This window comes from Lagenorhynchus albirostris, chromosome 1 (assembly GCF_949774975.1).
Source record: "Lagenorhynchus albirostris chromosome 1, mLagAlb1.1, whole genome shotgun sequence".
Taxonomy (NCBI): domain Eukaryota; kingdom Metazoa; phylum Chordata; class Mammalia; order Artiodactyla; family Delphinidae; genus Lagenorhynchus; species Lagenorhynchus albirostris.
In genome coordinates, this window is record NC_083095.1 from 25,069,112 (window position 1) to 25,212,460 (window position 143,349).

Here is a 143,349-nt window from a genome sequence, read left to right on the forward strand (position 1 = left end):
CGGGCTTCCTAACCACTCCAACCAAGGTCTCAGTCTTAGAAAGTGACAGAAACATACAAGAATCAGAAAGCTGCCGCACCATGGAAGGGTGGAAGGATTTCAGGGCCAGGAAGCCGAGCAGATCACAATGTCGCACGGCATCCAGACCCACTCCTACCTGGTGGCCAAAGTGGATTCACTCCCAACCTGGAATAAAAATCCCACCGACCAAGCTCTGCTCTGCAACCCTGAAGGGGTTTTTATTGAATCACAGTACATAAAACACCAAAGGGGTCATCACGACAGCAGTGAACTCACAGCTGCTACAGAGGCTGGCTCGGGTGCCAAGCCCTCGCTAAGGCCGGCACCCCTGCGGAGCGACAGCGCAAGGAGAGGAAACTGTTCTCCAGTTCAGAGACCACGCTCCCTTCCAGCAAAATCAAACTTCCTGCAAGTTAAATGTGCCCTCAGTGGGATTCATGGTCCATCCTGATAACAGGAAGGGTTAACGGAAGAGGGGGGGCATCCAACCCAATGGCCCACATGGGGAGCGGGAAAGCAGACTGCCATGCCTTCTCCCTGGATACAGAGAGAAAGGAACCTATCACACGGCACAGCTTGGGGGTCCCAAGACAAGGGCTCCAAAGGAGAGGAATTTCAGAGGTGGAGCACAACGGTGCCATGGACAGAGACCGTGGGGCTCCAGGCCACCAGCTGGCAGAAACGGGGCAAGTACGTAGAGACATGATGGAAGAGTGAGGAGTGAAAAGACCCCTTGGCCACCACAAGGTCACACCAGGAAGGGAACAGTAAGTCCACTCAGTGTGGAGCAGGCAACAGCCAGCAGAGCAGGGCCAACACCCAGCTGGCCAGCCTCAGCCCTTTCACACGCAGAACGAGTTCATGAAGGTTGATCTGCCATAAGTTGAAGGCCTCACTGAAAGAGATCTGGGTCCTTCTGAAGAATGAACGGGTATTCTTCTTCTTGTGCCTGCAGGAGGGGCAGGAAGGAAGGAGAGAACAGGAGATAAAGAGGTAAGAAGTACTCAGTATCATTAGAACAATGGAAGATGGTGGCTTTGCCAACTCACCAGCCCCCTGCCCCAGTGGACAACTCCTGGTTACGGATCAGACCACGGCCCAGTCAGGGACCTGAGGAACTCAGCTATTCCAAAGGCATCTTCCAGGTAAGTGGGGTCAGCAAAAGCAGTTGTTTCACAGCGTATCAAAGGTTTAGTGAACCCAGTGGGTAGCACGTTCCAATGTTTCCCTTTTTCCAAAAGTATAGTTAATATTTATCAAATCAGAATCCCCCAAACCCAAAGGTAAAAGCTTTCCCAAACTTTCTGAGGGTGAGAATCACTTGGAAACCTAATCAAGGTAGTCCTGGGAGGCTGGGGCCACTGTGGATTCAGCCCAGCTCAATCTCTTCTGCACCAACGAAAGGACATGATGAAAATTGGTGTTTATGATGACCACCTATTCCAGACTTGTTTCCTGTTGTTTTTGGCTGTGCCGTGTGGCTTGCGGGATCTTAGTTCCCCAACAATGGATTGCACTTGGGCCCTGGCAGTGAAAGCACCCAGTCCTAACCACTGGACTGCTCCTGGAACTCCCGAGACTTTGTTTCCTGAACCTCAGAGGAAGAATAAATCATGTTCGGCCCTTTCTGTATACAGTCTATTTTCCTGTAATCTAACTCAGTATTTGATAGCAGGTACATGATGTATGTGGTCAACACTCCCTTCACCCATTTACCAGAATGACCCATTCACTGCCTAGAATGGATGGGCTCGGAGCTGACCACAGTCCAGGCCTGCCCTCTCAGGTGAGAACATTCAGCCAGAGCATAGGCCTTCCTGTGTATTTGCTACTGTCAGCTAGGAGAGCCTAGAACCCTCTTTCCTCCGTCACTACCCCCTGAGGAAGCGCCCTTCCCTTCCTCATCAACACCTCAAGGGTGCTGAGACACCTAAAAAGACCTGAGATTCGAGATGGCCTGCTGGTGACACTCTCTTGAGTCACAGCCACAACTGCAGGGAGAAGAACACTGGCCTCACTGCCTGGCCAATGCTGGGGACACAGTCCCGGGACCAGCTGGAGATGGGATGCGAACCCGGGCATCCTGATCCCAAGTCCGGGGGACGCTTGAATGGGACTGAGATTTTCCGAAGACACTGTAAACTTTACTAAGGGTAAGAATCACCTGCAAAGCTTGCCCGGGAGGGTGAGGTCCTAGAATCCACAATTTTAACAAGTAGAGGTGGCTCTCTGGACCACCTCAAAACACAGCCCCAAGGCATCAGCCAGGTCACTGGAGCTGTGTTCTGCCCCTAACTTCCTGCAGGGAGAGCTGGAGACTGGGGAGCTCAGGCACGGCCCTGGGGACTGGTGGGAAAACTGGAGGTGTGCAGACCCCTGGGGCTGGCGGGGAGCTAGAGGGGAGGAGCGGCCGGAGCCCACACTCACGCGGCCAGCGCCTTGACGCAGCAACGTGACATGTTGAGGAAGGACGTGGCGCTGGCGCGGGTGCCCAGGGCGGCCTCGATGCCTCGCAGCAGGTCGTTGGTCTTGAAGATGAGCAGCATCTGACGCGGCACGAGGTTGAGAAGGTGGCTGATCTGGGGGAGGTAGTTGGCCGCATTGTTGCGGATCTCTGAGTCCTGAAGCAGAGACAGGAGGACAAACAGACGGCTGGCATGGGAAGTGGGGCCCCGGGTGGCGGGCTGTCCGGGCAGCCTGTGACCTGAGGGACTGCAAGGAAGCTCCGGGAGGGAGCGTCTAGCACAGCTGCCTCAGCAGCACTGGGAATCCTCCCCAGAGGGAAGTCTAGCCCAAGGGGCTTTGTAGCCGGGCAAACCTGGATGGGACATCTCACCCAACTTCTAGCCAAGCACCGAACGCGGTACAGGAGCAGAAGCACATCAGCAGGAACCAGGCCACGTTTCTGCTGCCTCTGCCATCCTAGCTCCCGGCAGCCAAGGTCACCCATACCCAGCCCTCAAGCCCCCAAGCCCATACTGACCGGGGCAGGAAGTCTACCTCCCCACCAACCATTTGATGAGTCCAGCCTCTCAGCCCGGGGTCCACCCTTGTGTTCTTTTCTAAGGCTTCTTCGCCGGCCACCAATTTCAGGCCAGGCCTGGAAGGAGCCTTGGAAGCTGGTGCTTCTGAGTCACATCCCCCATCTCTCCAGCCAAGCCCAGGCTGGTGCAGTTGAGAGGTCTGAGCTGCTGACCCCAAACCCAAACCCAAAGTCCTGCCCCATACCCTGCCTGGCCCCGCACCCCACCAGACCTGCCCACCTGGCCACCGCTTATCACTGTCCTCCACGCTGGAGCCAGCGTCAGCCCGCCCACTGCCCGAGGTCCTCCTGTCCCCAGAGCAGGATTCAGGGCTGCCCTTGCCCCATCCTGGTGGGTAAGTTTGGGGTCTGGCTTCCCAGCCTTCCCCGTCCCTGAGCTCTGCATGGTTCTGGGCAGATAACTGCCTCTAGCCAGAGTCCTGAGTATAGAGTGAGGCTCTGATCCCTTCTCAGTCTCCAGAGAAACAGTGATGGTGACAACGATGCCAATAGTCCACTCGTACGGCGCATCACTAAGTAAGCCGGGTGCTCTGACAACGCTTGCATGTGTTAACTCACCTAATCGCACGGCAACCCGAGTAGGCAAGCGTATACTCCCATGTGAGAGGAGGAAACTGAGGCACTGAGAAGTTAAGTAACCTCCCCAAGGTCCGCAGCTAGTAAGAGGTGACTCAGAAGTCAGACCCAGGCCGTGCAGCTCCCAAGCCCACACCCTCACCACTACACTGCCTGTCATCTCACAGAGGACTGTGTGACCCAACGTCCTCCCCAAAAAACTGGGCATGTTAACACCGTCTGTGCCCACCTCCCAGCAGAACCCAGAGGGTCATCAGGAATAAGGTACGGGGAGGCGCGTGGGGCCCGTCAAAGTCACCCCAAGGGGCCCAGCAATGCTGCCAAGCGCTTCACCCTGCCCAGCCGCTTTCTGCAGAAGGAGCAGAGCTCTCCGCTCTTTCAGCAGCACGCGTGCGCCGCTGACGACTGAGCCGCTGTGAAACCTGCAATGTCCCCCAGGCAGGAGCTATCAGACTGGAACATCTCAACACGAGCCAGACACCAAGAGGCTGTCTGCCTCCCCGCCACCTCCCCGCACAGCTGCAGGTCACCCTGCTTGCGGGGGCTAAGGGCAGATCAAGGCCCTGCTCACCAGACCCCCTCTCAGCCCAAACGGAAGCCCCTGTGTCCACCCGGGCTACCCCGAGGGGCTCTTTCTCAGAGCAGCACAGCCGTCAAGCTTGGAACCTGCTGGATGTCTACCCACTTGCAAAAACAAAACTCTAACTTAGTTAATAAAACCAGATATCATTCACTGAGAACCTACTGTGTGCCACGCAATCTTGTCCGTCCCTGTGGTTTTAACACCATCTATATGCTGAAGACTCCCAAACTTATATGTCTCGAGGCTGGATCTCTGAGCACCAGGCTTAACTGCCCACGACACCGCTATCTGGACGCTCAGGAGAACTACTGACCCTCCCACCCCAAACATGTCCTTCCCCAAGTCTTCCTAGGTCAGGAAGTGGTGCCCCTCCACCCCACAACTCACCTCAAAAAGCTACGATGCAACTCTGACTCTCCCCTTTTCCTCCCCTCACATCCAAGCCGACAGAAAGGCCTCTCACTCTTATGTCCAGAATACACCTTGGCCCCACCTGCTTCTCTCCACCTCCATTAGCGTAGTCTGAGCCCCGTCATCTTTCCACCTGTTCATCTTGCCCCGCTCCAGAGAAATACTTAACATAGCGAGTCTGAGCACATGCTTCTCCTGCTCAAAACCTGTCAAAGCCTCTTCTTTGTCCTGAGAATGAATCTGAAATTCTCCCTGTGTGATGCTCTCCCAGCTCAGGCCTCCAAACGCTTCTCAGTCCACCATCCTCCTCACACACTCCAGACCACCCAACCCTGCCCCCTTAATGCATCGCGTGCCCTCTGCCTGGAGCGCTTTCTCCAAGCTCTTCCCGTGGCTGGTGCCTTTCTTGTCCTTCGGGCCTCAGCTTACATGTCAACTCCCCAGCGAGATCTCCTCTACAGCATCCCCCCATCACCCATCATCACGGTACCCTGCTTATTGCCCGCCCGCCCCTCCCCCCAGCACCTCTAACCTGCACTTATTCCATTTACCTGTTTATTCACTTGTTTACTGTCTGTCTTCCTCTACAAGTGCAAATTACATGGAAGTCCTGTATGTCTGTTCGTCACTGGATCCACAGGCACCCAGTCCAGGGTCCAGCAAAAACCAATGTTTATTCAGTGAACAAATTTCAGAAACTATGAGGAGGCATTTTACATGCATTATCAATAAAGCAGAAACTATCATCCCTATCCAACAAACGAAGGAGATTGTTTTTCTTCTTCTGAGATGATGAGCTGAAAGCTGTGTAAGCCTGGGGTGACTGGTGGTCATTTCTGCCACCAAGTTTGCTGGGGAACGACGTCAACTTGGAGGAAAGCAGAGCCAAGAGATGGCAAGAGGCGGTTGGTGGTTTGCTGACATCGCTGCAGACTCTGGACCAGCCATTCCTAAAGCCCCCACCACAAGGCAGCTCGCAAGGGAGGACTCTGAGGCTCAGAGAGGTGACCAGAACCATCCAGGGTCATGCCACCAGAAGCAGGCGCTGGAACCAGAGCCCAGGTCTTTCTACTGCACAAGCAGGACCCTGTCCCTTGTGGTGAGCGTAAGCCCCTCCCCACATGGACACGGGCAAGTCTGCAAAGGTCTGCAAACTGACAGACCGGGAAGACAGAAGGCAATTCCTTGAGGGATTAAGGAGCCCGGGAGGGAGCTCACCCTGAGCCAGGAAGAATGAGCCACCCGCTAAGCCCCTACTGGAGGGGCAGAGGTGAGTACAAGTACAGGGAGAAGGTGTTCCTAGGATCGGTCTCAGCCCAGACTCCTGATCCAATGGAGGAATGAGCTACAAACAAAAAGACCAAAAGAGCTGTTTCACTAAAAACTCCACAGAAATGAAGGGACAAGCAGCCCTTGAGTACGGCATGAGGAGTGAAGCCCCCTGCCCAGGAGGGTGCCCTAGAGCAACCCCACGATGGGAGATGGTGCCCAGCAGGAGACAGCGGGTGGCACCAGACGTATTCACCAGACAGTCCCTGGGGATTCCCAGAAGTCCTGGGGGAGAACTTGGTGGAAGCCTGAAATCTTATGACAGCAGGTTGTAGTGAAAGTCACAGAGCCTGGATTATACGGTTAACGTGACCTACTTATATTCCAGGTTGATAAGGCCAGGAGGGACACAGTGGGACAGCGTCCCCTTTCCCTCCGTCCATCCAGGCACACTCTTTCTCCCTCCCTCCCTCCTCCTCAACCAGTACCTCTCTAATTCTGCCCCTACTCCATCCCCACAGCACCACCAGTATAGAACCCCAGACCCTGGGTTGGCAGGGCTCCAAATGCCACGCCTGGCCCTGCCCCTTGCATCCGGGACAGGGCAGGACCGGGGCGGGGGGGGGGGCACCCACCTCAGTGGCAGTGACTGGAGTTTGGCCAATGCCCCTGTTGACTGAGTCCCACGACCGGGCTGTCAGCATGCAGGTGAACAAGGGGTAGAGGTCCCCGGCTCCCAGGCGCTGGCTGTACTTCTTCACACTCTTCATGTCGGTCCAGATCAGCGACTGCCAGAGGTGGCAGTAATCCAGGCGGAACTCTTCCGTGAGCACCTACAGCGGGGGCAGCATGGCAGGACCTGGGCCCCCTCTCCCCATGAAAGACCTAGTCCCTGGCTGGTGTGACCACTGCAAAGGGGAGTGGAGGGAAACCATGGTTCCTGCACAACGTCTGCTCCTCTCCCACAGTCAGCCATCCTTGAAGGTCCAGGTACAAAGCCACTATTTGGCCAGCCTTGGTCCTGAGTGGCAGAGGCTACCAACAGCCCACCAAAATCTATATTCCCCTCTTCTTCCCAAGTCTAAGATCCTCGCCTTCCTCCTAGTTAGTTGTAGCCCTCTGCCTGAGCTCTGACCAATGGAATGTGGCAGAAGCTCCACTTGCAGGCCTGGTCCATGAAAACTTCCCCATGCATGCTCCTCTGAGCCCTTACCCCTGCTGCTGGTGGGCGGCGAGACCCCCAAGGAGACCTGGGAGCAACAGCCTCGGTCAGCCCCTGCTTGCAGGCTCCTCCACGCACCCCAGACTGGTGTGTGAGCAGGCAATTAGTCATCTGTTGTGTCTGGGCCATCATTCACTTGGGGGCTGTGTCTAACTTAAACTAACATGCCCAACACCCCTGAGTCTTTCAAAGGAAGCCCAGATTTGGGGATGTGGGATCAGGGCTCTGAGGCGAGAAGCAGGAGACCACCAGGGAAACCTCCTCAGGACCACCTGCCTCATGGAATCAAGCCAGGACCTGGGTCCTGGGATTGACACTGAACTTGTCAGCTTCTAGGCAGGAACACGTGGCTCACTGGAACCAGCTCTGTGTCCCAAGTTCCAGAGGACAGTCAGGACCATCCAACCCCTATCAGCTCCCTGCGCCCTTTCCCATGACATATGACCTCCTCACTGGGGCTGAGTTACCCTTCCCCCTGAAGTCTAGCTCTTGTAAGGGCAGCTCACCTCCCAGGGCCTGGCTGGCCTGGGCTTCCCTGGGAAAAAGGGTTTTTTTGCAGCTGAGAAAGCCCATTCACACATCCAGGCACAATCTCATCTACCCCTCACAGCTGCCTCTAAAGGGGGTGTTATCACTCTCACTCTATTAGGAGGAAGCTGAGGCTCGGAGAGCTTGGAGAGCTCCTATGACCTTGACTTCCACAAGATAACAGCTCTAGGGGTAGGGCTGGGCCCTCTTCAGCTACCTTGCTATCTGCTTCCCATTTCTGTGGCCAGTAGGGGAGTTCAGCGGGCTCTGAGCCCAAGCAGGACCAGACCCTGGGGGGAAAGGGCGCTCCTACCTGGTAAAGCCCATGGTCCAACAGGACGATCTCCACCTTTCCTGTGCCCGGGCACTTCCGCACCAGCACATTGCCTGGGTGAGGGTCACAGTGCACGAAGCCGTTGACAAAGATCATCTCACTGTACATCTTGCCCAGGTGGCGCGAGATCTGAAAGAGAAGGGAGGTGGGTGGGAGTTGCACCTCATTATCACGTGCCTCAGAGATTTCTCCTCTGGCCCCTCAATCTGGCCACTCTCAAGAGGAAGGCCTGAGCAGTCACGGTGGAAGGGATGGCTTGAGATTGCACCGTTCTTGATAGAAGCTCAACGCTCATCCAGCTTTTCCTAACTTCAGCTGCACGTGAGATTCAGCTGGAACTCAGAAATGTTAGGGGTGGTACCCAAGCACCAGTATTATCTTTAAGTGCCCAAGGTGATTTTAATGGATGGCAAGGTAGGAGAACCACTGCTTCTAGGTTTTCTGAAGACTGTAACACCCACCTCCCACACCTGCCCCTCCAATCTTCCCTGGTTTTTCTCTTCTCTCAGTCCCTCTTCCTTGTTTCCCCCAAAGCTGAATATGGGTTGGAAAGCTGGGTGGGGCTAGGGATCACTCTACCTGCCCCTTCTCCAAAGAACAAGGTCAGGGGGCTGAGGACCAGGGATAGATGACCCCCATCACCCTCTGGGGCTGCCTCAGCAGCTCCAGGCCAGTCCCAGGAGTACCCAGAATCACAAGCCCTTCTCTCCTCTCCCTTCAGCCCCCTTTCCCTACTCCCCTCCCTGCCACAGCCCAATGCTAATCTGATTTATGATGTCTGCACAGAAGAAATGACACTGGAGAGGCCATTTAAATCATCCTGTCACTGCTGCTCTCCCTGCCGAGGCAGCCTCCTTATCTCTACTCCCTTTTCATTAAAGCTAAAAGCCTCTTCCCAGCTAGGGAACAGCTGCTGAACAGAGCCAGACCCGGACCCACAGATGGTCTGCTGATGGGTTTCCACAGGACAAAGAGATGCTTAACCCAGGAAGCTGGCGCCCTAGGACACACACTGCCCTTGGCATCCCTCAGCCTCGGCTGGACCCCATGGTCACTAACAAACATATCCCAGCTAGAGGAGAGGAGCTGGGGCCCGTGGGATGGGGAACATAGGATTAGGGTCTTAAGATAAAGACTCCTTTCCTTGGTTTACAAAGTCCTGTACAACCAGGCCCAGCCTCCCTCCCTGGTCTCATCTTGTACCACACTGACATTCCAGCCATATTTGCTCTCTTCCTCTTCTCTAATAATCTCTGTGCCTTCCTACCTCAGGGCCTTTGCACATGATATTCCAGGAACATTGCTTCATCTCCCCTTCAGCTGTTTCACTCCTCTCTTCCTTCCCACCCCACTGAGCATCACCTCCCTGGGGAAGCCTTCCCTGACCTCCTAGACTAAATGATGTTCTCCTGCCATACACCCTCACACTCTTCTACCGCTAGCACACTCTTTGTATTATTATTTGATTAACAACCATCTAGCCCGCTATCATAAGCTCCTGTATGATGGCAGGAACTGGCTCTATTTTGTTAAACAGCTTCATCGAGGTCTAAGTTACATATCATAGACTGGTTCTATTATTCATCCCCTTGCCTGTAACAGGCCAAACATGCGAGTATAGGACTCTGCCTTCAACATGAATGAGACCCTTGTCTCTCCACGTTTTTCTGGGATGCTGAGGTTCCGGCCTCTGATGCTTATCCGAACCCCATTAGTCTCCTCTGAATCCCAATCAATGATAATTGGCCTCCAATTAAATCATTAAGAATACGTCTACTTTAGTAACAGTAGTTGTCATCCTTATTAAAAGCCCTAAAAGTAAGTACAATCATGATCCCCATTTTGCAGATTAGGAACTGAGACTCGTCGAGGTTTAATGTACCCAGAGCTACCTGGCTGGAAAGAGGCGGAGACAGAATTCAAACCAGGTGTGACCCACAGCCTTCCAGTAACCACTATTCCATACTGGCTCCCGCCGACTTCTGCACTTCTCAGTTGAACTTTGTGACCTTAAAGAAGTTAGTCATACTCTCAACTTCAGCAAAATGGAAATAATAATAGTGCCACTCTCACGGGCTACTGTCAGGTAAGTGAGAGTTTCATAGTGCTCGGGACCTAGGAACCTCTCCTAGGTGCCCCTGATTCCTCAGAACACTCCTGGGAGGGCGGCAGACTAGGTTTCATTGTACCTTTCTAAGAAATGATGAAATCAGGGTTAAAGAGGCCATCTAAAGTCTTGACACTTAGACTGCCGCCCTGTGCCCTGCTACCACACGCTCCTGACATTTTTCTTGGAGGAAAGCAATGCCCAGTACTCAGTGTCTGTGGGCATCAGGAACAGAACTTTACCCTGTGTCAAGTTCCCAGACTCGGGCTGAGATGTTGGGTTCCCCAGGGCCGCCATTTTCTGTTTCCTGGGAGAGGGGGTCCTGGATGAGCCAGCAGGTCCCCACCTCGGGACCACTGAGAACCCCTTCTGTTAGGCTCTTTGGAGCTCTCCGGAGACGAGCTCTAAAAGGCCCTATTTGCCAAACCAATTGCATTTATTAAGTAATAATTCATTTTTATTTGTCAAGGATGCCTGTAAGGTCCGATCAGGGCTCCTGATCAGCCCAAGATAAGCAGGGCAGCCAGACAGAGCTGACAGAATTCCAGCCAAAAGCAGAGACATGACATTTCATTTAGTCTGGGCAGACCTGTCATGGGGAGATGTATGACCTCCCTTAAGCTTCCTGAAATATTGCTAGTCGCTGCGGGCCCCCTGCTACTACACTGAAAGGTGGCCCCTAGGGCTCTGGGGACTCAGGCTGGGGGAGCCTTGGCCCATGAGGAGCGAGCGGCTGCTATAGGAGGAGGAGAAGAGGCTGCCAAGTGCGGCCCATATACACGCAGGCAAAGCCACCAGAGCAGTCCTCCCCTTCCAGCGGCCCCTACCTGGGTGTCTTTCCTTTTACGGGCTGTTCCTGATGTTCATTTTAACCAGATCTCACCGGGATAGGCAGGTGTGGAAGGCAGAAACAGGAGGGAGGACCAGCCTGTGTCACTGGCTTCACTCTGGGGCCCTGTTGGCACTGCCGCTGTGGGCATGGGTTACCTGGGGGACAAATCACCTCCCTTCTCAATCTGAGTCTAAGTTCCCTGAGCTGTTCGGTGAGCCTAGCCCCATCTGCTCTATTTCCTCACAGAGCTACCTCGAGATTCAAGGTCAAAATGTGCTTGCTTGTGGGAAGGCACTTTATCCGCTACACTCTACGACACAAACGTGCTTGTTTGTTTTCTGTCATGTGGTAGCTTACTTTAAACCTGGCAAAAAAATATACCCACTGTCACCATCAAAGTGTAATTTTCGAAAAGTTAAAAACTTGACTTTCACACAAATATAGAATGAACACATGTCAAACATTGTGTAACTCATCAGTAAAGGAGCAAGTAAGAAAGCAGGTCTGGTTCAAAGAGAATTTTGAGGGACTGGGTATTTATGGGTATTTAAACAGGAATAAGAGACTAAGATTCCGGGAGTAGATACAAAACTGGTTATTGGCCTACTGGGCAATAAGGAAATCATAACCTTCCGGGTTATCTTTTCTAGTAGGGAGAAATTATTTGCATCTCTGCTGGATAAGATCCACAGGTTGACATACGACTTCAGTCTGAGCCCTTAATTAATTGTCAATAGCAAAGTCAAACAAAAGTACATTCCCTTAGATATGAAAAAATCCTCAGGTAGGCTGCTTGAACAATGCCCAAGAGTGACTTTGAAAGGACAAACCGCACACTCCTTTTTCTGAATGTTAGGTAATTTTTCTTAACATCTATCAGAGTTGCAGTAAATAGTCTCTGAGAACCAATATGCCCAGAGAAAGGCAGCCAGCCCCCTCCTACTCACAGAGGCCCTGAGAGTCCCAGGAGAAACCTAAGGCCATCACTGGGCACAAAGCCCTCTCTCCACCCCTTCCATATACTTAGCTATGGCTCCTCCTCAAGAGCAGACAATTGTAAATAAGGCTGCAATGAATATGGGAGTTCAGGTATCCTTTTTTTTTTTTTTTTTCAGGTATCCTTTTAATATTGATTTCGTTTCCTTCAGACATATACCCAGAAGTGGAAATGCTGGATCATATGGTAGGTCTATTTTCAGTGGGTTTTTTTGTCTTTCTTTTTTTGGCGGTATGCGGGCCTCTCACTGTTGTGGCCTCTCCTGTTGTGGAGCACAGGCTCCGGACGCGCAGGCTCAGCGGCCATGGCTCACGGGCCCAGCCGCTCCGCGGCATGTGGGATCCTCCCGGACCGGGGCACGAACCCGTGTCCCCTGCATCGGCAGGCGGACTCTCAACCACCGCGCCACCAGGGAAGCCCTATTTTCAGTGTTTTAAGGAACCTCCACACTGTTCTCCATGGTCGCTGTATCAATTTACATTCCCACCAACAGTGCACGGGGGCTTCCTTTTCTCCACACCCTCACCAACACTGTTATCTCTTGTCCTCTTGATGACAGCCATTCTAACAGGTGTGAGGTGATCTCTCATTGTGGTTTTTATTTGTATTTCCCTGACAATTAGTGAAGTTGAGCACCTTTTCATGTGCCCCTTGGACATCTGTATACCTTCTTTGGAGAAATGTCGGTTCAGTTCCTCTAAGGCTGCCCCTTGCCCTGTTAACGGCAGCATCTGCATAAAGAAAGGAATCCCACCTTTTCAGAATGGTAACAGCTAACGCTCTGTGCCATGCACCATTCTAGGTACGTTACATGGACTCACAGCCACCTCTGCAGTAGATAGGTGAGGGAAGCGAGATACAAAAAGAGGAGGAAGCTTGGTCACCTGGCCAGCAGTTAGTGAAACCGGGATCCAAACCCAAACCCTGGCTCCAGGGAACAAGCTCTCAATCACCAGCCCCTCCTGCCTCTCCACTCACTGGGAAGCTCCTTCCTGGCGGCAGGAGCTGCACCAAAAACCTCTGCAGGTCCCCACGGCAACCAAAAAAGCATTCCGTGTGGAGAAAAGAGTCGCAGTGGGAAATCCAGAGCTGTTTGTCTAACCAAAAATACACTGTTAACTAAAGCCATACTACAGCTCTTTTCAGGAAAAAAAAAAAAAAATCAGTGACAAGTCTTTAATTGTTCCATGTAAAAAGAATGTGCTACTCACGTAAGTGATTTCCGTAATCACGCAATGGCAGGGGAAAACCCAGGAATCTATCAAAAGTCTGAGTAATGAATTAATTTAGTAAATAATGTTTAAACCAAAGAGTTATTTTTGGATTCTTCTCAAAACTTGAATTGGCTGAAAGTACTTTAATTATTCTATAATTGCATGGATGGATTTATTCCCACCCCCAAGGGAAACTCTATTTATGTTCTTGGGGGGTGTCAAGGAAGCAAGGTCAAGATCTCTGAAAGAAACAGGAGGATGGTGTTGCAGGATATTAATAATCACACAAGTAGCCTGATATTAAGGATAAGCAGGTTAATAATTCAAGCTCTCTTTGCCCCTCCCCTGGTGTCCGCCCAGGCTTCTAGAGGCAGAACCACAGCCCCAAGGACCAGACCAGACCACTGCCTAGAGCGTTTTACTCTCCAGCCCACCCCACCCCCAGGAACCACCCCTGGGATGTACAGCCTCAGGTCCCTCGCGCTGCCCATTCACGGAGCGGGTCAATCTTGGACCAGCGAACACTGAGATGAAGTCCCTGAGTGTGAAGGCAGTGGGAACGTCTTCAGCCACATGTGGTGTTGGGAGCAGTAATGAGGACGAAAGAAGAGGAGCCGGGTTAATTACAGGAACCTGGGGGAGTTTCTCTAATCTTGGGGCCTCTAGGAGCTTGGTGAAAGCTTCTCTAGACTCAGCTTGAAGCGGGACAGCACCTGAGAGCCAGGGCCTGGGGTATCCACAGGCCAATGAGGGCTCCTCAGGTGTCCTGGCCAGTGAGGCTCAAAGGGTCACGGCTACCAGAGTGGCAGGGAGTGGATCCCAGGGGCCACGACTACTGGGAGACACACATGATGACCTCTGACATCCCTGCCTCGGGCAGCAACTCGCTCCAAAGAAATACGTCCACATCCGCCCACCTTACCTGGGTCAGGATAAAGGAAATGAGCAAAGGGTTTCTTCCCTACATTTCCCCCTTCTTCTGGCCAATATTTTACTGACAGCACCACGGAGGGAGTTGGGGGTTAGTATTGCAGCAAAACAGCCTGTGTTGAGAGCATGGCCTGTGGGCACTGCACCAGCTGCTTCATGTTTCAATCATCAAACAATCCAATACTTTTTTTTTTTTTTTTTGGCCACACCACACAGCATGCGGGATCTTAGTTTCCCAACCAGGGATCCAACCTGTGCCCCCTGCAGTGGAAGCGTGGAATCTTAACCACTGGACCGCCAGGGAAGTCCCTGATTCTCTCTTGTATCCACTTTACAGCAGGAACCTGGGCCTTCCCAAGGGTGATGAGCTCCACCAAGGCGGCCCAGCTCGCAAGCAGCAGAGCAGCAGCAGAAGCCAGGAAGGCCAACTCCAAAGTGACGCTGTTCCCCACTCCTGACACACCTGCTGTTGGGGACATAAGTCTCCAGGAACCCATCTGTGCACCTGGACCCCTCCAGCATCCCCAAGCTTCTCAAGATCTGGTGTGAGAAGTTACGGAGGGTGGATGATGGGAGGAGGTGTTTTCATTCTAGTGATTTCAGTAACCGGGGGTCTCTGTGCCTCTCTGACTTCTCTTCCCTAGTCTTCTGAGCACCTCCCACCACCGAACCAGAGTGACCCACCAAGTGGGGGATGATCTGAGCACAAAGCAAATCTCCTGCACAATCCAGGCTGGTGTTGGGAGACAAGAGGAAACACGTGGGCAGCACGGCTTTAGAGACAGGAAAGGGGTCCCCATCTGCTCAGTCAATGACCACTGATCACCCCTGAGTCTACATACTCGTGGACAACAGAGGGAGGTGGACAGGAGAGGAGCAAGAAGATTCTTGGAGACTCCGTGGAGCAAGACATGCCTCTGTGACTAATAACCTCATGAATTATAAATGACTTTCTTTGTTTTTAACAGAACTTCACAGCCTGCAAAGCCACACAACGACCCTGTGAAGGAAGTATTGTTATCACTCCAACTGTACAGATGAGGAAACTCAGACTCGGAGTTTAAGTAACTTACCCAAGGGTACCTGGCCAATAAATGGCAGAGCGACACACAACCCCAGGTGGCCCGACTTTGAACCCTCTGCCCCTCCCGTCATACACGCAGCCTCGGTGACGCCTGACCAGCCCACTTGTCCCACGCTCTGTCCACACCTCTCCTATGGCACTGACATGAGGGGCCTGCACCTAGTAGGTGCTCAAGAAACGTCTGCTGAAAGACACGTTTGAGATGCTTTCGCTGCTTCTCCAGTGACACAGAATAGAAAAACGACTGGAAAGAAGAAACATGGCAAGGGCGGCTGGCTACACATAGCAGATGGAACCCAGGCACTGACTGCATTCCCTCACCAGCCCCGCTAAAATGACTCTAAAAGCAACAGATAAGGCCGAGACCCCACTGCAACAGAGAGTAGAATGGCCAAAAACAGCACACAAAGAGATTAGCCAGGCTGTGTTTGCCAGAGGGGAGCAGACAGCTACTGACAAATGGCTCAGCAGGCTAGACGACAGGGCACCCTAAGCTGACAGTGGGGGAACTTGAAGTCTGCTGTCTCGGAGCCTAGAGAGGCCAGCAACTCGGGCCCTGGCACCTCTGATACATGGGATGGGAGTCCAAAGGAAGAACTAAACCTCCAGATCCCCTTCAGATCCTGATGGAAGACAAGATTTACTCTCTGGAGTGGTAAGAAGACAGGCTCTACAAGCCACACCACAGGCCAGAGGGCCATCATGGGGACAGAGGACCCGGTCAAAGTCCACATAATGACCACTGCGGAGCACCCGGCCTTCTTCCCCCAGCAGACTCCCGGGCCCCCAGGATAGACAGGCTGGCGTCTCTCGCGAGCCCGCCATCCCTGCACCCAACCCGTCCTTCACAGACTGCGGACGTTGCCCACCAGGCCTCCAGTCCCTGTCTCACCCAGCCCCAGCTCCTGACTTTGTCACCTTTCTCCCAGCTAATTTCACACAAATTCAATTGGGCCTCAGCCCATGTGGGGTCTTAAACACACACTCACTGAAATCCAATTAACCTTCGATAAAGGTCCTGCAATCAATAGTCGTCCTGTGGCTTAAGGAGCCTCCGTTCAGCCCAGGAAAGCGCGCTCCTGCATGACCTTTATTCTTAATGAAATCAATGACAGTCACTGTCACCAGCTCTTAAAGTGACTGGCAAATATGATCACCGGGTCAGGCCCTCAATAATATGCTGCTTCTGGGCTCAGAGCACAGACAAACGCGGGCCCCTGCAGGCTGCTGGCTCCCCAGGCTCCACGCTCCCTGGCCAGACAACACACCTAGGCAGGGCCTGGACGTGCAAAACAGTGGAGGTGAGGCTTGCGGGCTCACCTGGGGCAGCCAGGGACCCCCTGGTCTTGTGGCACGTGGTTCCTGAACTCCAGTGAGTGCCTGAACCACCTGGAGAGTTTGTTAAAATGCAGATTCTTGCAACCCTTCCCACCCCAGATTCTGATAAGTAAGTTTGGGGTGGGGCCCAGGAATCTGCATTCAAGTCTTATCTCCAAGCAGGCCAAGAGTCGCTGTTCTGTAAAGTATCCAAGCAGGACAGACCCTTAGAGTCCTGCTAACCCAACGCCTTCAGTAAGAAAACTGAGGCCCAGAGGAGGGGAATGATGTGTCCAAGGTCACACAGCAGGCCACTGGCAGAGATGGAGCTCGAACCCAGGTCTCTTGTCTCCTAAACTGGTGTTTCCCTACCTGAGTCTCTGGGGAACTGGCCACTTGGACTGGTCTTCAGGTCCTCACATACTAGCCCAACTGGGCTGGGACACTGCAGGGTGAGGAGGCCTCTTCAGAGTGGAGTGGGGATGACTAACAAGTGTTTGGAGGGGTCCAGAGCCCTCCCCACCCTTGAGAACAATTCATTCTAGAGCCACTTCCTGCTGAGCCCCATCTTCCAGCTGAGTCAACAACTTGTAGCAGCCAAGATGCCACTAACTATCCTTTCCCCCAGGATTTGGGGTGAGATCTTTGCCCCTTGTCACTCCTATCTGTCCCCTGTATTTCCCTCTCCAAGCAACACTCACAGCCAGGCTGTCCTCAGGAGGGAGAATCACTCCAGGGACAGGCCCACTCAGTCCCACAGTCCTAGACAGGTTTTAGAATCTCAGAATTTTTTTAGAAACTTTCGGTCACATGGAGTCTTTCATGCTACACACACACACACACACACACACACACACACACACACACACCCCACTACTCTTCCCTGAGGCCTGTGGCTTTGAGGTTGGTTGGTAAGAGCCATAATAGGTTAATTTCTGCACAGTAGGGCCTGTCCCTAGTCTCCCAACATCACCAATGTTCAGCAACGGCACAGTAGAGCACGTGTCCCAGCGCCCACTGCCCAGCCTGAGGTTCCTGTGGAAGTATTTAATGACATCATCTCAGAACACTACCAAGGAGGCTCCCAGGTCATGCAAACCCTAGAAGCCAGGGGCAGGGGATTAAGGAAATAAGGAATTAAGACAGTATGGTTATTATTGCAAGGACAGACCAACAGACCAATGGAAGAGAACAGAGCTTCCAGAAAAGACCCACAGCCAATTGAGGACAAAGATGCCAGGCCTAAATTACTATATGGTATGATGCCATTGACATGAAATTCAGTAAGGGAGAAGGTGATCTATGGCGACAGAAGTCAGAATAGTGGGAGCTCTGGTGGGGGTGAGGGTATCAACCGGGAGGGGGCAGGAGGGGGCCTGCCAGGGGGCTAGATGGCTTGTCCCTTTATCTGGCTGGTGAGTACACGGTATAGCCATATGAAAACTCACTGAGGTGTACCATGAAGATCTGGGACCTGAAGTAAGCTACCTTCCCTCTCTGAGTCTCTGATTTTTCATCTGCAAAATGGAGACAAGACCTCCCTCCTAAGTTTGTAATGCAGATCGGGCCTGGCACCCAGAGTCCGGTAGTCAGTAAACGTTAATGGTCAAAGGAGGTAACGGAGGAAAGGGCAGGGCCCAGTGATGATAATAATAATGAAAACAGCAACAACCATCAACTAGCTACCAGTTCAGAGTTCTAGCCACACGCCAGGAGCTGTGCTAGGAGGACACATCTAGCCCTCACAGCATCTCTAGAAAATGGAACGTCTGTAACATGAACTTGATGTAAGCTAGAGAGTGAAGGGCTGCATTTAGATGGTGCCCTGGGAGCTGGGCAAAACTTCTGTCAGTATTCCAACTCCTTCTTCGAGGAGTTACTGGCGTGGCTGTCAACCAGGTGGCCCCAGGATCCACTGCAGCCCCAGGCATATTCCTGGGAGGGAGACAGAGAAGGTGGAGGTGCGAGGACTTTGAAGTCGTGCAGACCTGGGTTTGACTCCTGACTCTGCCCCTGCTAGCGGTGTGATGTTGGGCAAACTGTTTAACCTCTCTGAGCTTCACCTTTCTCATCTATAATTGGGGTTAACAATATATCCTTGGAGGACATCTGTAAGGAGTAGAGATTATATTTGTCACATGCTTGGTACATATAAGTTGCTTATAATAATTTTTGCTATTGTTTTTCCCAAACTACTCTGATATCAGCCTGCCTGACTCTGTATGTCCACAGAAACAAAAACCAACACTCTACCCCAGCCCTGCCTCATAGAGGCCAATCCAGGGCATGAGACTGGCTTGGTTTGTTCGCTAATTCATAGGATGTCCACCAAGGGTCTGCTCTGCACAGAACACTGGCCTTATCTGCAAAGCTGATTCAAGAGGGTTGGAAGCAGAAGCAGATGAGCCCAGGCCCTCAGAGGGCATCACCTAGCCCCAGCTCCCACCAGCCACCTCCAACCTCCTCCCAGGTCCTCACTCAGCCAAGAGCAAGCAACTACACCAGAGCACATCTTTGTCTGCATTTGTCTTTGAAAATCAAAGCTGCCCGATTAAACGCCATTACAGCCCTGGGTTCACTGGATCAGAAGAGATTAATGAATTTAGGGGTGCTGCTGGCATGAAAAGCCCACCGCAGCTGGCAGTAACTAAACGCCAGTAACCTGAGGCCCCTGGAGTCTTTCCTGATCAGCAGGCAGAGAGACCCTGCTCCCCTTTAAGACTGCTCAGGATAAACAAGAAGTGACCTCCCCTCCCTTCCCTTCCCCTCCTCACTGGCACCAAAGACTCTGTACTCAAGAGTCCCGGTGGACAAAGGACAAAGGATCCCTGGTTAGATGCGGGGACATACCCCCACCCCAACCAACAGAGGAAGAGATGGGCAAGCAGGTCTTACCACTCCCTCCTCTGCAGGAAGCTCTGCCCAGACACCCTCTAGCCAACAGTGAGGGAAGCAGAGTCAGAAGCCCCAAGTTGTGCTACTGCCAGGCGACCTCGGGAAAGACATTTGCTATCTCTCTGAGCTTCCCCTGAATTGGAACAGTAGTTTTCTCATCCTCCCCCGGCCCCCAGCCCCCAAGCAGCAGATCTCTTCCAAAAAAGCCCAATAGGCAACTCAGGTGATGGCAGAGCTGCCCTGGGTGAAGCAGGGTAGGGAGTAGAGAGGCCCATCCAGCCTCCCCACCCATCCAGAGGCCCCTGAAGGTTCTGGGAGCACTGTTCCCTAAGTCAGGGGACAACAGCTGTCCCCAGGACCCAAGGCCAGCTGTGGCTAAACAGGCTCCTGGCAGCAGCTCCATACCCTCTGGTGCAGGCCCTCCTTTTATGAACTAAGAGGAGTACTGGAGTCAGAGAGACTTGGCTTTCAATCCTAGCTCTACTAGCTGTGTGACCTTGGGAAAGTTACCTTCCTTCTCTGAATCTCTGATTCCTCATCTGCAAAATGGAGACAATAAGACCTCCCTCCTGAGTTTACCATGGAGAAAACGGCCTGGCACAGGGAGTCAGGCATTCAGCAAACATTCACCGTAAAAGGAGATAAAGGAGGAGGAAGGAAGGGCCAGAGCCCAAAGAAAAGAGTGGAAACAACAGTCCTGCTGCCATTTTGGAGTGCTCAGCATACACCAGGCACTGTTCTAAGCACTGTTGTGCACTAACTCTTGAGGTCCTCCCAACGTTTTTAGAGGTAAGGCTATCATCGTCCACATTGCAGAGGCCACACAGGCACCCAAGGCCTGGGCTCACAATCTGCACACTCCTGCAGCTCCCACTGGCTCGTCTGCTGAGCCAAAGTATGGCTTTTTCCTCTGGGCCACCACTGGGACCACAGGCTCATCGTCGTGTGCTGCCTGAGGGGGAGTAGCCAAGAGCATTCGCTTCTACTGGGTCTGGTCCCTTTCCTTCCTTCCTCCCACCAGCCAGAGGGGTCATGTCACTGCACTACTCACCCTTCAGTGACTCCCCAGTACCTCGGGGTCACGCCCAAGGCCTTCACCATCTGCCTGCAGCCCTGCAAAACCTCACCACTCCTTAACACTTCCTTGCAGTACCACCTCTGCGCCCCCAACTCCTCCACCCCGACACACACACACACACACACACACACACACACACACACACACACACACACACACCTGGCAAATTCCCGCTCATCCTGCTGGGGAAGCCGGCCTGGGGCAGAGGTGAGCACTTCTTCTTTGTGGCTCCCTGGGGACTGGCTCACCCCTCGCTGCGTTGCCTGAGAGATGGCTACAAGGATAGAGTTGTGTGCCTGACTCCAGTGCTAGGCTGGGAACTCCCTGACAAAGGGAATTGTGTCTAGTTCCTCTCTGAACCCTCACACCTAGCACACAGTAGGGACTAAAAAATGATGAATGCTGGTGGAAAAAAGACAACCTCATCCCTACCTGTGGGACCCCATGGTGACCAAGAAGAAGAAAATGGGGTACAGGCCCCAGCCCACCGGTCAGCTTTCCCTGAGGCCAATCAGGTGGCAGGCAGGAGACAGAAGCCCCTCTTTTTTTTGCTCCAAGCCAAGCTGGCTGCTGCCGCGCCCTTTTGGCCTGATACCTGGAGATCTGGGGAGGGCAGGAAGAGGGAGGAGGTGCGTCCAGGGCCCAAAGGGCAGAGGATTAAGTCCCATGGATTTGCACCATTGTTCTTCAGTTTCTCTGCACTGTGGGGCTCAGATGGCACAAGAAGACAGATGGTAATCCCCTGTCCAGGCAGGAGCTGCTATGGGGGGGGGCAGGTGGGGCTCAGCACGTGCCCCACGCCACTGCCTGCTGCCAACCCCAGTTCTAGGAGATGGGCAGAGAGCTGCCACAGAGGACCTGTAAGGCTGCTTTGTGCTCAGAGATGTTATAATTCTTCAGACAACAGGCCCCACTTCAAGACTGTGAGACCTCACCCATACACACCTGCCCTTGCTAGGCAGCCCCGCCCCGTCCCGCGCCAGCAGCCAAGCGCCCTTGACCTTACCTCATTGACGTCAATCTTGTTCCTCTCCATGTAGTCTCTGTCGTTGACCTGCCCGCCGTCCACAAACTCCATCAGAAGGACCCGCTTGGTGGACAGCTCCCAGTAGATCTGGGGGACCTGGAATAGGAAAGGGCAGGTCAGAAGGAGGCAGGAGGCTGGAAGCTGCGGGCAAGGGGGCTGCAGACAGGCACGTGAGCCAGACATCAACACACGCTCCTCCCAGGAACAGAAGGGAAGGCCCCCCAGCAGGGATTGGTGGGGAAAGCGGGAGGCAGGCCAAGAGAGAAGGGTAGGCTGTTCCGCCTCCACCAGCGAGGCGCAAGGCCTCCTTTAGTGATCCCTCCTGCTTGGGGACCAGAGAAGGGCTTCCCACCCTCCTCAGTGCCTTCCAGACACAATGAAGAGCCCACACTAAAACTGGGACTTAGGGGAAAATGCATGGAACCTCTCATATCTGAGCCAGAGTTCGTGTTAGAAGCAATTTCTCTCTCACACCAGGCTTATTTCAGGCTCCTCATGTGAATATAAACCCTCTGCCTCAGTTTCTTCACCTGTGCAATGGGTGTTATATGTATGGATGATTGAATGAATGAATTTTTGCTAAGTGATAAATTTTTCAGTCACGAAGTCATGAGTTTTCTCATGCCCGTTTCCTAAAGCCTCCTGTGGCAGGCAGTGCTGAAGCCTAACCCAACACCTATTCCCAATCCTCCTCTTTCCCCGAGACAGGGGAAACTAAATACTTTCCCTGCCTGCCCTGCAATAATTATGGCCATGTGACACAGTTCTGGCTTACGAGACATAAGTGGAGGTCTGTTAGGGGGTGTAGGAAGGTTTTTATTTTCTTAATAAAAAGGGATGTTTGTAAATATTGCAACTCTTCTTACCCTTCTCTTCTTACCTTGAGAGTGCATGTGATACCTGGAGCTGCAGCAGCTACCTTATAACCATGAGGAAAAGTCTAAGAAAATCACAGAGATGCCAGCTCTGATACTGTCAAACCACTGAGACAATATCAACAGGCAACTGCTACAAGCCTTCTTGCTATGTGAGGAAAATACATCCTTTTTGTTTAAGACACTCTGAATGGGGCTGTCAGTTACCTACAGACAAATGCATTCCTGACTGATATGCTCTCCGACCCACTCTGACTCCAAGGACACCCAAGAGCCAAAAAGAGAAGATTTCCCCAGGAGTAGCCAAGAGATTGGGCTGCACCAAGGACTGCTGGGCTGCCATGTGAGTGAGCGACACCTGTGAGTCCCACCATGGCCAGGAGGGAGGAATGACCAGGATTTCAGCATGCCGTGATTCCCCAACAACTTAACGGGTTTATTCCACTTACAAATGACGAAGCAAGGGCACCTGATTCAAGTGTTTTGGGGAATAAGGACTTCCCTCATCCCAACCCTCAAAGCTCACCTAGCAGTAAGATAGCAGCCCTCAAGCCAAGAAACCTTTCTTGTTCCTGGTTCTGCTAACAACTGTTGTGTCTGAGACCAGACACTTAACTCCTCCATGCCTCAGTTTCCCTCATTAGAAAGGAGATTGTTCCTTCTCCATCTCAATAAGGAGCTCTGGGGACAAAAAGTGCTGTACGTACAAGTGAACACCCTGGGCTCCCTGGAACAAAAGTTCCTACTGAAATCAGATGTCATTTTGGTTTGCTCCTTTCCTGTAATTCTTGCCATCTAGGCCATTAGAGAAATCTGTGACCCTACGTTACTTTGAACTTAAAATTCAGTCTCGCTTGGCATTCTTCAAGAATATGAGTGGCAAGTTTGCTGCGGTGGGTGGTGGCTTCCAAAGGAAAGGGACATATTTGGGGTTAAGTTCTTCCCCTGCATTGTATGGGACCCAAGCTTGGCCGTGGGTGCCTGGGGCTCTGGAAACTGGAGGCCAGGCCCCTCCCCTCCGTGCCCGCCTGGGGCAACAGGCAAAACAGCCAAGAAAGAGCCACAGACCAGACAGAAAACCCAAAAGCTGGGGACTCCCTGGGCTCGTCAGTCAGGGTCACCGGTGTACTGGGTTCCCTCGCTTCCACCTTTCCCCCCAGTCTCCCTCCAAATGCAACCAACCCAGCCTCCCAGTGGAACGTGCGCCTGCCTCAGCGGCTTAGCTCTGAAACAGCAGAGACAGCAAAAAAATGGGAGGCAGAAGGGTTTGTCCTGGAAGCTCAGGGAGCGCGGCAGTTGCCCCTCGATGGATGTAACATGGAAATGCCTGCAAGATGCAAACGTGCCTCCTGCTCAATTAGGAGAAACTTGGCTTGACAGGGGACACAAGGTCAAGTGACTCGTCCCTAAACCATCACGTGAGCAGGAGGCTCCGGGGCTATAAGGTGAAATTTACTTCACCCCAACAGCAATGTTTCACCACCATTCCTTCCTCAGCTTCTTCCATCAAGGAATGGAAAATGAAAGAGAAGATTTTTTTTTTTTTTTTTTGCGGTACGGGGGCCTCTCACTGTTGTGGCCTCTCCCGTTGCGGAGCACAGGCTCCGGACGCACAGGCTCAGCGGCCATGGCTCATGGGCCCAGCCGCTCTGCAGCATGTGGGATCTTCCCGGACCGGGGCACGAACCCGTGTCCCCTGCATCGGCAGGCGGACTCTCAACCACTGCGCCACCAGGGAAGCCCAAAACAGAAAATTTTTAAAGAGGCAATAAGAACCACCCTGTCCCCTGCCCAAACAAAAATAAACCCCAAGAGGCTCCTGGCCAGGGTGCCTGCTCACCCCTCTTAGGCCATCAGGACCTCTGGGTCTGGCATCTAAACTTCTCACCACAGAGCAGAGGCCCCACTCCTGTAGGCTCTGCCTGCCCCCATACCAGAGCCAATCCTGACCCCCGGAAGGAGGGCACAGATTATGGAAAGTTCCAGCCCCAAACCCTGGCCTCAGCCTCATTAACTGGCCTTGACCCTGTGCCTCCTCTTTGTTCCTGTGCTTGGTCAGCACACCTGGCTTGTCCGGGCCAGCACCCCGTCATCCAGGGCCACAGTCGTCCCATTAGCCGAGCCCAGTGGAGCAGAGCATAGACCTGAAGTCAGACTGTCAGGCTGGAGCCCCTGCGCTGCCACCTCTGAGCTGTGTGACTTGGGTAAGTTTTATAACCTCTCTGAGTGCCAGTTCCCTCACTGTAAAAGGGTGACAACAGTTACAAGGAAAGCGACGCTCCTTACTTCCTACTAGCATGTGTGAGGTCCTGGTGCTCAACACGGCAGCTGCTATATGACAGCCACGTAGAATTTCACTGGTTCTGAAACACAACCAGGGCTGAGAGCTAATGCAACAGACAGTTCAGCATAACTCAGATCTGCCCATAAGTTATTACAGAGGGAGAAGAGCTCAAGGTTTAACAGGAAGGCTTGGGGCCAGGCTGCCTCTGTCCCTTACCAGGAAACTGTATAAACCTGGGCAAGTGGCTTCATCTCTCTGGGCCTCAGCTTCCCTGCTGCTGACATGGAGCTAATAATGGCATTTCCCTTGTGGGGTTGTATAATGATTAAAGAGTAAATATACATAAAGCACTTTAAAAGTGTCTAACACAGCACAGGCATGTAAAAAATATTAACTAATTATTACACATCAGTGCTTCCTGATCTTTGAGAGTCTTAGGAAGTTATGATGTTTCACCAAAAGCATGCTCATCTCCTCAGGGTTTGCCCACAGTTTCTGGAGAGTCCCAGGCCCCTTACCTAGCACTAAAAAACCCTGGAGTGGGCCCTGCTCAAGAGACAACCCCCCACCAAGCCCCACCTCCACATATAGAGACACACTCTCATCCCTTCCAGTCCCAAACCCTGTGGTTATAAGGCTTCTCCCTCTATCTTGTCCCAGTTGTCCCCAAGGTCAGTCACAGACCTCACTGCGTGTCCCGTCCCCTCCCCACAGCATACACACGCTCTGATGCCAGATCTACAAATGCCCTGGTCTGACCGTTCGGCCTGGCTGCCCCATCACCTTCTCCCCGTCTCCCCGACACCACATTTGCATTCAGTGCTTGTCTGAGGCTCGGAGATTTATAGCATAGGGCTGAGGTTATTAAACCCCACTGGAAGAGGCCGCACACACTGAGAGGTAAACTCTTTGCTGAGGCTTAATTACGCACAGATGTTGTGACGGGGCGCCAGTGTGCAAAAGCAATCTATCTCCTGTTTTAAGAGCTGAACGGGGTTCGCAACGCAAAATTTGCTTCCCACTTGTTATGTGTTTAGAGAAAATTAATTACTCAGGAGCCTTAATTCTACCATTGTCTTAGGAATGGTGTGCGGGTTTTAGAAGCAGCAGGTCAAATCATTACACTAATTATTTACCCATTTGGCATCCTCGTTTCAAAAATTTGTGTTATTATTATTATTATTACATGTCTTGGTCTGACAGATGCTAGCTGGCCCCAGCCAGGGGACGATTTTGCTGTTTCCATGGGAACAGTGGAGGAGACGGTTCTGTTTGGCACGGAGGACCACCCCTGCCGGCTAAGAGGCAACAGAATGTCCTTAGACGAGCCTCAGAGTTGAAGTCAGAAAATCCCGTTTGTACCCTAACTCCCCTCCTCTAAGACTACCATCTGTAAAATGGGATGACGGTTGTTGGAAGGATTCAGTGTCCTAGTATCGTCATAGTGTTCAGTGCCGCAGAAGAAACATTCAGTAAACATTGCCTATCCCTTTGTATAATCAACACGCCTTGGAAGCCCCCTCTGAGCTCCTTACCTAGGTGGAATTAAGTACTTCCTCTTGGGCATCCACAGAAACATAGAAGAGTCTCTGGCATAGTGCTAACCAACCTGTACTATAACAACATGCTGTGTGTTTGTCCCCCACTAGATGGGACGTCTTCCCAGGCAGGAGCCAACCATCTCTTACTCATCTAGGTACCTCCAGATCCTAGCACAGCAAGAGGCTCAGGAAATGCTCCATAAATGTGGAACAATGGACTGAAAGAAAAGGAATACGTAAGTGGAAGCATAATTCAGACCCCACAGCATTATTCTAATTAGTTAATATTATTACTTGCATTAGAAAGCCAAGTTTTCATTGAATTGCTGGTTTGAAGCTCAAGGCTGGGGCAATGTCACCAGATCATCTGGATTTGCCCAAGCAAGAGGGTCTGTACGAATAATGGCATTTGCCTCGTAGGGCTGTTTAAGGCAAAGCCAGTCAAGCACACTGGGGGCATCTGGACAGACCTGACCCCCGACTCACTCAAAAAGCTGAACTTTGCCAGTGGCTACACCTTCCGCCAAACCAGCGTATCAAGACGCCACACTGCTCATCATAGCTGGAGGTCTTCCTCCCGTGAACCAAGCTCTAGGACTCTCAGGCAGCTAGGGGAGATGCACCCTCAGTCTCCCCATCTCTATTAATCAACCCGGATAGCAGAAGTACAGTATAAACACGGTCTCCGTTTCTCAGGATGTCTTCAGAAGCCACGTGGATACTTTAGTCCAGAGCAAGAGACCTTCCAGTCCACATGCTGAGACACCCTCCCCAGGAAGAGCCCCACTTGACTGTCTGCTCCAGAACTAGTACCTGGAGCCCTGTGCCTCCCCCTCCCACATTCTCCAGGCCTCCCCAGTTAAGAGCAAAGGGTTGATCTCTTCCAAGAGTTGAAAGTCAATCTCTCCATGTAGACTGCCAGAGAGACCCAACCCCTGCACTGCTGTGATGAAGTGGTACCCCCGGAAAATGAATCCAAGCCCCACCATGGACAAAATGTGTTGGAAGAGCAGTGGTGTGGGCATGTGGGCATGCATCTCTCTCACTCTGACCTCCACGGGCCCTGTGGGGAACCTCAGGACAGTCCTCAAAGACCAGCTCCAAGGCCAACTCTTCATTGGAGCCTTCCCTGCCCAGCTCCCCACAGGAGTCCCTTCTGAATCCTTAGAGCAGGACCTCTCACTGAGCTGGGACTCTGTGTCATTTGATGTTGTTTCCCACAGTAAGCGTCTCCTATCACACCAGCAGTTCTAGTCAATACTTGAAAACACAAATCTGTTCCAATGTGACTGATAAATTAGGGGACAATTTGATCATAACACAAATTTTACATTCACTTATGTGCAGTATCATCTGTGAGAAATACTCGGAAACGCAGAAAACTGTATGCAGCTGATCCACACAGGAATACACGAAGCAGACACACCTCAAACATCACCACGTGTGTTATGGGTTACACTCACCCGTAACTGGCGTCACAACAGCTGTCCAGTTTCAGAGGACCCTCCCTCCACCTCTTCACGGTAACTCCTAAGCAGCCACTCTTCTGATGCCCACTTCCGCAAGCCCGTGTCAAGTAAAGTGGCGTGGGTACTGTGGTCTTAATGTATTTCTTAGCCACTTACCATGTGTAAAACGATGCTACCATTTCATTAGGTTCCTATCCGCTTTTATCTTCTGGGTCACTGGTGACATTTTTGAACGTGGTAAGCCTAACCCTATTTTGCCCATAAACCTTGTGGTTTCTGTTGTGCGATTTTGCATACTGTGGAGATTTCTAGGACACGTGTGTTGTATGATACAGACCTGCGTACTCAATGAGCTGATGTAGTATAGGTAAAGCTTTAGGAACAGTACCAGAGTATACTAGCGTTAGCTATCACCATCACCATCATCAATGTCATCATCCCATGGTTCATGGAGGTGGAAACCATGGCTTACAGGCCCTCAGGAGTGCTCAAGGTCTTGCAACTGCAGGTCATTCAATAAAAAAATATTTGTTCAAAAAGTCAGCAATCCCCTTTGATAATTTGTGTCGATAACTTTGCCTTCAAGGGCTTTAATGTGCATCACCAGGGACAAATCAGTCACCCTCAGAAGGAAGACTCAGGAAGGAGATGTCCCCGCTCATGTCTTGCAAGGGGGGGATGCTCAGAGCTGGGACCAGTTTTCCCCTGCCCTCTTCCGCCCGACCAGCAGGGCCCCGTGGCCCTGACCTCCTACCTTTAGGAAGTCAAAGTGCTTGAGCATTTGGGCCACTTTCTCGGCGTTCCTCCCCTCGTTGAGGAAATCCAGCTCCAAAGGCAGGTTCTTCTTGGCTTCATCCACCAACCACATGAACTCAAACTCCGGAAATAGGTGCTTCACGGCCAGGACGAGCACCTAAAACCCATCAAGCACCCCATCAGTCTGTCCACAGCCCCCACAGAGGGAGGTACATTCTCTGTCCTCCTGCCTGGGTCTGGGCGTTGACAAGTCCCCAGGCCGCCCCTGGAGTAAGGGTGGGTGGGCAAACGGCTCCCCTGGGGCCCATCTCTGTAGTCCAAATCCAAGATTATGAAAGCCCAACAGCCGCGAGCAGAAACTGCCACCACCATTTACTGAGCGCGCCCCACTCGCCCAGCACTGGGTAAGCACTATTACCTGCCTTATTCCTCCATTTCTTCTTCACAGTGTCTCTGGGAGGTACACACCCTTATCATCTGCATTTTACAGATTAAGAAAGTTGAGGCTCTGAGAGGTTATGTGATTTTCCTGAATTTACCCAGCAAGGAAGCAGAGCCAGAATTCCCCTTGGGTTTACCCGGCCCCAAAACCCTTGTTTTTAAGCACATTGCTGAATTGCTGCCTTTGCTTCTCCCAGATTTGTGCTTCGTGGTCCTGTTTATAAAGGGCTGGGAGGGGGCAGCAGCTACATTTTGTTTATTTCTTAGGCTGAGCGGTTGGTACCTGAGCATTTATATTATTTTCTATGCTTTTTGTATTGAATACATCTAAAATATTTCATGATAAAAAATCAAATTGGAATAAGAAACCAAGGTTGGCTAAGACAAGAGGAGTAAGAGATAAGGGATTTGACCACTTGGGTAAAAAGCTTGGATTTTTGGAGATCTGGGCCCACGGCAGACTCTTGAGTCAGGACATGATGAAAGAGTGAGTTTCAGAAGACTTATCTGGCATTTCAGTTATCAGTTTAATGATGTGAAACAAACATCACTGGCAGAGAACAAGAGCCCAGGGACATCTGCAGAGCACACCACGGCCCCTCCGTGGGCAGGGACTCAGTTCTGAGGCTACCCCACCACTGGAGCTCTGGATTTGAGATGGTCTCACAATTTCACAGACTATAGCACTGTAGTGGGTAAGCAAGGGTGATGCCAGGGACATGGGGGATGTTCCAGCATTGGGGGGGTGGGGGTGGGGAGTGGAGAGAGGGAGGGACACAGAAGGCACCTCTCCTGTTCTTCTATAAGCCCTCCTGTTGGTGTTCAAAGTCGGGCCTGGGGAGAACCACTGATAGATCCTCCCAGTAATTCTTGGTATAGTCCTCTGAGAATCCCCATCTCTAGCCCTGGCTAGAGCAGAAGGACAAGGAACGAGAACTAAAGAACCATGGGCCTATTGGTACCAAGAGACCTTCCCCATCTGTTATGGACTTAATGCTTATGTAGCCGCCAAATTCATATGTTAAGCCCTAACCTCAGGGTGATGGTGTTTGGAGGTGGGGCCTTTGGGAAGTAATTGGGTCTAGATGAGCTCATGAAAGTAGGGCCCCTGTGACAAGATTAGTGTCCTTATAAGAAGAGAAAGAGAGACCAGGGCTCTCCGCTTCTTCGCCAGGTGAGGACACAGGGAGAAGGCAGCCATCTGTCTACAAGCCAGGAAGAGGCTCCTACCAGCAACCGAATCAGTTGGCACCTTGATCTTAGACTTCCCAGCCTCTAGAACGGTGAGAGATAAGTGTCTGTCATTTAAGCCTCCCAGTCTATGGTATTTTGTTATGGCAGCCTGAGCTGACCAAGACACCACCCAGTCTATCCAGAAGGCCTTACTGAGCCCCAGCTATGAGCCTTGTCTCATGCTTCTGTTTGCCCTGGTCTATGATATGATGTCCAACACTGTATTAGGCACATGCAGCACAAAGAAATAAATCTAAAGTAGGGCCATTAACTACAAGGCATTCTACAGCTTTGTTTTTAAATCCTGTGTCCGAGGCAATGTACCAGACGCCATTCTAAAAGAATCATCACACAGGGTTATTATACCCAATTTCTCTCAAACCCTTTTTAATTACATTCGGCTGCAGTCTAATTTCCTTAAGTCTTGTCTAGTCTTTCAGGGGCTAGACCTGTGACCTTATGATAATCGATTTAGTTTATGTTTTGTTTCTGTTTCCCTCACACGCAACAAGAAGGAAGAGGTGGCAACAGTGAGGCCCAGGCCGCATGTGTCAGAGCCGGACATCCTGTCTCATCATCGTGCCCTCAGATGGCCCTCAGCTGTCACCAAAGGGGAGGCAGAGCTGGTGCACAGGAAACAGAAGCACCTGCCCAGCCCAGGCTAAGGGCACATCTGTCATCCGAGGCACCTGAATTCCAATCTCTGGGCTCTGAGTTCAAGCAAGAACCCTCTTGGGTGTTTTGCTCCAGCCTAGATTCCAGAGCTTCTCACCCAGGAGGGACAAGGAAGGAGCCACAATGAGTCTCACTCATTTGTTCAATCAAAATGTACTGATTACCTTCTTGGTAATGACTTTGGCCCAAGGTATACACAGAGACCCACATGTAGCCCAGCGGAGTCTATACCAGGAGATGAGGCTTCTGGCCACACAATAACTCCTCATCATTTGTATGGTCACTGCTATTTGTGAAATTTTTAATTATCATTAATTATCATTAATATCCAAACAGCACTGAAAGGCACTTTAAAGACTCTTCTGTTACTAATCAATTATGTGACTAGTCATTACTAGTACTATTGATTATTATTAATACTTAATGTCATGAATCATAAAAGCAGCCAAAGATTTTATTGATTGATATTAACTGCTAATAACTAATTAGTAAACTAATTCATAACCCAAAAAACTTTGCACTACTCATAAAACTGGTCTCAAAAGCATTCTGTGGTGGTTGGCATGCCACTTCCTTGGTTCCTTTAAAATGAGAGGGTCTGTTTGAATGGAAGTCAGGGGTTCTTAGCTTTATAGGACACCATCCCCTCTATAGGAAGTCACCGATTTGAAATTTTGATGCCAGCTATGAAGCCCAGAAAATGTAAATACTCCCATAATTTTGTACATAATTCAGGGGGGTTATCAACCCCTTGAACTTCACAGTGGGTGGGGAGAGGGGTCAGGTTAAAACTTGTCTGGTCCAAGTCTAAAATGGTTTGGGCTGCTCTCACTTTAGACTGTTCTTGGCTTGGGAAAATAAAATAAAACTCCTCAGTCTCACCTTCTGTTTTTATTCAATTCCGTTCTTAACAGCCTGCCCTAAGTAGATTCAAGTTTTTCTTTTTTGACAACAGATGCAGTCAACGAAAATAAAACAGGTGTTGTTATCAATTTGACTTTTTGATTTTTCTCCCAAATTTATCTTCTCCATAAAATTCTTCCAGCAGCCAATTTTCCACCAGTGCCTAGCACGTACTCAATAACCAGCAGATGTTTACTGAATATTCACATGAATGAATGAGTGAATGAATAAATGAACATTCCAAAAGGTTTGCCCTCTCCCCAGAAATAATTATATGTTCACGTGTGCATTACCCAAATGCATTAAGTTTTTACGCCTCTAAGATTTTGGTGGAGAAAGGACTACCTCTGAACTTTGGGGAACCACAGTTTTAAGATGCCTGAGAATATTCTACTTGATTTGGAGTCTTGTTAATCAATCAAGGTATATTCAACAATTAATACTTCCTTCAAGGTAGAATAATGAAATCATTCTCCTATAGGGCTATTGGCTCACAGTAGGAAAAATAAATTATGAGCCACACAGAAATGTAATAGAAAAATTGAGAGTCACGTAAAAGTTTGAAAACTAGTGACTGCTATTTATAATAGCAAAAAAAAAAAAAGGGGGAATTATCATTATCCAGGCATAGGCACTGCGCTATGAGGCACTTTATACACATGCTCTCATTTCTTCCTCTTCTTGTCCATTTCACAGAGAAGGGAATCAGATCCAAGAGGTTAAAGCATTTCTCAAGGTCACATAGCTTTTAATTTCAAATGCGGGACTTGGACCCACGTGTTGGTTTTTTTTTTTTTTTTTTTCACTTCTTTCTTTATGCAGCCCTGTCTCAGGCAATACAGTACAGGACAATACAATAGGAAGCTTGAGATAAGGCATAAAAAGAGCTTTGTAAACTGTAAAATGCAACTGAAATTCGAGTTACTGCTATCAAGTTATTATATATTATAAAAGAAATAATGTTCTATGGAAAAACAGGACACTAAATAGAACGCCTACACGGATGTGAACTGGTAAAAATGGATGTTCGACAAGGATCGAAAATCAGTTCAGAGTGCTGCAAATAGCTTACCATTCATGGGGTTTATCTTTGTTCTGATAAGTTATTAAAGTGCATACTTTTTAGAAAGTAGAATTACAGGGTGAAGAGAAGTTTCCATGGGACGGTCTACATCTCTGGGGCTTTTAAAAATGTATTTAAAAAAAATAAAATCAGCTGTTGGATTCTGTGCCAACACAAACATTACCTAGCCACCCACTGTTCAATCAACACATTCAGAAAAGAAACAAGATGACAGACAGCATGCACTGAAAATGTTGTTCAAAAAAAATCAAAAACATAACTGTCCCAGGTCTTTACTTTTAGAGTCCCTTGGTATGGGCTGGATGACATCAAATGGTGGGTGGATGGGATTCTGGTGCTCAGATCAGAGAGTTCTAGCCTAATGCTGCAGAGCACCTTGGGGACAGGTGGTACATGAAGGGCAGGGAGCCTGGCCATGAATTAGATTCTTTAGGGAGTGATAGAGCACGGGGGTGTTCATCATCAATTTCAGAAGCTTAAGGGATAACAGGGAGTGATACAGGATACTGCTATTGGGACCTGGGAATGATGGTCTTACTACTGCCTCATGGGTCAACTGAGTCCTACCCTGTTCTCAAATGGTGAGCATGGCAGTGAGACCCGGCCTGCTAAGCTTCCTGCTATCGTGGGCAGGCAAGAACTGCTGCAAAGCCAGCCCGCCAGCAGACAGACTCTGCCTCGTCAGTTCTCCCCTTGCTGCTGAATCACTGTTCCAATCTCTGGACCCAATTAGTCTGGCTCTGGACAGCCACTCAAATCAATAAGAGTCACTGGCCGTGCATCTAGAAGTAGAGTTGCCCCAACTATTAAAGGGACAATATCAGGTGATAATGACAAAGCTGAAAACACCCTTGGCTGTGCCTTTCTCTTTTGTGCAAAGTCACCGACACCATCAAGTTCATCACCATTTACTGAGAGTCAGTCTCTGTTTCTCTAGCACTGGTCAACAGCAATCGCCGAGACCATCCCCGTCCCCAAGAGGAGGAGACACAAAACACCAGGGTGCCACAGGCTATTATTGGGTGCCAACTTCCTGGCCAACAGAACCTCAATTTTCTGCATCTTTCTTGTCCTTCAAGGAAGGCAGGCCTTAGCCTGGAAGGCAAACCATGATTGGTCTTAGCCAATCAAAGTGGTCCCAATCCTCCTGCCAAGACTGATTCAGTCTTGGGGATGTGGGCCTGCTTCTGGCCAATGAAAACTGAAATGAATTCTATTAAGGGGCTACTTTTTAATACGAGGGAAGAAACAGGCCCTCTCTGGCATCTGGTTGTCATCTACTTGTAATAGCAGGAACCCCGCAGCTGTTTTGCAGCTATGAGGGGCACTACCTTAGAAGGACAAGCCAGGAAGCTGAGCTGGCAGAGTGGAAGACATAAAGAACCTGGGTCCTTAAAAACCACAAAGAAGTGATGGATTAGTCAACCTTGAAACAGCTGACCCTACTTCCAGATGTCTTGTAATGTAAGATAATATAGGTTACTATTGGGGCTTCCCTGGTGGCGCAGTGGTTGAGGGTCCGCCTGCCGATGCGGGGGACGCGGGTTTGTGCCCCGGTCCGGGAGGATCCCGTGTGCCGCGGAGCGGCTGGGCCCGTGGGCCGTGGCCGCTGGGCCTGTGCGTCCGGGGCCCATGCTCTGCGGTGGGAGAGGCCACAGCGGTGAGAGGCCCGCGTACCGCAGGGAAAAAAAAAAAAAAAAAAAATATATATATATATATATATATATGTTACTATTATTTATACCACTTTTAGTTGGATGTCCTGATACATGCAGTTAAAACCATACTAACTGATATGGCTAGTAGCCCCCACCTCCTTATTCTCAAAAGTCTCATTTCTGCAAACCTCTATCCTTACAGCAGATATGTGTTTGGATTTACAAGTCCACTTCTTAAACTGCAAATATCCAGAGGTTAAGCCTATTAGCCACTCTCTCCTTAGTATGAACTACTTTAATCAGGTTTTCTTCCTCTCAAGACTAGGCTGTGGTCAATCACAGGGTTGGAGATGAGAGAGAGACAATAGCGGGCAGTGGGAGAGAAGCATGAGGACACACAATACCTGGAATTGGCATGAAAAGAAACACCAGAAGGCTCTTCACGGGCTCTGCCTCCCCTCTGTCTCTAAGTTTCTGGTGGATACGACAGCCCTAATGCCTCCTAGAAATCATTTTTTTCCTACCAAGCACGCTGGAGTATGTGTCATTCCTAAAATCAAGGCACCATTTAGGTCTGGACTTAGAAGAAAATAGTAATACTCATTCCAAATATAAAACCAAATGAGCTTTCCAGTTGGCGCCTCTTAGTTGTGAAGCAGAAAGGGTGACCAGATAGGCCTTTTTTCCACCAGAGGCCAAGCCCAGCGACAAGGCAGTATCACTCTGTGCTGCTGCTAATGCTGACGGTCCATGGAGGCAGTGACCTCAGGCCTCTTTTCCAGCTTCTCTCCTGAAGGCTGTGAGTGCGGGTCTCCGATCTGCCTCGCGATCCCAGCCCCAGCCACTGCGAAGGAGCCACTCTGTGCTCTGCACATAGTCACAGGGCTGGTAATTTCCAAGAAAAGCATCTGATGCTTATCTCAGGCCGGAAGATGCCAAATTTTTATTACTCCTATTATTGATATCGACCTTACGGCCACCATTACTTAGGGAGCAGTGAGGCTCTGAGCAAAGAAAAGGTGTCAGCTGTCCTCCCAGCCCCAGTGGGTCTGCTGGCACAGCCGGGCAGAGACAGGTGCCCAGCCAATGCGGGCATGGCTGCTGGGATCCTCCGAGACTCACAGTGCGCTTGCATCTATGGCTGTTCCATAGCTACCGACTGATGCTTCAGGAAACTAAGGTTTCCAGGTGGCTGCCCAATGCCACTCGGCAACCCCGCTCCCGAGTCCCGGTCAGCTCCCTTTTCCACTGCACCCAGCAATATTCCAAACCTTCATTTCCCCGCTCGAGCCTCCATGCCACCTCCTACCCCCTCTTTCTCAGCAGATGGTCTTACCTCCTACTTCAGAGAAAAAATAGAGGCTATCAGGCTGGTACGACTCAGCTGTCCACTTTCCCCACCTTCCCCCTCTGCCCCACTCTCTCATCTGTACCCAGCCTTACTACCTTCCTCTAGCCTCAAGCAAAGGCTGCCAAAGCCTAACGTTTCCACCTGTGTCCTTGGAGCCCAATCCCTCCAGGCCCCTCCTAAACCAGATCTATCAGTTACTTCTCTCTCCTCAATCTCCAAGACTCCGGCTCCGCTGCCCCTTCCCCAGCAGCTACAGCCTGCCCCAGGTCCCCGCCGCTAATCCTGTGCTCTGCTCTAACCACTATGTCACCCTCCCCCACCATCCATGGCTAAACATGAAGAAGAGTAGTCTACATAAACTGTCTCTGCTCCCTGAGGCCTCAATTCTCTTCCACCCCACTCACCCCACTCTCCCTGCTCTTCCCAAGAACTCTTAAGTCGCCAAATCCAAAATACTCTTTCCAGAGCTTCACAAATTTATATTGCATTTGACAACATGCTGTAATTCTGACAGATTATATTTTCCAAAATGGCTGCAACGATACCTCCCCCTCTAATGCTCTTCTGGAACCGTGCCACTCCCCCATCAGGAGGTAGAGTCTATTTCCCTGCCTCTTAAACCAAGGGGGACTTTGTGACTCTTGCTCTTACCAATAAAGTAAGGAGGAAGTAACCTGCGTGACTGTCACGGCTAGGTCATAAAACTATGATGTGCTTTCAGCCTTATTCTCTTGGGACACTCCCTCTTAGAACCCAGCCACCATGCTGTGAGGAAGCCCAACCAGCCTTGGAGAGGCCTTGGTGAGGGTCTAAGGCCCTGACCCACAGCCCCGGCTGAGCTCCCAGCCAACAGCCAGAACCAACTTGCCAGCCGCGTGAGTGGGTCCTCCTGTTACACTTAAGCCACCCCAGCTGGCGCCAAATAAAACAGAGATGAGTCTCCCTGCCACACCCTGCCCAGGTTGCAGAGTCATGAGCAAAATACACGACTGGTGTTTTAAGCCACTGCGTTTTCAGGTGGTTCATCATGCAGACTAGTGGTTGTATCAGTTGGGATGCTAGATAACTGACAGTGCTCTCTTCTCTACATTGTTCTCATTGGACGTAGCTGCTCAGTCCTGGCTCTCCTCTAATCCCTCTGACCATGCCTTCTTAGTTCCCTCCGGATCTCATCCTCCTGGGCATGATGCTCCTCACAGCTCTTTCTTTGCCCCCTCCTTTTATTTTTACTCTATATAGCTTTTCTAAGTCATCTCAGCTACTGCCCCAGATTCAGCTCCCATGAGTCTCCTTGCTGATAAATCCAGAATCTGTATTTCCAGCCTGAAGTGAAGACCGACAGAGATCCTGATCTAAAACTGCTGACGGCAATGTCTTACAGAACATAGTTGCTCCGTCACCCACTCCACTTGCTCTGACATCCATCCCACCCCCTTAATCTCATAAGAAACTACATTCCCCAGGCTCCCTTGCCAACCGGCTTCCAGCTAGGTTTGGTGGAATACAGGGGAGTGGGCGGGGGGAACAGGAGGAGGTGAAACACCCACTGCCTCAAACAGCATCTGTGGCTCCAACCCCAGGTGACAGGCCTGAGGTCTGTGATCCACTCCCCTCAGGTGACCCCAGCACCTGGGCTCCAGGGAACCACCTCTTCTCCTTGTCCCTCCACCTGGAGGGTGGCAGTGGCTTCCTGCTATTGGTGACTATCTCACCATTCCACTTGGCTTCTCAGCAATTCCATCCCCTGTGAACCCCATGTTCTGTTTTAAATTCCCTCTGAAATACCTAGAGCAAGTTCTTTTTTCCCCCAACTGAATCCCGACTGATACACATCGTTAAAGGCACCTAAATTTAATCATTTAAGCCAGAAACTTACAATTTGTTTTCATTTTCATTCATACCAGTATTTCCCCCCATCCCATGTAAAGCTGGTCACAAAGTCCTGATGATTCCACCCTGTGAATCCATGCCTCTCCTCCACCCCCATTACACTGCCTGGGTTCGCATCATCTTTTCTCTCTCAGACCAAGGCTGCAGCCCCTCAATTAGTCTCCCTGGCTACAGTCTTTCTGCCTTCCAATACATCCTCCAGACTGTCAACAGACTTTTATTTCTAAGGCACATCTGATCACGACATTCCCCTGATTAAAATTCTTAAATGGTTCCCCACTGACTACAGAAGAAAATCAGATCTGCTCGGTTCCACAGTAAATACGTACTTACTATGTATACCATTCTGCGCCTGAGCCTGGAATATGAGGCCCTTCATGTTCTGTCCTGCCTACCTTCCCAGCCTCATCTGCACCCACGCCCAGCTCGTTCCATCTGAACCAGCTGAAGCTCTCCAAGCACACCCTGCTCCCCTAAGGCTCAGGGCCTTCGCACAGGCTGGGTCATCCTTCCCCTGCCCGGCTGTCTCGTGGGTGCCTTGGTGAAGCCCCCCTGATGCCCCCAACATTCCAGGCACAGGGTTCCACGGCACTCTGCAAACACCCCTTTGACAGAGCTCATAGTCAAGGGCTGTTTTGTGTACAAGCCTGTCTGCTCCACTAAATGGGGAGCTCTCCTGAAGATGAAGATGCAGGTCACTCACTCTTGTGTCCTATGTACGTGTTAAGTTTAGTCAAAGTGAGCTGGAAGAATAAACTGAGTGTCCAAAGTGAGGAAAGGGAACCAAGAAAAGGGAAAGAGAAAAGGAAGGAGAGGGACAAGCTGGCAGGGTAGGCAGACTGCTGACCTCCACTGGGGGTGCTGGCTACCGCCCCAACCCTGGTCGCTCACCCTTTTTCCTTGCTCCAGGCATGGAGCTAGAAAAGTCCAGAGGCACAGTCCCCACTACAGCTGTCCCAGGGCCATTTTAGGGCAGACACGTTTTGTTCATTCAAAGCAAAGTATCAGGGAAGCAAATGTGCAATCTGCATAAATATTTCTATGTGATCTGCCTGTCATTTCCACATCCCTTGACTGACCACATGCTCCCTTTTGTTATAATTTAACAAATTAGGAAGTAACTTTTTCTACCCCTAAGGAAGTCACCTGTGGGTCGTCTCATTTCTACAAAAACCCCCTGAGGTCTCCTTGGCCCCAGCAGCTGCCCACCGTGTTCTGAGACCACCCACAGACAGTTCCCAGGAATGAATCAAAAATCAAGCAACCCTGCCATGGGTCCCCTGGTCACAGCGCTGTCATGACACCTCCTTTGTGGTCTCAAGCTTTCCTCTTTCACTCTGCTGCTCAAAGGGCCACACTCCAAACTATAGGCCTTGAACCAGTTTCACTGGGACTGCCTGGATCCCAGGGAAATGTAGAACGAGTATGAAGGAAGGGGAAGGTGGAAGGCTCTCACCTCCATCAGAAGAATGTCCTTTGAGCTCTGAGCCTGCACCTTTGGGTGCTGGACCTTCACGGCCACCGTCCGCCCATCATGCAGCACCGCCTTGTGGACCTGGGCCAGGGAGGCAGCTCCCAGAGGGGTGTCATCAAAGCTCATGAACAAATCATGAATCTGTCAAGAGTGGAGAGAGGACAGAGCAATTAAGATGACGCAATTCAGTGAGAGGGGCCAGGAGGATGAGCCAGGGCCAGCACTGCCCAGTGCCCCCAAGACAGATTTTCTCCTCTGTCAATTGCTTTGCCTGGGCCCTTTAGTGCCATGTAAATTCACACCAGCCACCAGTGCAGGGAGTGAGACAGAAAACACACGTGGAGGGTGGGTCTCATACCTGTGCAGGGGTACCCTGAGCACCTCCATTTAAAGCCAAAAGAGTGCCATCTCGAGTGTTCAGAACCGTCCACCTATTTAATTACTCACCATTGTGTCTCCGAGGCTCTCACATATGGATATGATCAAAAAGTTAACAGAACCTGGGCCCAGGGCAGCCCAAGCCTGGGGATCAGATGGAAGATGTTCCAACCCCGCCAATCCGGAAAGCTCAAGGAAGCCCAGGCTAGAGGCTCCAAACCCAACAGCTACCACTTGTTGCTGCCTGAGCCTCAACATGGGTCCCCAAGTCCACTCCTGACCCAGCCACCTGGCAGAGATCCCTGCACACCAGAGCCCTGCTTTTGGTCTTCAGGTGTGATGCCACCCCAAGTACCTTGGGCAGATCCCTGCCCCTTCTGCCTCACTTTCTCTATGAAATGGAACATATACCCCTTACTCTTCCATCTTCTCTTCCCTTCTTCCTCCCCTCCTTCCCTCTTAGAAATGCCATTTCTCCTAAAGGAAAGGTCTGTCTGACTTGAGTGGTCAGATAGATGGTCCAGATATGAATATTCTACCAGATGGGAAGAAGGGCCCCAAAAGCCTTTTGCAAAATTGTCCAGGTCTGAAATTCTCATCCCCTCCATTTCTTGAATTCCCTGTATAGCCTCACAATTCTGGAAAGGCCAGACATTCACTCACACACACACACACACACACACACACACACACACACGCACACACGCACACACGCACGCAAATGTGCATATGTATGCCACATGCCTCTGCTCCTTCTCACACCACCCAGGCTCTCATGCTGAGGTCCACTCAGTCCGTGCCCCTGCTGCCTCTCTTCGTCCCCCTTCGGCAGCAGCCACTCCATCCTACCCCTCAGCCCCTCTCCTCTCCTTGGACTTCAGAGGTCACACGACCCACGGCCACCACCCCATCCCTTTGTTTGCTAGGCTGCACCATCACTTTGCTAATCTCATCTCATAAATCACTCCCTCCAGTCCTGTCATCATTTTGGTAGCTTTCACTAACTCCATGCCATTTATCAACATCCTGCGGGGGCCAAAGGTCCAGGCAACACGGGAGGGGCCTACCCTTTTCTGTCATGGGAGATGGGTACAAATTGGCCTCCCGTCCCCCTTCTTCCTTATTGGGTATTTATTTGTACCCCTCCTATTGCCCCCTTCCCCAACTTGCCTTTTTCCCTCCCTCGTGAGTTCTGGGCTCCCTAAGGGCCAGATTCTTCCCACATCATCCGCCTGAATCACCCTGGGTCTCTCCACACAAGAACGCTTTATCCTGGACCTGGGCTTAGACTAAGAACGAAAGGGCCGTCAGCCCTATAGCGCGTTAGAACATCAGCTCCAAATAGGCAGCAATTTTTTTGTTTTGTTTGCTGCTGACTTCCCTACAGTTAGAATAGGACTGGAACTAGTCAGTGCTAAACAAATATTGTTGAAGGACTGAATCCACTATTCTTTCTATCGGAGAGGGATTGTATCAACTCTTTCCTCCTTTTGAAATGGCTGGACCATCCTACTCCCACACTGCTACTATTCCAAAGGCCTCACACATGAAAGCACATGTCACGAGTGGGATTTACCTAGGTGGACTCCACCTGTTACTCCAGAGTGGGGTGAGACCCTGGCCTGATCATTCAGAACCCCAGGTACCTCAAGCCACACTGATTACATCAGAGATTGACCCAAGTGGTCCAATCAGACTCAATTGTTTTGCTTTTGCTTAAACTGTAGAAGTGATTCTCCTTCTTTCTGCTCAACTTGAAGCTGAAAATTGAACTTGAAGCCTGGAGCTACCAGGGGTCACACAGTAGCAACAAAGAGGAAAGCAGAGTCAAGACAGAGAGTGAATCCTGGTCACAATGGCTGAGCCCCTGGGTCTAGCCATGCCTGGATGCCCACCCTAGAATATCTTTCTTTTGCTGAAGGTAGTTTGAGTTGTTTTCTATCACACACAACTGAAGGGGCTCTGACTGACACAGTGTGTTCTCAGGCCCCAGCAGGGATAGATGAAAGAAACCTGGGCATGGTGCCCGGTACCCCCAAGAGGCCAGTACATGAGAGTTCCATTTCCTCCCCACCCTCTTGCTGGGACTGGGATCCAGGAACTGAAGGGAGATGGAACTTCAGCAACATTCCTGTCCGTAACATAATGAGATCAACACCACTTCCTTGGAAAGCCTCTGGTAATTCCTGAAGGAGCACCAAGGAGAATGTTTTCTAGAGAAAAGCTGTGAACTCAGACCCTCACCTCCGGCAGCTAGGATGGGCAAGGGGACCTGGGGGTCATCTGACCCCACTCCCACCCCAAGCCTCCGCCTGGCTCCCTGGGAACACTTGCTCATTCTCTGAGAAGGACAACCAGTCTTCAAATCAGAGTCATTGCAGGGACGCTGCAGAGTCACTGCAACTGAAGAGTGACGTGGCATCACTGGGGCTGTGTGGCAGGAACAGCTGCCAGGAGCGCTGCAGGGGGCGGGGAGGCGGGGGGAGGAACGCGTCAAGGCAAGCACGTCCCAATCTTCAGGGTAAGAGGAAGACTGGTCCCCCATATCCCCAGGGAATGGGGAGGGGGCCTCCCACAGTTCCCTGCTCGCACCAGGGGTCGGGGGGGTCCCAAGATACCACCAAAGCCCAGGTGCCCATTCAGCACCCTGAACGAGGCCCAGCTGTGAGGACTTGCCCAAATCCTCAATTTGACCAGTGGAAGCAGAGGCATGGCAAGTGAGGATGCACTACCCGCTCGGCGCAGGGAACCTGCTGGGCAGATACCCCGCCCACCCCACCCCACCATGCACTCCCACCACCTCCGGGGGGCCCCTGCAGCCATCCTCTTCCCCTTTATCAGTAAGCACGTCAGACACCCATACCCTCCTGTGCTCACACACACTCACACACAACACACACACACAATTATTGATTGCTAGTGACTGTTCCTAGCCGGCTTATAAAAAACCGTAATTAAAGATTGGGGCTACAGGCTGTAATTAAATATGAATAAAGTATCTCTAAATGGAACCTTGATTCAAAGTGTTCGCTGGAAGTACTTTATGCTGATAGAGAGTAAGGAAAAATAGACCCTGTCCCGAAAGCAGAATTTTACCCCTCGTGCAGCTGAAACAAACGTCACCCCCCTCCAATCAGGCCTCATCCCCCAGACCTTTAGCAGAAAACCATTAGCAGAAGCAACCTGCAGCATTTGCAGCAATTAGATTCAAGCAGGGCCCTCAGCTGCCTCCAGTCACTCGCAGAAACCTCTCTCCCCTTCTAAGGCTTTCTTTCCCCTGTTCTTTTTTTTCTCCCTCTGGGTCTGGCGGCAATATCAATTAACTAAAACAACTACATTTTAAAATGACGGTATGTGCTTTTTAATTACTGTCAGCCCATGATTCAAATATATCAATGTCCCTGTCTGGAAAAGGAAAAATAATCAGGGAAAAAGTTTCTCTAGCTTTGTATGGTCTGGGGTGTGTGTGTGTGTGTGCGCACGCGCGTGTGTGTGTGTGTGTGTGGTGTGTGTGTGTGCGTGTGCGTGCGTGCGTGTGCGTGTGTGTGTAAGGGGTGGGGAGAAGGGCAAGAAGAAATTTGTCACCTCCTAGGGGCTTAGCTCACCAGGGGCTCAGGTTAAGACTTCAGCACGTCTATATGACATGATGGATGTTAACTAAATTTATTGCAGTAATCATTTCACAGTATATGTAAGTCAAACCATCACGCTGTACACCTTAAACTAATACAGTGATGGATGTCAATTATATCTCAATAAAACAGGAAGAAAAAAAATGTCAGCAGACTGCCTTCAGCTGGGGTCCAAGAATCAAGAGACCACGTGACGTGATGCCCTGGTACTGGGCAAAGTGAGAGACCCTCCAGAAGATCAACCAGGAGGATTCCCATAAAGCCAGGTTACCGGGCAATGTTTCCAAAACGCCACGTTAAGCAGCCAAGCACTGGCCAGGTCCTCATTCAGCCCAAAACAAGGAGGCCGGAAGTCAGGACCTTCTAGAGAAGCCTCAACATGACCCCTGGGGGGAGTTTCACTTGGGTCTCTTAGCCAGCCCCACCAGAGCCTGCAGCCCAGGCAGCCCCAGCCTCATGGGGACTGGCCCATCAGTCACAAGATGGGGGATGTCCCAGATTTTCCAAGATGGTCCAATTTCAAATACTCTATCCTGTTGTCCCCATACTCATTCACATCAGACATATTCTGGATTCAGAAACGACATCACCAAAAGATAATGCTAAGAAATCCAGCACACCCTGAACTGGCCAGCTCCGGATGTAGACAGAAGCAAATCCAGGCCTTGATGCCAAGGCCAGGCAGTTCCCACTTAGGAGCCAGGACGACTGCCCAGGGCACCTAAGCAGGTTACCATGGCATCAGCAGCAAACAACATCTGGCTCTCAAGGTCTTGAGATGGCCCAGCCCACACCTGGCTGGGTGCCAGCAGCCATCCACTGCTGCCTGATGGGGGGAAGGACAAGTCCCCGTGCTAATGAAGTGGCTGGAGTGAACCATACCCACCCCAGCCTGAGGCAGACAATAGAGCTCTAGCTTGCTAGGACTCTGCCAAAACACTGATGTCTGATGTCTGCCTTGGGCAGAAAATCCATCCCTCCTCTCAGCACCAGGAACCCCAACATCTCACAGTCACCCTATCAGCTGATACCCCATTTTGCTGCAATTCCTGCCCCTCAAGTAGGGGCTGGACTTAATGACCCACTCCTAGCAAACAGCACATGGAGGAAGTGACGGTGTCCAATTCCCAAGACTGTCACCAAGATGTCCTCCTTGCTTTCTCTCTTGGAATGCTTGCTCAGGAGGAAGCAAGCTGCCATGTCACGAGGACACTCAAGCAACCTGTGGAGAGGTCCACGTGGTAAGGAACCCAGGCCTCCTGCCGACAGTGGGCCATCTTGGAAGCAGCTCCTCCCTCCCCACTCAGGCCTTCAGATGACTCTACCCCAGCTACCATCTTGACTGGAACCTCACGAAGAGACTGAGCCAAAGCTATCCAGTAAAGCCACTCCCAAATTCCTGACCCGCAGAAACTGTAAGATATCAAATGTCTGTTGTTTTAAGGCACTAAATTTTGGGGTAATTTGTTATGCAGCAATAGCTGATTAATGTACCCCAAGCACACCCTGCCAGACATCACTAATCAATCACAGCCTTCGTTCCTGCTGGGCCCAGATGATGCCTCAAAATCTCTCTCAACCCAGGGTTCCATGCAGCCACTACCAACCGACAAAAGTTAACATATGAAATGAAACCAACCTGCCATTTCTTAGCCTAAGCCAATGAATACTTACTGCAGGCCCATCAAATGACAAACACCATGCTAGGAACATGGGCCAACAAAACAGGCAGTCCCTAGCCATGAGGAGACCTTGGTGCAGCCGAATGTCCTACTAGAAAAAGGCAACAGCCTCTGAAAAACACACCTGCATTTTAGCAGTAGCTGCTGGAGAGAGTGCCCCCTGCCCAGTACTGCTTAACCCAACCCTGAAAGGACCTTCAGGCAAGGTAAGAAGAGGAGACCCCCAATATCGCCATGTAGACCCTGGGGGGTCAGGGGAGGGGACAAGGCATCCAGGTGTCTCTCCGTCTCCCCACTCAATAGCTGCCCTGCCTCAAGGTGGGTGCAGCCCCATCTCCAGCTTCCCACTCAGAACAATTTATTATAATAAAAATCGTAATGACAATAATAGCTCAAGGACACCTAGAACCTGTTTTCCATGGAATCTGTGTTATTTCTGGGGTTCTAAAAGATCGAAGTGTTGGTTCTGCAGAGCCATTAGCTATTGCTACTGCCAAGCTAGGCCAACAGCAGAACCTGAGGCCCTTCTCAACAAGGGTCCTCCCCAGAAATTACAAAACAGCATTCCTGTCTAAGTTCTTGCAAGGAGGCTGGCACGATGCTAAACTCTTACCAATTTGCCGAAGAGCCTCCAGGTACAGGATAATCATCTACCTGGCTCTGCCGAGGGCGTCACAGGTCAGACCAAGCTTCTTTCCTCCTGCGGGATGGTAACAAGTAGCTGACAGAAGGAGAAGCAAGAAGCCAGGAGCAGCCCACCCTAGGATGGCCATGGGCGTGCTCCCTGGGAATGCCCACCTGCTGGTCAGGACAGTCGGATCTGAGAGGCAGCAAGGCATAGCGATTCCAATGCAAGCTCTGGGTCAAACTGCCCCTACTCAAGTTCTGGCTCCAAGGTGCATCAGCTTTGGCAGTGACATAATCCCTCTGTACCTCAGCTTCCTCATCTGTAAAATGGGAATTTGGGTACCTACCTCATAGAGTTGTATGAAACAACATACATAAAGGGTCTAGAATAGAGCCTACAGAAGACCCCCAATAATTGTAGCAGGAGTAGTGGGTGCCCCATCTGATGCCTCCATGAAGAGGACACAGTGGTCTAATGAAAAGAGCACTGGACAAGGAGGCTCTCAGGTCTGTTCTGTCAGTGAGTAAAAGCCAGCACCCTCTTTCACCCAAAGACTCCTAACTGGTCTGCCCACTCACTTTCTGTGCCAAGCCCTCTTCCCCATACAGCTAAGGTGAGTTTTCCAAACATAAACTGATCACGTCACTTCTTGCTTCAACTACTTCACCAACTTCCCAGGGCCAAAATCTTTAGCACGACCCACAGGGTCTGACCCTGCCTACATGTCCTGCCCCTTCTCCTCCCTCTGCCCTCCCCAAGATCCATCTGCCCTGAAGAGATGGCCTCTTTTGACCACCAGCATACTCCCTCACTGCCCAGGGCCTTTGCACGTGCCATCCCCTCTGCCTAGAAGGAATGAATAGAAATTCTTCATCGAGGGAATTCCTACCCATGCTTCAAATCACAGCTCAACTGTCACCTCCTCAGGGAAGCCTCCCTGTGTACATTCTCAGAGTTCATTGCCTTCCTCAAGAGCAATTACACAACTGCACTTTTGCCTCAATTTATATTTGCTTCATCTCCCTCTTTCCTTCTAGATGATAGACTTCTGTTTTCCTCAGCATTGCATCCAAGGCACCTGGCACACAACTGGTGCCCAGTATGTATTTCCTAGTGAATGAATGGACGTGAGGTTTGATTTCCCATCCTCTTTCCGGTGAGGGGACTCCAGGCCTTCCAGCTTATCCAGGATAGCTAAAACACCTCCCGGAAGTGGCTACAGTTCCCTCAAGGTGGCTGGGCGCTTCGAGAGCTGTGGGTAGAGGGACTCTATGGAAATGTTGTGATAATAATGATTAATAAAAAGCAGATAAACACCCAGTGTGGCCGGCCAGCCCGGAAAGCCATCCATTAGATCTGTCATTCATTAGAGGTGGGGGAGGGCACAGTCCAATCAGATCTTCTCAGTTTAAGCAAACCTTCTGTAAATTGTAGGCTGCAGGCACTGACATTTGATAAATTATTGTTCATAACCCACCATTGGCTGTCATAAATCTAATCTTTCAACATTTCCCATCTTAATAACTTGTCCAGCTGCACAGGGTGACAGGTCTATGTCTCTGCCTGTGACAGAGATCTCTGGGGTAAAGATACCAGAGATCCTAGGCAGTGCTGTATGAAGTTGAGGACTCCCACAGCCAGGGCCCCACCAGGGCAGGCATCCCCTGGGTGATCAGAGTACAGAGGTGATGAGCTGTCCGTGGAGCTGCAGAGCGCCCGTGAGTCAAGTGCTCACACCCCATCCCAGGGTCCAGAGACGGGTGGTGCCAGGAGCTCAGACCCAAGAATCGGGCAGGTTGAGCTCTACACCCTCCACCGCATGCCTGCCCATGTGAGGACTCTTCCTTGAACTTGAGCTTGGTTGGAATAAGGGATGTCAGGATATCTTTGCTCTGCAGGCACTGAATGCTCAACCATGGGTAATTCCTTGTATTTGCATAATATCTTGCTCTTATGTAATTCTCAACCCTCTCTTAAGGTTAAGGTAGAGGAGATACAATCACCCCCATTGTACAGAGTAGAATATATTCCCTAAAGGTCATTCGTTTATTCATCCAACAAATGCTTATTGAGTGACTACTATGTGCAGGGCCCTGTGCTGGTCAGTGGGGACTCAATGGGGAGTGAGTCCAAATTGGGTACGGCCACCAGCCTCCAGAGTTACTACAGGAACGTGAAGTCCAATAGGGAGACAGGAATTAATCACGAGATCACAAAGAAAGATAAACGGCCAGCTCTGATACGTGCATGAAGAGAGAGGTAGCTGGTACCATAAGAGCCTGTGTCCAGAGGATTAAACCCAGGCTGGGAGAACTTCTTGGAGGAGGAGACAAAGAACTGAGCTCCGAAGGATGAGGAGCCAGTTCACTAGTTAACTAGCTGAAGAAAGGAAAGAGGAGCCTTCCAGGCAGAGGGGACAGCCTGTGTGAACCATGAATAAGGGGAATAAGTTACGGAGACAGCAGAGAGCCAGAGAGAAGATGACCACCAACTCCCAACCTGGAATCCAGGCCCACTTGGGCTCCCCGGGTCTCCCCCTGGTTGAGGAGGGTCCTCATCCACAGCTCATGCCCACGGCGGAGAAAGCCTGGCCATAGTGACTCGCACTCATACTTCTAAAACCAGATGGGCTCACCCTCACGAAACCCCAAAGGCCTTCTCCCAATAACCTTCAGCTGTTCCTACACCCAAAAATATAGGAAGGGAAAAACTAAAGGGTGGCGCAGTGGTTGAGAGTCCACCTGCCGATGCGGGGGACGTGGGTTCGTGCCCCGGTCCGGGAGGATCCCGCATGCCGCGGAGCAGCTGGGCCCGTGAGCCATGGACGCTGGGCCTGTGCGTCCGGAGCCTGTGCTCCGCAACGGGAGTGGCCACAACAGTGAGAGGCCCGCGTAGCGCAAAAAAAAAAACAAAACAACTAAAGCCTAAGCATTCTTTGCTTATAGCGGCACCATTTGCTGTCAGGACAGACTTCCTTAGCCTTTGGGAGGTGGCGAAATAACACACAGCAAATGAGCCCAAGCTGTGTTCCTATGCCTCGGAGCCCCAAACAAGAGGGTTCACGTACCAAAGCCCTTGTGGTCTTTCTATAACACCTGAGCGTGTTCCATCCAATAAGAAGTTTCCCAGATTTACTTTGCATGTGACAGAAGCAGTGCCCAGGAATTTTAGAGGGAGGTAAACCCAGACTTGCTGGATCTACGGGGAAGATAAAGCTCACATTTGGGGGAAACCACGCACATGCCTGGCTAACCCTATCTGCCAACATATATCCAAGTGGCCTTGGGCAAACTGCTTAGCTGCACTAACGTTCTGCAAATGGGAGTGATAATAACGCCCATTGGTAGGGGAGTTCTAAAGGTTAAAGGATATTATGCATCTAGAGCAGGGGGCCAGGAAACTATAGCCCATGGGCCAATCCAGGCCACCGCCTGCTTTTCTGTAGCCCACAAGCAAAGAATACTTTTTTACATTTTTAAGAGAGAAAAATCAAAATAATAATATTTTGTGACATGTGAAAATTACGTGCAATTCAATTTCCATGACCATGAATAAAGTTTTATTGGGACACAGCATGCCCATTCCTTACTTATTGTCTATGGCCACTCTCATCCTGCAACGGCAGAATTAAGTAGTTGCAACAGAGAGTGTGTGGCCTGCAAAACCTAAGATATTTACCATCTGGCCCTGTGGTAGGCAGAAAAATGGCCCCCTAAAGATGTCCATATCCCAATCCCCAAAGGTGTGATGAAGGTAAGACTCTTGAGATGTGGAGAGTATCCTGAATTCCCATGTAGGCCCAATGGAACCACAAGGGTCCTTATAAAAGGGACGCAGGAGGGTCAGCGTCAGAGCAGAGATATGACAACAGAAACAGAGGTGAAAGGACAAGAGAGAGAGAAAAATTTTAAGAAGCTATGCTGATGGCTTTGAAGATGGAGGAAGGGGCCACAAGCAAAGGAATGCCGGCAGCCTCTAGAAGCTGGCAAAGGCAAAGAGATTCTTCCACAGAGCCTCCAGAAGGAACGCAGCAGCCAGCACCTGAATTTCAGGGCTTCTGACCCACAGGACAACAAGATAATGAACGTGTATTGTTTTAAGCCACTAAATTGGTGGTAATTCGTTACAGGAGCAATAGGAACCTAAAACAGGCCCTGAAATAGAGCATTAGTGTTACACTCTCAGTACAAGTCGGTTTTATTGTTTTGCTGCAATTCCCAGGACAGAGAAAGGGCTAGAAAGCTGGGGAATGTGACAAGAGGTTGCACTGGCAGTGGGGGGAACACAGGTCAAGTGCAAACTCTGAGATGTGGAAACAGGAAGGGCACATAACTGCTTCCAGTTCTGCTGTGCCAGGTGGCACAGTCCTGTCCTCACCCGCTTCCCAGGGCAAGGCGTCCTCTGCTCCCCCAGCTGCCTCCTACATGTCATTCCTTCCCAGCCCCCAGGCCAAACCCTAAAACCTGCTTGGCTGAAACAGCATCTTCCCCTCTTCCCAAGGAGCTTCAGTCCTCACGCACAACTACCTGTCATCGGCTCACACACCAAAGATGGGAGGAGCAGTGGGGGCCCATGAGAGACCCCTCATCACAATGCTGATGACACAGTTAATTTGAAGAAGCTGTTCCAGCTGTTGAAGTAACAGCTTCTCCTTCTACAAAATCCATTACACACACACACACACACACACACACACACACTCACACACACACTCACACACACACACACACGGCCCTAGAGCTCACGTCAGATCAGGGTACGTTTTTAATATCTGGAAACCAGGAACCCAATGCTGGATCCCAGCCTCTCAATGCTGAACCCCAAATTACTCAAACTCATGTGGACTCTCTGGCCTTCTCTGACCACTAAGGAGAGAGGGAGCCACTGTGCAAACCCCAGCCCTGTAGAAAGACCCTTCCCCAAACTGCTTGCAGGCTGACCTGCTAACACACTCTCCTCACCGTCCCCTCCAGTGCTGTGGTCAGAACCCCAGGAGTCCACTGTGGCACCTCCCTCTCCCTGGCCCCCCCCCCACGTGATTCATCCTTGAGTCCTGTTGATTCAGCCTCCAAAGCACGTCTGTCCATGCCTCATCCAAGTCACCATCACCTCTTGCCTGGACAACCACAGGAGCCTCGTAACTGGACGCCCAGTTCCACCCTGATCCCCTGCAAGCCTGCAGGCTGGACTGTGCCGTCCTCTGCAGGGAGCCGGTCAGTGCCAACCTCGGCTGTCCCGAACGGGCCCAGCACCTCTCCAGCCTCACCTTCCAGGGTGTCTCTCTGTCCAGCCACTACCACCCCTTATCTGCCCCCAGGCAGGTCCACTGTCTTCCCCACCCTGAGGCCTCTGCATTCTCTGTTCTCTGTGCTGCCTCCCCTTCCCCTAATTACCCTCTGGCCTCAGCTTAATCCTCACGTCCTCAGAAAGGCCACCCAGCCCCACACTCAGAGCACTCCTCTTCTCTCATGGCATTTATCACAAGTGTCTTTAGATTTTCACTTTCCTGGTCGCTTGTTTAGCATCTGCCGTCCCCACAACTGGATCACGAGCACCATGACGGCAGCTTGTTCATGCACGTAACCCCCGGCTCCCGCACAGCAGAGCTCAGTAAACATCTGCTGAGCCAATAAACGAATCAGCAAAAGATTGGTGACGTCCTGGAAGGGAGGTGGAGGGTCCACACACGGGACCCCAGCCTGTGGGGCAGCCACACCACCGAGGCCCAGAGGTACAGGCTCCCTGGTCTGGCTCAGATTCAGACGCCTCCCTGAGACCCTCAGCCCTGCCTCTGCCCGTCAGCTCATGCCTCTCCACCTGCCCAAAGGCCCTCTCCAGGCCTCTCTGCTCGTTCTCCTTTTACAGCACTGAAGTCCCACTCAGGTTTCTCCTCTTTCAGAGAGCGTCCTAACTCACCCCTCCCTAAGACCCTATTCCCTGATTCCAAGAACACCTGAAAACTGTAGCCCAAACTTCAGAGAACTTTCTCTCAGCCTGTCTTAACCTCTCATTAAGTTACATCTACAGCTCATTCTGTACCTAAAATACAAGCTCCTCCGAGATGTCAGAGTTGTATGATGTCAATAACTCAAGGAGAGCAGCCCACACAGTACCTTTCTCTGACTCTGCCCTGCTTGTACTGCTGTGGAAAGTGTTCTGTCCTCCGAGTAGGGGGGTCTAACCCCACCTCTGCCACCAACCAGCAGCGTGACCTTAGGGAAGTTGCTTCACCTTTTCTGGGTCTTAATTCTTCACTTGTAAAAGGAGGTGTCAGGGTACTTGATCTTTGATCGCCCTCCCACTTCTATGACCCTGTGACACTGACCTTCCATCCAATGCTCCCCTAATTGTTCCCCAGCCCATCCCACCCTCTACACAGGCAGACATGCACCCATGCACACTACATCCAGTTCTCCACCTGGAGTCAGCTTACCCTCTCTGGTCTCACACACACACACACACACACACACACACACACACGGAGTCACCTCCACAGTGGCACAGGCCAGGCAGCCAAGGCACCACTCCTTGAAGCTGGGCCCCTACAGCAGAACTCACCAGGGGAGCCTGGCCCGGGACATGGGCTTGTTCCTAAAGCTCCATGAATAAAGAAGCAGGCACAGCTGGCCTATTCATAATCAGCATAAAAAATTGATTAGCCCTTTCCAGATTAAACATTATTGTTTCAACGATGAACATAAATCAGGCGGACGTGGAGGGCTTGCCTCCCTCTGCTGCCAAGGAGCAGCATCAGGTAGACAGCGAACGGGGGCAGTGGGAGGAGAGGGGGGCTCCTAGCTGGAGAAGTCCATGGGGGAGCAGCCCACTCCCCCATCACCAGCCCCTGCCTGCACACACATAGGGGGAGCACCTTGTCCAGAGGTGAGATGGAGAGGAGAGCCTGATGACCTCCCAGCAGGCTCCTTAGAGCACCTCCTCAGCTACCATCTGATTGGCTCTCGAGGCAACATAGGCCCAGGGCCAGCCCAGGGCTGAAGGCAAGGGGGAAGACTGGGGTGATGTCAGAGGCAAGAGCGTGGCCCTCAGAGGCAGACTGGGTCCCACAGGCCCATCAGCACAGCCTTGAACCAGCCCCTCGCCTCCATGAAGGGTATGCGTCTCTGGAGTCAGACAACACTAAGGTTCAGTTCCCAGTTGAGCCACTGTCCTGCTGTGTGATACTGAGTAAGTTACTTAGCGTCTCTGAATCTCAGTTTCTACATCTGGAAAAACTGGGGAAAGGGATACCTACCTCGCTGAGCTATTGTGAGGACTAAGTGAGACCTTGTGTTTGAAAACACATGCTGGGGAAGGAGAAAACACTTAATAAACATTCAGTTCCTTGACCTGCCAGGTTCCCCATCTGCCTGTCCCGCCTCCCACTCAGGAATGCTGGGAGAATCCATCAAAGGCCAGAAGTATGAAACCTTGTGAAAAGCACAGGGGTCCTTACAGAGAACAAGGGAACGCAGTGGTTAGGAGCTTGGATTCTGCAGTCAGCCCTGGCTTCTGCTCCTGACTCTGCCTGGTACTCTCTGTGTGACCTCAAGCATGTGACTCAACCTCTCTGGTCTTGGTTTGCTCCTCTGTAAAGTGGGAATAATAATAGTACTTCCCCTCATAGGGCAGCTGTGAGGATTACAGGAGATGATGCCTGCAAAGTTTGCCAGTGTCCCCCCATTCCCTCAGATCTTTCCTCCTTCTCTGGCCTGATTTGCAATTCTCTGTATTTGCATCTGTGCCTGAGGACTCCTCCTCCAAAGCCGCAGGAATTAACAGCCCTCTGGAGCAGCCATCACTCAGGAAGTTAGAAAGCTGGTGTATAAACACCCCACCTTCTCCTTTGGCTGTTGAGTGGGATGATTCTAAGGTGACTGTTTAGCACCGTTTCCCTGTCTCCCCACAGCATTAACCTTCATTCACCCACTGGCGCAGCTGGTTTAAGAGCACACAGCCACCGGCTGACTTCTCTTCCCTGGACCACGTTCCCACTTCCTACTGGAAGACCCTGAGCTTCCCACAAAACCACTTGCACTGGAACCCTTTTCTTGGAGTCATATTCTGGGAACCCCCAACTAGGATGAGCACCTCTCACGCCATGAGCACTGGGCCAAGGTTGGCAATTATGTTCACTGTAGGATGGGGCAGAACCTGGGACTCCTCCAGATCATCGCTTCTCCACCAGCCATCACCAGTAAAGACACCTGCTTGGCTCACATGGAGACAGAAACCACTGCGAACACATCCAGCCGGCCCACACCACCAACCCCAGCCCTGAGGGTTGCAAGTGGAGACCCACCCCTTCTCCCTGGGAAGGGGAGGAAAGGCCACAATTTCATTCAAGGAGAAGATGAGGACCCTGCAGTCCCTCCAGCGGTCCCAGAGGGCATGGGGTCAGCTGTCCGGCCAGCTCCTTCAAGAGCAGTGACCATGGCATTCATCCTCTGGCTTGTAGCCTCCTGACTCACTGCCCAGCTCGGGACACTTGCTCGGAGCTCCAGGGGGATGGCGAGAAAAGAAACTGGCCCTGCCCAAGTCCCAGGAGACAGCTAAAAAAAGGCTCTGTAGGGAGAGTTCACCTCTGCCATATGCGGATGATGGAAAGAGCCCCTTCCCACAGCTCCTGCCTTGGGCCCCTCCATCCATCCTGCAATGTTGGCTAACTCTGCCTGAAATGTCTTTTTCCATCAGTCACGGGAGCCTGCACACACGTACGCACGCACGCACACACACACGCTACTAGCTGATTTGACTTAACATTACTTCCTGGGGCCTGTGGCCACCCCCTAAAGCCTACACATGAAGGTCCAACACTTACGTCCACTCTAACGCCCTCCGAGAACCAGTCCCTCCTCAGGGCTGGCAGCTGGAATGCAGGAGGGGCAAGGCCTTAGGCAACAGAGTTCAAAGCCTGGCTCTGCTTCCTTTAGCTACGTGACTGTGGCTGTTACTTAACCTCTCAGGGTCTCTGCTTCCTCATATGGAAAATTGGAACGGCAAAGTCTATCACACCTGCAGAATTATTGTTAAGGGTTAGAAGCAATATCTGTAAAACATCCTGCCAATGTGTACTACACAGCAAGTACCAAATAAAAAGAAACCAACGTTATCATCTGCTGACATGAACATCTCCGGTTCTGCTGACCTTACGCATCTTTATGCCTTCTTCTGCCTTGCTGCTTCCCACCCGACCCCAATTCTAAACCTTGGGGTTTAAATGAGGGGGGTAATTATCTTACAGACCCCACCTCCTCCGACCACAGTGATTGGTCCGTATGGAACAGACAACTGTATTTGCTAATTAGGGCTACCACACCAAATTACCACTAACTGGGGGGGGCTTAAAACAACGGAAATATTGTCTCACAGTTCTAAAAGCTCAGCTCGTCGGCAGTCAAGGTGTTGGCAGGCCTGCGTTCCCTCTGAAGGTTCTAAGGGAGAATGCTCCCTTGCATCTTCTTAGTTTCTGCTGTCTGCCAGCAATCTTCAGAGTTCCTCGGTTTATAGTTACATCACTCAGATCTCTGCTTCCATTGTCACGTGGTGTTCTAATAAGGACACCAGTCACTGGGGACCACGCTAATCCAGTGTAAACTCATCTTAAGTTGCCTAATTACATCTGCAAAAACCTTATTTCAGTCTCAGGTTCCAGATAGACATGAATTGGGGGGAAGAAGGGGGACACTTTATTTTATAAAATGAAACTAGAGTGGTGGGGGGCATTCCTCCTGGGGCCACAGATGGAAAGAGGTGAGGCTGAGAGCTTCCAGTGCCAGGTGGTCATGGAGGGAACATGAATGAAGCTGACCTGCAGGAAGAAGTGGAGAGACAGAGAGAAGAGTCCGGGAAGAGCTCCCCAAAGGCTCAACTCCACCCCAAGCCTTCCTAAGATGTGGTTACATTAGACAAAACATCTGCCTTTTTGCTTCAGCTCGATCAAGTTGGGGTTCTGATCCTCACAACCACAAAAGACCCAACGCACCCACCTGTTATGGGTTGGTTTGTGTCCTCTGAATACGCAGGTGTTAAAGTCCTAAGCCCCAGTTGGGGGGTTAGAACATGAACTTATTTGGAAACAGTGTCCTTGCAGGTGTAATTAGTTAAGATGAGGTCATGCTGGCATAGGGTGGGACCCCTAATCCAACATGACCTCGTTTATGAAAAGGGGCAATTCAGACACAGAGACAGACACACACACACACGCGCGCACACACACACACGTGCACACACACACAGGGAGAACGCCAGGTGAGAGCGAAGGCAGAGATCAGGGTGATGTTTCTACAAGCCAAGGAACACCAAAGATTGGCTTCCAAACCCCAGAAGCGAGGGGAGAGGCAGGGAACAGATTCTCCCCAACAGCCCTCAGGTGAACCACCCCTGCCGACACCTGGACCTTGGACTTCCAGTCATCAGAACTACAAGACAATAGAGTTCTCTTGTATGTCATCCAATTTGTGGTACTTTGTTACAACAGCCCTAGCAAACTAATATACCCCAACAAAGTTCCCTGTCATTCCAACCCCACTGGTCTGCTCTTGGCACAAAACAAGCTGTGGTCAGCCCTCGCCACCACACTGCCCGGCCTCATGTGCTGTCGTACTTTCCCTCCTTAAATCTTACTCATCCTCTAAGGCCCAGCTCAAGGCCCACCTCCTCCAAGAATCCCCTTCTGAACTTGCCCCAAACTTTTCCTTCATCAGCCCCACAGGTGAGGCCTTGATTGTTCTCTAATTACTCCCTCTGTGTATTGTTTTGTCTGCCTGGCTTTGGCGGCCGGGGGTGGGCGCAGGCGGGAGGGAGCGACGTGGCTTTGACATTTTCTGTATCCACCACAGCACCGGCACAGAGGTAAGAACCTATCAGCTGCTCAACAAACCTGTATTTTCTGAGTGAGCAAAGCAGCAAGTGGTCGCCCCAAACTTCCTGAGTCAGTGAGTGGGACCACCATGAGCTGAGGCCCTTTCTTTCTCCACGGAACAGCCCAGACACTGCAGCTAAGCAGAGGGTTTGGGCACCACCCTGCAGGACAGATCCCAGAGAAGGGGAGCACCCCAGACATGGCCTGTGGGCCAAAGGTGAACTGGTAAGCGCAAGGGTATAATCTCCCCAAAGCACAGACAAGGGCTGATAGAAGGATACGAAGAAGAGAATCCATCCCTTTGAGGGATGAACTTAGGAAGATACAGCTTCCTGAAAGTCCACAGGAAACTACAAGGTCCCAAGTAGGTGGAAGCTACCTGAGGCCCTCTGGGTTTCGCTGAGAGCAAGACCGGCCTCGTTTCCTGTGCGGGGCCTCTCCTTCTGGCACTAAGCTTCCAGCCCTGAACAGAACAGTCCAAGAGCACTAGCCCTGGATCAGGAGTCATGAGACCCAGGTTCTAGGCCTGCTTCTACCACTAAGCAGCTGTACCACCCTGGGCAAGTTACTTCTCCTCTCTGAGCCTCAGTTTGCTCACCTGTGAAAAACTGGGGTTAAACAAGATGATTTCTAAACCCTTACAACGCATGAGTTAGCGACGCTCTTGGATAACCTGTGTCTAAAGCAGCTGCCGCTGGAAGATGAGGGCTGAACGAGAAGATCCAGTGTTTGTCAAACCCCAGGAAGATCCAAGTACCAGGTGAGGTGCTGGATATAATCTGAGGGTCCCGTCTTATTGCTTCAGTTCTTCCTCCCAACCTCATACATGACAACCACAGCTAACAGCCACTGGGATTCACCGCGCGCTGCGCACTGCGTTTTACATGGGTTAATCTTTCAATCCTCATCACAGCCCTATTAATACAAAGGTTTTATTACCACTCTCGTTTACAGATGAGGGAACTGGGGCTCAGAAAGAACTAATGATACAATTAGAATAGGGCAGCATTTGGGATGTGTGCAAGGCCCTCTGAATTCAGAGCCTATTCTATTAAACTTCATGCCATGCTGCCTCAGAAATGATCCTTTTGCTCCTTCTAGAAGCCAGACCCTGACTGAGCCTCAGCCCGTAGTTTGTTTTTTTATTTTATTTTTTTAAGACTTTTTTTGATGTGGACCATATTTTTTTACATATATTACATGTATTCTTTTTTGCCCCTATTGGTATACAAATTGCTCTGCAACCTCTTTTTCACATTTAATAATGTATTTTGGAGATTGTTCCACATCCGTTCCTAAACAGTTTTATACTTTTGTTGGTGTCATCCATTCGGTGCGTCATATTTCGCTTAGTTATGTTTTAATGAATGCATACCCTTGCATATATGTTATTTCACACATATTCATGTACATACAGGATGGATTCGTAATAGTGGAAGCACTGGTCAAAGGCTACATGCATTAGTAATTTTGATAGATGGTTATATCAGTTTCAACTCCCACCAGCTATAGTTTGAGAGTAATGTGTTTTTTTCAATCAAAGAGAATTTGTACTTAGGAAAACTGTCCACACAATTAGAATATCTAACAAAACAAAAAATCACTGGGCCAGGATGCTAGGACTCAAAACTACCAATTTATAAGGAAATCAATGAACCATGAGTGAAGGGATGGTATGAAAAGAATAAGTGTTATGCTAAAGAGAAAGAATTGGGTGATGGGGAATTACAGGAGGAAGTAGAAAAAGGGAAACTAACACTCATGGAGGGTTGACTGTGTAGGATTTAATCCTGACTACAGTGCAGTGAGATAGGTGTCATGCCCATTTTATAGTAGAAGAACACAAAACTTTTGGGTAACACCCCTGTGGTTGGAAATCTGGAATTAACTTGTTCTAGCCCTGGAAGGATGGGCAAGGAGGCTTTCGTTTTGAAAGCAGGTTTAGCCAAGGAAGTACCCACAGAACACATCTTGTCTCCACAGTGGAAAGAGGTCAGAAGATCAGTGAGCACATTGTCATTGGCACCCCGGGACCGTTCTGGACTGGTGCTCCAAGCTCAAGTTCATTGACCCCAAGAAGATCAAGGTGTTTGTTCTGGATGAGGCTGACGTGATGATAGCTACTCAGGGCCACCAAGATCAGAGCATCCGCACCCAGAGGTAGGAGCTCCTGAGCCAGGAGGAACTTCTCGGCCTCCTGATCCGCAGCATCATCTCCTTCTACTTCACCCTCCTCTTCTTGCCCTGCCAGGTTCTCTACTCTGCAGCTTTCAGAGGCATCTGTTTGGTGGGCCATCTCCATGTCGCACTGACCATACCCCCAACCTGGGTTGAGGAAGGAGACTTAGGGACTCTACCACCACCCGTCCCTGCCCCACGTCTGCTCCTCCCTCCTCCCTGCAGTGCTCCTCCCTGCTTTGCCACCTTCCTGGGGACGCAGGTCATCCAAGCCTGGGGAGGCTGTGCTTCTGTTCCTTCCAGTGAAACACTGGGTCGGAGTCATGTTGAACACCTGGGCCTTCCCTTGCAGGGTGCTTCCCAGGAACTGCCAGATGCTGCTTTTCTCTGCCACCTTCGAAGACTCTGTCTGGAAATGTGCCCAGAAAGTGGTCCCAGACCCAAACATCATCAAACTGAAGCGCGAGGAGGAGACACTGGACACCATCAAGCAGTATTACGTCCTGTGCAATAGCGGAGATGAGAAGTTCCAGGCCTTGTGTAATATCTACGGGGCCATCACCATTGCTCAAGCCATGATCTTCTGCCCTGTGAGTAGCAGCGGCAGCAGGAGGAGGCCTGCGGGGGAGGAGCTCCACTGGAGGGTGTGGCCCTGCGCCCTCCCTCTCAGCCAGCTCCACTTCGTGCTGGGGGACCAGGTTCCTTCCCTGTGGCTGTGTGTCTTGGACATGTGACAGGGATGTGCCTCACTCTCAACAAGCAGCATTCCAGCGTGTAGCTGCCCCAGCATTACATCATGGCTCCTAGCGATAGGCACATGGGGGCTTCCACTGTGTTGCTGCCCACGGTGAAAACACCAGTCCCGCTCCTCTCTGAGCCCAGCTGAGACTCACTCAGGATATATACCTCTCTGCGCCTGACCGATAAAGGAAATGTGAGGTCTAGCTCCCTCGAAGGTCCAGAGCGGTTTTGATGTGGACCATTTTTAAAGTCTTTATTGAGCTTGTTACAATATTGCTTCTGTTATATGTTTTGGTTTTTTGGCCCACAGGCACGTGGGATCTTAGCTCTCTGACCAGCGATGGAACCTGCACCCCCTGCATTGGAAGGCGAAGTCTTAATCACTGGACCGCCAGGGAAGGCTCTCAGCCCGTAGTTTAGATAGCCCCAGACGCACCCTCGCCCAGCCCTCCACAGGCTCATAGGGGAACGTCCCAGGGAACAAGGGGGCCAGTACCGAGTCAGGTGCAGAGCTGGCTACCCCAAGGACCCCAGGCCCTACAACCCCACACCACGATGTCCTACGCTGGATGGAGTGTCTCAGCGTGTTATAATCCATTATTAAGCATCTTTTGTGTGCCAAGCACTGGACAGAGCTCTGAGGAAACCCCTAGATGAGTGGGAAGAGACCTGCCATCCTGAGAACATAAACCGAGCTCTGAGATGACCAGACGACCAGGCTGAAGTGAGAGGACCGCCCAGTTCAAGGGGACAGGGGCATCTGAAGTAGTTCTACAAGTCAACCCAACCACATTACTAACACCTACTCTGCGCAGAGCCCACACGAGGCCTCGCAGGGGACTCAAGATGGAAAAGCAACCAATCCTAACACAACAAAGAACTGCAACGGGGGAAGCGCAAAGGAGCCATTAATCCTGACTGGGAGTACATGAGGAGGCCCAGGGGGCCCACTTCACCAGACACTGTACCTCAGTTTCCTACCTGTAAAATAAGGAATAATGGTATCCATCTCAGAGGGTTCTAGTGAGAAGTGAGTTGATCCATGTGAAAGCTTTAAAGCAATGCCTGATACCTGGCCGGCATTCACACGTGTGTGTGTGTGTGTGTGTGTGTGTGTGTGTGTGTGCGCGCGCACGGTGTTGTTCATCATCCTTTATCAAAGGATGATAAAGAGCCTGAGAAATAAAGGAGGGCCATGAGAGGACAGGCCTGAGGTACAAATGCAGGTTGATGGGAAAACCCTGTGCAGCCAGGGTGCAGCTGTGTGAAGAGTGGAGAGGCCAATGGGGCTAGAAAGAAAGCAGGGGGTGGGGGGCAGCACTTGAGTTGCTCTCCGGGGGCCTCCATTCCACAGGCGTGAGAGGGACGTGGCCCAGGCTGGGTAAGGTTCACCCAGGAGCTACAGAAGAATCGGACGGTAGGCGCCCCAGAGACCGGCATGGGCGCCCGCCCACCCCAGAGGAGGAAGCCTGCAGAGGGGTGTGGGCCTGAGGTGGAGCCGGGCCAGGAGGCCTGGGGAGGAAGGGCCAGTGTGGATGCCTCAGTCTCTCACCCAGTGACTAATGGCACGCCATCTGTCCCGGCTGACAGGAATGCTTCCCGCCATCCATCTCCCACTCGTTAAATTACCATTTTATGGCCAAAATCTCTCTCATAATTGATAAAAATCTCCTTTTGATGTTCAGCATTATTGGGGGCAAAATGTTTTTCTATTCTTCATTATGTTTTTAATATAAATGTATTTTTTATTGAGAGCTGCTGGGAAGGCTGGATGAGCCCAGGTCGGGAGGGAGGGTCGTCAGCTCCCCCCGTCCCCTCCCCTTCTCCCTCCCCACCCCGCATTCCAGCTCCTTCTGTTCCGTTCCCAGAACGCTCACACGGTAGCCTTGGGGAGGAGGGGTGCTGTCTGGGGAGACAAAGAAACCAGACGCCAGAAGAAGACGGAAAGAAGCAATTCTACAGACAGCTGAAGCCCTCAGGGTGGGCCTCAGCTGCAGGCCAGCAGAGCAGCCCAGGCGTGGTAAAGGGTGAGCCGACCTTGGCCCGGCCCCTGCCAGTGTGTGCGAGAACAGGGCAGGAGCCCCAGAGGGCACGGACCCCCGGGGGCTGGCGTGGTACCTGGCACAGAGGAGTGCTCCATAAATATGTGTGAACAAATACGAGACGGGCAGGGAGAAGTTGGGTCGGCATTGGAAAGAAGGCAGCAAGGAACACGACAGCACGGAGGCTTGTGTCATCAGGGAGGAAAGTGTTCTGCCAGCTGCGGGCCCCCAGGTGGAATCAGCCCCGGGGGCAGGAGGGGCTCCTCTTACCTCTGTCCTAAGCTCTTCTCTAGCCCTAGTCCAACCCAGGGCATGTTCAGCCCTGCGCACATCCCATACCCACCTCCTCCAGGACAAGGGAAGTTGAGTCCAGCTGCCTTCCTGCAAGTGAGGAAGGCACGGTGGGTCCTGGACACAGCACAGCCGCCGACTCATGGCCCTGGGCACCCGTGGCTCCACCTCCTCCACGGAATCAGACCAACAATACATGGGAGGTGCTGCTGACGGGCCTCAGGAAGCTGCCCGCTGAGCTGCCAGCAGCCCCCAACGTGGGGGTCTGTTGGGAGGGTGGTGCTCAAGAAGCCCAGGAGACAGGCTCCAAGGCAGCCTGTGCGAGGTTTCCAACAGTGGGAGGGAAGGGGCTGGCCACTAGATGGAATGCTGGGTACCAATCAGGAAGGGGAAGAGAAAGGCCGATTCTTCTAGCAAAATAGTATCTGGGACCATACCTTGTATCAGAAAACCTGGCTGAAGACCCAACTCCACCATTTAAAGTCTCCCAGAACCTTGGTTCCTCGCACATATGAAGCATCCAGCGCAATGCAGAAACAACAGCTAACCTTTGCTGGTCATCTGCTCTGTGCCAGGCATGCTCTAAGTGCTCCACATTCATTCATTCATTTCATCCCTGCAGCAAGCCTGTGAGGCAAGTGCTGTCATTATCCCCATTTTACTGATGAGGAAACTGAGGGACAGAGAAGATACATAACATGTCCAAGGTCACAAAGACAGTAAACCAACAGGCAGTCTGGCTCCTGCCCACCTCAAAGGCTCAAAAAGAAGCTCAAGGGCCGTGTGAAAGCAGGACCCAGGGTACAAATGTGCAAGCCAAGCGAAGGGCCGCGTGGGGAACGATGAGGGTTAATTTTACGTGTTAATGTGGCCGGGCCACAGCGCCCAGAAATCTGGTCAAACATTATTCTGATGTTTCTGTAAGGGTGTTTGGGGATGAGATACATATTTAAATTAGTAGACTCTGAGTAAAGCAGACTGCCCTCCTTAATACTGGTGGGCCTCATCCAATCAGTTGAAGGCCTGAATCGAACAAGACTGACCTCCCCAAGCAAGAGAAAATTCTGCCAGCAGATGCACATCAGCTCTTCTTGGGTCTCCAGCCCAATGGCCCACCCTGAAGGCTTCTGACTTGCCAGCCTCCATAACTGCATAAGCCAGTTCCTTAAAATCAATCAATCAATCACTATTTATTTATCAGATAAAAGAACACACATGTACCCTACTGGCTCTGTTTCTCTGGCCAATCCTGACTAATAGAAGAATAAAAATCCAGCCCTGGTAGAGCGGTCACCGCCTGGGGGAAGGGATGCGCAGCTCAGGCACCTTTTCCTAGTTCTCACGAAGTTCTCTGCGTGTCAGCAGAAGTCCTGTGTGCAGGCATGCAGAAATGATATGGCTCAGCCCAGAGCCGGCCGTTCACTCTCCAAGCCTACGGTCCCCTCCCCCAGCCCTGAGGCCTCCACCCAAGCCCCTGTTCCGGTCTCTGCACGGCCCCCACCCAGTGGTCGCACACCAGGAACCCCCTGCACAGGCCAGGAGTTCCTGCCTCACCTGCCCGCCTTCTGCTTTTGCCTCCGCTGGTCCTCACGTCAACAGTGCCTTCTCTCTGCCACCACCACCAAGCTTGAGAGATGAATGACGTTCCTGGGAGCAGAGCTTCTTTATCTCTTTTTCTGAACTTTTGCTTACAACTGAAACATCGCCCTCCACCCGTACCTGTAGGTTTGTGTGAAACAATGACGGGTGCATTTTCCCATCTGAATCACAGTGATTCTCTTCTGCATTCTCACAGCCACTCTGGTCAGATGGCCCATCAGAACACTGAGCCCTTGTCCCTGGGAGCTATGGGGAGTTACAAAACAAGGTGAAATCTAGATCCCCACCCTGTGGGAGCCCAGGGGTAAAAGACAGATAAAACATCCTTCAGAGCACAGAAGCCAAACCCCAGCACCCCAATACCAGCACAAGCATTGCCCCTAACAAAGGTATTTCTGTGCTCTGCTCCAGCCCCTAACTTCATTTCCTTTGGTTTTTCATAGAATTTAAGGGTTCAAAAGAACGTTATCTGATACGACTATGTTCTGGGACAATAAACAAAACTGGATCATTCACTGAAATATATTGTAAGGAGATTGGACTTGTCTGTGTGTGCTGGGGAGGTGGGGAGAGATATGTGTGTGTGTTTATGACCAAAGATAACTGTCCCATTGCAGCTGAGGGTTCCATCATCTCTTCCAAAGTCCCACTGTAACTCCTACCCCCAAGCTCTCCGCCCACCTCAAACCTCCCGCCTCCACCTTCCCCACCTGTAAAAGATGACCTCATCTCCCATGTTACTAAGAAAATTCGGCTCCACTCTGTCCTTCTTTGCTCAGGCCCCTCTCCTCCAGGCTCCCATTATGAAAGGAACATTCAAAGGCCCCTCTCAATGTAACCTCAGCCCCAACTTTGCAACCTCGGCTCCACTGGCCACCAGCTTGAACCCCATATACTAGTCAACAAGACTATTCACCCTGCACTCTCTGTACTTTATGCTTTCCACTGCTTGCATCTTTGGCACATCTCATTAATCAGTAATCCCCTCCTCCAACCTCCACCTCCTCCAGCCCCACCCATCTTTGAGATCCTGGGTCAGATGCCACCTGCTTCAGAAAGCTTCTATCCACCCAAATATAATATCTATCTATCTATCTCCTCTCTCTCCATCTCTCTCTCTGCCTCTCTCTCTCTCCCTCTCTCTCTCTCTGCCTCTCTCTCTCCCCCTCTCTCTCTCTCTGCCTCTCTCTCTCTCCATCTCTCTCTCTCTCTCCATCTCTCTCTCTCTCTGCCTCTCTCTCTGCCTCTCTCTCTCTCCCTCTCTCCATCTCTCTCTCTGCCTCTCTGCCTCTCTCTCTCTCTCTCCATCTCTCTCTCTCTCTCTCTCTCTCTCTCTCCGTCTCTCTCTCTCGCAGGCACTTACATGGCCAGGTATTACAGTGATGAGTGTACCTCTTGATGACCCCAGACTACAGGGGCCAGAATGAGGTCTTACCCATTTTGGCTGCAGCCACAGCTTCCAGCTCTGTGCCCCTCTCACTAAATTCAAGCTGCTTAGACAACAAAGAGAAAGAAGAAATGGAAAAATGAAGGAAAACGTGTTGAACCATAGAACTGCTTGCTCTTAGAGCCTGCAGGGGCCCTTAGAGGACTCCTACTCCAAACGAGGAAGCCGTAAGGATAGGCTGGTGGTCAGTGTGAAGAACCCTGCCAGGTCCTCCAACACACAGCCGAGAGCTCCTTGGGACCAGGATGGTCAACAGTCTCGTACCTGAGGCTTGTGTCTGCCCCATTCAGGGTCAGAGGTGTCAGCTCAGGCTCCCTCCACAGCATGGACCATGCCCAGGAGTACAAATCATCTGAATCTCAGCCAGCTGCTGGGGCTCCCCTCTGGAAGGAAGGACAGTGTCTTCAACACCCCTCCCTGACTCTCGAGCTCAGGCGCCATCTGCTGGTCGAGATCAGCACTGCACCTGGACCCACAGCCCTAAGGGCAGTCAGGAGACCAAGGTTGAGACCATCTCCAACCCACTCCAGATCCAAGTCACTTTGGAAGCAGCAGAAATGACCCCACATCCTAGAGTTCTGACTTCTGACTGATTCCCAGGACCTGTCCTTCAGGACTTAAGCCTAACATTCAAAAGAAAAAGAAAAAAGTAAGTTTCTTTGTGGTAATAATAGTAGAAACTTCCAAGGCACAGATACACGGACACACAGAAAAGTGATTTACAGAGGATTTCTGCCAAACAGAAGCTCTGTTAATAAGAGACAAAGCACTGGCCAGAAGATCAGGAGATCTGACGTCTTGTCCCATCCCTCACATGCCACTCCCTTAGCTACCCAGTCCCCCAGACTCCCTACCCAGGCCAAGCCCTATGCCAGGATGGTACCCCTTCACTTGCCCTCACCTCTGCACTGACAGTGCTGGCTGCTGTCCAGGGATTTGGACTGATCCAGAACCAAGTGCAAATCATGGGATCCAGAAGAGCCGCCTCCTAACCCTCATCCCCCATGCTGGGGACACCCCTCAGGGCCAGCCCTATCTGCCTGGGACAGGGATCGGTCTGAGGATATTAGTGACCCGCCCCCCAAGGCCTCTGCTGATGGGAGGGGCCCCTAAGAGCATAGAGGGAACCAGTCAGTGCAAGCTGGGACGCACGGGCCTCGGGCTCCTCTGGCCACCTCTCCTCACTCTTCAGTCTGAGACCTAGGGGCAGCTATGTAGTCTCTGAGCTCAAGGTAACCTCAGAGCCCACACAAGGACTCACACCTAGAAAGAAGACGGTGATGCATGGCAGACTTGGCTTCCTTTCACCACACTCCTGGAACCAGGGACGGAACGGAGGGCCCCAGGGCAGGCGTGGAGCCCAGGATCAGTGGGGCTGGCTGAAACATCTTCCTGGGGGGAGGGCTGCTCCCCGAGAAGTGTCACAGGACACTTCACTGGAGGAGGAGGGAAGTGCAGAGTGAGTGACTTTCCCCGCCCTCACAGCCCCACACCCACCTACCCTGCTTCCCACCTGTCTCCTTTCCCCTCCCTCCACCCACATGCTGAGAAAGTGTGTCACCGGGAACAAAAGGGGTGAGGGAAGACTTTGACTGTGCACCTGTAGTGCCGGGTAAGAAACCAGAGGTCTCTGAGCTTCCCAGCTGTAAGGGACGCCCCCTCTGAGCCATGACCTTGACATTAGCCTCCTTTTCTCAGAGGACTCGAGTCAAGCTGTGGGTCAGAAGCCACAGGCCACCACGCTCAGGAGGACTTGGCCGGGGGGCTTAGAGAAGAGACCCTGAAGATGCAGGCAGCATCCTCTAACCCCAGACATGCCAGCTGGGCGGGCACACCATGACTGCTGACACCCTCAGCTTCCCATCGCGCTCCACCCTGGCTCGGAGGAAGCCACTGCCCTGCTCTTGCCTCCCCCTCCAGCTCTCCAGAGACAAGTCGGCCTCCAAGGGTTAATCTGCTGCCTTCCCTCCCTTGCCTCCGCCCCCCACTGAGCTGCCACATGCTAGCAATGATGCACTTCACACTGTTATTATTTATTTCGTTTTATATTTAGTTTTAGTGATTTAGTTTTAATTTGGGGGTGCACCTCATGCTGTAGGAAGCAGGGGGCCAACGGTCTTGGCAAGAAGCAAGGGCGCACACGGCTGTGCCAGGCCAATCCCGTCCCCTCTGCCTGCGGCCCCTGCATCCTAACCCCGCTCTTCCCAGCCTGTGGTCTGCTCCTGACACCAGCCCTAAATCTTCACTCAATCTTACCCCTGTCCCGTTGGAGATGTTCCTCCTTAGTAGGAAGGGAATCCACAGAGGTTTCTATGCTCACCTCCTGCGTGACCCAGGCCCCCCAGAGTCAGTTAATGAGGCCAGCCCAGGCCAGGCTATCACTGAGGAGTGGTTCCCCTTTGGCTGGATGCCGGGCACAAGATACCAGCTCTACAGAAAGGCACCGACAGCCAGGGCCAGCTCCACGCAGACCAGAGAACATGGAACATGGTCTTTATGAATCTCTGCCCCTACTCTCCACCTAGTCCGCAGTAGACTAAGGAAACTGTCACTTACCAGCCATTGGTTCATTAAACAAACACTGGTGCCCACGATATACCACATCCTACTCTGGAACTGCAGATAGGATTAAAAGGACCATCATGGTCTTCATCCCCAGACTTTACAACTTACTGTGAAACCAACTAGACACAACTAACCAAACTACAAGAGGCACAAGCAGAAGGAGCAAAGGTGTGCAGAGGGTCAGAGAAGATTTCACAGGAGAGCTGGGATTTGGCCAGGACACACAGCACCTTTGCACGGTGCCCCGCATTTGGTAGACAGATGGACGAATGGCCTAGAAACACAAGGAATCACTTGACAGGGAGAGAATGGGGTAAAGAGATTCCAGGCAGACAGAGACCATGGCAACTTGAAAGTGGATGGGGTAGACCTTGAAAGTCCTGCTAAAGATTTGATTTGGGGAAATTGGGAGGCACCAAAGGTAATAAAGTAATCTCAGGAAAGGCATCAGCTGATCTAGGCTTGACTTTAAGATTATTTTGCTCAGAAAGGTTCTAGATCCAAAGGGTTCTCTCTCTAAGAGGAGAATTTCAAATATAATAATAGGTGAAGGAAGAAAATAAGTTTTTTTTTTATTAGCATTCTCTGGGGTACCATGAAATTACAGCACATAATTTGTAAGGCTGGGCCTGATCGGCCAGTCGGCACCCTGCAGACGGCTGCTCCAATCCCTCCCCATCCCCAGAATCAAGATGAGCAGAACAGGTCAGCAAGGATCCACACCACTGTGGCGATCTGGGTTCCACACATCCTGCAGGTCACTGGCATGAGTCCAAAGGAGTGTGACCAGGGCTGTGTATGGAAGGGCCCTCAGCCCCTTTCTCTTTTGCTCCATGGGGTGGATGAAGATCAGGAAAGTTTGAGGAGGCAGGCCTAGCCCTTAGGAGGAAGCATGTTCAACAATTAGAGATGAGTGATAATAGAACGGACCACCTTAGGCAGCAGGTAAGAGAATAAGCTTCCTATCACTGGAGGTAATCAAGCAGTGGCCCACAGACGTTCTGGGAAAGTCATAGCACTGAATGATTAGGACAGCTCACTGATAGAGCAGTGCACTGGAATCACTTACTAACAGTCCCCTTGGGCGCTCTACCTGATCACTCTAAGTCTCCATCCCTCATCTGCAAAATGGGGTTAATGATGGCACCTACCTCATAGGTTTGCCCTGAGGACTAAGTGAGATAACGTGGGAAACAGCACAGGTGTGAGTGCGCAGTAAACCCTCAATAATTGATAGGTTTTTTTTTTTTTTTTTTTTTTTTTTTGCGGTACGCGGGCCTCTCACTGCTATGGACTCTCCCGTTGCGGAGCACAGGCTCCGGACGCGCAGGCTCAGTGGCCATGGCTTACGGACGCAGCCGCTCCGGGGCATGTGGGATCCTCCCGGACCGGGGCACGAACCCGTGTCCCCTGCATCGGCAGGCGGACTCTCAACCACTGCGCCACCAGGGAAGCCTGATAGGTATTATTAAATTCAACCATATGAATCATATTAAGTTACAGGTCAAAAACAATCAAATATCAACGATTTCGTATGGCCCAACTAATATTTTATACTGAGGGCCACTCAGGTTCCTTCTAACCTCTCTGCTTTCACACTGAAGTCTCTGCGAAGCGTAGTTCCACGCCACTGGTGGAGCCCCAGGGCCTGGGGCCAAGCAGCGAGAACTCCGCGGGGGGCCTTTTCGGAAGCCCATCCCCCCTGGCAGAGGTGGGTACCTCTTTGCCCAGGTCCTCTCGGATGACCTGGCGGACCTCCTGCATGCTGCTCTGTGGGGCCTGGCTGTGTAGCACCTTCAGCGTGCTGGTGTACTCCTCCGGCAGCAGGTAGTCCAGAGCCCCCAGGTGCTGGCCCACCTTGATGAACGTGCCCCGGTTGGCACAGCAGAGCTCGCAAAGGCGCCTGGCAGAGCGAAGGTGCACCTGCAGGAAGACAGGCGGGGCCAGAGAGATGTGAATGCTCACTGTCTGCTGCATGCTCTTCTCTTCTCCTGCCCCCTCTGCTTAGAAACCCTGATTCACCACCACCACCCCCCAGTGTATGTACACACACACACGCGCGCACACACACACACACACACACACACACACACACACTCACACACCGTCATTCACCTTCAGTCTCCCGGTACCCAGAGCAGTCAATTCCAATCTCAAACTGGAACCAGCCTCCTGACACGGCCCGATGCTTCTGATCGCCTTTCCTTCAAAACTTACCTAGTCCAAGTCCCACTCCCTCAGAAACTAGCGTTTGTCCAAGGCTTTCAACCAATTCTAATCTACACTTATGATTCATTCAAGGATACATTGAGTTCACGCATTTGTCACCCACCCCTCAGTCATACTAATAATACCATCTGTTTGTTTGGAGGTCTAAATTTTTAAACATGGTCATATTCATTATTTTTTTAATCCTTACAATTTAGGGAGGCAAGTGCTGGTATCTTTAAGGATAAGAAACTCAGACGTTTTGCTTATCAAGAAATAGCTAACTAATGTCAAAGGAAGGTCTAGAAAACGCTTCAAACCTACAGCGCTTTAACGCAGCCAACTTTAGCAGGGTCTCCTGTCAACTGAAGGAGAACTTTACAGGGAGCATCAGGCATACGGGGTAGGCAGCAGGGCAGGCTCTGCAGGACAAGCCGGCCTTAACTTGCAGCCTGATGCCCACCTGTCCTTCCAGAGTGGGAGGTGGCCTCCATCCGCCCCCAGGCTACACATCCCCAGTCATCACCCCAGCTCAGCTGAGGGTCTTGGCATTTTGAGGGTCCTGCCTTCTTGGAGCTACAGTTCCTGAAGCAGGATGAAGCCATGGGCACACACAAAAGACAAGGGAGCCCAGTGCCCTGTGGGAACCTGGTACCCTCGTCCACCCATAAGTCAACCGGGAGAGTGAATATCTAGGACGGACTTACGCTCTCTTAAGTGCTATGAAGGATGCTGACACAATTAAGTGTGTATTGGAGGCAATAAACCACATGAAGAGATAAATAACCGCTGGCAACAAAGACGGAAGAAACGTTCAAAGATCCTACATAATTAGTTGCTGAGTGAACCATACAGAAAACCGTTACCTTAGGAATTAAGAAGAGGACACTGCAGCCCTGAACACCCTGGTCCCAGCAGCCAGGGAGCCATCTATCCACTCCCTCTAGAGCAGAGGGATGCCCCACACTCCAGGCACTCGCAAGCTGTCCTTAGGCCCTCAAGGGCTCTGCTGGACACCTCTGCATCCCACCCCAACCCACTACTGGGGAAGCCTATGTCCACATGACTCTATGCCCCTGAACAGAGTGCGGGCGCCTGGTCCAAACTAGGCCAAGAAGAGTCTTTTTTCCCTGACAGGAGGGTGCAGAGAGAAGGGAATTGACTCTAAGAATTAAGGCGGGGCAGGTGTGGGGAGAGAACACATTTCCCTAGATGAGTAAAAGGCCCATGGGGGCAGCAGCGGGGGTGGACTGGGAATTGAGCTGGCCAGTGTCAGATGGTAGAAGGTCACTACTGTCCAAGGCCACACTCACGTTCTGAGGAAGTGAGAAAGAAGGCAAACGTGGTCAAATATGGAACTGGGCGTTTCCCCACCCTCCATGAGTCCAGGCTGTTATGAACAAAATGACTCTTTACAGCTCAAATAATCAACGCCAATTCCCACCCTGCCGAATAAGAGGCAGCCAGCAGGTCATCCACGATCCATGTGTCCTAAGGTACAGTGTGACCGGAAGCCAGGTCCCACCAGAGGCTCCCGGTGAGGCTGCCCTGGCACCCAGCTGCCCACTCCCCCAAGGAGGCATGCTCCGCCCTCACGCCAAAGCCACCGCAGGGTCAAGGCAGAGGACTGGAGGGCAGAGTGAGGACACACCCCATGGTCTCTGCCCCTCCCAGGAAAGACATCAACCACTGTGTATTCACTGGGGTCTGACTGAGTCCCACGCCCTCCACCTCGTGGGGAGACGTGACAGAGCCACTCACACACAGAGAATGACACGTGGCAGTAGGATCACACTGAGGACCACGGAGCTCACAGATGGGAGAAACAAGAGGGTTGGAATTAGAGAGGCTTGGCTCCTGGGGAGAAGCGGGGTGCGTGCAGCTCAGGAACACGGCCTCTCAGCTGCAAATCCACGCTTCTTTGCCGTGCGCTGTGATACTGGTGCTAGACCCTGTGTCATTTCTCCTTTGTCAGATGGGTCGCTATTAGGCTTTGTCAACAGGGGGCTCTGGGGAACACTGCAAGGCCACAGCGCAAGGAGGCTCCCTTATTGTCCCCGTGCACTGTTTTCAGCTCATCAGCCAGTGGGTAGTGGCTTGGGGGTGACCACTTTGGTGGCCCTCACGGACCAGCCCACCTTTTGTAAATTTCTCCACTACCTGATGGGCCCCTCCTGTGGACCAACTCAGGCCCCATATCTTCCAGCAAGTGTTCTGACCACCCAGCAGGCGGCTCCTACACACTAGCTCCAGGTCGCACCCTCCTACAAATTTCTCTGCCACCTGGCAGGCTGTTCCCATGGACCATGCCCGCCATCACGTCTCATCACCAGGGCAGCCCAGCATCCCAGCCTTGCAGGTGGGAGGCCCCCAGCTGAGTCTTTAGCTCTGTTCTTGTTCACCACCCCCTCAGCCCTAGAGGGAGCAGGTGCTTTACGCATTTACTACTTCTGCACCTTTAGAATCTTCTTTTACTCCTTTTAGGAGTTAACTACCTTTTCCTAGTGAACAAGTCTTTATATTTAAATTACAGGTATGACTAGTCCCTGGCTGATACATAGGATTAGCCCCTGAAATTGAACCTGAAAAGATTAGAATAAAAAAGGAGGGCCTTTCAGATTGAGAGAACAACATGCGTGTGTGTGTGTGTGTGTGTGTGTGTGTGTGTGTGTGTGTGTGTGTGTGTGTGTGTGTGTGTGTGTGTGTGAGAGAGATACTGAAGACCTGCTCCACCATTTTCTTTAGACTGGATTCACATCTGCATTTATCTCTGCTGCTGGCCGCCCTCAGAAAGCATTAGCCTCACCCTAACAAGCCCTCCTACCAAGGAGCAGAGCCAGGGCTCTGCTGCCCCTCACCTGTGGCCTGAGCCAGTCCTGGGTAGGGCGTCTCTTGGCACAAAGTGATGGTCACCTTCAGGACACTGTCTGGGCAATGCAGAGAGCCCTCTCTGGTCACACAAGCCCAGGAAGGCTGGTCTACTGCTGACTCACTGGTTACTTGGCACATCAGCCATTGGGGACAGAGACCATGTGTTGTGTCCCCTGTAGACTCTGTGTACCCCAGGGCAAGCCATGCATGAGCTATAAATGTAGACTGATGACAACCTTGGGTCATACACTCACAAAACCATCATCCAGGAAGCTGAATCAGCATCTACTGCAAACGGCACCCACATTTCAACAAAAGAAGCCCCAAAGTCACCTTCAACCAGCTTCTAATTAAATACACACACACACACAGAGTCACATGGGGGTGAGGGACATTGCCACTAACCAAAAAGTGTAAATGTTCTTTTAAAGCCAAAAGACACACATGCTGAATAACAGAGCAGGCACTCTGGTCTCCAGCGTCCCTTTCTAGCTCCAGCTCCTACAGCTCCACCATCCTTTGGGATCAGAAGGCAGGTGCCACTCAGAACTTCAAGAAATTACTCGCTTAGTGCAAACTCCCTCTGTCAGCATGCACCTCCTGCTTGCTGGTACCTGGGATGGAGGACTGCCCTTCCCCCAGCTCACTGAGCATCCTTGCTTCTGAGATCTGTAAGTAATAATAAATCTTGTGACTCTACTTCCTCTGTGCGGGTGTATTTAAACTGTACCTTCAATCAAAACAACCCACTGCGTTTCACTTCCCCAGTGGAAGCTTGGATGCCGAGGGAGCTACCAGCCAACCCCACGTAGGAGGCTTGCGCTCCTCATTCATCAGGTCATAAACTACATATTCTTAATTCAATACACCAGCTCTTGCTTCTCAACACATGTTACTGCCCTAACACTCCCCACCCATTTGCTCACTGGACCCGAGTCCTGCCCTTACCCAGCACCTGGTTTCACTGCCGCGTGTCCTCACTGCAGAGTCCCCACACTCCCCCTTCTGTTCCTGCCAAAACACGGCAGGAACGGCTGGCAGTGTCTCTCTGCCCCTCCTCCAACTTGGTTTTCACTCCCAGCTCAATAACTTGCCTTATGATTATCTCATTACCAATAACCTTGTTGTAATGAGTTTTAATCTGCCTCATATTAATTAAAAGCATTGTCATCAGCCAGCTTGGGTTGGGGTTGGGGGGGCGGGCAGTGAATAGCTAATAAGATCAACTCAGTACTGATTAATTATTGATTGGGAGGGATGGAGCAAAGGCCCAAGGAGAGCAATCCTTTACTCGTGTCTAAATCCCCAAGAGTAGGGCTCTCGAGCCCCAAACTTGGCAGAAAGGCACCAAAGCCAGACCGAATCAAAGCGGCTTCCCATCAGAATTGAGCAGTGTCTCCAATGGGATTTCGGGGTGTGACTGTGAGACAGAGACGAAACAGGCAGACGCATATACATACCCCACACATCACAGGAAGAAAGAGACAGTGAAAGACAAGGTCACAGACAGACCCCAAAACAGACAAGTCCCTTGACGGATTCTTCTAATCAAAGATTCAAGACCCAAAGGAAATGCACTGACATGTAAACAGTGTTACCTCTGGGCAGTGAGATTAAAAGAATACTTTTCTTTATAGGTTTTTCTGTATTTTTCAAATTTCTTAAAACTAATATGTATTATATCAATAACAGAGGAGAATTTTAAAAAATAATCCCTTCTTCAACATCTTCTGGAAATAGATAAGTCCAGCTGACAAGATTCTCCCATGCAGACTGGACCAGCTTGGTGCAGAATCCAGCATCTCTTCCCCGATTTTCCAGGGTGCTATGATCCACATGTGTGTTTTTCATCATGAAAATGGAACTGCAGGGCTTCCCTGGTGGCGCAGTGGTTGACAGTCCGCCTGCCAATGCAGGGGACACGGGTTCGTGCCCCGGTCCGGGAAGATCCCACATGCCGTGGAGCGGCTGGGCCTGTGAGCCGTGGCCGCTGAGCCTGCGCATCCAGAGCCTGTGCTCTGCAACGGGAGAGGCCACAGCAGTGAGAGGCCCACGTACTGCAAAAAAAAAAAATGGAACTGCAACTCCTTCATCCCCAAGAAATCAGGCCAGGACGGTCTCCAAGTTTGCTTTTCTGGATGTCACCCTTTGCTTTAAGCTCTCATTTAAGCAAAAAAGTAAAACTAACTCATCATGTCTTGGGGGAAAAAAAACAAGTTGCAGTTTATAAAAGTTTTGAAGGAGCCTGACCACAAATTTAATCCCACTCCTTGGGAGGGTCCTCTGTCTCTCCTCTGACTACCTGTCAGGTAGATCCTGGTTAAGAGCACAGGGCCAGCATCAGATTGCCACAGTCTATATCCCAACTTCACCACTCAGAATTTGGTGATCTTGGGCAAGTTATGTAACCTCTGTTTACTTCTGACTGCTCATCTATAAAAGAAAGACAATAATAGTACCTACCTCATAGGGCTGCTGTGAAGATGAAATGAGGTGAGGCAATGCATGCACTTCACTTAGCCAGAACTGGCATTTCTGTACTTGCTGTAAGGGTACCTAGAATTTGTTTTAAGGTATGGTAAGACACACAGACATGGAAATGACTGTCATAAAGAAAGAAGTTTGTACTCACAATTCCTTACAAGTAGGAGAGTTGGCATGCCACACAGAGCCACACTGGGAAGCACCAGGGTTGGCCAGGAGAGAGAGGGCGTGAGGGAAAATGTGGGCAAAGCTTTTATTGTGGATTCGATGGGAAAGAATGGGTGAGACTTAGGAGTGGCTAGTTTTAATTATTTCATTTGGCTTTGGGGCGTAGGGGATGTTCCTAGTTGTTTGGTACCTGGCCCTGGGGTGAATAAGGCAGGTGGATAGTGACCCAGAGTGTAACAGCTCAGTAACAGAGGTGGTTGGCAGGTATGGGCTCCAGATTGGTTGGTTTGCCTATGAAAGGCATGCTCACAGGTGAGTTGCTTACTATCTCTTGGAACTAGTTAACCTTGAGAGCAGCAGTACCCCCAGTTTCAAAGCATCAGAATATAAAAAACATGATCAATACAATACTCTAGCTATACTCCCTTGGGGAATCTCACCCAGAATCATGGTGGTAAATACCGTCTACACACTGATGATACACAAATGCGTATCCCCTACCCAGACCTCTCCCCTGACTCCAGACTCACATATCCAACTTCTTCTCTGACATCACCCAATGTCCAATGAGCTTCTCAAACTCAGCGTGACTTTCCCACCACTTCTACCACCACCAAACCTACTCCTCCCTCAGTCTTCCCCATCTTAGGAAATTGCAACTCTAAACTTGGAGTTGTCGAAGCCATAAATATTGATGTCACCCTTAACATGTCTTCCCAAATGGGGACCAAAATTACCTTCCCATCTGAAATAACAAAAAAGTGGACAAGATTTACCAAAAAACAGAAAAAAAAGTTTTCTAAGGCATTGGGCATCAGGAAAGGAAGGAGAGTGGTTCCTGAGAGATGGGAAGCAAACAAGGTGAAAACTATGGTTGCCCCAATTTACAGCATTGAAGGTTTCCAGGCCACAGTGCAGGGAAGGGGAACCCAGGCAGTGAATAGGAGATTCTCTGAACTGAAGAGACAGAGCTGAGAGGCCAGAAAGACCAAAGTAGCTAGAGTTCACAGGACAGAATACTGGAGAGTGGACAGATGTACAAAGAAAGAACTCTGAAGATCTGCTGAGGGTCCATCTCACATATTCAGCTAAGTACTAGTCAGCACATGCACACAAGAAAACTACCTGAGCCAGAGAAATAACAACCACAAAAGTTAACAGTACCCAGTGTTCATATAAGGTCTATTTGCACCAGCCAGACCAGAAAATCTCATAATTCTTGAGGCTTTTGTTATAATACCCAGAAGGGGCTTGCCTCAGTTAAGGGGAATATCTCAAACTAAACACTGTTCCATTCCCAACTAATAAATATTAAAAGAAAGACTTGAAAAAAAATCACTGTTTTCGGGGCTTCCCTGGTGGCGCAGTGGTTGAGAGTCCGCCTGCCGATGCAGGGGACACGGGTTCGTGCCCTGGTCCGGGAGGATCCCACATGCCGCAGAGCGGCTGGGCCTGTGAGCCATGGCTGCTGAGCCTGAGCTTCCGGAGGCTGTGCTCCACAACGGGAGAGGCTGCAGCAGTGAGAGGCCCGCGTACCGCAAAAAAAAAAAAAAAAAATCACTGTTTCCAAGTAACTTAACTGTGTCCAGAACAAAGCTCAAGAATATTTATAAGAATACAAATATATCTAGTACCCAAAAAAATAAAACTGCAATGTCTGGCACCTAATAAAAAATTTACCAGGCATGCAAATAAACAGAAAAATACAACACATAATGAGGAAAAAAAATCAATCAATCAAACCAACCCAAAACTGAAACCTATATTAGTAAAGGAGGACAGCGGTTATAACTGCATTTCATATGTTCAAAAAGTTAAGCAGCAACATGGGCAATATAAAAAAAGAGAGCAAGATCCAAATGAAACTTCTAGAGGTAAACACTAATGTTTGATATGAAAAATTCACTGGATGGGATAATTGGCAGATTAGACATTGTAGAAGAAAGAATTAGTGAACCTCAAGACCTACCAATAGAAACTATTCAAAATGAAACACACAGAGGAAAAAAAATTTTTTAATGAAAAGAGCATCAGCGATTTGTGGGACAAATTCAAGCAGCCTTGTAAACATGTAGTTGGAATCCCCAAAGGAGATGGAATGGGAGAGATGGAGAAAAAATACTTAAAGAAATAATAACTGAATTTTTTTCAAATTTGATTTTCAAAATCTATAAACCAACAGGTCCAAGAATCTCAACAAGCCCCAAGCATAAAAAACATGAAGAACACTACATAATGAAGTTGTTCAAAATCAGTGATAAAGAGAAAATCCTGAAAGTATCCAGAGAAAAAAGACACATTATGGAGAAAGAAACAAAGATAAGAATGACAGCAGATCTCTACTGGCAACAATACAAACAGAAGTTAGTGGAGCAACATCTCTAAAAGCACTGAAAGAAAACCCAGAATTCTATACCCAGCAAGAACATCTTTCAACACTAAAGGTAAAAAAAAAAAAAAATCTCTTACAGACATATAAAAGCTGATAGAATTCATCTCCCTACACTACAAGAAATGTTAAAGGACATCTTTCAGGAAGAAGGAAAATGATATTGGAGAGAAACATGGATCTACATAAAGGAAAAAGAGACCAGAAATAGAAACTTCAGGAAAACATATAAGAATTTTTTTTTATATTCTATATCTCTTTAAAAGATAAGTGACTGCTTAAACAAAAATAATAACAATGTAATGTGGAGTTTATAATATACGGAAAAGCAAAACGTACAATAGCATAAAGGCTGGAAAGAAAGAAATGAAAGTACACGATTATAAAATTCTTATACTCTGAAGGAAGTAGTATAATGTCACTTGAATGTAGACTGTGACAACTTAAAGATTTATGCTATGATGCAATCACTAAAATAACAAAAAGAATTATAGCTCATAAGCCAACAAAGGAGACACAATGGAACCATGAAAAAAATATTCAATCCAAAAGAAGGCATGAGAGGAAACAAGGAATAAAGCATAAATTGGACAAGTAGAAAACAAATAACAAGATGAAAGACATAAATCTAACCATATCAATAATCTCTTTAAATATAAATGGTCTAAACACCCAAATTAAAAGCCAGAGATTGCCAAATTGGATAAAAAAGAAAGACTCAAATATATGCTACCTATAAGAAATTGCCCTTTAAATATTAAAACAAAAATAGGTTAAATGTAAAAGGATGGAAAAGGATAAATCATGCCAACGCCAATTAAAACAAAGCTGGAATGGTGTATATCAGACAAAGAAACTCTGACCTGAGACGGTGTCACAGTTGAATTCTATCAAACATTTAAGGAAGAAATATTGCCAATTCCACATAAACCCTTCCAGAAAACTGAAGACAGAATACCTCCCAACTCATTTTATGAGAGGAGCATAACCCCAATATCAAAACTAGACAGAAAATACAAGGGGAAAAAAAAAGCTATAGTCCAATATTCATAGTGAACATAGATGCGAAAATTCTTTTTTTAAAAAAGTGTTAGCTAATTGAATCCAACAATTTATAAACAGGCTCTGTTCTTCTCATTACAACCTGGTGGTGCACAATTTTGATTTGTCTCCCTAGAGACAATGTTAATTTTGATAATGTCTTAAGATGGTTATCCACCTAACTTCCTCACTTAAGTTACTTGTTTTCTTTTTATAATTAAGTGTTTTATGGGAAAGTCCTTCCAAATTTTATAAATAGCCAGTTCTTTACCAAAATTTCAATTTATTCATTTGTTTATTTATATCAGTATGGACTCATGGATTTCTAATTTTTTCAAAGGATCATAATCCATTAACATCATTTTTTGTTTTAACAGCCTCACTGAGGTATTGATATTTTGACCCAGTGCACCGCACATATTTAAAATGTAAAATCTGATACTTTTTGACATATGTATACGCCTATGAATCCATCACCATAATCAAGCTTGTAAACATATCCAGCATCTCTCAAAAGCTTTGATGTTCCTTGGTAATTCCAGCCCCATCCCTCCACATACCTCCCACCTCCAGAAAACCACTGATCTGCTTTCTATCAGTATAGACTAGAATTTTCTAGAGTTTTATATAAGTGGAATCATATAGCCCATACTCTTTATCCAGCCTTTTTCATTCAACATAATTTTTCTGACACCCATCATGTTGTTGTATATATCAATAGTTCATTCTTTTTTTTTAACTGAGTAGTATTCTACTGCATAAATATACCACAAACCTTTCTACACTGAATTGCCTTTTCACCACTGTATAAAATTCATTGTTCATATTATGTGTGGGTCTATTTCTGGACCCTCTAATCTGTTCCATAGATCAGTCTGTCTATCTTTATACCAATACCACACTATCTTATTACTACAGTTTTATAGTAAGTCTTGAAATCAGATAGTATTAGTCCTCAACTTTGTTCTTTTTCAGTGTTATCTTCTAGAATTGACTCTAAAACCCTCTGCATTCTCACATAAATTTTAGAATCGGACTGTCAATTTCTACAAAAAAGCCTGCTGGGATTTTGATTGGGACTGTTATGAATCTATAGATATATTTGGAGAAAATAGACACCTTAACAATATTGAATCTTCCAACCCATGAACATGATATATTTCTCCATTTATCAGGTCTTCTTTAATTTCTCTCAGCAATGTTTTGATTCATATATATCACTTTAAAAATCCCTCCTAAGTAAATAATCCAGGACATAGGGAAAAACCCTATGTACAGAGAGGTTCAGCACAGTGGTAATTATAAAAGAAAAACATATAGATAGATGCATCCCAAAAGTAGAAAAAGGGTTAAGTAAATTATGGAACAGTCACACAGTGCAGTATTAAGTAGCCATTTTAGGTGAAGACCATGAAGATTATTGTAACAAAATGGAAAATGCTAAAGATAACATAGTAAATCAGAAAACCAGATAATTATATTGATAGAACTATGGATATAATAGGAAAGGGTTAGAAGAGAGCACATCAAAATCATAATAAGTTTGAATTGGTGAAACTATAGATTTTTTTCTTGAACCTCTAAGTTTTTTATAATTACTGCTTTAATAAATTAAATTTTCTATTTTTTAATTGGGATATAATTCACACACCATAAAATTCACCATTTTTTTCTTTTTGGCTGCACCAAACGGCATGCAGGATCTTAGTTCTCTGACCAGGGATCAAACCCGAGCTCCCTGAAGTGGAAGCGCAGAGTCTTAACCACTGGATGCCAGGGAAGTTCCTAAAATTCACCATCTTAAAATATACAATTTGGTGGCTTTTACTATATTCACTAACTTGTGCAACTATCACCACTATCTAATTCCAGGACATAAAAACTGTTTTACTTTTTAAAATCAATTATAATATTTTAGTCACACTTCATATAAACATCCATCTTGAGCCTTTGAAATAAGACTGTCTTCATTCAATTTATCAGTACTCACTAATAGATGATAAAGGTTGTGAATGCCCAGTATGTATGAGTTTCCTATTATCTTAGGTTCTACTAACACTCAAGTTCAGTTAATAATTTCATATTAAAATGAGGATCAAACTAAGATGCCGGGCTTCCCTGGTGGTGCAGTGGTTAAGAGTCCGCCTGCCGAGGCAGGGGACACGGGTTCGTGCCCCGGTCCGGGAAGATCCCACATGCCGCAGAGCGGCTGGGCCCGTGAGCCATGGCCGCTGAGCCTGCGCGTCCGGAGCCTGTGCTCCGCAACGGGAGAGGCCACAACAGTGAGAGGCCCGCATACAGAAAAAAAAAAAAAAATAAGGTGCCAAATGACTTGTCAGCACAATGCAAGTACAAATAGGTCCCTAATTTATAATTTTCACATACTCTTCTCCATAATCATTAGCTTCTATTTGAATTGTTGATTCATTATACCAACATATGATATAAGCCGCTGGGAAACAAAATCTTGTTCATCACACACTCTGTAATAATGGTCCTCAGCAGTAAATGCACAATTCTTTATAAGTGCATTAAACCTTTCACACGCATTATCTCACCTGATCCAGGTAAGAGCCCCTCGGGTGGATATTACCATTCTTTCCAAGGCCCCTAACAGAAAAGCTAGGGGCCTTGCTAGGGTTACTCAGCCAGTAAATGGGAGATCCAAGGTTTGAGTCATTGTCTTCTGACTCCAAAAGCCACCTCTTTCTGCTAGACTCTGCTGCTCCTCCAAAAACACTGTTAAACATCCTTTATGAATTAGAAGGAAAAAGTCCAGGGGACCAGTGCCTGCCATGGGCCCTCAGTGTTGTCCTCCCCACTCCTGCCCCCAGCTATTTCCCACAACTAGGTCACATGGCCGCCATGGCGCCTGGCCATGTCTGGGCTCCCAGGAGCCATTCCAGTAAGCCGGCTAACACCAAGATTAGGACATATTCATGAGCACACAGGGGCCTGGAAAACACCAGTCACACGAACAAACTGCAATCAGGGAGCCACTGGGAGAAGGAAAAGAGGGAGGCCCGGGAGGCATAACGTGTCTCACTACAGACACAGGATAAGACCACAAGACTGTACAGCCCAGGCAGGCAGGTCACGAAGGGGCAGGATACTGGCCACAGTGGGAAAAGGGAAATAGCCTTCCATAACCCTCCAGAAGTCCCCACTGCCCTTGGTATGAAATCCAAGCTCCTACCAGGCCCATCACGATGCAACCCAGGTGCCCTCTGAACTCAGCGCTTACCCTCCCCACTCACTCCCTATCCCCCACCCACAGTGATCAGTCCTGCGCCATCCCCTGCCCCCCGGCCTCTGCACAGGCAGTTCCATAACCTCACCATCTCTTTCTCCTTCTCACCTGTCAAAATCCTCTTCAGCCTGGACCCAGGCCTCACTCCCCTCACCTTTTCCTAGTCCCAGCCTGGCCCATTCTCCTCTCCTCCCCATCTACCTTCTCCCAGATGATGTGACTGCTGCCCACCATCCCAGAACTAACAGCAGAGCCAGAGCTCCATCGCCAGTGTGCCTCTCAATCCTCCCTTTCTCTGAACCTCCGTTAGAAAATCCTAGGCTTCTGAGCATGCTGCAGCTCTGGGGCTCTAATCATCTGCTCTGCTCTGGGCCCAGACAACGAAGAGCAGGGAAGCCACCGCAGACATGGCCAGGTTGCCACCAAACTTGGTTGTGATCCAAGATGAAAGGCCCAAAGCAACAGAGCTTCCAAATGTTAGGGACAATGACGTGACTGTCCTTCAGTGGGGATGGCCTCCTTCCCACAGCCCCCTTTCCCCACTTTGTCTACCAGGAACAGACAGGCAGACCCTAAGAAGGCCCCTATTTGAGGATCCAGAGCAGAGGCTTTTCCCCCACAGCCAGTCAGGACTGGAATCACAGATGATTCACTTAACGGAAGCCACACGCCCATCACAGCACCCAGGGAGCCCTCCCCACCGCCGCAGCTCCCTCCCCCATACACTCCAAGGGGAGCCCCCGGGCACTGCTTCCATGAGGAACTGAGCACGCTACCAAGAGGCGAAGTCGAATAATGCAGGGGTAGGCCATGGTCCTACAGGAGTCAGCCCCAAGTCCCATCACCCCAGTCCAGACATCCGGGACCATCACGGACTCCTCCCGGCTCTCAAGGCCTCCCTGGGTCCCCCTCAAGGTCACCCAAAGGGACCAGCCTGTGTGGCTGGACTAAGACGTAAAGAGGACCCCAGCCCAGTTATGGGTCCAGGCTCTGCCTGGGCCCTGCTTTCTAAGCCCACTGGAGAGGCGGGTGTGAGGGGAGGGGGCTGGCACCAGCTGGGCACTGATGTCCAGTCTGCAAACTAGGTTGGGGGATGGGAGCACATACTGGCTCAGGGGAGCAGGGATGGTCTGGGGAGATGCTATAGCAATGTTCCGATCAGAGGAGAGACCAGGCAAAACGGCCACCGAGGACTCTTCGGCAGCTGGTCCTCAGGGAACCCCACCAGGCCTCCAGGACTTTGTCGATGTCCCAAACCAAAACAAACTCCTGTGGAGTGTGAAGTATGACGCCCCAAACGTGGGCATTTACAGGCCCAGCACCATCTCACACTTGGTTGTTAGTACTGTGGGACTTTTCATCACCAAATTACAAATTCCAGGAACACATCAAACACAGAAAATCCCAGAGCGTTCAATAGGGAAGGAAGAGAAGCAGGTGTCTGAGGGGTACCTCTGCAAGATACTGCAGAGGGAGTGAGCATGGGGAGTTTTTGTGTCCGTATCCAGCAATAATCTAGAAGGACAAGGCAATAAAAATTTTAATTAAGTTACTAACATTTATTAAGTACTCACTATGTATAGGCCCTAATCCAAACACTTTATACGCATATTATCTCATTTAATTCCATAACCACCCTATAAGGTAGGCACAATTATTATCCTTTGTTTTACAGATAAAGAAGCAATGACTCCGAAAAGTTAAATAACTTGGCCCAGGGCACACAGCTAACTAAGATCTGAACCCAGGCAGTCTGACTCCAAGACCACACGCTCTTCAACCACAGTGAAATGCTTCTTAGAATACCTGGATACTTCAAAAGAAAGAGTTTTGAACCAGGATTCAAGGAACCTGGATTCTGGGCCAATTCTGCCCCTAATTTGTCACCCCTACTTATATAATCCTGAACAAATCATCCCAGCTTTCAGGACCTCAGCTGGCCCATGTGTACAATGAGAGGTTGCAGAGAATCAGGAATACAAGTGCGGCATACATGCCTCCCCTCTATTACCATGGCACCCATCAGACATCACTAATCAACCACAACACACTGAGCCCAGGTGAAGACTCACTCATTCTCCACCCTCCCCTCAACCACTATGTATCAACTGGTATCGACAAATAAAATGCATTTGCTTTCCCAGAGTTAGATTGTTTCTAAGGTGTCTTCTGACTCCAAAAATCTAAAACTGTGTTACTGGGGTTCTGAAGACAAAATTTTAATTCTAGCCCCACTCCAACTAGATCTTGTCCTTACGCTTCCATTTTCCTTCTGCAAAATGGACATTATGTTACACGTGGTCAGCTCCACTTTCTCCCCGACCCACAATGGACGACACTCCAAGCCAATGCTTTAATCGTAGTTACATGAACTGGATGTGCTGGCCCTCTCTCTCCTCTGTCTCTCTAAGGGAGCCCAATAAAAGGGAGATCTAAGGTCAAAGCCACTGACATAATAGGATGAAGGGGTACAGGTTCCTTTGTACTAAGCACTGTGCTCCCAGAAATTTCCACTTAAAATACAAATACTCCCTAGAGATGGTAACACAGTAAATTATTATCAGTCACTGACACCTTGGCATAAGTTTCTGTCTGTTTTCCCAGCTTCAGCAGCTAGCTGAGAGCAGAGTTCTCTCTTTGGAATGAGAAAGACTCCAAACATAGGTTCTGTTTCAGAGAAGCCCATCCTAAAAAGAAAGTTGCGGGAGGGGGCATTTGGGGAGGGCAGCCACTAGTGGCTGAGAAAGCTTCATGAATAAAACATGCTACACAGCTGCCAAGGCTACTTGCATTTTAATAGGGAACAGTTTGGGGCCAAAAGAATTAATCTCTAATGGTGGAATTACAAGCATCAGCAATGATTTAGGGAGGTTTTAAGCAAAGAAAGTTGTTCCAGCATCCCTGAAATCCCATCAAATGAGCTGATGTGAGTGCGCAAGCCCTCAGCAAACAGCAAATATGCTGCAAATTTAAGGGATTAATAATATTATTACTGACAACTTCTGACTCTGCCTGCCAGTGAGCAAGCCTGCCACTACAGAGACAAACCCAGATGCCCACGGGAGCCCAGGACACGCATTCTTTGGTCTGGAAAGCATCCATTTGGGAACCTAGTTGCCAGAAAAACTGAAGAGAACCCTTCCCTCCATCTGCCCCTTAATCACACACACTGAGAAGATGCATAATTAATTTGTTCTCAACAGTTGCTCTGTGGCTAGAAGAGTGAGGGCATTTCTGGAATGGCAATTACAAGCAAAAAAAAAAAAAAAAGAGAGAGAGAGAGAGAGAGAGAGAGAAACGTTAGGCCACAAGCAGAATAACATATCCATCCAGCCTGTTTCCCTTCCGTTCCCCTCAACCCTGTTCAGGCTACAGGCCTGGGTGTGGGACAGGAGTGGGAAGGAACAAAAAAAAAAAATCCTAAAAGATACAGAGAAGGAAGACTCATTCTAAGCTCAGAAGAAGAAAAGGTGCAAAGCTCAGGTACAACGTGAAGATCAACAGGCAGGGTATTTGAGGGACAACTGAATATACACGGGAAGTTGATGAAGTTAAAGAATTCTTGTTAATTTCATTCATTGTGATTATGACGTCAATACTTATAAAAATGTCAGTTGTTAGAGATGCATGTTGAAATTACAGTTGAAATGCCATGATTTCTATAATTTAAAATTCTTCAGCAAAAAATATAAATAAATAAATGAAAGAATTATGGCAACATATTTTAGATCTAGGTGCCAGGTATAGGGTTCACCTTATTACTCGCTCTACTTTTTACTTATATTTGAAATTTTTTATATGGAGTTGGGTTTTTCGACGGGGGGTTGTTTTTTGTTTGTTTGCTTGTTTTTTTCAGATTTAAGGCAGATCCCTACCTGCTGTTCCTAATATTTCACTGTGGCCTAGGAGGCCCTGTGTGCTCAACCCACGCCAGCCTCTCTTGATTCATTTTGTACCACATGCCCTGTCATCCACTCTAGTCTATCACGCCAGCCTCCTTTCGGGTCCTTGAACAAGGTGTGCTTGTTCCCATCTCGGGACTTTTAGGCTTGTAGCCTCCTCTTCCCAGGGCCAGCTTCACGGACATGTGACCAGTGCAGTCAGATTGCACCCTGCACTCAGAAAGGCTCCACACTTGTGGTTTAATGCGGAAGACAGAATAATACCTCCCTAACAAAGATGTCCACGACCCTAATCCCTGGAACCTGTGAATATGTTACCTTACATGGCAAAGAAGAATTAAGGCTGCAGAAGAAATTGAGGTTGCTGATGAGCTGACCTTGAGACAGATTAGCTCAGGTGATCCAGGTGGGTCCAGTGTAATCACAATGGTTCTTTTAAGTGCAATGGGGGGGACAAGAAGAGAAGCAGAGAGGTAGCAGCATGAGGACCTGGCCAGACATTGTTGGCTCTGAAGATGGAGAAAAGGTGCTTTGAGCCAAGGAATGCAGGTGGCCAATAAAAGCTAGAAAAGACAAGGAAATGAATTCTCCCCTAGAGCCCCCAGAAGGAATAAAGCCCTGCTGACACATTCATTTTAGTCCAGTGAGAACCATTTTAGACTTCTGACCTCCAGAGCTGTAAAAGAATAAATTTATATTGTTATAAGCCACTAAGTTCTGTTGGTTTTTTTTTTTGGCTGCGTTGGGTCCTCATTGCTGCACGCAGGCTTTCCCTAGTTGTGGTGAGCAGGGGCTACTCTTCGTTGCGGTGCGCGGGCTTCTCATTGCGGTGGCTTCTCCTGTTGTGGAGCACAGGCTCTAGGGCACGCGGGCTTCAGTAGTTGTGGTGCGTGGGCTCAGTAGTTGTAGCACACAGGCTTGGCTGCTCTGCAGCATGTGGGATCTTCCCGGGCCAGGGATCGAACCCTTGTCCCCTGCATTAGCAGGCGGATTCTTAACCACTGCACCACCAGGGAAGTCCAGCCACTAAGTTTACAGTAGCTTGTTACAGCAGCAATAGGAAACTAATACAGAGTAGCTGTCTTGAAATTCTTAATTTTATCTTTGAATTTGTGTCTTTCAAGTGAAGCCGAATGGGACTATGGAGCATGCACTGGGGGACTCAGCACACACACAGTCCCACCTCCCCAGTGGGTTCTCAGCTGCCCATTCCTCACCCAAGCCCAGTACCCTGGCCCCATCCAGCCTCCCCACAATTACAGCTGCTCTCCACCCAGCATGGCAAACAGGTCATGTTGGTGGGAGATGTCTACATTCTTCCATTGCCCTTCGTCCCTACTGGGTGCCTGGGTACAAGCATAGGAAGGATCGGGGTCTAGCCTCACCACGACAAGTTCAGCAGGTGACTCAGCAGGACTTCTCACTCATGCCCAGTCCAGAGCCTGAGCACATCCCAGCACAGAGGCTGCAATCCCTTGGGAGCTTCCCATCCACTGCGGGTTGGGGCAGCAGGGCCACAAGAAGGGGAAATTGACTTCCCACCCAGCCACAGCCCTGCATTGTCATTTTGCACTGGGCCCTGTAAATTACATAGCCTGCCCTGCCTCTTCCTCTAACAATATTCTCCCAGCTCTTCACTTGCTGGTTTTTCCATCACTTTTCAGTTTCAACTGCAAAACCCCATGTAAGAGAGCTTTTCCAAAGCCCAGCTTCCGTCACTCTTTATCCTGTGACCACGTTTTATCTCTTTTAGGGAACTCAGCAAGAGCTGACATTACCTTGTTTACTTACCCCATTGAGTCACTAAAAAGTATTCACTGAGCCCGTTGTGTGCCAAGCACTGTTCCAAGTGCTAAGAATACAGCAGCAAGAAAAACAGGTCGAGTCTCTGCCCTCCTGGACCAGACACTCTTGTGAGTGCCATCAATTGCTAATGATCTCCTATCCCCTCAAGAATAGACCATTGTACACCCAGCACCTCACACAGTACCTGGCTCATAGTAAGTGCTCAAAAATATTTGCTGCACAATTGACTGTATGAATGGTGAGTGGCCCAGGTACTCTGGGCTGTGACTGGGCACAGCATGGAGACATCCCTCTTCATCCTATAGAGTGTGGGGCATGAAGAGCCATCCCCAAAAGCAAGAAATTGGAGGGAAGGAGAGTCCTGGAGACAGATTGGGGTGGGAGGGGGCAGTGCCTCAGCTCCCAAACCATGCTGCCTTAAATTAGCTTCACATATGTCCTGCCATTATCTGTCAACAGTTTATTTGTATATTTAAGTGAAGTTATTCTGCTAATTGGACATATGTCTCACGGTTCTACAAGGAAAAGTCTATTAAAAAGTCTTGCTGTAACAGGGAAGAGCTTTGAGGGTAGTTTTATTCAGGAACAGGAAAGGAGCTGAGTGGATTTTAATTTGGTAGAAAATAGCTGCTTGGGGCCAAGACAGTGAGAAGCAGGAAATCAAAATAGGCTATTAGATTACTAGTGTTGTTAACAACCGCCTCCATCACCCTTAGAGCTGCAGATTCCTTCCAACAACTTTATTAGTTGTATTATGGCCTTCCATCTACCCCTGCTATTCCAGCGATTCCCATTTTGGAGACGTGGCCACTGAGGCAAGAAAAATGCATCTCGCCCAAGCCAGTATGAGTGTGGCCTCATAGCCCCTACGGCCTCACCTCCCAAGCACATCAAGGTGCGAGAATTTCTGCATCTGAGATGAACAGCCCAAAGGGTTTCAGGAGACATGGTGGAGGGTCGAGGCGATAGGAGAGTGGTAGAGGAAAATACTGGTTTGTCAACTCTCTGATACAGCAAGTTAATCCATGCCTCGACTGCTGGCCTATAGGAAGCCTAGAAGCTCATCCAGTCCAGGAGACAGAGCCAGGAAGTTGAGTGGTTATAGGCACAGGCTCAGGGGCCACTATCTGGGATTAAATCCAAGACCCTATAGTGGGTTGAATGGTGGCACCCAAAAGATATGCGCATGTCTTATTACCCCCAGAACCTATGATTGTAACCTTAATTGGAATAAAGGGTCTTCATAGATTTAATTAAGTTAAGAATCTTGAGATAAGAACACCCTGGATTGCCCAGATAGGCCCTAAATCCAATGACAAGTGTCCTCAGAAGAAAAGAAAAGAGAAGACAGAGGCAGATATTGGAGTGATGCAGCCACAAGGAATGCCTGGAGCCGCCAGAAGCAGCAGGGAAGGATTCTTCCCTAGAACCTCCAGAAGGGGCGTGGCCCTGTCCGCACTTTGTTTTCATTGTTCTGGCCTCTAGAACTGTAAGAGAATAAACTTCTGTTGTCATTGGCCACCTAACTTGAGGCCATTTGTCACAACAATCACAGGAAACTAATATACCTGCTTACTAGCTGTACGCCCTTGGACAAGTCACTTAATCTGTTTGTGCTTCAGTTTGTCCATCTGTAAAATAGGGATGACAATGATAGCATCTACCTCGAGGTCATTGTGAAGTTAAAGGAGATAATACAGAGAGAGCTCTCAGCACAGTGTCTGTCCCGTGGTGTTCAGTCAATGTAAACACTTGCTCTTAGCATCAGAAGCCCACCTGGGGAAAAAAAAAAAGAAGCCCACCTGGGGAGCCCATTTTAAAAAATGGGTTCTCCAGGCCTTACCCTAGAATCACTGAAAACAAATTTTAGAGCATAGAGTCTAAGAATCTGTACTTTTAAGGCTCCCCATCTGACAGGTTAGAAACCATCCGTGAGCTCCGCAACAGAGTCTCTGCTGTTTCTGGAAAGCTGCCCTTCCAGATACAGATTTCACATCTGTCCTTGGTAACCCAGTCCAGTACTAAAGAACCTTAGGGGTAGGGAAGTCCTAGCTTTTGCCTACTCCTAATCCCCCATCACGCAGCTTCATTCCATTTCCCTGCAGAGGTAGAAAGACCTTGGTCATGGTGAAAGCACCCAGTCCAGGACAAGAAAGGAAACTGCAGGGAGGTTTTCAGTGTTTTCAGTGGAAAAAGCAATCAGCAGTGAGAAGCCCAGCCATGGTTAGACTGGGATGGGATCTGAGATGAGCAGAGACAGACTGCAGTTGGGGTTTCTCCAGCTCCTGCCCCATTACATGCAGGCTAAACCCTCAACACAGCACCATCTCTGGGGAGCAGGGCCCTCTGCCTTCCTCTGGCCACTCCACAGAACCAGGTGGCAGGGGCAGTTAGAGAGCAGATCTGCAGCAGCAGAAAGCCAGCTCTGAGTGTCAAGGCAGCCACGTAGGCAAGGGAGCTGCAGACACTGCAAATGAGGAACTGGCTAATGGTGATAATCGTGCTGATCAGGATGAGAGACGCCCAGCACAGGCAATGGCCTCCCATCACCGGAAACCCAGGGGCTAATTTTGTTGGGGGGTTTGGGGGTTTTTTTTGGTTTTTTCTGATTTTGTTTTGTTTCAGCTGTGGCCTTTGGAAAGGGATCACTACTTCTGAGCAGCAGGAACAAGTATCAGTCCATCACATAGCTTCAAGCCCGAAGCAGCCCCAGGAGATAAACAGGGTGAGCTAGGGGAAGAGGAAAGCTAGAAAAAGAGGAGCCAAACCCAGCAGGGGAAAGACCAAGGCAATGGAGGGCGCAAGCCGGAGTCTGGCCCAGCATCTGCTACTGATGGTGCAGTCTGTGTTTCTCTAAGTGTGACCCGGCACCAGTGTAAAAAAAAGAAAAAGTGGTACAAGAAGCAATTTTGGGTGGTACCCAGAACACGTCTTACTTGCATATGCATTAGACCCCAAAAAAGCAAGCTAGTCTATCAAACCTGCAATTTCACAGATATGTTTGCTTAGAACAATACCAAGTAAAGGAAAAAGAGTCAATAAAATGAAAAATATCATACCAATACATAAACAGTTGGGTATAAAGAAGTGCATGGGAGGGGCTTCCCTGGTGGCGCAGTGGTTGAGAGTCCGCCTGCCGATGCAGGGGACACGGGTTTGTGCCCCGGTCCGGAGGATCCCACATGCCGCGGAGCGGCTGGGTCCGTGAGCCATGGCCGCTCGGCCTGCGCGTCCGGAGCCTGTGCTCTACAACGGGAGAGACCACAGCGGTGAGAGGCCCACGTACCACGAAAAAAAAAAAAGTGTATGGGAATGACAACTGGTTACACAGGAGGAAGACTGGAATCAGGGAAGAAATACCTAGGGGTCTACAATTATATGGGTAAGGTATCTTTTCTGAAATTGAGCAGGGAGTGTAAGGGTGATCACTGAATTATTTTTTATACTTTTTTTTAGGTCTTATATATTTCAAGTTTTTAGAAATATAAAAGGTATGCAGGCATGGCAAAGTGGGTACTGTTATTGGCCATGGTCCATAGGTCACTGAGAAGTCCAGAGCAACCAGGAAGACAGCTTGGCATTTGCGTGGTCTGCCTGAGAACTACAGAGAAGCCACCGCACAGTGGGCCCAATCTCCTGGGGAAGCTCAAGGCACACCACATTTTCCCCCAGGGTCCCCACTAATGGGAGTGGACCCCACCAAGGCTTTCCCCAGCCCACACCAAGGCCCAAGAGCCTCGTGCTGTGTAACTCTCTCTGAATCAGAAAGACTTTGGGGTCAGGGCCACCGCAGCAAGTTGTGTAGGTTTGCAATGCAGTACTCAGAAAGATCTGGGTATGCAGAAAACTGAAAAGGAGGTGCTAGATTCAGTAGCAGACTCTGGTCTCCCTACTCCACAGGCCTGGTCCTTAGATGACCCAACCAGAGCACATTAAATGCAGCTCATGCTCCTGCAGAAATTATCACAAACTCTGAGAAAGCCAGTCACCAAGACAGCAAGGATTCAATTTCCCTCCTCCTCTGTACAGAATACTCTCAGGCAAATATTCCATGATGACAAACAAAAGCAGTAAAAGGGGATCTGAGGGACAGAATGCATTAAAACTCCCTGAAAAGCGTCCACGCCAGCTTGACAGACACCAAACGTGCAAAAGGAACAGCAACACAATTAGAAAAGGCAACTCCAGGCCTTCTAGGCATGTACCCCCACGCCCCAGGCGGGGTTAGCAGCCCCTCCCACGCAGGGCTCCTGCCCACCACGCACGCCCCACCCACCCCGATCCTCCTGGCTAGGAGTTAGCTGCTGTCAGGGGCCAGAGCTAGAATGAAACCACATTGATCTTCTGCAACTGGAGATTTAACGTCTGGTCCCCCCACTAGACTGTGAGCAACTGGAGGGCAGAGATCGAGTCTTATTTCCCTTTATATCCTCTGAGCCTGAGCCTGACGCAGGACCTGGCACACAGCAGGCTCAGTTAACGTTGGTTAAAATAACAGGTGGATGGAAGAATGGTGAACACGTGTCCTGATTTGGCCAGAATAGTCCCAGGTTTCAGAGAATATTCCTAAAGAGTCAGACACTGCTACAGTTCCCCTTGCAAAGCAAGAAGAGCTTTAAAATGCTTGCTGAGTTATCATACTCTCACTAAGCTGCGAGTGTGGTTATCCTCAAAACCAGCAGTTGCTCAACAGCTTAAGAGTTGAAACTCCCAAAGCAATCTACTGATTCCTTTGGAGGGTCTACACTCCCCTCCACTGGGGAGTGCAAAGGCCAAATATTTGTTGAATTAAGAACTCTTTGGTTGATGGGTAAAATAAGTAAAGGAATCCCAGGGAGAAGGCTCTATTGCCCTTCTCTCTCTTCCTCTGTGTTTCCCAAGCCCACCCCAGGCAGCATCACAGCCTCAGGGCTTGCACCAGAGGGCGCGGACCATGGCGAGAAGCTGCACAGGCATCTTTGGTTCCACTTTCTATCCAACTTGGTGCTTTCCCCCAGGTTGCAAGTGGATAAAAAGGGAGACAACCAAGTATAAAGTGCAAAGAACATGAGATTGGGCAAGATCTGGATGTCCAAGACCAAGTCTGCGATCTGCCAAGACCTGCAGGGGGCTGGGGGGTGGCTGAAGAAGTAACACCCTGCTCTGGGCCTCCAGTTCCACATGTGACCATTAGAGGTTTGAGTTAGCTGATGCCAAAGACGTCTTTCCCAAGTTCAATGGAATGATTATAAATAGCCATCACCTTCCCTCAGCTCCTTATTCTGCTCCTCTGACCAATACCCACTGGTCAGAGGTGGAGTCCATTTTCCCCCAAAATACCCTACCACATGCCATAATTCTAAAGGTAGACAGCACATGACTCCTCCCTCTAAATGCAGATTTCAGTAATGCTGAAATTGTCAGCCCATATTCAAGCCCGAAGCAGCCTGTGTCCCTATACAAGGTCAGGTGTAAAGGTTAGCAGGATTTAATGGGCACAAAAGGTTCTTACAGCAAAGTTAAAGCTACCTCCCCTTCCGAGGGTAAGTGCTGCAGGTAAGCCTCCTTTCACTAAGTTTCAGGCAAGCACATGGAGGGAGCCCCATCAGAGGTGTAAGGCTCCTGACCTCTCTCTTCCCTCTCCCTCCCTCCCTCCCTTCGGGAGGAGGAATCCTCAACTGGATTGGTGAGTTTGGGAGAAGAAACAGCTCACCTCTTCCTCTCTCCTCCCCTTTGGGATCTGCAAACCTGCAGAACACTGGTATTCAGTCCCTCCCTGCCCTAAGAGGCAGGCCCCCATCTGAGAGGCTTGTCCTGCCATGTCTGTGCCTGGGTAGGCAAGTCTATCAAACTCAGGGGTGAAGTTCAACAAGCCCACTTGTTCACAGGCCCAAGACATGTGATCCAGCCGAACATTTACCAGTAATAAAGCTGACATTTTGATCTCTACCTGGCAGAGTCCTGCATCTCCTTGGTTCTGCTTCTTGGGCAAAGAGGAAAAGAGTATTTACATCTTTACCTCCTAAGCCCAAATATTTATTAAGTACCGTAGTAACTAATATGACGCACACATACTGCACACCTGAAGCATCCCAGGAAGCATACCACGGGAGCCCAGTGACCTGCTCCATAAACAAGAAACTGAATTCAGCTAAAGATTCCCAGTCACAGCAACAATCAAGGTCCCCTCCCTATATTAGGGCTCCCATTAAGAAAGGAAAAGGCACATGTGATTTCTCTCACTCTCTCACTTTATCCTCTCCACCCACATACACGTACACACACACACACACACACACACACACACACACACACATACCACTTTTTTACTCATTGTCTAACTCAAAGCAGAAGCTCAGAAAATATTCAGTAACTGATGACTTGAAGCATTCTCATTCATTAACGGCTTAACAAAACTTTACTCTAGAACTTTCCAGGGCTCCCTACTGTCCATGGTATAAAACTTGGCCTTTAGTCCCTCTGCAACCTACCTCTAATTCTGTTTGCCAGTATAACCCTTCACTCACTCATAACCTAGTCTCCAGTTACACTGAACTACTCTCTGCTTCTTATAGACAATCGCCAAAATTTTACCCATCAACCTCAGCCCAGATCACCTTGTCCCCAATGCTACATGTTTCTATCTTATGCATCTATCCAAACCCAGCTCAAATACCCCCTTAATTCATCTTGAGCCACTCTCTCTGCTCTTGTATGCCTTAGGGGTGTTAACTAATTTGGGCTATACTAGGGTTTAACAAATAAGTGAATATATTGTAGATAATAGGCATTCTCACTGTTGGAGAAATAAGTTACATATAAGGAAGGGGAGAAGGCTATAATGAACTCTGTGAGTTTAGATTGAAATTAGAGGTATCAGCATGAACTCATGTTTTTTTAATAGACAGATGTGTTTATGCATGAGTTAAGTATACATCCATATGTTTCCTAGCTATGTCTCCTGGAAGAGCCTAGAAACAACAGCACCCCAGTAGCAACATGCATCCACATCTTGGTTTCTGAATACCATTCTCCAATAAAAGGAATCAGGGCTCCTTGGAGAAGTGACTGATTCCAGGGATTGGGCAATGAAAATACAAGATGAGCCTGGGGCAACTTGTGGTACCAGAAAGTTAAGACAGTGCTTAAAAAATGATGGGGCATATCAAAAGAGCACAGGAGACAACCTGAAGAAGCTCCCAATGGCCAAAGTCAGAACAATTTGAGTGATAAAAAGAAATAATGATTATTTTGGACTCTAATCCATAGAATAAAATAAATATCCATGAGTTGATACTGATAAAAATAAACAAATAACTGATTGAGAAGGGACAGCTATTTCTTGTAGGATAATTCCAATTAATACATGTAAAAATAAGAAAAATAGAAAATAATTAACTTGTTCATTAAAATGGTAAGGAGCCATCAAGGCAAACTGTGCTTCTAGATCTCCTCTCTGGCTGGTTAAATAACCCACAGTATTTAATTAAGTAAAGCTTCTCATCTCTGTTCTTACAAACTTAGCTGGGGCAAAGACCCACTTTACAGTTAGGGAAGTAGAGGTGTTAGGTGACAGACCAGGAGCTCTAGGTCCAAAATGGCTCACATTCTACCCAGCACCATCATTCTATCTCCTCATCCTCCATGGGCCTTGGAATTTCTGAATTTCATTTCTTTCCTTGAGTTACTGGTCCTTCTGTGACCTATCAAAACACTGATTACGCTTCCCCAAGAGTTTATCAGAACTCATTTGGCTGCAAGGAACAGAAAACTGAACTCAAAACATCTTAAACAAAAAGAGAATTTCCTGGCATAAATAACTGAAAAGTCCAGTGGGAGTCTAGCTTAGGACTCAAATATATCTCTCCACAATACTGGCTCCATTCACAGATGGGCTCTCCCCTCGTGGTGGCAAAATGGCTGCCAGCAGCTCTAAGCCAACATCTGATACTCTCAGCTAATCCAGCAGAAAAGACAGTGTCACAGGAGTCGGGACACCCCCAAAAGTCCTGGAGCTGATTTAAGTTCACTGACCAGCACTGGCTTAGATACTCATCCTTGAATCAATCACTAGGGCCAGAGGAATGGACTACACTGATAGCCAAAGTCACATGCCCACCCTGAGGGTGGGGGGAGCTACACTCAAACCTCAAGGCATGTATATGAGATAGGAGTGGTTCCCCAAAGGAAAGTTTAGATGCTGCTCCCTAAAACAAGAATGGCTCCTGTGCTGCAAAATTAACACATGTCCACTACACCTCGACTCCTTGGTCAGAATCAACTCAGTCCTGCCTCCTCCAGCCCATCGTCTGGACATCTGTACCAGCAGTGACTTCTTTCTGCTTCAGGCACAGGCAAGTTCACACCCGTCCTTTCTGGGCACCAGGAGTCTCGTTCTCCAAAGCACCTGGGTCCCGTCCCACGCCCTCACTGCCTAGCAAAGTGCCACTGTGCCCCTAGAAAACACACCTTCATGCTGGCTCCCACCCCCTCTCGAAGCAGAGCTGAGTCACTGCGATCCCAGCCAGCTGAGCACTAACCTTGAAAGTGCTTCTCGAAGTCACTGCCTGCCAAGCTCCTGGCTCTGGCGCACTCCGGGACCTGGGGACACTGGCTTAACAGGTGAGATAATTATGTTTTACCCGTCACTCACTTCTTTATCAGTCTCACAGACCAGAACAGATAAGTGCTCCGATGCAAGAAAACACTTCTGCGGTATTTACTTGTGCTCTTTAGTGCTGGCCGGCTCTCCCTTCCCAGGCACAACTCCCAGGGACCAGCCTGCACCCTGCTATCTGGTGCCAGTCACCACGCGCTGCTGCTCTCTTGTCAACTGCCAGACTGTACTTTCCTAACTGCATTCCCCCAAGCTTCTCCAGGACCTGCAGCACCACTGCTTTCCAGATGACTTACACATGAAGGGCAACTGTCTTCACGACATCCATCCCCCTGTCTGCTCTGCAGATTCCCCAAGGCAGAGGGCTTGCCCCTGTGCCCTGGCCTGGACCTCTCTGCAAAATGTGGCTCTGGTGGGTTCCAAGGCCCATAGCATTGGTTAGATGGAGAAAAGGGGGTAGGGAAAAGCAGGGGGCATTAGGTCTCAGAGACAAGGACTTTGAGATCTTCCAATACAAACTAACATTTCATTCATTCAACAAACCTTTATTTAGGAGCTACTGTGTCCTGGGTACTGTAGTAGGTGCTGCAGAAGTGAAGATACACAACATAGACCAAGTCTCTTTCCTCATGGAGCATACCTTCTAGTAGACATCTGACTTATTTTTGATACCTGCTTTATTTACGTTTACATTCACAACACACTGTCTCAGATACTATCCATAAAATTCTCAGTAAGTGGTATAACTATCTGTAGTCCACAGACCTCAAAAGTTTGAATGACCTTCTCAAAGCCAAGGCACAAACTCAGGTCTTCTGACTACAAACCTTACTCTCTTTCTGGGGTCTCTCCCAAGGCAGGGAGCTAGCAGGGTACAGCCTGGCATTGAGACAGACATTAACTCAACTCAGTCCCAGGCATCACTGCTAGAGATAGGAGATGTAAAAAAGAGAGACCCATCCCTGATCTAAAAGAATTTATGGTCTAAAGAGAGAGAAAGACACATAACCAACTATCATCTATGACAGGAATAAAGAACATAGAGTGGTTAAATCCAAATAGGAAGATCTCTCTGGAAAGATATACAAGAAATAATGATCACCTCCAGGCAGAAAAACTGGGTACCTGAGAAACAGGGATAGGAGGGTCATTTTTTATGTTCAAATATTATATATTTTGAATTGTGTACCATTGAATTTACTTCTCATTAAATGACACTGTGAGGATGCAATCAGCCAAATGCTGAATGTAGGAAATTCCACAGGATAAATGATCTGGTTTCTTCAACAAGCAAATAGCTCCCCCAAAAAGCAGGGAGGGGAAATATTATAGACTTAAAAAGATTTAGGAAACATCAGCCAAACATAATATATGAACGTTGTTTGGATACAGATTTGAATCAACTTAAAAAAGAAATTTTGGGGACAACGTGGAAGGTTTTTTTAAAAATAAATTTATTTATTTATTTATTTATTTTTGGCTGTGTTGGGTCTTTGTTGCTGCCCGCGGGCTTTCTCTAGTGGTGAGCGGGGGCTACTCTTCCTTGCAGTGCACGGGCTTCTCATTGCGGTGGCTTCTCTTGCTGCAGAGCACGAGCTCTAGGCACACGGGCTTCAGCAGTTGTGGCATGCGGGCTCAGTAGTTGTGGCACACGGGCTCTAGAGCACAGGCTCAGTAGTTGTGGCTCACAGGCTCTAGAGCACAGGCTCAGTAGTTGTGGCTTATGGGCTCTAGAGCACAGGCTCAGTAATTGTGGCACACGGGCTTAGTTGCTCCGCGGCATGTGGGATCTTCCTGCACTAGGGCTTGAACCCCTATCCCCTGCATTGGCAGGCGGATTCTTAACCACTGCACCACCAGGGAAGTCCCAAAAAGGAAGATTTGAATATGGACTAGCTACTAGAGGTTATTAAGGAATTATAATCAATTTTGTTAGGTATGATCATGGTACTGTAGTTAAGGTTTTTTTAAGGTCCTTATCTGCTAGAGATAAATTCTGAAGTATTTACAAATGAAATAATATGATGCCAGAGATTTGTTTTTAAATATTTCAGCAAAAAATAATAATAAATAAATAAATGAATAAAGAAGTAAATGAAGGAATGAATAAATAAAGGGAAGAGTAGATGAAACAAGACTGGCAAAAGGTTGATAATTTCTGAAGCTGGATGACAGTTCCATAGGGGCTCATACTACTCTACCCTTATGGATGGTTGAAATTTCCATAATGAAAAGTTTAAATAAAAATTTAAAAATTAATTATTCCAGCCACCTAGGATGACTGAGGAGGTAAGTGTCACAGAGGAAAGGTATTTGAGCTGAGTCCTGAAGGATGACTAGGAATTTTCTAAGGGGCAAAGGGCCTTCCAGGCTGAGTAAAGATACACAGATCTATCACAAACCTCTCTCTGGGAGAACCAAAGTTATATACACTTGACCTCAAGCTCAACTTACATCCCACACAAGTGCCCTCTTGCTTAATCCCCCAACTCTCTGGGACATGTAGACATAGCACCAAAATCAACCATCCTGTTCCAAATGAGAACAGAGTGTGTGGTCGGCAGCTCCACTCAGAGACCTACAAGAGGCCCCGGCGTAGCCTTCAGAGGACAGGAAGGCAATTAACCTCTCTCAACTGGGTTTTGCCTGACAAGGCAGTTTAGAAGCCAGCTGAGTTATCTCAGGGACAGAGCCTTCATTCCTCCTGAGTCATCCCAGACGCGTGCCCTCCCCAGACACACACACCAGCCTCCCCAGCAGCACCTTATAGATTTATAACCTCAGTACTGGGGGGTCCAGCTTGATGGCAGCTTGGCAGCCCAGCCCACGGGCACTAAAACACGCCCCCTCCTTCCTCCCAAGCCCCCAGCCTCAATCCCTACACTGCCCCCGCCCACCTCCAGCTGCACTCAGGAAGCTTGCTGGCTTTGCAGTCACTTCAGGACTTATCCAGGCCTGGCCTAGCTCAGATGGGTCCCACAGGTCCCTTACCTTGGATCGAAGCTGCAAGTATTCCTCTGAACCATAGGGGACACTCCTCAAGGAGGTAAGATAGTCGTAACTGATGGCAGCTGTCTGTGAACCAAGGAAGAGGAAGGCTTAGCACCAGACATCAAATATTACTCCTCTGTCCAAGGCCTGCAGCTGCAGTCCCCTGACACAGGTGGTATGTCTAGAGAAGCAGTCCAACCTCTAAGAGGCCCTGCTCCCAGATTTCGATCTGGCTGGCTTCTTCCTGTCATTCAAGGCTCTGTACAAATGCTACCCCTGCAGAGACCCTCAATCTAAAGTTACCCCCATCCACCAGGAACTCCCAATTATTTATTATAGCAAACTACCATCCAAAATTACCTTGCTCATTTGTTTCCTTGTATATGGATGGTTTCCACTTCACTAGAAATTAAGCTCTATAAGCTCAGGGGCATGTCCTTCCTGTTCATCATCGTATCCCCTGCACCTTTCACAGTGCCAGGCTACTCTTCATTGCGGTGCACAGGCTTCTCGTGGTGGCTTCTCTTGTTGTGGAGCACGGGCTCTAGGCATATGGGCTTCAGTAGTTGTGGCACACGGGCTTGGTAGTTGTGGCTTGCAGGCTCTAGAGCGCAGGCTCAGTAGTCGTGGCGCACAGGCTTACAGGCTTAGCTGCTTCACGGCATGTGGGATCTTCCCAGACCAGGGCTCGAACCCATGTCCCCCTGCATTGGTAGGTGGATTCTTAACCACTGTGCCACCAGGGAAGCCCTAGATTGTTTTTTTGACCCATTCATGTGAACACTCCTCAGCCAGAAGGTCCTTCAAAGCTGCACCTGTAGGGGCTTCCCTGGTGGTGCAGTGATTGGGAATCTGCCAGCTAATCCAGGGGACATGGGTTCGAGCCCTGGTCTGGGAAGATACCACATGCCGCGGAGCAACTAGCCCCGTGAGCCACAACTACTGAGCCTGCGCGTCTGGAGCCTGTGCTCCACAACAAGAGAGGCCACGATAGTGAGAGGCCCGCGCACTGCGATGAAGAGTGGCCCCCTCTTGCCACAACTGGAGAAAGCCCTCGCACAGAAACGAAGACCCAACACAGCCAAAATAAATAAATAAATAAATAAAATTTTAAAATATATACATTAAAAAAAAAAAAAAAGCTGCACCTGCATGGGACAGTTCGTTTCTACCCCTAAGACATATAAGATAATGCTGGGCCCAAAAAAGGCATTCAGCAAACACTTAGGAATCACTACATATGCCATGGCCTGTTTATCTATTTGCTAATCTTGAGTCTATGACCCAGTTTATGTTAAGGAGCAGGCACCACATCTGAGCCAGGCTGGGAAGAAGACGGGACAACACTGAGTATTAAGGAAATGATTAGACAACAGCCCAGACAGACTGTGCATCAGAGTGTCTCTACACCGAGGGGAAGAAAGCATGGGCTCATCCTGCAGCAGACAAAGGAGGAAAGAAAGCAGGACGCATGTGGCACTCTACCCACCAACGGAGCAATTATGTAGGGCTGCCTGGAACAGCCACTTTCAGCAGAGTTAAAGAGGATGCGATCACACCAGAACGATGTTCCTGAACCACTGGAGAAAGCCTCTAACAGTCAAATATTCAATTCAGATTCTGTTAGTTTGGAGCTTGGAGGGGATCGGCAAAGTTCTTCGCGGCATAGATACTCAGAGCATGAGCCCTGCATCACGAACCATTCACGAGCTCACTGGAGGCAGCCCAAGTTTTCTGGTAGAATTTAATCAAAGCTGCAAAGCTCTCTTTCCATGTGTTTCCTGAGAAGACCGCCTCCTGAGTCTGTCACTAAAATAAGGTAAGGAGGTTCTGTAAAGGTAAAGGCTTCAGAACAGAGACCCCATGCAATACCACTCTGTTTAACTTCAGGATGCCAGAGGCTGTGTGAACAGGGATACAGGCACACAGGGGTGCACACCCATGCCTGTGCAACTGTGTAGTGGGAGCTTCACACGTGTAAGGGTACATGTGAATCTCCACATATGTGTGACTGGCAGGTACATCTGCTACATGTATGAACACCTGCAAGTAATACTGCAGTTCCTCTGCCCCTCCCAAAAGGTGAAGAACCTACCGTGGCAACTGCTCTGCCCACCCTGACAGCGCCAAAGTCGTTGAGGTCCAAGTACTTGTTGCTGTAGAGGTAGACGCCAGAGGCGGCAAGAGCCATGCTGGTCCACGAAGCAAGCTTGAGAGCCCTCCGGGCCATGTCCCCAGACCCTGAAGAAGGAAAGCAGAGGAAGAGGAGCAGTTAAGAGTTTCCCAGGTGGTCAAATTCAAATCCGGGCTCTGCCACTTAGACTGCATGATCTTCAGTCATTTCCTCAATCTCGCTGCACCTGTGTTTCCTCATTTGTAAAACAGGAGGATACCTACCTCAAAAGCTGTTGGGATAAGATGAGATCGTGTATGTGAAATGCTTAGCACAGTACCCAGCATAAGTCAACTGTCAAAGTCATTCTTCCTTCAACAGTACCAGGCACTGTTCTAGGCACTAGGGAGAGAGCCAAGAAAACAGACAACGTTCTTACAGTCTAGAGGGGATGACAGATCACAAGCAAACAGACATGTATTAGAATAGCAGCAGGTATTCAGTGCTGAGAAGAAAATCAAAGTGGGTAAGAGGAAGGATGACGAATATGTGATGAAGGATGCTGTTTTAGATAAGAGAAGCGAGTGCGTGTTAACGACTCTTACGGAAACTATGACTGGACCACTAAGCACACAAAGGCGTCATTAGCCCCCTATGCCCAGGTCAGAAGTAACCACAGCCAAGATGGCAGCTGGTCAGAGCAGCCAGGTAAGCCCTCCACATCTGACTGATTTTCAAAATATTTATTTTAATTAGAATAGACAGCCCCTTTTCTAGACTGTAAGCTCCTTGAGGGCAAACACCATGGCTGTTACTACTTGTCCACTCACAGCCCTCCAGGCTGCTTTCTGGTTAGGGGCTCAAGGTCCACCTGCTGATTTGCTCCGTTTCACCAAACTCACACTCCCATTCAGTGGGACCAAGTGGGCTCCCGGCTCCCTTTCCCCACCCTACTTGTACTGCTCAGCGTGCCAGGTGGCTGCACAGACAGTCTTTGGGGCCACTGTAGCCAGTGGGCAGATTCCCCTTCAATTCCTAGGAATTCTATATCAGAATAAAGTCCTTGACCACAGCTGCAGCTGCCAGTGGAGAAGTCCCACCCAGAAGGGCCACCATCAAGCCACCTGCAGCTGCAAACCCGGCACAAATGCAGCAGGAAAATGTAGGTCATCACCCTGTTTGCTTCTGCCCTGGACTCAGTCTGTGACCATCCCCTCCCTGCTCTGTGCCTCTGTTTCCCCTTTGTATGGAAACAATTGCTCCAAACAGCCTGGTCTGCATTTTCTTTAAAGTCTATCTTGACTCATGCCTCATAATATAGTCACAGATTTTTTTTAAGTATCCACAGGGACATATTTTTCCATTCTTTTACTTCCAACTTACACTTTATACTGTTTCTCTAAATAGCATATAGTTGATTTTGTTTGCATTTAACAGAATCACTTATGTATTTGGATTTAATTTTACCATCTTCTGTGCTTTCTATATTCCTACCTGTTCTGTTTCTTTTTCTCTCCTTTCTTGACTTTTCTGGACCCAGTTCTTTTTATAATCCCATTGTTTTTCCCTTTGCAGTGTTCTTTTCTTGGCCAGCATTTCTAAAGTGTGGTCAGAGGATCTCTTAAAAAAAATAAATATCTATCTGGGTGCCATTTCAAAAATGTAGATTTCTACTAGACTCACGGACATAGAAAGCAAGCTTATGATTACCAAAGGGGAAAGTGGGGGAAGGGATAAATTGGGAATGTGAGATTAACAGATACACGCTACTATATATAAAATAGATAAACAACAAGGACCTACTGTAAAGCATAGGGAACTATATTCAATATCTTATAATAACCTATAATGGAAAAGAGTCTGAAAAGCAATATATATGTATAACTGAATCACTTTGCTATATACCTGAAACACTGTAAATCAACTATACTCCAAAAAAATAATAATAATGATAATGATGTAGCAAAGTAAAAAAAAAAAAATGCAGATTTCTGAAGTCCACCCCTTGGCCCACTGAATCATCAAAGCTGGGGGTAGGACTCAGGAATCTTCATTTTAATAGGAAATATAATGGGTTATTTTTATGCAAAGTTTGAGAACCACTCTTCTAAATATTTCATTTTTAATAAAGAAAGGCTTCATATGTTCAAATTCATCAGTGAAACCATGCCCCCTTCCAAGTTTATCCTACCCACTCGCAACCCCAGATGACTGCATTCACCCCACAAGGATGACTGCAAGCAATTTTTTTTTGTTTGTTTTTTGGCTGCATTGGATCTTCGTTGCTGCACGCGGGCTTTCTCTAGTTGCAGTGAGCAGGGGCTTCTCATTGTGGTGGTGGATTCTCTTGTTGCAGAGCACGGGCTCCAGGCACATGGGTTTCAGTAGTTGTGGCATGTGGGCTCAGCAGTTGTGGCTCGCGGGCTCTAGATCTCAGGCTCAGTAGTTGTGGTGCATAGGTTTAGTTGCTCCGCAACATGTGAGATCTTCCTGGACCAGGGCTTGAACCCGTGTCCCCTGCATCAGCAGGTGGATTCTTAACCACTGCGCCACCAAGGAAGTCCCATGCAAGCAATTTTTTTTTTTTTGCAGTACACGGGCCTCTCACTGTTGTGGCCTCTCCTGTTGCGGAGCACAGGCTCTGGACGCACAGGCTCAGCGGCCATGGCTCACGGGCCCAGCCGCTCCGCGGCATGTGGGATCTTCCTGGACCGGGGCACGAACCCGTGTCACGAACCCGTGTCCCCTGCATCGGCAGGCGGACTCTCAACCACTGCGCCACCAGGGAAGCCCAGCAAGCAATTATTTTTAAAGGGATAATTTAAGAAACTCATTTCTTTCACTAAAAGCAAATGCTCTGGCCCAACTCCTGGGAGCAGTTCCTAACTGTGCAAGAAAGGGGTTTATAAACAAAAAGAATAAATTAAACCTTGCTTTGCGGTGTCCCCTTTCTCTACATCTTCTTTGTTTTATGAAAACTTCCCTACCCCATCCCTCGTTCCTTTCAGATGAGAGAGAGCACGGTGGTTGAGAATGAGCACTCCAGAATCCAGTGGGCCTGAGTTTGAGTCCCGACACCATCACTTACACATTGGGTAAGCAGGGGCAGACTGCTAACTCTCTCTCAATCCCATGACCTTGTCTGTAACATGGGGATGATCATAGCAGTGCCTACTTGATGAGGTGGTGAGGAATGAGGAAATCATGCAAAATGTTTAGCAAGGTGTCACCTACACAGTAAGAACACAGTAGCAATTACTATTGTTGGGAGCCTTGGACCAAAACCGCCCACCCTGGCCAGGCACTGTAATAACCACTTGCATGAGTTGTCTCACAACAGGAGGTCCCAATAAGGAGCAGCATACTGACAAGCTGCCACCAAAGAAGAATTGGGGAGGGGCCAAGAGAAGGGAGGAGACCCCCGCCCATAATATGTCCTGCCAACCTCCCAGAAACCCTCACGCGGGAAACCATCTTGGCTGAGAGATGCACGTGCCACCAGGAAGGACCCTGAGTCAGACCAAATATGAGCACAAAGAAGATGATTGGCCAGAGACTACCCGGAAGGCTAAAACCCACCCCCCCGCACCATAAAACCTGAGACCACAAGCCACGTGGCAGAGCAGTCCTCCTGGGTTCCCTTACCCTGCTGCTCTCCGCTGCAGTGTCCCTTCTCAATAAAGCCCTTTGTTTTGTCAGTACGTGTGTCTCCTTGGACAATTCATTTCCGAGTTAGACAAGAGCCCACGCCCGGACCCTAGAAGGGGTCCCCCTCCAGTAACAGTATTGCCACCACCGCCATTGTGGTTGTTGTTATTCTGTCTTCACCCAATGCCAGGCTTAGTAAAGGATCTTATTACTCCCCTATCAACTTCTGCATGCCCCACTTCTAGCATCTTGGCAGTCCCCCACCTAGCCCTACCTTTTCATCTTGCTCTCTACACCCTCAGCCTGTAGTATTTTCTATCGAAAGGGGCAGCACGCTCAATGTCCCCTCCACCTTGTTTCTGCCAAGACACAGGTTGCCAGTTGGACCCGGACGCAGGCCTTAAATGAGGCTGAGTGCCCTCAACTCCTCACACATCTTCCTCCTTCAAGATCATCAGTTCGAAAAGGTCCATGAGGGGTGATCCAGGGACCTTCCTTGTGGGGCCTGCAGAAAAGCCCACACTAAGAAGGCAGTACAGAGCAACCGGTGGTCAGGAACTCAGCCTCTGGAGCCGGGAAGAGCCTCGGCTCTACTGCTCACCAGCTGTGTGACCGTGAGCAAACCACAACCTCTTAGAGCCTCCATTTACAAAAGAGGCTCTTGACAGTACCTACCTCATAGGGTCATTGTGGGAATTAAGTGAGATGCTGCTTTAACAGAATGCCTACCATGCTCAGTAAATGAGACTTCTTCTCCTTATTGTTATTTTAAACTTCATTTCTTCTTCTCTGAAAAGCTGAAGAGCTTATATAGAAGAACTCCTAGCACTCAGGGACCAGAATTCAGCGCAACCTTGTACAATTAATAAAGGAGGTCGGAGAAACCCGTCACATCTTGCCTGAACCATTCAACCATTCCCCATTCCAAACACTTCCCCACATCCCAGCCAACCTTCACTCTGCCACACAAGTCATCATCATCCTAACCCACAAGTGCATTCTTAACACTCTTACCTACCCACTCTCTATCAAAAAGTCCAAATTCTCTAGCAAGGCATTCAAGGCCCACCCCATTGTCATCCCAACCCACCTTTCCAGCTTCATCTCCCAAAATATCCCCCCACACTCAATCCCGCATTATCCCTCTATGAAGTTTTGTCAGCCAATCACTCAGAGTTCCCTGCTCCTTCCTCTCTGGTCTCATTGTACACTGATTTTACCTCTAATAATCTGGCTCTATATCTGCCTCTTCCACTAAATGCAAAGGGCAGAATTCACTAATAAATAATAAGGGAGTAAATAAGTCTGCTAAAAAAAAAAAGAGACTGAATGAATGAATGAGAGAGTGAAACTTTCCCCAGTCTATTCTCAACATGGAAACAAGTCAAACTCTGCATTCCTCTGCTCTAAACTCTCCAATGGCTCCCACCTCACTCAAAGTGAGACAGGAGGGAAGAGGACAGGGCACAACCTTTAAAAGAATGACACAGGGCTTCCCTGGTGGCACAGTGGTTGAGAGTCCGCCTGCCGATGCAGGGGACACAGGTTCGTGCCCCGGTCCGGGAAGATCCCACATGCCGCGGAGCGGCTGGGCCCGTGAGCCATGGCCGCTGAGCCTGTGTGTCCGGAGCCTGTGCTCCGCAACGGGAGAGGCCACAACAGAGATAGGCCCGTGTACTGCAAAAAAAAAAAAAAAAAAAGAATGACACAGCCATTGAGGATATGACATAAACTAGTTAGAACCAATTAGGTCCAAGATGGCAGAAGATTCGACTTCCAGTGGACCTTGAGTCTCATCATATGCTCATTGTGATACATTAGCTACATGACACACCCAAAGGCGCCATGACAGTTCAGAAGCTGATCATAAACGGCCAAAAAGTGGGTGATGATCTAATTCCTGGAAATCCCCACCCCTTCCCCGAAATGACTGGAATAATCCTCCCACTTACTGGCCTATGAAATTACTCAGCCCATAAAAACTAACCACCCCATATTTCAGGGTCTCTCGCCTTCTGAGACGGCCCACAATCTGTCTATGGAGTGTGTATCTCACTAAATAAACCTGCTTTCCCACTTAGTTCTCAGGCCAGAGCCCCCTTGCCTGCCTGCTTATGTTCCTCACAAGTGTCCTATATTAATGAATCTACTTCTTGCCTATCACTTTGCCTCTCACTGAATTCCTTCTGCGCTGAGATATAAAGAACCTGAGCTTCAGTAAGTCCTGACACCAGGTGAGTGACTTTAATTAAAAGACAGTGGGTTCGAGTCCCAGCCCGTGGGTTCGAGTCCCAATAGGAGTTTTGGCTGGATTCGACTCCCATCTGAGGTGCAATTGGGTTCGAGTCCCAATCTGAGGTATGTGGTTTCAAAAGAGCCAAGGCCTTGGCGTGACCTGAGAGGGCCTTCTTGATCTGACTCCCCAGTTCCCTCCAGGGTTTCAGGCCATTCCACTGTCCCCCCTTGCTCACTTCACCCCAAAGGCACCAGCCTCCCTGCTATTCCTCCAACACGCCAGGCACATTCCAGCCTCAGTGCTTTTGCACTTGCTATTCTCTCTGCCTAGAATAGGGGTCAGCGAACTTTCTCTGTAAAGGACCATATAGAAATATTTCTGGCTTTGCAGGCTATAACATCTCTGTTAGAACTACTCAACTCCGGCATTGTAGTGCAAAGCAAAAGACAGCCATAGACACTATGTAAAGTAATGGGTGTGGTCAGATTTGGCCTGCAGGCTATAGTTGGCCATAACCTTGCTTAGCACATGGAATAGGTGCTCCAAAAGTATTTACTGAATGAATGAATGGGTAAACTATACCCTATGAGACCTGTACAGAGTCAGTAACAACACAGATTCCCAGGTGAGAATCACAAACTTGAGTTGCCAATTCGACAGCCATCCTCCTCCAGTCACCCCCAACATCCCTCCCAGACTTCCCTCCCCGAACCCCATCCTCCTCAGGTTGCACCATCCTCCAGGCCTGTCCCTCTAGGTAATGAGGCCACCCCAGCCTTAAGCCCACCTCTGAGTGGGGAAGCAGCAGCAAAGCAGACACAACTCCCAAGACCCAGTTTTCATGCAAACGTCCTCAGTAATAAAAGAGGTGGAAATTGAAAAACATAAAACAGATGATATAGGAGTCAAACTGTGTCTAAATAGACTGGAGCTGGAGTTTTCCATAAGGTGTCAGTGAGTCTTTAACATGTAAATGAGTTGCTTTCCTCGGGGTAGCAATTTTAAAAGACCCTGTCAGCCGTGAAATATGTCTGTCAATGAAAAACCCCTTTCATTATTAAATCTTTTGCTAATGAATCACCTGCCCTGTTCTGTTTACTTGCGTTTTTTTGACTTTCACCTGAGTTGTTTCTCATAACAGCACATTCTTTTTTTTTGGTTGGGGGTGGGAGGGGGAGGTGCCTGGGGCCACTGGACCCTAAAACCTAACCATTAGATAATAATATTAGCAATAACTGATCTTTACACAGCCCTTTGCACTCATTATCTCATTAGTTATTCCACACAACCCAGTGAGGTGAGACAGATATTACTACCATCCCCAGGTATAAATGAGGAAACCAAGGAGCAGAGAGGGTGAGTGATTTGCCCCAGGTGGCTCAGCTGGTAAATGGCAGAGTAGACCTTCAGCCCTTTCTCTTTATGGCACGTGACCTTCCTGACAGGGACTTGCAGACCTCCCATCCCCAACATTCTTAACCCCATTCTCAAGTAACTGCTTCAGTCACTATGATTTCTGACCCTCTACCACCCCCAAACAGTGCCAGGCACAGGGAAGACACTGCTTGGCACCCTGGAAGTCAACAGCATGTCACACATCAACCAAAGCACCTCACTAGAAACCACCAATTCCAGGCTATGAAACATTCAGGAGAGCTGTGTTATTGTCAAATCAAGGATGAGCATGGAATCCATCTCGCTGGACCACAGGAAACATACTAGCAAGCATTGAGACAAGGCAAGAGGAGAGTCTGGGAAGTTCTACAAATTAAAAGTTGATGGTCAAATGAAATTCCACCCTCTGTGCAGAACTAAATAGGGAACCAAGCACTTACTGTTCACAAGGCTAGGCCTTTTCAGCTACTATCCACCTGCTGCCTCCTCCCCATGCCACATTACAGGACAGTAAGCCTAGAATCACCGCTCCCTGTTTGTTGCACAGGTGAGAATGGCCACAGAGGAGAGAATTTAGGGCTCCAATCCCATTAATCCCATAAAGTGACCACAGCTCCTCCTCCCATTTCCTAGAGAGACCGTTAGACAAACGAGCAGTATTTCTTTTGGTCTGCTCCCAAGACTGGAAAAGACCCAATAATACATTTGGAGACAGTGATCTGGTTTTCAGGGAAAATTGGTTACTGATGTAGATAAAAAGCAACCAAGTTGGATGATACCATCATGTTTCATATCAATGCTGAGGGATCATCTAGTTGACCTGAGCAGGTTTATAGCCTGCCCTGCCCTGCCCTACCCTGTAGATAGGAATGTAATCCAAATGTAATCACTCTCTTTCCTAGTGTTTGATGCCCAGAAGGTGATTCAATCAATATTGATTAAAGGAATCCCCAACTGATGCCGAAGTCCCAGAGTAGACAGGAAAACTAAATCTCATCCAGGCAAGGAATAGAATTCTCCACTTACTTCATCCAGAGATAGGGGGACTCAGGGAGAACAGTGGAAAACCAAGCACAAAGCGTGAGTAGCAGGTAAGAGAAGAGTGAGTGAGATTGTAAGCAGAAATGTACGGTGCCAAGTGCTTAAACATCTCATGTAACTCTCACAACTACATCCTGGGGTGCATCCTATTACAGCTTCATTCTACAGATCAGGAAGCTGAGTTTTAGAAAAGGTAAAAAACTTGACTGGGAAGCTAAGTGATGCAGCCAGAACTTGAATACAGGTGTGTCTGCTCCAGCCAAGAGAGCGCAAGGCGGACGAGAACAGGGCTTGCTGGGCCCTGAGGTGGGTCCCTGAAGTGCCTCTGATGTAGATAGCTAAACTGAGACGGCTTATTCAGTGAGTTGGGCGGGAGGGGGGGGGGGGGCAATGCATGAACCAAGCACTATTCTTGTCTTATAGGTCCCTTGTGTGACAAGAAAATAAGTGTATATCAGAAAGGGAAAAAATGTAAACTCTCCCAGCAGAGGTCAAAGTTTACATCCTGAGGGCTGCTGAGAAATGGCCAAAGATACAATATGATGTAACCCAGGAAAATTGACACAAGTGTAGACTACATGAAAATCTGTATATAATGTGGGGGAAGAAACAGTGAACAAAGTAATATGTACATGCTTACTATTGCTACCGAAGTTAAACTGGCAAGCCAGAACAGAAAGGCCCAGGACCAGGAGTGACGAGTTGGTGCTTTAAGTTCACAGGAATTTTTCCTACAAAACAGTGATATTCCAAAGTATGTTCCCAGACCAGCAGCATCCGTATATCCTAGGAGCATGTTAGAAATGTAAATGCTCGCTCCCCACCCCAGACCTACTGAATCAGAAACTTGGGGGATGGGGTCCAGGTTTCTGTGTTGTAACAAGCCCTCCAGGTGATTCTGATGCACGCTAAAGTTTGAGAACTACTGCTTAAAGAAAACGTGTGAAGGCACAGATAAAGTCTAATTCACTTTCAACTCCGCAAATACTTCCTGAGCAGCCACTAAGTGCTAAGGATCATGGTGGTGATCAATAAGTACTTGTTGAATCAAATGACTTCATAGTTAGTAGAAAGGAAATGCCACTTAACCTGGGGAGAGAGCTGTACTAGGCGTCTTCTATAGGCTGCTCTCCATACAGCGCTGTCATCAGCACACGTTTACTGTGCGATCCGGAAGCTCAGGGCCCCACCAAGCGCTATAGATACGGCGCGCTCCGGGGTCGCGCAGGCCCCTGCGGAGGGCAAGGATACCTGCGCGCCCCTGCTCTGATCCAGCCTGCGCTCCAGCCCCGGACACCTGCGCCTAGGAGCCCACAGACCACCAAGGCTGAGGAGGTCTGGGTGAGCCACCTGCTGCCTCCCTCCAGCTCCAGCTCTACCTACACGCAGGACTGCGCCACGCTTCCGCCCAATGGTGAGCCAGGCTGGAGAGTCGCGGCAGAGGTGATGGGGCACTGCCAGTCACCCGAGCCACGTGGCCGCGCGCCGGGCCCCGGATGATAAGGTCACCGGCCCAGGGTTCCCTCCCGGCTGGAGGCCCCAGCAGAGGCGGGCGCCGGGCGCGTCCATACTGGCTTACCCGCGCCCCGCGGCCCTGGCAGCCCGGGCTTTGCGCGGGCCTCCGAGGAGCTGCCCCTACTCACCCCGTGGGAAACAGAGACGCGGCGCCCGGCTTCCAGCAGCAGCCTAGTGGCGGGAGTTCGCGGGGAACTTTGCTTGCCGCCACCTCCGGATTGCTCTTAGTGAAGCCGGGGCGCCGCGCGGCCTGCCGGGAGTTGTAGTTCTTGGTTCCCTAAGCCGCGGGGACAAGGGCCAAAGAACAGCCGCGGGGGCCCTGGACCGCTCCACCTAGGGAGGCAGAGGGGTCACAGACACTCGACCTGTCAGATAGCCTGTTTCTTTGCCTGCGCTGCGGCCAGGATCCTTCCTGAAAACTTATTTTCAAGAAGCTATCCAAATTGGTCATAGATTTATGTTCAGTAGGAGGATGGAGTCGTGGGTTTGTGTATTACAACAGGCAAAGAAGAATTTTACTGACAGTTGCTGAATAGTAAGAAAGTGCTGATCGATCTTAGTCATTTTATCCCCCATTCATTCATTGACCTCTATTTACTGAATGTTTGTTTATAAGATGTACTTTGGAGACAATCATCAGACCTTCATTCCTTCTACAAACATCTCTTGAGCTACTTCGTGGGGGAACAGAGATGGGGTGGAAGATTGATCTATCAATTCAATGCAATTCTAATAAATTTTCCAACAGGATTTTCTCTGGACGTTTACAAGCTAAGCTAAAATTTACATGGAAAAACAAAGGACAAAGCATAGCCTAAACACTCTTGAAGAAGAGGAACATGTTTCAAGGACTTATCCTTACATATATCAACATTTATTATGAAGCTATAAAAATTAAGACTATGGGATATTAGTATAGGGATAGGCAGAGAGGGAAAATAAAACAGCCTAGAGAGCCCAAAAACAATCCAGGCACACGTGGAATCTTGATATATGACAGAGCTGGCATATGAGCTGAACCAACTGGTTCTCTGTTGGGCCCCTAACACAAAAAATTAATTCCAAATAGATTAAAGAATTTTAAAGGAAAAAGTAAAATCAGAACTTTTGAAGGAAAATATCCTACTATCTCAGGGAAGGGTTTATTAAATGACATCAGAAAAACGGTATGGAAAACTTTGATAAATTTGGATTACGTTAAAGTTAAGAACTTCCTCATCAAAAGGCATGAAGAAAAATACAAGCCACTAACTGGGAGAAGAAGTTGCAGTACAGGGCTACAGTACAGAGCTAGCAGTATTATAGAGTTGCATAATACAGCTGCCACCACCTCGAGTCTGCAATGTATAAGTGTTAAGATAAAAACAAAGGAATAATTTCTGGGCTTCCCTGGTGATGCAGCGGTTAAGAATCCAGCTGCCAATGCAGGGGACACAGGTTCGAGTCCTGGTCCAGGAAGATCCCACGTGCTGCGGAGCAACTAAAAGCCCATGCACCACAACTACTGAGCCCATGTGCCACAAGTACTGAAGCCCATGCACCTAGATCCCATGCTCCACAACAAGAGAAGCCACTGCAATGAGAAGCCCGAGCACCGCAGGGAAGAGTAGCCCCCGCTCGCCACAACTAGAGAAAGCCCGTGCACAGCAATGAAGACCCAATGCAGCCAAAAATAAATGAATTAATTTAATTAATTTTTTTAAAAAAAGGAATAATTTCCAAATGGTGTGATTTGTGTTAGAATAGAGGTATGAACAAAGTGGTATAGGAACATAAAGAAGGGAGCATTAATTTTGCCCGGGAGATTTTGAAATGCTTTGTAAACACAGACATGACTTATAGGCTGAGAATCAAATGTTGAACAGGGGCTACCTGGGAGAAGGGTGTTGGGGAGCAGACCAGGCATAGGAAAGTTCATATAAAAAAGCATAAAGATGAAGAATACAGTAAAAGACATAAAGACATTTAAATTAAAATGGAAAATTTTAAACCACAGAGAGAAAAAATATATTAAAAACTTAATATGTTTACTCTAATTGGACACTAACTTTAACTATGAAATTGTTACCAGCAGGCTAGCAGCTAACCCTGAGGAATGGGAATGGGGGAGGTGGGTCTGGAGTACTTTCAGTTTATACTGTACCCTTTTGTAATATTTGAATTTTTTACAGTGAATGTATGTATAACTTTTTTAATTAAAATTTAATTGTTTAAAATTTTTTTAATTTTTAATTTAGCAGGTTTCCAGTTCAACATGGTATGTTTAGTATACCCATTTAAATCCATGCCTGCCTAAAATCCCATGAAAATGACAGGAAAGCAATAAAAAAGGCATAAACCCCAAAAGGAACAAGAAAGGAGACAACAGCAGATAGAAAAAATTTAAAAATATATGTGGGAAACTCCAAAGCAGATAGGCGAGTGAGGCACTTTTAAACAAGCTAGTGCCTCAGTCCCAGCCCCAGAAATTCTGATTTTGGAGTCTGGGCCTCTGTAATTCTTAGAAAGTTGCCTTGGTGATTTTAATGGGCAGTTTAGTGGAAAGGCTCTGTCAAGAAGGCAGTTCAGAGCTTCCCTGGTGGCGCAGTGGTTGAGTCTCCGCCTGCTGATGCAGGGGACGCGGGTTCGTGCCCCGGTCCGGGAAGATCCCACATGCCGCGGAGCGGCTGGGCCCGTGAACCATGGCCGCTGAGCCTGCGCACCCGGAGCCTGTGCTCTGCAACAGGAGAGGCCGTAACAGTGAGAGGCCCGCGTAACGCAAAAAAAAAAAAAAAAAAAAAAAAAAAAAGAAGGTAGTTCATATAGTGAAAAGTGGGTAGATTGAGAGCAGTCTAGAGTTCTAGCCCCCGCAGAATCACCTGGAAAGCTTTAACAATCCTCCTGGGACACACCCTGGAGCTCTTAAATCCATTTTCCAGGGACAGAACCCAGATAGAAGGATTTTGCAGAGCTCCCCAGAGGATTTCCATGCACAGCCAAGGTTAAACACCACTGATTCACAGAATCTTGTTTGAACTGTGTGACTTAAAGCAAGTTTTCTCACTTAGCAGAGCTTTCATTTTCATCTTAATAAAATGGTGGTTTCCTTCTTGATAAAAGATATGAACTATCATCTGTCCTACTTACCTCAGAGGTTCTTGTGAGGATCAAGTGAGATGGTGTTTGTGCTTTGGAAACTGAATAGTGCTGTACAGATGTGTCCCATCACACTTAGAAGAAAATACAAACTCTTTACCCAACCCTCCCTTCTGCCCATGGCTGTTACCACTCCCTCTGTCTCCAGCCTTTGTTTCCCACCCATCTCCCCCAGCTCACACCACTCTAGTCACACCAGCTTCCTTTTTGTTCCTCAACCTGCCAATCTGCCTGCTCCCTTGAGGCCCTTACACCTGCAGTTCCCCCAAAGGTCTGCTCTGTCACAGCAATCTGTTCTCTCTTTCATCATCACCCCTCCAGAGAGGCCATCCCTGATCACCCTTATCCAACTACCACCACCCCTCCACATTCCCTGAGACACATTCTATCCCCTTACACTGCTTTATTTATTAAAGTACTCATCAATACTAAAAATTATATCATTCATTTGTTTAAGATGGCTTTTATCTGTCTCCCCCACTAGAATATAAGCTCCATGAGAGCATGGATTTAGATCCATGGTGCCTAGAACAGTGCCTGCCACACAGTAGGTGCTAAGGATATAATGGTGAATAAAACGGGCAAGGTCCTTGCCCTCACAGAGTGTCATTTGCCTGAGGTGGAGAAAGAGGAGACAGACAATAGATATGCAAAGAAATAACAGGATAGTTGCATGATGTAATAAACTCTGTGAAGGAAGGAAGCAGGGGGGTATGGTAAAGAGTAACTGGACAGAGGCCATGGATTGCGTCTTTGGAGAGAGTAGTCACACAAGGCCTCTTTGAGGAAGGTGCACCCGAATGGATGAGGACATCAGCCACGGGGAAGATGAGGAAGCAGGTTCCAAGCAGGGGGAACAGCAAGCCCAGGGGTAGGAAAGAGCTTGGTAGGTTTGAGGAACAGGAAGGAACCCAGTGTGACTGAGCAGAGAGAATAGTGTAGGAGGAAGTCGGAGAAGCAGACAGGGGCCTTTGGAGGGCTTATCAGTTTGGATTTTAGTCCAAGTGCACTAGGAAGCCACTGAAGGGTTTTAAATTGAGAGGGGACATGACCAGCGAAGCTAAACAGAAAAGGCACTGAGCAACCAAAGCCATTAAGGAAAGCAACTAACTCATTCCAGAACCTGCCAGGGTCCCGGTTACATTTCTGGGACAGCAAGGCCTGGGTTTGGTACATTGAGTATTTAGAATGCTGTCCAAGAGAGGTTTTCATTCAGGGTGCTGTGTGGCTTATCCCAGAGGTGGACCATCTGGGAGAAAGCATCACACAGCCAACCAGAGGAAAAGCAAGAGAAACCAAAGTACAAAATTCTTCCTTAAGGCAACAAGAAAAAAGCACGGCAGAGGAAGTAATAAGGGAACTAACTGTGTTCTAGGCAGGGGGAGGAGGCTTAGGACCTGTGGTAAAGGAAGCCGGAAAGCGGCATTGGCTCCCAGCAGCATCCCAAAGGGGAGCAATGCCCCACAGGAGTCCATCCACAGAAGCAGCAGCAGAAGGAAGCATGGGCTAGAGGCCCGAAGCTGGTGTTAGCACCTGCCCAGGACAGAATGTTCCAGTAGGACAAAGGAAGTCAACTCAGACCCAGGGCCAGAAGGTCAGGATCCAGCTACCCCAGAGGGCAGTTTAGCGTTTGCCAGAGGATTGGCGGCCCAATCCATGTGCCAATCCATGTACATCTGTGTAGTAGAGTGGAAGGGCAGAAACCTGCTTGGCCTGCCCCATGAGGTGGTCAGACGGGCCTGGACTTGATGGAAGCCTAAAGGGATTTTTTTTTAGTATCTAGGAGGAAGTAAATCAAGATGAGTAATCTGGAATTAATTTCCAACCTGGGGGCTGGAGTGATATTGAGAACAAGGATTTCTTATCTGCCTCTGACTGACTGAGAAATCCTACAAAAGGCACATCACCCAGGCCCTTCAGGCTTTTTTTGTTTTCCAAATTTATTGAAATCTAATTGACATACCCTTCAATTTTCTTATCTGTCATAAGGAAAAAGAAAAATTCCTTGTGAAAAATAGCTGATATAGCTCAGTAAAAAAACCATAAAAATTCTTAACCAGAATTGCAAATCTATTTATTGGAATATATATACATATATATTTCCCATATATATTTATATATCTGAATAAATATTATATATACATATATATGCTATCATTTATCAAGCACTCATTGCCAGATGCTAGTCTAAGTGCTTGAAGTATGTACGTTTTCTCATATAATCCTCATGCTATATGAGATACATATCACTATTATCCCCATTTTATAGTTGAACAAAGTGAGGAACAGAGAGTTAAGCAACTTGTCCAAGGTCATGCCGAAGGGCAGAGCTGGGCTTCCAACCCATGAGTCTAACTCCAGAGCCCACACTCTGGAATGGGCAGCCCACTATGATCACAGATGTATTTAGAGAGGGAATCATTTGAGGCAAACGTCTGGGGCCAAAGTAAAATACACCCTGAGGTCTTTGAGCAGTTTTAACAGGAAATAGGCAAGCTGGCTCAGCAGTAATCCTTTATTACCAACGATTAATTGACCACAGTTCTCAAATTGAGAGGCATGATGGACTGGGAGCTAGGGAGCTGGGTTCCAGTCCTGCCTATGCTACTAATTAGCAGCTGACCTTGGACCTGTCATTTTACATCCCTGGGATTCAGGATCCTCTTTTGTAAAGTAAAGGAATTCTATGGGCAGAACTCTAAGGACTCTTCCATCGTTCACATTCCACGATTCTTTGGGTCTGTAAGCACTGTCCTACCCCTAGAGACTGACACGGAGGGCAGGCTTGAGTAAGCCCCTTTGCTGAATATCCTCTGTATCCTCCCCGAGATCAACTCTCCACCCTTCTCTGCCCTGCTCCATGCCCAGGAGGCTGACCAGTACAGGCTGCATCCCTGAGACTCCCCTGCCCTCTGTCTTCTAGTTGAGCTTGGCCAGTGGTAAGCGTGAGTAGGAGGCAGGAAGGCCAAAGAAGAGAGAGACCCCGATGTCTGCACACACACAGAGCCCCCTTCCGCATGTGCTCCCAGCCTTCCTGTCTGTGTTTTGGCAGTGGCTGGGTTCCTTTCCTGCCACAGCTCCTGTTGGAGCACCTCTGCCCTAGCCCCAGCTCCCACTGGGCTATAGGAGCACCACTCCCACACCACACCCCTTTAGACTTAGGGATGACAATGACTTCCTGCTCTGCTGATGCCCAGCTGCTTCCCCTTAATGTCCCACACCTCCTCTAAGCAGTCCATCTGTTCAGTGCTCTGGATTTAAACCCTTGAATGTGCCATCTCTTTCCCGTAGAACCCTGACTGCTGCAGCCCCTGGGAGTGGGGTGGCTTTCTTCCTTGTCATTGCCACCATCTCTCCATGTGTCATAAATCAACACAGGAATCCCAGACCTCCTTTTAGAGTCCTACAGGCATCCTCACCAAGTCAGAGGGCCTAGAAATAGGCACTTTCAGGGTGAGGGGGCAGGATTCCCCAATTCTCCTATGGTGGTGGGAGCATCAGTACCAATGTTCTATTAGCCAAAGTCTATAAAAAACTCTTGGGCTCTTTTGAGAGAGGTGACATGGAGTCAGACAGACCTGCGTTGGAATCCGGGCTCAGACTCACTGGGTTTGAACCCTGGCTCAGCTACTTACAGGCTGTGAGAACTTCCTGTGCCTTAGAATCCTCATCTGTAAATTGAGGAAAATAACATCTGCCTCTCAGCCTTGCTGCAAGGATTGAATATGATAATCTATGCAAAGGTTTAGTACAATGCCTGGAACATTCTAAATAGATGCTCAGTAAATGTTAATTCCCCTTCTTTATGAGGTAACTAGGAGGAAGAGAGGAGAAGCCATGAAAACAATTAGATGGGTTAAAGTGGCTTCTTGAGAAATACCATACCAACTCCTTCAGTTCTCCAGTGGGATAGCCAGGGCCTGATATGGCAATGGACCAAGGCAGGGGAAGGAAAAAAAAAAAAGAACAACTCATCAGAAACCAGGCTTTTGTCAAAAAAAAAAAAAAAAAACCAACTGCAGCAAGCAATTAGGGAACAATAGCTAAATACTTTCTATAATTAGAGAGAGAAAGCATCGCCAGTGATCAGAGTGCCTTTGTCTGCACTGACCCTCTTCACCCAAAGAATATCTTGGCTCACATGATATGGAGACGGGGGATCTTCGTGGTTTTTTTAGTTTTCTTGAGAAATTTAATCTCACACCACCCTTCTGTTGCCAAGAAAGGAGGACAGCAGAGCCAGCAAGGACCCTCTCATCAGAAAGAAAGGCAATTGGAAATATGACTCATGTCTAGGACTAATTCAATCCTGAAAGAGGAGATGATCTTACAGCTTTGCCTGGGAGTTCCTGACACCCTGGCCCTACCCTGCTCGTGGGGCAGGTGGGTGGGTTGGAATTTCTGTAGGAAGAGGAGACAGATGGGTTTTGACATCCACCTAGCCTGCTCCTTTTGCTAAAATCTGGGGGGCAGCAAGTCCTTACTATTTTTTTTTAATATTTATTTATTTATTTATTTGGCCATGCCAGGTCTTAGTTGTGACATGCAGTATCTAGTTCCCTGACCAGGGATCGAACCTGGGCCCCCTGCATTGGGGACTTGGAGTCTTAACCACTGGACTACCAGGGAAGTCCCGGGGTGCACAATTCTTCTTTTTTATTTATTTATTTAATTTATTTATTTTTGGTTACGTTGGGTTTTCGTTGCTTCGCACGGGCTTTCTCTAGTTGCGGCGAGCAGGGGCTACTCTTCGTTGTGGTGCGGGACTTCTCATTGCGGTGGCTTCTCTTGCTGCAGAGCACGGGCTCTAGGCACGTGGGCTTCAGTAGCTGTGGCACACAGTCTCAGTAGTTGCGGTTCACAGGCTTAGTTGCTCCGCAGCATGTGGGATCTTTCCAGACCAGGGCTCAAACCCGTGTCGCCAGCATTGGCAGGCGGATTCTTAACCACAGCGCTACCAGGGAAGTCCAAATCCTTACTTTTTTAACAATGGATATTCCAGACAAAAGCAAAGGAGAGGATATTTCCACAAACATTCGTGCTGGAGAATTGGTCTTGACAGAAGGACCAAGCTGGCTTCCTCAGCCTGAATCTCTATGCCTTCCTAGGCACTGCTATTCTCCCAAGCCCCCAGGTTCTAACCCAAGTCATCCTTTTTCCTTCATTCTTCTCAACCCCTCTTCACGAACTCAGCCTCTTGACACTTCCTTCTATAACCCTTCCCATCTTTCTCTTCCTCCCCATTCCTATCACCACAAACATTGTCAAGCTCCCCGCACATTCCATGACTAGACTTCCACAGACTTCCGTCCAGTACCCCTTCCTCCAGACTCCTCCCCATCAAAGACTTTCCACGAAACACCACCTAAGGCACTGCATTCACAGTGCCATTCTGTATACCCAGACTTTCTAAACTATGGTACAAGTGCCCCTGGTGGTAGATAATTTTAGGTGATGTGGTACACACAGTTAGTGTTCTGCCCAGGTCCCCTTGAGCAGGCCAGTGTGCCCATCACTCAGCTGCTGTGAATGTTGGCTGCTAACAGCTCACAGCTGCCTCAATCTCCAGAAAATTGATGGGCTGAAGGGAGCTGCCTCACCATGAAATGTCTGGAAGGTTACATCCTCACACATTCCTACATCATGTTTTCAAGAAGATATCCTGTTTCTTGAATGATGGGGCGCGACAAACCGTTTCTTTGCCAGAAAACCAGGTCAGTCTAGGAAAATCTAGGACACCTGCAATTCCAGTCTGTGAGAGGCCATGGAGACCTAGTTGTTAGGTTAGGGAAGGTATTTTGTGATCAAAAGATTGGAAAGGTGTGCTTGGGCTGGAGGTGAGTAGAGCCTGATGGTGCCTGGTTTAAGGTTACAATATAGCTTTGCTAAAGTGACAAAACAATAGGGACCTCCTGCAGAGAGCTCTTTCCTGCCGAAAGCTGCTTGTAAATCCCCACTTGTCAGAACATCATTCCATTTCTATGGGATTATGGGTGAAGGTCTGTCTTCTTTTTCTTCTTCATGCTAACATAGGGCACCATATTCTCAGAGTGGAAGATGTTGACATGCGTCTGTAGCCTCTCTTGGCTGACAATTTTAGTTGCCTGCTTACTTACATATATGGGCAGAAGAAGCTACAATGATTTTGATGCCCACAAAGATATAGATTATTATGAGCAACAGTGTTAATCCCATTCTTTTAAGGCCAGTTCTTGGAATTGTGCTATAGCCATAGATTCAGTACTGCTCAAGGTGGAGCAGCTTAAGTCACGGCTGCAGTCTGGTCATCCCTCTGGTGGCAGTTATAGTATCGGTTAAACAACTCAGATGCTGAAAGATTCTGTGACTCTATTGTCCTGATCATTAACTGCTTGAGCCTGCTCTTTTGTGACACAGGGAGGCCTGGGAGACTTCAGTTTTTCTACAAAGAAGAGGCAGGGGACATGGAGGGGCCTTTGTACTTGGAGGGGCCCTGCAGGATTCTGCTCAGTTCCATGAGATATATCAACCAATCACAAGGGATAAAACTTACTTGGATCTCAATTCAGGTAAGCAAAACTGTGTGTGTGTGTGTGTGTGTGTGTGTGTGTGTGTGTGTGTGTGTAAAGCAAAACCAAGAACACATTAAAAAAACATGTAAAGCCTAATTTTAAGACAATCAGGGAAATTCAAACACTGGATATTTGATGATATCAAGGAATTTTTTTTTAAATTTAGGCGTGACAATGGTACTGTGGTTGTGGTTTTTAAACAGGGGTCTATCTTTTAGAGAAACATAATGAAAGTTTTACAAATGAAATATAATGTTTGAGATTTGCATCCAAATAATCCGGGAGAGGGAATAGGAAAGGGTATGATAGGCAAGATTGGCCCTGTGTTGAAAATTGTTAAAGTCGGTGGTGTATTCATCAGTTTCATTTTTCTGTGCTATTTTTTAATATCTTTGAAATTTTCATCAATAATATATTCTGGAAGTTCACAGCTGAAACTTGAAACTTTCAGAAAAGTAAAAGAAGAGAACTTATATTATCCATAATCTCCCCCTGCAGAGATAATCACTACTATCATTTTACCGTATATTCTTCCTGACTTTTAAATAATATATAAAATAGAAATCCTGCTGTGAATATTGTTTTGTGATCTGCTTCTTTCACTTAAGGTAGCATTTTTTCTTGCCATTAAAAACTCTAAAACCTTATTCTTAATAGCTGCAATAGTGTTTTAGTTCCTAACATTTATTTAATGAAAGCTCTATTTTTACTGCTAAAAATTACTCTGCCATAAACATCCTTGAAAATCTTTCCTTGGGGGCAGCACTTATTTTTAAAAAGTAGAATTCGTGTTTAAAAGACAATAAACATTTTCAGGTATTTAATACATACTACCAAACTACTCTCTAGGAAGGTTATCCACTTAATGTCCTACAAATAGTGAGGTAGAATTCCCCTTTGCCCCAAATCTTACTCTTCTGGAAGAATTTAATTTTCCCTATTTAATAAAAAATTCTAAGTCAAAAGAGCAATTGATAAGTGTATTGGAGCCAGACCTTTGAATCCTATTAACTGTGTGACATGGGGAGAGTTACTTAACATCTGTGGTCCTGGGAAAAGAACAGCACTGGGAGGTCATACCCATTAAATAAGGTCATAAATGTAATGGTATATTATCTGTAAATTCCTAGCCACCATGCCTGGCTTGGCAGATGTTAGCTATAACTATCATCATTATCATTATTATTGTTATTACATACTACCTTCCTATAGAATAAAATTCATATTTTTGTAACAGCTGTTTTCCTTTTCATGAAGAGGCCTTTTTACTTGTTCCTGCATTCAAGTCTGTATTTAAGGTAGCTTATGGATGAGTTAGGATGCCTTTGGTTGCATCCAAAAAAAAAGCCCAAGTTAAGCCAATAGAGCTGCAGCACCCAGAGGTACGAAGGATTCAGAAGATGTGGTCTGACTGTCCTCAATGATTCCCTTGGTTCTGCCCATCTCTGACTGTTGTTTTCAACCCCATACTGATGTCGCTAGAACAAGGCAGCTGTCAAATAAAAGAGACACAACTTTATCTACATGCTTCTTTGTTCCCTTCCGGCTGGAAAAAGAAAAAAACCCTGCCCCCTACCCTCCAGTTAGATCTTGAGATGTATACTGATTGAGAAAACTGTTTTTGTTTTATTTAGTTTTCAGTTTGTGTGTGTGTGCGCGTGTGTGTGTGTAACTTGATAAGCAGATTCTCAAGGTAAAAGGCCAAGATGTAACGCACTATTGAATAAGGAGAACAAGCTGAGAGGACTTGCTGAAACAGGAACAGAATAAGGAGCCCCCAAGCAGACCTATACATATGGTTACTTGCTACCTGACAGAGGCGGCCTGCAGAGCAGTGAGAAAAGAACAGATTTTTTAATAAATGGTGCTGATAAAATTGAGTATCCATGTAGAAAAATATTGAAATTGCACTTGTATCTCACCTCATACACAATAGTCAATTCCAGGTGGAATTGACCTAAGTGTAAAAGGGAAAACTATAAAGCTTTTACAAGATAGTACAGGAAAGCATATTAAAGACCTTGAGGGCTTCCCTTGTGGCGCAGTGGTTGAGAGTCCGCCTGCCGATGCAGGGGACACGGGTTCGTGCCCCGGTCCAGGAGGATCCCACATGCCGCGTAGCAGCTAGGCCCCGTGAGCCACGGCCGCTGAGCCTGCGCGTCCAGAGCCTGTGCTCCGCAACGGAGAGGCCACAACAGTGAGAGGCCCGCGTATTGCAAAAAAAAAAAAAACAAAAAAACAACCAGACCTTGAGACGGGGAAGAATTTCTTAAACAAGACACGAAAAGCACTACCATTATAGAAAAGATTCATAAATTTGCTTACTTAAGAATTAAAATTTTCTATTCATCAAAAGATACCATTGTTAGAGCAAAAAGACAAGCAGAGTAATAGAAAATACTTGCAATACTACAAAACAGACTCACAGACATAGAGCACAGACTTATTGTTGCCAAGGAGGTGGCGGGGGTGAGGGGATTGAGAGTTTGGGATCAGCAGATGCAAACTATTATATAGAGAATGGACAAACAGCAAGGTCCTACTGTATAGCACTGGGAACTAGATTCAGTATCCTGTTATAAACCATAATGGAAAAGAATATGAAAAAGAATGTAAATATATGTATAACTGAATCATTTTGCTGTACAGCAAAAATTAACACAACATTGTAAATCAACTATACTTCAATAAAATAAATTTTTAAAAGATACTTGAATTCTCACAAATCGATGAGAAAAAAACTTATCAACCAGTTAGAAATGGACAAGAAACTTGAGCAGGCTCTTCATAAAAGAGTAAATCAAAGACACTCCCCTCATCAGTAAGCATGGAAATGCAAATTAAAATCAATGCCATCGTTACATACCAGATGTAAAATTTTACATGATGAGTATATCAAGTGTTGGAGGTGGGAATGTAAACTGAATCAGCAACTTTGGAAAAGAGTTTGGCATTATCTGGAAATAGGAAGATCCACATACCCTGTGACTCAGCAATCTACTCCTAAGTGTGTACCCAAAGAAGCTGATGGGCAAATACCCAAAGTTGCACTATTCATTAATTACACCAAATTGGAAACAGCTCAAATGTTCATCAACAGGAGAGCAAAGTCTTGGACAAGCTTGCCATTACCCTCTCTAATAAAAATTAATTGATTAATAATAGCTAATCTTTTTATGAGGTATGGTTGAATAACAGCTAATCTCATTGGGCACTTACCATGTGCTAAATACTGTTCTAGGGTTTTAATATATAAATAATCATTAAAAATACTAATACAGAATTTACTATGTGCCAGGTACTGTTCTAAATAGGTTTCATATATTTATTTATTTTATCTTCACACTTAACCTATGAAGGAGTCCCTGTAAGCGGCTATTGGCAGGAAAAAGCTCTTTGCAGGAAAGAGCTCTCTGCAGGAGGCACCCTTTTGTCTTGTCACTAACCTTAAGTCAGGCGCCCCCATGCTCTACTCATCTCTGGCGCTAGCACACCTTTCAAATCTTCTAATCACACAATACCTTGCCTAAATTGTCGGTTCTTTCCGTAGATCAAGGAAGTAGAAATGAAGAATAAGTAATTAACAGATGACCAGATCTCTTCCCCAGCTTCCCCTTCAGTAATCTAACGAATACACTGTGTGAACAAGATAGCATCTAAAGAAAGATTACCAGGAGTCGACAAGCCTGCACACAAGCCTGCACACAGTGGGAGATGGCTATGAGTCCAGTCCCCTATCTCAGTGATTAACTGAGATTACTTCCCCTTTTCCCTTTAAAAACTTTCATGGCCGAGCAGAATCTTCGGAGGTGGTTTTAACGTGGGACACTGAGTCCACCATTTCCGCAGATTGCTGGCATTCTGATTAAAAGCACCTTTCCTTTCTACCAACATTTGTCTCTCTCTCTCGAGTATTGCTTTTTCCAGCGGCGAGCAGCTGGACCTGATTCAGTAACAATGCAATTATTATCCTCATTTTTCAAATGAGGAAATTGAGGTCAAGAAGTTAACTAATTTGCTCAAGATCACACAACCGTTAGTGGTAAAGTTGGGAGTCTGCTTCATGGAGCATAACTAGGAAAGGGTCTAAAGCAGAACCTTAAGAAAAGCCAGCAGATAAGGAGTTAATGGGTAAAGAGAGGCTAAGGAATCTTTTTCCAAGATAAGGGGAGAGAGACAAAAGTCCCTTGTGGCTTCTATTTATCTCAGAGGGAGTGTGAAGAAACCTGGAGCAGAGATTTGTTTTAGTATCAGCTTTACTGAGATACAATTCCACATGCCATAAAATTCACCTTCTCAAAGTGTACAATTCAGGGACTTCCCTGGTGGTCCAGTGGTAAAGAATCTGCCTTCCAATGCAGGGGACGCAGGTTCGATCCCTGGTCAGGCAACTAAGATCCCACATGGCGTGGGGCAACTGAGCCCACCTGCCACAAACTACAGAGCCCAGGCGCTCTGGACCCCACGTGCCACAACTACAGAGAGGCCCTCGCCACAACAAAGAACCCACATGCCGCAACAATAAAAAAACATCCCGCATGCCACAACTAAGACCTGACACAGCCAAAAAATAAAAATAAAAAAATCTGTGAGCAAAATAAAGTAAGACTAATATAGCTATTTAAAAAGAAGTGTACAATTCAGTGGGCTTTATTATATTAACAGAGTTGCACAACCATCACCACTATCTAATGTTAGGACTTTTTTAAGACTCCAAAAAGAAACCTGTACCAGTAGCAGTCACTTCTCCTTCCCAGTCTCCCCCTCCTGTCCTCCCACCCTGGCCCTAAGCCCCCGGCAACCGCTAATCTACATTCTATACGATAGGCCTATTCTGGACATTTCATATACGTAGAATCATACAATATCCAGTATTTTGTGGCTGGCTTCTTTCATTTAGCATAATGTTTTCAAGATTCATGTATGATGTATCACCTCTGGGTACTTCATTCCTTCTTATTGCTGAAGAATATTCTATTGTATGAATATATGTAACACATTTTGTTTACCACTCATCAGTTGATGGACATTTGGGTTGTTTCCACATTTTGGCTATTATGAATAATGTTGCTATGAACACTGTGTACAAGTTTCAATGTGAACATATATTTTCATTTCTCTTGGGTATACACCTAGGAGTGGAATTTCTGGGTCATATGGTAACTCTGTGTTTAGCATTTTGAGGAACTGCCGGACTGTATTCCAAAGCGGCTGCATCATTTTACATTCCCACCAACAATGTATGAGAGTTTCAATTTCTCTACATCCTCTCTGGTACTTGTTGTCTGCCTTTTTTGATTATAGCCATCCTCGTGGGTGTGGAGTGGTATCTTATTGTGGTTTGGAGCAAATTTATCTTTTTTTTTTGACCACACTGCACGGCTTAAAGTGTCTCAGTTCTCAGTGCCCTGACCAGGGACTGAACCCAGGCCACGGTGGTGAAAGCCCCGAATCCTAACCACTAGGCCACCAGGGAACTCCCTGGAGCAAATTTCTTGACTATAGGTTGAACTTCACCTTGAATATTCTCTTCCATCCTCAGCTTTCACCCAGCCTTTGCCAAGTCTCTCAGACTTGGGATGGGCTCCCAATGCCCTCAAAAAAAAAAAAAATTCTCAGTCTACCCACTATGAATAACAGTATTTTTCCTATGGGCTGAGGCTGAGCCTGACCCTGTCCCTGACCATTCAGACAGGTTTCCATTCTCATGTTGAAAGGAGCTAGATTCCTCCTCTCTCCACTTTTCTGGATTCTCCCAGAAATACTCTCACCTCACCTCTGGAGGCTTCTCTTTACTGCCCTGGGAGGAATTTAACTTGCTTTTGTCAGGAACAGCATTTAGGGTGGTTATTTTGTAAGGGGATATAAATTCTACCTGCCACACGAACTAAGATCCTGCATGCACACAGCGTGGCCAAAAAAAAAGAAAAGAAAACAGTGCACAACTGCAACCGTGAATGGCCACTGACCCCCTCAGATACAATAGGGAGTGGCGGGGACTGTGGCCCACATTCCCACATTGGCAAACTGCCTCCTAGATGATTGCTGCCATGTGAGAATATAGGCCCAGTATTGCTATCTCTACTAGGTTTCCAAAGCTGGAAATACAGATGTTTATTAAAATCTCTCAATTTTTAAATGTCTGCAACTAATTCAAAAGTTTTGAAGCATGTGTGGACCAACAGAACACTTCTGAAGGCCAGATTCAGTCCACAAGCCCCCTGGTCTTTAGGACTCAGACTGTGCAGTATTTAACTCCAAGTCCCCCCAGATTAGCACAGGGTCTGGTACAGAGAAAGCACTTGATAGGTTTTTGAAGGAAAACACCTGATATTCATTTAGTACTCACTGGACCAAGCACTTACACACTGTATTATCTCATAGCACCCTCAAAGCTTTATGAGGTAGGTAGACTTGCTAAAGGTTATAGAACTAGGAAGCAAGGGTGGCAGGACTCGAACTCAGGTCTGTCTGACTCCAAATTTTTAGAAAGGTACCCTCTTCCACTTGGGTGCCAGTATGGAACAGTGGTTAAGACCATATTTGGGGGGTTTAAGTCACTTTGCAGATTTGTCACTTTCCATTTGTCGTCTTGGGCAACTTACATAACATCTCTAAGCCTCCATTTCCCAATCTGTAAAATGGGGATAAATAAGAGTTAACTACTCATAGGGTTGTTGTAAGAGTTAAATGAAATAAATAGACACAGAGGAGCTCATCAACACACAATAACTATTCTTATTGCCCCCGTATTTTCCCCCTTAGGGTTACTAAATCATAGCCATCCACGCCCACATCAGCTCCTTAGTACACAAACAGGCATATTTTAGTGGGATATCTTGTTACAAGACAAGAGAAAAGACAAGGAAGTAATGTAAGGAGTCACTTCAGGTATCAGATGGCTGCCTTCTGAGCCAGAAGCACACTTGATAGGAATGAAAACGATCAAAATAAATGACAGTGCTCAGGGCAAGGGGCAAATTGTTCCCCTGCCAGGCTGTTCAATAGCAAAAGGAATAGTTATCTTGGGTCTAAAGCTTCATCCCCACTGGAGCCTTGTGTTTCAAATCCCCTTGAGGTTAGAGCCAACTTTCAAAAAGAATAATTAAATCTGGAAAGAAATGGGGTCAGCAGGTCTCACAGTGCTTTCAATCAGGAAGTCTCAGAGCTGGAGGAGGGAAGTAGCTGCCAGCAAAGCTGCTTTCCTCCATCTCAACCCAAAGAACTGCTCATGCCCAGGAAGAAGACATAGGAGCCCATCTCACCACATACAAGTTGACCTTAACTTTGGCATCTACAGTCAAAAAATTGATTCTATTCATAAATAGAATGTGATTATTGGCCATTCACATATTTTCTTTGAAGAAATGTCTACTTAAATCCTTTGCCCATTCTTTTAATTGGGTTATTTGTCTTTTTGTTGTTGACTTGTAAGAGTTCCTCTGACTACGAGTTCCTCTGACTACAATTTCCTTATCAGATATATGATTTGCAAATATTTTCTCCCATTCTGTAGGTTGTCTTTTTACTTTCATGATGGTGTCCTTTGAAGCATAAAAGTTTTTAATTTTCATGAAGCCCAATTTGTCTATTGTTTTCTTTTGTTGTTCAGGTTTATCGGCTGATAGTAGACTACATGATAGAATTTTTACTTATTTTCTTAGGAGTATTAACGACAATGTGGTTACAAAGAGAATGCCCTTATTTTTAGGAGATGCATGCTGAAGGGTTTGGGAATGAAATGTGTGCCACTTTATGACATTGACATTTTGAAGATTCCAGGCCAGTTGTCCTGTAAAATGTCTCGTATTCTGGATTTTTCTGATTGTTTCCTCATGCTATTTAACCAATTCCTCTATCTCCTGAATTTCTTGTGAGGTCAAAGTTAGGTCTAGCTTGATCAGGTAATTTAGGAACATCCTGTCAGAAGCACCTAATATCAAATTGTCCCTTGATCCAGATTTCTCCACTATAAAGGTACATTTTTTCTTTTGCAGTTAATAAGTAATCTGTGAGTCTAGCCTTTTAAACTGTGCTTCAGTACAAATCAGTACTTTGATTTAAAAAATTTTTTTTAAGATTGTGAAGGCATATGAAAGGCTTCTAAAAAGGTAGGACAGTGTTACTTTTCACCAGGGAATGAATATAAATAAATAAAGCAGCAATAACTAAAGCATAATGGCATCAGAGCATAAAATACTGGAATTGCAATAAATAAAAACATGCATCATACAGAATAGAATGTTAGTTCGAAGGTACCCTAGAAATAAAATTGAGTTTAACTGCCTCACTTTACAAATGCAAAACCTGAAGCTCAAGAAGCTTAATAAATGTTGTTAAGGCCAATTAAATTAAGTCCAGAAAATAATAATAATTTTTTGAGTACTTACTCTATCCTGGACATTATTCCAGCACTTTATGTGATTAAATTAATTAATGAGTTCATTTATTTATCCCAACAGCTTTATGAGAATAGATTATAATTACTTTCCCCATTTTTTTGGCCAGCAAGAAATTTAGGCAGAAGTTAAGTGACTTGCCCTAATTCCCTAGTAAATTAGGGAGCTGGGATGGGAACCCAGGAAAGCTGACTCTAGAATCTGTGTGTTTAAGAGCTCCACGCTTCTACCTCACAAGTTATGTCACTGTGGCTATGGGGCCACAGCTAGTTAGGAATCGAATTAGGCCCTCTGAGAATGAATTCCTCCCTCTATCTGGAATACCAAGAGTGGAGTCAGCTGATTGTTCCCCGTAATCTGGAGCATCACCAATTCCAGCCTACACTGGGCAGTCTATTATGAGCAGGCAGCTGCTACTTACCTGTGATAATAAGGGAAGAATGCTACAAGGATGATCCAGCACAGCTGAACAGAAGCCCCCTCCCCACAAAACTGAATAAAGTACTTGGCCTTGGGGTATAATATCGTGTTATTTTTTCAGTAGATTTGCCTTCATAATTATGTGTTGCTAACATTGCTATTAAAGTCAGTTGCTATTCTCTATACACCCCATGGACAGCAAGGGACCACAAATGGTAGAAATGCTTCACATGGATATGCCTCTGTGAAAAATGAGACTGGACTGTAAAATCTCTTCTCCACCCCTTTCTTTCAATCCTACATCCCAGATCTTGGTCTATATCTTACTGATCTCCCATGTTAATTATTTTAACCTTTTCCTCTGTGGGCTCCTTTGTCTCTCATCACCATAGAAACCCATTCTGCCTTAAGAATTGTCTTCCTTGCCAGTTTCTTTGACCCAGGCCCTTTGTTTATGTCCTCCTTCAGCTCCAAGTCACCTGCTGAATTAAATCTAAGCTTCTTGATCTTGGCTTTGGGAACTTTCTCTAATTTGCCCCTTTTTTATTCTCTTTTTAGAAATAATACATTGCTGGAGCAGAGGTTAAAGCAGATCACTGTCAGCCAAAATATTAACAGAAATAACTAATATATTTACACAGTACTTTAGATTTGAGTAAAACATATTCACCATTACCTCAATTAAGTCTCACAATCACTCTATGATATATACATAAAGCAGGTAACAAGATCAGCATTTTAAGTTTGATAAAATTGGGGGCCAAAGAAGTTAAGTGTCTTGACCATGATAACACAGCTTACCAGTGAAGCTATAGCTTGAATTTATATCTTCAGACTCCCAGATCATGCTTGGTACATCATACAATACAATCAATAACCCTGCATTTACCAAAATATTTTTTTAACATCTTTATTGGAGTATAATTGCTTTACAATGGTATGTTAGCTTCAGCTTCACAACAAAATGAATCAGTTATATACATACATATATTCCCATATCTCTTCCCGCTTGCGTCTCCCTCCCTCCCACCCTCCCTATCCCACCCCTCCAGGCGGTCACAAAGCACCGAGCTGATCTCCCTGTGCTATGCGGCTGCTTCCCACTAGCTATTTACCTTACGTTTGGTAGTGTATATATGTCCATGCCTCTTTATCGCTTTGTCACCGTTTACCCTTCCCCCTCCCCATAACCTCAAGTCCATTCTCTAGTAAGTCTGTGTCTTTATTCCTGTTTCACCCCTAGGTTTTTCATGACATTTTTTTTTTAAATTCCATATATATGTGTTAGCATACGGTATTTGTCTCTCTCTTTCTGACTTACTTCACTCTGTATGACAGACTCTAGGTCTATCCACCTCATTACAAATAGCTCAATTTCGTCTCTTTTTATGGCTGAGTAATATTCCATTGTATATATGTGCCACATCTTCTTTATCCATTCATCCGATGATGGACACTTAGGTTGTTTCCATCTCCGGGCTATTGTAAATAGAGCTGCAATGAACATTTTGGTACATGACTCTTTTTGAATTATGGTTTTCTCAGGGTATATGCCCAGTAGTGGGATTGCTGGGTCATATGGTAGTTCTATTTGTAGCTTTTTAAGGAACCTCCATACTGTTCTCCACAGTGGCTGTATCAATTTACATTCCCACCAACAGTGTAAGAGGGTTCCCTTTTCTCCACACCCTCTCCAGCATTTATTGTTTCTAGATTTTTTGATGATGGCCATTCTGACTGGTGTGAGATGATATCTCATTGTAGTTTTGATTTGCATTTCTCTCATGATTAGTGATGTTGAGCATTCTTTCATGTGTTTGTTGGCACTCTGTATATCTTCTTTGGAGAAATGTCTATTTAGGTCTTCTGCCCATTTTTGGATTGGGTTGTTTGTTTTTTTGTTATTATGCTGCATGAGCTGCTTATAAATTTTGGAGATCAATCCTTTGTCAGTTGCTTCATTTGCAAATATTTTCTCCCATTCTGAGGGTTGTCTTTTGGTCTTCTTTACGGTTTCCTTTGCTGCGCAAAAGCTTTTAAGTTTCATTAGGTCCCATTTGTTTACTCTTGTTTTTATTTCCATTTCTCTAGGAGGTGGGTCAAAAAGGACCTTGCTGTGATTTATGTCATAGAGTGTTCTGCCTATGTTTTCCTCTAAGAGTTTGATAGTTTCTGGCCTTACATTTAGGTCTTTAATCCATTTTGAGCTTATTTTTGTGTATGGTGTTAGGGAGTGATCTAATTTCATACCTTTACATGTAGCTGTCCAGTTTTCCCAGCACCACTTATTGAATAGGCTGTCCTTTCTCCACTGTACATTTCTGCCTCCTTTGTCAAAGATAAGGTGACCATATGTGCGTGGGTTTATCTCTGGGCTTTCTATCCTGTTCCATTGATCTATCTTTCTGTTTTTGTGCCAGTACCATACCGTCTTGATAACTGTAGCTTTGTAGTATAGTCTGAAGTCTGGGAGCCTGATTCCTCCAGTTCCTTCTTTCGTTCTCAAAATTGCTTTGGCTATTCGGGGTCTTTTGTGTTTCCATACAAATTGCAAAATTTTTTGTTCTAGTTCTGTGAAAAATGCCAGTGGTAGTTTGATAGGGATTGCATTGAATCTATAGATTGCTTTCGGTAGTAGAGTCATTTTCACAATGTTGATTCTTCCAATCCAAGAACATGGTATATCTCTCCATCTATTTGTATCGTCTTTAATTTCTTTCATCAGTGTCTTATAATTTTCTGCATACAGATCTTTTGTCTCCTTAGGTAGGTTTATTCCTAGGTATTTTATTCTTTTTGTTGCAATGGTAAATGGGAGTGTTTTCTTGATTTCACTTTCAGATTTTTCATCATTAGTATATAGGAATGCCAGAGATTTCTGTGCATTAATTTTGTATCCTGCCACTTTACCAAATTCATTGATTAGCTCTAGTAGTTTTCTGGTAGCATCTTTAGGGTTCTCTATGTATAGGATCATGTCATCTGCAAACAGTGACAGCTTTACTTCTTCTTTTCCGATTTGGATTCCTTTTATTTCCTTTTCTTCTCTGATTGCTGTGGCTAAAACTTCCAAAACTATGTTGAATAAGAGTGGTGAGAGTGGGCAACCTTGTCTTGTTCCTGATCTTAGTGGAAATGCTTTCAGTTTTTCACCATTGAGGATGATGTTTGCTGTGGGCTTGTCATATATGGCCTTTATTATGTTGAGGAAAGTTCCCTCTATGCCTACTTTCTGCAGGGTTTTTATCATAAATGGGTGTTGAATTTTGTCAAAAGCTTTCTCTGCATCTATTGAGATGATCATATGGTGTTTCTCCTTCAGTTGTTAATATGGTTTATCACATTGATAGATTTGCATATATTGAAGAATCCTTGCATTCCTGGAATAAACCCCACTTGATCATGGTGTATGATCCTTTTAATGTGCTGTTGGATTCTGTTTGCTAGTATTTTGTTGAGGATTTTTGCATCTATGTTCATCAGTGATATTGGCCTGTAGTTTTCTTTCTTTGTGACATCCTTGTCTGGTTTTGGTATCAAGGTGATGGTGGCCTCGTAGAAGGAGTTTGGGAGTGTTCCTCCCTCTGCTATATTTTGGAAGAGTTTGAGAAGGATAGGTGTTAGCTCTTCTCTAAATGTTTGATAGAATTCGCCTGTGAAGCCATCTGGTCCTGGGCTTTTCTTTGTTGGAAGATTTTTAATCACAGTCTCAATTGCAGTGCTTGTGATTGGTCTGTTCATATTTTCTATTTCTTCCTGATTCAGTCTTGGCAGGTTGTGCATTTCCAAGAATTTGTCCATTTCTTCCAGATTGTCCATTTTATTGGCATAGAGTTGCTTGTAGTAATCTCTCATGATCTCTTTTATTTCTGCAGTGTCAGTTGTTACCTCTCCTTTTTCATTTCTAATTCTATTGATTTGAGTCTTCTCCCTTTTTTTCTTGATGAGTCTGGCTAGTGGTTTATCTATTTTGTTTATCTTCTCAAAGAACCAGCTTTTAGTTTTATTGATCTTTGCTATTGTTTCCTTCATTTCTTTTTCATTTATTTCTGATCTGATTTTTATGATTTCTTTCCTTCTGCTAGCTTTGGGGTTTTTTTGTTTTTCTTTCTCTAATTGCTTGAGGTGCAAGGTTAGGTTGTTTATTCGAGATGTTTCCTGCTTCTTAAGGTGGGCTTGTATTGCTATAAACTTCCCTCTTAGAACTGCTTTTGCTGCATCCCACAGGTTTTGGGTCGTTGTGTCTCCATTGTCGTTTGTTTCTAGGTATTTTTTGATTTCCTCTTTGATTTCTTCAGTGGTCACTTCATTATTAAGTAGTGTATTGTTTAGCTTCCATGTGTTTGTATTTTTTACAGATCTTTTCCTGTAATTGATATCTAGTCTCATGGCGTTGTGGTCAGAAAAGATACTTGATACAATTTCAATTTTCTTAAATTTACCAAGGCTTGATTTGTGACCCAAGATATGATCTATCCTGGAGAATGTTCCATGAGCACTTGAGAAAACTGTGTATTCTGTTGTTTTTGGATGGAATGTCCTATAAATATCAATTAACTCCATCTCGTTTAATGTATCATTTAAAGCTTGTGTTTCCTTATTTATTTTCATTTTGGATGATCTGTCCATTGGTGAAAGTGGGGTGTTAAAGTCCCCTACTATGAATGTGTTACTGTCGATTTCCCCTTTTATGGTTGTCAGTATTTGCCTTATGTATTGAGGTGCACCTAAGTTGGGTGCATAAATATTTACAATTGTTATATCTTCCTCTTGGATCGATCCCTTGATCATTATGTAGTGTCCTTCTTTGTCTCTTCTAATAGTCTTTGTTTTAAAGTCTATTTTGTCTGATATGAGAATTGCTACTCCAGCTTTCTTTTGGTTTCCATTTGCATGAAATACCTTTTTCCATCCCCTTACTTTCAGTCTGTATGTGTCTCTAGGTCTGAAGTGGGTCTCTTGTAGACAGCAAATATATGGGTCTTGTTTTTGTATCCATTCAGCCAATCTGTGTCTTTTGGTGGGAGCATTTAGTCCATTTACATTTAAGGTAATTATCGATATGTGTGTTCCTATTCCCATTTTCTTAATTGTTTTGGGTTCATTATTGTAGGTCCTTTCCTTCTTTTGTGTTTCTTGCCTAGAGAAGTTCCTTTAGCAGTTGTTGTAGAGCTGGTTTGGTGGTGCTGAACTCTCTCAGCTTTTGCTTGTCTGTAAAGGTTTTAATTTCTCCATCAAATCTGAATGAGATCCTTGCTGGGTAGAGTAATCTTGGTTGCAGGTTTTTCTCCTTCAACACTTTCAATATGTCCTGCCACTCCCTTCTGGCTTGCAGAGTGTCTGCTGAAAGATCAGCTGTTAACCTTATGGGGATTCCCTTGTGTGTTATTTGTTGTTTTTCCCTTGCTGCTTTTAATATGTTTTCTTTGTATTTAATTTTTGACAGTTTGATTAATATGTGTCTTGGCGTATTTCTCCTTGGATTTATCCTGTATGGGACTCTCTGTGCTTCCTGGACTTGATTAACTATTTCTTTTCCCATATTAGGGAAGTTTTCAACTATAATCTCTTCAAATATTTTCTCAGTCCCTTTCTTTTTCTCTTCTTCTTCTGGAACCCCTATAATTCGAATGTTGGTGCGTTTAATGTTGTCCCAGAGGTCTCTGAGACTGTCCTCAGTTCTTTTCATTCTTTTTTCTTTTTTCTGCTCTGCAGTAGTTATTTCCACTATTTTATCTTCCAGGTCACTTATCCGTTCTTCTGCCTCAGTTATTCTGCTATTGATCCCATCTAGAGTACTTTTAATTTCATTTATTGTGTTGTTCATCGTTGCTTGTTTCATCTTTAGTTCTTCTAGGTCCTTGTTAACTGATTCTTGCAATTTGTCCATTCTATTGTCCATTCTATCTCCAAGATTTCGGATCAACCTTACTATCATTATTCTGAATTCTTTTTCAGGTAGACTGCCTATTTCCTCTTCATTTGTTAGGTCTGGTGGGTTTTTATCTTGCTCCTTCATCTGCTGTGTGTTTTTCTGTCTTTTCATTTTGCTTATCTTACTGTGTTTGGGGTCTCCTTTTTTGCAGGCTGAAGGTTCGTAGTTCCTGTTGTTTTTTGTGTCTGTCCCCAGTGGCTAAGGTTGGTTCAGTGGGTTGTGTAGGCTTCCTGGTGGAGGGTACTAGTGCCTGTGTTCTGGTGTATGAGGCTGGATCTTGTCTTTCTGGTGGGCAGGTCCACGTCTGGTGGTGTGTTTTGGGGTGTCTGTAGACTTACTATGATTTTGGGCAGCCTCTCTGCTAATGGGTGGGGTTGTGTTCCTGTCTTGCTAGTTGTTTGGCATAGGATGTCCAGCACTGTAGCTTGCTGGTCGTTGAGTGAAGCTGGGTGCTGGCGTTGAGATGGAGATCTCTCGGAGATTTTTGCTGTTTGATATTATGTGCAGCTGGGAGGCCTCTTGTGGACCAGTGTCCTGAAGTTGGCTCTCCCACCTCAGAGGCACAGCACTGACTCCTGGCTGCAGCACCAAGAGCCTTTCATCCACAGGGCTCCTTAATTTGGGATGATTCGTTGTCTATTCAGGTATTCCACAGATGCAGAGTATATCAAGTTGATTGTGGAGCTTTAATCCGCTGCTTCTGAGGCTGCTGGGAGAGATTTCCCTTTCTCTTCTTTGTTCTGACAGTTCCCAGGGGCTCAGCTTTGGATTTGGCCCCGCCTGTGCGTGTAGGTCGCCGGAGGGCGTCTGTTCTTTGCTCAGACAGGACGGGGTTAAAGGAGCCGCTGATTCGGAGGCTCTGGCTCACCCATAAGGCCGGGGGGTAGGGAGGGTCACGGAGTGCGGGGCGGGCCTGCAGCGGCAGAGGCCGGCGTGACGCTGCAGCCTGAGGGCGCCGTGCGCTCTCCCGGGGGAGCCGTCCCTGGATCCCGGGACCCTGGCAGTGGCGGGCTGCACAGGCTCCCCGGAAGGGCGTGTGGCTAGTGACCTGTGCTCGCACACAGGCCTCCTGGCGGCGGCAGCAGCGGCCTCAGCGTCCCATGTCCGTCTCTGGGCTCCGCACTCTTAGCCGCGGCTCGCGCCCGTCCCTGGAGCCCTCTCAAGCAGCGCTCTTAATCCCCTCTCCTCATGCACCAGGAAACAAAGAGGGACGTAAAAGTCTCTTGCCTCTTCGGCAGGTCCAGACCCCTCCCCGGACTCTCTCCCGGCCAGCCGCGGCGCACCAACGCCCTGCAGGCTGTGTTCACGCCGCCAACCTCAGTCCTCTCCCGGCGCTCCGACAAAAGCCGGAGCCTCAGCTCCCAGTCCCGCCCGCCCCGGCAGGCGAGCAGACAAGCCTCTCGGCTGGTGAGTGCCGGTCGGCCCGATCCTCTGCGCTGGAATCTGTCCGCTTTGCCCTCCGCACCCCTGTTGCTGTGTTCTCCTCCGCGGCTCCCAAGCTCCCCCACTCCGCCTCCCGAAGTCTCCACCCGCGAAGGGGCTTCCTAGTGTGTGGACACTTTTCCTCCTTCACAGCTCTCTCCCGCTGGTGCAGGACCCGTCCCTATCCTTTTGTCTGTTTAGTTTTTTCTTTTGCCCTAACCAGGTACGTGGGGGGGTTCCTTGCCTTTTGGGAGGTCTGAGGTCTTCTGCCAGCGTTCAGTAGGTGCTCCGTAGGAGTTGTTCCACGCGTAGATGTACTTCTGGTGTATCTGTGGAGAGGAAGGTGATCTCCGCGTCTTACTCTTCCGCCATCTTCCCGGAAGTCTCCCGCCATCTTCCCGGAAGTCTCCCAAAATATTTTTTGTCTTTTGGCTTATATCCTGTGGCAGGCAGAATTCTAAGATCTCTCCCATGATCCTCTCCCCACACCCAGCTCTGTGTACATGCCCTGGGGCTGTGAATACGATGAGATATCAGTCCCCTGATTGTGTTATGTTTATAAGGCAAAGTTGATTTTAAAATAAGGAGATAATCTGGGTGAGCCTGACCTAATCTATGAGTCTTATAAAAGCAAAGACTTTTCTCTGGTTGATAGCAGAGGAGAAAGTCAGAGAGATGTGCTCCATCTGGCCTGGAAGAAAGCCAACAGCCATGATGTGAACTAACCACAGGGGTCATGTGGGAAGGACCTGAGAGTGGCGTGTAGGAGGTGAGGGTGATCCTCACCAATAGCCCACAAAAAAACAGGGACCTCAGTCCTACAACTGCAACAACTAGAATGAGCCTGGAAATGGATTTTTCGCCAGAGCCTCAGCCTGATGAGAATTCAGTCCAGTCAACATTTGATTTCAGCTTTATGATACCCTCAGCAGAGAGCCCATTCATGCTGTGCCAGCCTTCTGACCTACAGAAATGTGAGTTCATAAATGGGTGTTGTTTCAAGCCACTAAGTTTGTGATAATTTGTTATACAGCAATAGTAAACAAATACATCTAATATTCCCTTACTCTTCTTAAAAAAAACAAAAACACATTTTCTGAAACCACTTCTATGGGCCTAGGAACCCAAGATGTGTTCTGAACCACAGCAAGTGTAGAGTAAACATTGCTAATGCAGAATAAGGCTAAGTAGGCCCTTCTAACAGTATGGTAGTAAGAACTGGACCAGGAATTTAAAAAATTTTATTTTTTTAAGTGTCATACAGTAAAACTAACTTTTTGGGTGTACAGTTCTATGAATTTTAGCACATGTATAGTTGCATGTAACCACCATCACAGTCAGGATACAGAACAATTCCATAACCCCCCAAAATTGCCTTGTAGAGGGTCATATCTTTCCCCTACCCCTCATCCCTGGCAACCACTGATCTGTTCTCTGTCACTGTAGTTTTATCTTTTCAAGAATGTCATAAATAAAATAACATAACATGTAATCTTTTGAGAATGGCTTATTTCACTCATCATAATGCCTTTGAGATTCATTTAAGTTGTTGTATGTATCAGTAGTCCCTAAAATGGCATAGTTTTAAACCTCATTATGTAGAAGTTTAAAAACTAGAGAAAAGTACCAACAATCAAAGAATGTTGACACTAGAAGGGATGTGTGATATTACCTGAGCCTATGCTGTCCTTTAAAAGATGAGGAATCTGAAATCCAGTGAGGATTGAGGACTTCCCAAAATTGTATGGCCACAAGTGAATGGTGAGAGAGATTCAATCTCCCTTGCAGTCACATAACCCATCAAAATCTATAAAGTGTGGTAAATGTTAAGACTGGGGGAAGTTCAACAGAGAAATTAAAACCTTTACAGACAAGCAAAAGCTAAGAGAATTCAGCACCACCAAACCAGCTTTACAACAAATGCTAAAGGAACTTCTCTAGGCAGGAAACACAAGAGAAGGAAAAGCACTACAATAACAAACCCAAAACAATTAAAAAATGGTAATAGGAACATACATATCGATAACTACCTTAAATGTAAATGGATTAAATGCTCCAACTAAAAGACATAGACTGGTGGAATGGATACAAAGACAAGACCCATATATATGCTGTCTACAGACCCACTTCAGACCTAGGGACACATACAGACTGAAAGTGAGGGGATAGAGAAAGATATTCTATGCAAATGGAAATCAAAAGAGAGCTGGAGTAGCAATTGTCATATCAGACAAAATAGCCTTTAAAATAAAGACTATGACAAGAGACAAAGAAGGACACTACATAATGATCAAGGGATCAATCCAAGAAGAAGATATAACAATTGTAAATATTTATGCCCCCAACATAGGAGCACTTCAATATATAAGGCAAATGTTAACAGCCATAAAAGGGAAAATTGACAGTAACACAATTATAGTTGGGGACTTTAGCACCCCACTTTCACCAATGGACAGATCATCCAAAATGAAAATAAATAAGGAAACACAAGCTTTACATGATACATTAAACAAGATGGACTTAATTGATATTTATAGGACATTCCATCCAAAAACAACAAAATACACTTTCTTCTCAAGTGCTCATGGATCATTCTCCAGGATAGATCATATCTTGGGCCACAAATCAAGCCTTGGTAAATTTAAGAAAATTGAAATCATATCAAGTATCTTTTCTATGACACTAGATATCAATTACAGGAAAAAACCTGTAAAAAATACAAACACACGGAGGCTAAACAATACACTACTTAATAACCAAGAGATCACTGAAGAAATAACAGAGGAAATCAAAAAATACCTAGAAACAAATGACAATGAAAACATGATGACCCAAAACCTATGGGATGCAGCAAAAGCAGTTCTAAGAGGGAAGTTTATAGCAATACAATCCTACCTCAAGAAACAAGAAACATCTCAAATAAACAACCTAACCTTACACCTAAAGCAATTAGAGAAAGAAGAACAAAAAAACCCCAAAGTGAACAGAAGGAAAGAAATCATAAAGATCAGATCAGAAATAAATGAAAAAGAAATGAGGGAAACAAGAGCAAAGATCAATAAAACTAAAAGCTGGTTCTCTGAGAAGATAAACAAAACTGATAAACCACTAGCCAGCCTCATCAAGATAAAAAGGGAGAAGACTCAAATCAATAGAATTAGAAATGGAAAAGAAGAAGTAACAACTGACACTGCAGAAATACTAAGGATCATGAGAGATTACTACAAGCAACTCTATGCCAATAAAATGGACAACCTGCAAAAATGGACAACTTCTTAGAAAAGCAAAACCTTCTGAGACTGAACCAGGAAGAAATAGAAAATATAAGCAGACCAATCACAAGCACTGCAATTGAGACTGTGATTAAAAATCTTCCAATAAACAAAAGCCCACGACCAGATGGCTTCACAGGCAAATTCAATCAAACATTTAGAGAAGAGCTAACACCTATCCTTCTCAAAGTCCTCCAAAATATAGCAGAGGGAGGAACACTCTCAAACTCATTCTACGAGGCCACCATCACCCTGATACCAAAACCAGACAAAGATGTCACAAGAAAAGAAAACTACAGGCCAATATCATTGATGAACATAGATGCAAAAGTCCTCAAACAAAATACTAGCAAACAGAATCCCACAGCACATTAAAGGGATCATACACCATGATCAAGTGGGGTTTATCCCAGGAATGCAAGGATTCTTCAATATACGCAAATCAATCAATGTGATACACCATATTAACAAACTGAAGGAGAAAAACCATATGATCATCTCAATAAATGCAGAAAAAGCTTTTGACAAAATTCAACACCCATTTATGATAAAAACCCTCTAGAAAGTAGGCATGAGGGAACTTACCTCAACATAATAAAAGCCATATATGACAAAACCACAGCCAACATCGTTCTCAATGGTGAAAAACTGAAACCATTTCCATTAAGATCAGAACAAGACAAGGTTGTCCACTCTCACCACTATTATTCAACATAATTTTGGAAGTTTTAGCCACAACAATCAGAGAAGAAAAAGAAATAAAAGGAATCCAAATCAGAAAAGAAGAAATAAAGCTGTCACTGTTTGCAGATGACATGATACTATACAGAGGGAATCCTAAAGATGCTACCAGAAAACTACTAGAGTTAATTAACAAATTTGGTAAAGTAGCAGGACACAAAATTAATGCACAGAAATCTCTTGCATTCCTATACACTAATGATGAAAAATCTGAAAGAGTAATTAAGGAAACACTCCCATTTACCAATGCAACAAAAAGAATAAAATACCTAGGAATAAACCTACCTGAGGAGACAAAAGACCTTTATGCAGAAAACTATAAGACACTGATGAAAGAAATTAAAGATGATACGAACAGATGGAGAGATATACCGTGTTCTTGGATTGGAAGAATCAACATTGTGTAAATGACTATACTACCCAAAGCAATCTACAGATTCAGTGCAATCCCTATCAAAATACCAATGGCATTTTTCACAGAACTAGAACAAAATATTCCACAATTTGTGGAATATTGGAAACACAAAAGATCCTGAATAGCCAAAGCCATCTTGAGAAAGAAAAACATAGCTGGAGGAATCAGGCTCTCAGATTTCAGACTATACTACAAAACTACAGTAATCAAGATAGTATGGTACTGGCACAAAAACAGAAATATAGATCAATGGAACAGGATAGAAAGCCCAGAGATAAACCCACACACATATGGTCACCTTATTTTTGATAAATGAGGCAAAAATATACAATGGAGAAAAGACAGTCTCTTCAATAAGTGGTGCTGGGAAAACTGGAAAGCTACATGTAAAACAATGAAATTAGAACACTCCTTAACACCATACACAAAAATAAACTCAAAATGGATTAAAGACCTAAATGTAAGGCCAGACACTATCAAACTCTTAGAGGAAAACATAGGCAGAACACTCTATGACATAAATCACAGCAAGATCCTTTTTGACCCACCTCTTAGAGAAATGGAAATAAAAACAAAGATAAACAAATGGGACCTAATGAAACTTCAAAGCTTTTGCACAGCAAAGAAAACCATAAACAAGACGAAAAGACAACCCTCAGAATGGAAGAAAATATTTGCAAATGAAGCAACTGACAAAGGATTAATCTCCTAAATATACAAGCATCTCATGCAGCTCCATATCAAAAAAACAAACAACCCAATCCAAAAATGGGCAGAAGACCTAAATAGACATTTCTCCAAAGAAGATATACAGATTGCCAACAAACACATGAAAGAATGCTCAACATCACTAATCATTAGAGAAATGCAAATCAAAACTACAATGAGGTATCACCTCACACCAGTCAGAATGACCATCATCAAAAAATCTACAAACAATAAATGCTAGAGAGGGTGTGGCGAAAAGAGAACCCTCTTGCACTGTTGGTGGGTATGTAAATTGATACAGCCACTATGGAAAACAGCATGGAGTTACTTAAAAAACTAAAAATAGAACTACCATACAACCCAGCAATCCCACTACTGGGCATATACACTGAGAGAACCATAATTCAAAACGAGTCATGTACCACAATGTTCATTGCAGCACTATTTACAATAGCCAGGACATGGCAGCAACCTAAGTGTCCATTGACAGATGGATGGATAAAGAAGATGTGGGACATATATACAATGGAATATTACTCAGCCATAAAAAGAAACGAAATTGAGTTATTTGTAGTGAGGTGGATGGACCTAGAGTCTGTCACACAGAGTGAAGTAAGTCAGAAAGAGAAAAACAAACATTGTATGCTAACACATATGTATGGAATTGAAAAAAAAATGGTTCTGAATAACCTAGGGGCAGGACAGGAATAAAGACGCAGATGTAGAGAATGGACTTGAGGACACGGGGAGGGGGAAAGGTAAGCTGGGACGAAGTTAGAGAGTGGCATGGACTTATAAATACTACCAAATGTAAAATAGATAGCTAGTGGGAAGCAGTCGCATAGCACAGGGAGATCAGCTCGGTGCTTTGTGACCACCTCGAAGGGTGGGAGAGGGAGGGTGGGAGGGAGATGCAAGAGGGAGGAGATATGGGGATATATGTATATGTGTAGCTGATTCACTTTGTTATAAAGCAGAAACTAACACACTGTTATAAAGCAATTATACTCCAATAAAGATGTTAAAAAAAAAGACTGGGGGAAGAACAATTATTATGGGAGCACAGAAAATAACCTTTTTGTTGTAAATGATAATAAGCTCAAACTAGTTTAAAGCAACAAAATAATTTATTGGCTCACTTGGTTAAAAAAATTCAAGGTGGTGTGGTCTTTAGGCACTGCTGGATCCAGGAACTCCCATGATGTTGTTCAGAGGTCTCAACCTCTATCAATCTCTTACTCTCCTTCTCTTTACTCTCTGGTCTCTCCTTTTTGCATGGTGGCTTCCTTCTTCCCTGTCACAGGCTCTTGCTTTATGCCAGGAAAGATAGATACTGGTAAATCACACCTACAACCTTATAGCTTCTGATCCAAAAGAAAGGCCTATGCTTTCTCTCCTAATTCCATTGATCAAACCTCTAGCAATTCTCTCTCAGTCTCTTTACTGGTTCCTCCCATGTCCCCAACTTCTAAACTCCAGAAGTCTGTCCTTGGACTACTTCTCTTCTGTACCCACATTCCCTCCATTGGTAATCTCATCTGGTATCATGAA

The 143,349-nt window shown here is 47.6% G+C and overlaps 1 protein-coding gene and 1 pseudogene across 4 annotated transcripts; one reads left to right on the forward strand and one right to left on the reverse strand.

Annotated features, from left to right (window-relative positions):
• Positions 1 to 213: 213 nt before the first annotated feature.
• Positions 214 to 111,024, reverse strand: ADCK1 (aarF domain containing kinase 1). Of its 4 annotated transcripts, XM_060126560.1 has the most exons (11): positions 110,929 to 111,024; positions 100,948 to 101,093; positions 98,853 to 98,936; positions 68,866 to 69,069; positions 39,085 to 39,243; positions 28,392 to 28,550; positions 21,448 to 21,564; positions 7,967 to 8,116; positions 6,539 to 6,736; positions 2,449 to 2,642; positions 214 to 970 (listed from the first exon to the last, which is right to left on the reverse strand). In XM_060126560.1, the coding sequence occupies exons 2-11, from the start codon at positions 101,080 to 101,082 to the stop codon at positions 799 to 801; spliced, it is 1,572 nt and encodes a 523-aa protein (XP_059982543.1). In that variant the 5' UTR covers positions 101,083 to 101,093; positions 110,929 to 111,024; the 3' UTR covers positions 214 to 798. The 4 variants fall into 4 exon arrangements, with proteins under 4 accessions (XP_059982543.1, XP_059982790.1, XP_059982705.1 ...); XM_060126807.1 differs by lacking the exon at positions 68,866 to 69,069; XM_060126722.1 differs by lacking the exon at positions 28,392 to 28,550.
• LOC132518324 (ATP-dependent RNA helicase DDX19A-like) lies at positions 57,942 to 59,195 on the forward strand (annotated as a pseudogene).
• Positions 111,025 to 143,349: the final 32,325 nt, after the last annotated feature.

Coding starts and splice junctions, on each gene's coding strand:
- ADCK1 (XM_060126560.1), bottom strand. CDS start 101,082: ATGGCCCGGAGGGCTCTCAAGCTTGCTTCGTGGACCAGCATGGCTCTT. Junction 28,551..39,084: donor AGGACATTCTTCTGATGGAG/GTGAGAGCCTTC, acceptor GATGGGTTTTAG/GTGCTCGTCCTGGCCGTGAA. Junction 6,737..7,966: donor TGGACCATGGGCTTTACCAG/GTAGGAGCGCCC, acceptor CCCCCGCTGTAG/GTGCTCACGGAAGAGTTCCG.